The sequence below is a fragment of the Rousettus aegyptiacus genome, unplaced genomic scaffold, assembly GCF_014176215.1.
Source record: "Rousettus aegyptiacus isolate mRouAeg1 unplaced genomic scaffold, mRouAeg1.p scaffold_m13_p_5, whole genome shotgun sequence".
In the NCBI taxonomy this organism is placed as follows: domain Eukaryota; kingdom Metazoa; phylum Chordata; class Mammalia; order Chiroptera; family Pteropodidae; genus Rousettus; species Rousettus aegyptiacus.
Genome location: NW_023416308.1, coordinates 40,338,273 through 40,464,343, shown reverse-complemented (window position 1 = coordinate 40,464,343; position 126,071 = coordinate 40,338,273). Strand labels below are relative to the sequence as shown.

Below are 126,071 nucleotides of genomic sequence, written 5' to 3'. Positions count from 1 at the left end.
TTATGATAAGTTTGGCCAGATTAATGAAGGCTCTACTATTTCATGATCCAGAAGCTCCAATTTTTCTTCTGACTAATTAGTTTCCATAGAAATGACTTCATGAAATGGGTTAAGTTCAATTTCCCAGGACATTGGATTTTCAATATCAATATTATCATGGGTTTCATTAACCTCAGGCAAAGTTATTTAGCCCATAATTTCAGTATTACACTATACTCCCATAGCACTTAATATGAACATGATGTCATTACAATAGAAATCACTTAGTATAACAGAAGAATTTTCTAACCCTTCCCAACAAAAATGTCTCTTTCCCATATACCATATATTGTTATTTGTTGGAGTGGATATGTCAGGGATAGATGAATTCAGAATTCCATATAGATTAGGATATAACCATTCACCTGTCCAATTTTTACAATCAGATAATGAGATGAGTTCTCATTTTTTATTATTTTTTAAATATGGCCCATCTACTTGGACGTATTCTAGTGTTATTAAGAATGGTCCCTATACCAACTAGTTGAACTAGTAAAAATCTTAGCTTAGGATTTAACCAAGACACCTGGATTTTTAATATACAACATCATAGATCATGTTTTTCATCTAAAATTTCCCAATATTTAGAGGGACCACTGGAGTCCCATAAGTGTCTGGCCTGAGCTTCTGTACCCATTATAGTTGGCCATTGTATCATAGCTACTTCAAATTTCATTTTCATCAGCATAGATGATGGGCCCTGTTGAAATAGGATACAGGCACCTTCCCATTGTTGGTTTTGTACATAAGTTTTTATAATCTGTTGAACTTGTGCTATCCATTGAGCTAAGGCCTCGTTGTCTTCCCAAGTTGTTTCCCATCTTTTTCCTTCTTCTTGGAATAACATCTATGACCTATTTTAGATAAGAGTTTTTCTAACTAACAATGTTCTTAATTACCTGAAAAGTCAGCTTATCTGAGAATACAGAGGCCAGCCCCTAATCTTCCAAGTATTTCTTTTTTATTTCTTATAGAAAGCTAATATTGTTGGATCTACCAGGAATTGCTGTTGCCATTGGGTGGCTATGGCCTGGGAGCAATTGCGGTGTACTGAATGAACCTCAAAATATTGTTTCTCATACCATAGTTAAATGAATAGAGGTAACTCCAAAATGAGCTAGAGTTTAAGTATTTCACAGAGCTTCCCACGAGCATCCAGGATGCAAGGAGAGTGAAGTAATTACAGACATATCTACCCACCAAGTAATTTCAATAATTTCTGAAATGGGGACTCATTGATTTTTTTTCCTGTTTTATGGGCATCCAGCCACAAGAGCATGGCCGATGAGTCTGTGGAGAACATATACTATGAAAGAGCAGGCTGCTGCAAGCCGTTTTCCATTATACCTAGGTATTTTTCTTGATTTTTTTTTATCACCCATTCCTATAGCTATACAATGCTCATATAAATTAGATCCATATATATTTCTACCAGAGGAATTCTCAGAGAGGTATTCTTGAAGGTATTTGCCTAAGATAGGTCCTTTATAATAGATATATCCAGGGGAAAAAAAAATGTACCAAAGTTTATATTAACAGTAGGAGAGAACTGATGTGTAACTAATTAGCTTCATTATCATAACCAATAATCAGAATATCATTGTCTAGTAAATGGGTAAGATTAGCAGGTACCCAAGTCAAATTTTTCATATCTAATAAGGAAGGGAGTCTGGGGAAACAGATATTGTTTCCTTTAGGAAATCATAAGAAGGAAAATAACAATATAAGAATCATTTTATATATCTTCAGCAATTACAAATAGGTAGATGATATAAATAAGGCTTGAGAGAAGTTCACAGAAAATTTAACTCATTATTAGCAGGCAAAAAGGTGTGGCGGGGGCGGGGGGAGTGATGATTAAACAAGTGTTCCTGAGTTCAGTATCATTATGTGGACATAAAGGCCTCATTGATGTCTTGGGATAGCTGTCTACCTTTAATGTCGTCAGCTTCTAGTCCTTGAAGAGAGTATTTGATGTCCGCTGTAAGTGGAGGCAAATGCCAGAAACAGGAGTAGATGTGCATTCACTGTTAGGTGACTTTTTAAAATGAGAAATGTGGATCCATGAGTTAACTTCTTTAAGTTTGGCTGCACATGGATGAGTTAGTAATACCTGATAAGGTCCCTTCCAACAAGGTTGGAGAGAACCTTTTATTTGATGTCTTTTTCAGTAAACCAGATCTTCTGGTTGCAAGCCATGGTCTTTGAAATCTTTCTCTCCCAGGAGTGCACTGCAAAATGAATCAGTTACTAATTCATCAGTCCCTTTTAGCTAGTTAATAAGTCCTCCACAATAACAAAGAAAGTCTCCTTTTAGAAAGGTTGATTCATATGCCTTTTCATCCAGATGCATAGGGTAACTGGTGACTATTTTATAAAAAGACTATGTTACCAAAAGAATATTTCATGTCGAGGAGCACTATGGGAAGAGCTTTGGACCAGGGGAGATTAAAAGCTTCTGAAATTCTAGCTAGTTGAGTTTTGATTGTACCATTGGTACATTCAACCAATCCAGAGGACTGGGGGTGATAAGCACAATAAAAAATCTGTAGAATAGGTCAAATGCTACAAATGGATTGCATTTTTTGCCCAGTAAAATGAGTCCCTTGGTCACTATGTAACTCAGAGGGAATTCCTTGATTGGGAATTATTTTTTCTAATAACAATTTACCTACCATTAAGTCTGTTGCTTTCCTGCAAGGTGATGCTTTAACCCAGTAAGAAAACACAAACTATAACTAATATACATTTGTATCCCTGAGATGATGGAATTTGGATAAAATCCAATTGCCATACCTCAAATGGACTTAAAGGAAGTGGGAAATGTTCTTGGGACCCATGGAGTGGTTTTCCAGGGTTATATTTTGGACAGATAAAATATTTGCTATACACTTTATGGGCTACTATAGGAAGTTTCCAAAAATATTGCTTACTCCAAAAAATCACCTTTTTAGGACTCCAATGTGTTAGATCATGTACATGTTAAAGTATAGGCAATTGAGTCCCCATAGGTAAGATTGGTTTCTGATTGGATCCAAGCCAAATCTGTTTGCCTGGGTTGAACGTTTCCCCTTTTTATTGCCATATCTTCTTTTTTCTCCTATAGCTGTCCATTGGAACTGTAAAAGAGAGTCTTTTGTTGATTTAATAGGAAGCAAGGAACATTCTCAGGTCTGGATAATTTGGCTGTTTAATGCTGCCTGTCGAGTTACAGCATCAACTAAATGATTTCCTTTTGTTTCCACAGTAGCAGCTTTAGAATGGCCTGGAATTTTGATAATTGCCGATTTTTTTGGCTGCTATATGGCATCTAATAATTCTGCAACCTGTTTTCCATTCTTTATGGGCTGCCTTGAGGAAGTTAAAAAGCCTCACTGCTTCCATAACATTCCAAAGTTGTGAGATACACCAAAGGCATAGCAAATAGTAGTGTAAATATTGGCTACTTGATCTTAGAAGTACTTTATTAATATCCCCATTTTACAAGTGAGGAAAATGAGGCTGGGAGACTTAGTAACTTGCTCAAGTTCACATAAGTAAGAAATGGTATAGTTGAGCCTTAATTCCAAACTCTATGGTCCTTCCTCTACAAAACAAGCTTAGGATGTAAGAGGTAGAACAGCAGGAAAGAAGCTACTAAAGATAAGATTCTTTTGTATTCATTGTATTACAAGGGTTTTCAGTTATATTCTAATTAGGGAAATTCTAATAAATAATAGAAGTTTTAAATGAGAGTAAAAGAGAAAAGCAATAGAGGTATGTCAGCAATACTAAGGAGGCTTTACTTTTTTCTAAAGGTAATAGATTTTATTAATGGGTTTAACACATACCGAAGGGTTTGAGCATAAATAATCAAAAGTGGTAACATCAAGTACTCACTGAATTATAACAGCAAGAGGGATGGAGGATAATCTGTTGGTTCATTAAAAGATGGATTCTTCACATGAGCTACACTGTGCCAGGCAGAGTGGGGAAAAAAGCTTCACTTTTCCAACACCTTCAAATATTTTGCTCCATAAACATCACTGAGACAGTGCACTTACCTTTGAAAATAGACTAAACTTCTTGGAGGAAAGCTGAACTTGCAAAAGCTTGCTTACAGAATGACAGCAAGTAGAAGCTTACTAAAAAATCTTGTGGCAAGACCTGACTTGAAATTTAAATCAGCAATTCTATTCTCCTCTGCCCTTAGTCTCAGCAGTTTTCTGTCCAGAGTCCTCGATATATTGTAACTTCACCTCTCATTCTTTGTTTTGCATCAAACCTCTTAGGGAGAAAAAGGGGTTGCAGACACATTGAGTTTGGAATGACAGCACAAGTGGAAGAAGTATGGAATCTATAACTCAGGAGAAAGGAGCTATCTGTTCCCAGAGATAAAGGTAGACAGGAAGAGAGCACGGGATCAATAGTCAAACTCTTAGAACTACAAAAATTCTTGAAGACATGTTACCCTAACATGACCTAAATAGCATTTAGACAAACACCACTTCTCAAGGTGTTAGTAGCTGTTGATTGAAAAGATTCTGTACTTAAGGGGAAATGCAGCCTTTTGAGCCACACTTCTCTTGCTGAGGCCCGCTTCCATGTCTGGAAGTATACTTTCTCTTCTAATAAAACTTTTCTTTTCTACTGAAAAAAAAAAAAAAGGAGAAATGCTAGGTTAAACAAAATTAAACAGATATTTGTTTTGTTTTGTTTAGCTACAGTATTTCTCAGGGCTTTCAATATGTTAACATGGAATGATTTTTTTGTTTCGTTTTTGTTTTTTGTTTATACATCACCTATTGATCTTTCTAGAACTTTCTGTTCACTAAAAAAATGGAGATAGTGCTTCTCAAAGTATGCTCTACAGACCACCTAGAAATTGTCACTAATCTTCAAGGAGATAAATACAAAACCTGAGACTAAGTGTTTAAAGCTATTATAAGTAGTTTGACATTGCCACAACATCCAAGGCCATGATCAGAAAACTCATTGTGTAGGGTATAGAGCACTATGGACATTGCAAATTGCATGGCAAGAGGCACATGGTATGAGCCTTGTGTTAGTCACATGCACTAGAATCACATATTAGTAATACACTAGAATTTGCTTAGCACTGGTTTAATAAACACCGACAGGCCCAATCTATATTGTACACATGGGCATGTTGATACCCAGAAAGATAAAGGGACTTCTTCGAGGTCAGGAAGGTCAGTAGCAAAAGGTGGACCCTATGGGTTGCCAATTGTGGAGGGTAGGGGAAGATGGAGGAAGAGCCACTTAAGGAACTAGAAAAATAAAAAATAAGGGAAGAATGTCACTGAAAATGGTTACGTGATGGTAATTCTGTTTTTAAATGGCATCCAGCTAGCAGATCCCCATGCAGCCCTTCCTTACAAAAATATAAAATGAAAAATAAGTCAAATAGAACAAAGTTAATGCCAAACTCTGGTAAGAATCTCCATGACCCACTGGATTAAGGAAATTTAATCTTGATATAGTAAATACCTGAAAAAAATGGGAAAACACTTTGTAGCTCTTCTCTCAGGCTAGCATTGATGCAGACCCAGAAGTAGACAGGGCAACAAATGAGTGATGTTGGCCAAATGTGAGGCAATAAGAAGTGAATGGGGACCATGGCAAACAAGAGAGAACATGTCCTCATCCACAGACTCATCTGCTCCCCAGTTCCGGCCAATTTTCTACAAGAGAAAGGCAGGCCTAGTATTGTCATATCTTTTTAAAAAATTCTTAATATATTATTTTTTATTTTTAATTAAACTTTTTATTTTGAAATACTTGTAGATTACATGCAGCTGAAGAAATAATACAGAGAGATCCCCTGTACCTTCACTCGGTTTTCCGCAAGGGTAACATCTTACAAAGCTCTAGTGCAATATTATAACCAGAATACTGTTATTGATTCAGTCAAAGTACTGGACATTTTCATCACCATTAGGGTCCTGTCACATCTTTAAAAAAAAAAAGCAGAAAATCTGGATTTGGGGTGAAATAATCTACTCTGTAAATGTTGACAATGAATTTACATGTTTTTAAAAACCTATTATGAACACACGGTCTAACTATATATATGCCTTATTGTTACAGTGTACAGCTGAAGCTTATTGGATTTTGTTAACCAATGCAACCATGGAAAATTAATTAATTTCTTTAAAAAAAATGAACAAATCATAAAACCCTATGAATATTTACTATATAATTTCATTTATATTGAGCTCAACAACTGGCAAAATTAATCTATAGCAGTAAAAGGTAGGATAGGTTGTTATCCTTGGGGTGAGGGCAGTGACTGGAAAGGGGAATGCGATTGGTTTCTGGGGTCTTGAACCTCTGTTTCTCAATCTCGGTGCTTGTTATGTGGGCATGTTCACTTTGTGAAAATTCACCAAGCAGCACGCTATTGATTTGTTCACATTTCTATAGGTATGTAAATAAAAGACCTTTCATTTTAATGAAGGTCCACTTGAACAAAATGAATTCTAAACCACAAGGGAGATGTGACATTCTTATATAATAGTTGTAATAGTTCATTGAAGCAGATATGGTCATTAAAAAATTATTATCTTTTTGAAAAGAGTGCCCTATCTCATTAATCAAACATAGTACTTAACACAATAGGTATTTCAGTAAACATTGGTGAGTGAGTAACTGATCTTGGGTTAGCAGAAGTGAGTACTTTTAGGATAATGGTAGAAGTCTAAGTTTTGACTAAAACTTCTTTCTTCTTGACAAAACTAAAGTCAGATTGTTTTTCAACAAAAAGCCTGCCACAGGCCTCAGGACCACTTTTCTTCATGGATTTGTTGGATGCTGAGAAGAAGCAAAGGTTATGAATAACTAAGGCATTTCAACCTCTCTACCCTCCCCTACATTTCCCAATGAGGCCCGATGTCTTCAAGGGAACAAGCAGGTTGGACTTGTCAGCTCAGAAGCATTTCTGGGTGGAAAGGACAGCCAGCTGCTTGTCCAGGCAAACAGGATCTCAGTCTTGTCAGGTGAGTCAGAGCAAGAAAGAGAAAGCACTCCTAATCCACTCATTGAGGGGTCCACCCCCAGCTTCAAAAAGGGGAAAAAAGAGCAAAGTCTCAGCATCATCACTGTTTTCTTCCAGTCTAGTCCAATATTATATGGCCCCTGAGTGTCAATGTCTGCTGAGCTACATGAGCAAGAATCAGAGAAAATATCTTATTTTAAAGAAAGACAGCAAAAATTATCATTTAAAGCTGTCAACTTAAGTGCAAGCTTTTATTCTAATGATGTTGACACTATTCCAAACATTTCTAGAATGACTCCTTTAAATTACCTTAGAAGTTTGAACCACAGTTTTTCTTGAGATCCTTTATGATGGCAAATCTTCATGCTTTTGAGAGTGTTTGATTTTTTTTTTGACACATTTTAAAGCCATACAAATCAAATCCAAAGAAAGTGAGAAAGTGAGTGACCAAGCTAGGCAATGATTATAAAATCACAAGAATGATATTTATGCAAAGTGTGTAAATGGTCCCTGAGGATCCTTTAAAAAAAAAACTGAAAAATTATTTTGTGCATAACTATGGCAAGGATTTTACTTTAAAACTTCTCATACAGTTATTGAGTTGGATGTACATATAAAATGGCTCCTCTCTTCATAGATTAGGGTCTTTCTTGATCTGACGCCTGCTAACTATTTAGCCCCTCTTCTCCATTTTTCAGGCTCCTTGAACCTTATTCTTAGCTATGCAAAATTAATCAATGCTTGTTCTTACCTCCACATATGTGTCTGGATATATTAGTCTGTCTCCTTAGTCCACTTTGAATTCTTATTTGTCTTTCACAATTAAACTCACATTCTGCGAGATCTTCCCCTACCCCTGGAGCCAGAGTTACTAGTCCCCTTATACCTGTAACACCTTTATTATAGCCCCTGCTGCACTATGCCATCATTACTTCTCTATATGTCTATCTCTGCTCTAGACTGAGCCCCTTGAGAGCAGGGTCCATTTCTTATTCACCTCTGTATTCTCAGAACTTAAAACTGCTAGGCACATTGTAGTCACCCAAAACACATTTGCTAAATGAGTGAATGCACACCTACTGAAGCTGAGCAGTATGGAGCTCTCTCCAGTGGAACCCATGAAAGAGCCAAGGGTGAAGGCCTAAAACAGTCCCAACTTTAACTTCACTTTATTTTTGTATCTAAATAAAGATCATCTCCATGATTAAAAAATCTACATTGAACAGAGCTTCCCACCTTTTATGAAAGGAGGAGAGGAAATATATAGCACATATACTAGATTCTATTTGAATAGTTATAATGTAGCATATTAAATAATAATGTATCTCCTACTTTCATTCACTCATGATAAGTCTTAATTATTGAATGAATGATCAAAACCCCTGAAATCTAGGGGTCTGAAACCTAGAATTTTAAATGTACCCATTCATTTAATAAATAATGATTATTTGAATAAGAAAACTGAGGCTAAACAATTAAGGATCACCAGAGATAGGCCCAACACTGTGCTGAAAAATAGTACATATTATATCTGGCTTCAAGGAGCTCATAGTGGATGCTGGAAACTTTCATATGCAAAGCTCTTCACAAAACATTTGAATACGTTGTATTCATTTAATTCTCACTACTATATTGTACAGATGAAGAAACTAAAGATGACAGATATGAAATCATTTACCCAGCTACCCAGCTTACTCCCACTACAAAATAAATAGTAAGACCAGAGCTTATTCTAGGGATCCTGTATCTTAATCTAAAGTTCTTTCCATGGGTTCAAAGGAATTTTTTAACTTTTACCATGGAAAATTTCAAACATATGAAAAATAGACAAAATAGTGTAACGAACCCTAGGTACCTATCACCCAGCCCAATTATCATCAACTATAGTCAACTTTTTCCATTTTACCTTCAACTACCTATTCAATATTATTTAGAACAACTTCAAGGCATCATATTATTTCATCCATAAATATAGCTTCAATGCCATCATCACACCTAAAACGAATTAACATTTCCTACATATTTAATATCCATTGTCAAAATTTTCAATTATTTCATAAATGTTATAAAATGTTTTTACAGTTTATTTATTTGAATAAGGGTTCAAATAAGGTCCAAAATTTGCAACTGGTCCATAAATTTCCTAAACCTCTTTTATTTGTTTATTTTTTAAATTAATTTTTTTATTTTGTATGGTGACATTGGTTAAATGTCAAAATCCAATCGATTTCATCTCTACATTTTAACAGTAAGGCATATATATATTTACACTGTGTGTTCACTTCTCATAGTTATATTTCCTTCTGTCACCACATATTTGACCCCCTTTACCCCACCTACCTCCCCTCTCCCCCCATCCTCTACCCTTTGGTAACCACTCGTCTATAGTCCATGTTCATGAGTCTCTCTAAGTAAGTCTCTTTTAATCTATATGTTCTCCTGTTTCTTTTTTATTTCCTTACAATTTACACTTAGAGAACTTGGGTTACTTGACAGTTTTCCACAGTCTGAATCACCGTGATATTGTTAATATTTTCCTCTGTATTTCCTATAAATTGGTATTGGATTTAGAGCAGTGGTGTTCAGTTCATAGTGGGCATCAGAATCATCTGAATGACTTGTTAAAACAGATTGCTGGGACTCATCTTCAGAGTTTCTGACTCTGGTCTGAGGTGCGTTCTGAAAATTTGCAATTTGTAAAATAAAAAATTTTTTCAATAGATGACATACAATATTATATTAACTTCAGGTGTACATTTATATAACTTATGAAGCAATGACACTGATAAATCTAGTACCCATCTGACACTATATATAGTTATTACAATATTATTGACTATATTCCTTATGCTATATTTTATATCCCCCATGATTATTTTTTAACTACCAATTTGTACTCCTTAAATCCTTCCCCTTTTTCACTTACCTCCTCAACCTCCCTCCCATCTGGAAATCATCAGATTGTTCCCTATATCTATGGGTTTGTTTCTGTTTTGTTTATTTTGTTTTTTAAAATCCACATATAAATGAAATCATATGGTATTTGTCTTTCTCTGATTTATTTCACTTAGAATAATACCTTCTAGGTCCATCCATGTTGTTGCAGATGGCAAGATTTCATTCTTTGTATGGCTGAATAATATTCCATTGTATATATGTACCACTTCTTTATCATTCATTTATTGATGGACATTTAGGTTGCTTCCGTATCTTGGTTATTGTAAATAATGCTGCAAGGAACATATGGATGCATATGTCTTTTCAAATTAGTGTTTTTGTTTCTTTGGATAAATACCTAGAAGTAGAATTGCTGGATCCTTCATTGTTTCTTATTTTAGCCCTTGTTTTAAAGTTTATTTTGTCTGATATAAGTGATGCTACACTAGCTTTTTTTTAATTTCCATTTTCATGAAATATCTTTATCTATTCCTCAATTCTAAATGATAGTTTTTCTGGATAAAATAATCTTGGTTGTAGGTCCTTGCTTTTCATCATTTGAATATTTTGTGCCAAGCTCTTCTGGCCTGCAAAGTTTCTGTTATGAAATTGGCTATCAGTCTTATGGGAGCTCCCTTGTAACTAACTAGCTGTTTTTCTCTTGCTGCTTTTAAGATTTTCTCTTTGTATTTAACCTTTGGCATTTTAAGTATGATGTGTCTTGATGTGGGCCTCTTGGGGTTAATCTCTTTTGGGACTCTGTGCTTCCTGGGCTTGTATGTCTATTTCCTCACCAAGTTAGGGAAGTTTTCCATCATTATTTATTCAAATAGGTTTTTGATTCCTTGCTCTCTCTCTTCCTCTTCTGGTACCCCTATAATGTAAATGTTGGTACACTTGATATTGTCCAAGAAGCCCCTTAAACTATCCTCATTCCTGATTGGATGTTTTCTGCTACCTTATTTCCAAATCACTGATTCGATCCTCTGGTTCATCTAATGTACTGTTGATTCCCTCTAATGTATTCTTCATTTCAGTTATTGCATTCTTCATGTCTGACTGGTTCTTTTTTATGTTTTTTATCTCCATTTTTGTGTTTTTATCTCTTTGTTGAAGTTCTCACTGAGATCATTGAGCATCCTTATAACTAGTGTTTTGAAATCTGCATCCAATAGATTATCTCCATTTTGTTTAGTTCTTTTTCTGGAGTTTCGTTATGGGCTTTTATTTGGGACATGTTTCTTTTTCTCTTCATTTTGGCTGCCTCCCTATGTTTGTTCTGTATATTAGGTAAAGCTGCTCTGTCTCCTGGTCTTGGTAGATTAGCTTTATGTAGTAGGTGTTCTATGGGGCCCAATGTGCACAATCTTCCTGGTCACCTGAGCCAGGTGTTGCAGGTGTTCCCTTGAGTGGGTTGTGTGAGCCCTTCAGTTATAGCTAAGCCTTGATTTCTGTTGGCACATCAGTGGAAGGGATTGACCCTTAGGCTGATTGGTTGTGAGGACTGTGGAGGAGCTGCTGTGCAGGGGCTGCCCCTATGGAGCATGACTCACTTCAGCAGGGCTCTGGTGCCTGCTGAGTCTGCCCTTTGGGTGTATTGTTTGTGAAGGTTTTGGGGTAGTGCTCTGGTGTGGTCTGAAGCTGGTCACCAGGTGTGATGTTTCTGGGGTCTCAAGGTCAGCCACTGCCTATACCCTGCCCAGGGCTACTTGCTATGAGCTACAAAGTGATCTGCAGATGTTTGCCTTTTGTGCTGGGCTTGGAGGTGCCTGGGAAAGGCTAACCTGTGACCTATGGCTAGCTGGCACTAGTGCTGGGCTTGGGGCTGCTTAGCAAGTGGTGTGGGGCATGTTAAAAACAGATGCTGCTTTTTTGGGATTTGTGACCCTTTGAGAAATTTTAGGAAAGTCCACAGCATGAGCCAAGACAGGTTGTTTATATGGGAAAGCCACTGGAAGTGGTTTTGGTGAGCCCACAAGTTGGATGGGCAGGGCCTCAGGGAATCACCAGAATGGGGCAAATGGTGTTATTTAGATTTATGGCACCCAAAGTCTATACACGAGGAGGGGGGAGGCTCAACAAAGAAACAATGGTTTCTGCCAGCACTTCCCTCAGAGAAAGCTGCCCCTCCAGCCCTCACCCTGAAGCCAGACAATTCAGTTTCTCACCACATGTCCCTAGTGACTTTTGAGCCACTGCAGCAGTGCTGGAGCTCAGAGCAAGTGAGTGTGTCAGTGAGTAACTCCAGTTGTGGACCCTTTAAGAGGAACACCTGGGACTCCAGCAGCCCTCCATCTCAGTCAACCACAATCTCCACTGATTTTCACAGCTGGAAGTTGTGAGTGTTGTGGTGCAATCAGATCCAAGACCCACGGAGCCAATTGAGATGAATTGTGAGCCTTAATTAGCCTTAATTAGCCGGCCTGCGACTGCCTCTCTACCACGCAGGGTTAGGAGAGATCAGCCCCAAGCTCCCAGAAGAGGCAGTTTATATAGCCACCAGCACATCCCTAAGCAGATCACCACACCCTGGTTAACAGTCGGCCGTTAGCATATCCTTGATCAGATTACCCTGGTTAACAGCATCTCCTTGATCAGATTACCGCACCCTGGTTAACAGAATCAGAAGTAAATATTTAATACTGGCTTACTGGAAAATTGTCCACCCATAACAGTGAGGACTTCTCTTCCTGGAACTGGAACCCTGGGCTGGGGAGCCTGATGTGGGGTTAGGATGTCCCACTCTTAAGCGGGGACCTTCACAATCGAGATAGCCCTCTCAATTTGCACACATGAGTGTGGAATCAGCCTATTCTATGTCCTTCTTACCAGTCTCAACATGGCTCTTTTGTCTGTCCTTAGTTATAAGACTTCCATTCAGCCAGACGTCAAACCAAAACTTAATAACTAATCTAATTTTAGTCTCAACTACTACAGAAGTCAAATTTTAAGCCAATCAGTCTGAATTTTTCTATCAACACTAGCGAGACTATCTGCCTGATAAGATCCTCTCCCTGCCTTCTCCTAAGGGAAGGTGTCCTTTCCTGAAATAATCTACTCTTAATTTCTTAATCCTACCCTCATTCTGTGTAAAAGACCCTTCCATTTTGTATAATTCGTTGGAATGCCCTTCTAGTTGCTAAATGGGATGCTGCTCAATTCATGATTTGTTTAATAAAGCCAATTAGATCTTCAATTTTACTTGGTGAATTTTGTTTTTTAACACCTGCTTCATTTACTAGCTAGACTATTTCTAGGAAGAGGAACTCTCTCATCAACTAAATGGTTACTAAATAGTAGATATAGGAAAGACCAGTTTTAAGCACTACCATCATCCAATGGTTACCAATTAGAGATATTTTTGTTGTGTTTGTGTTTGTGTTTGTGTCATTTCAAACTCATAGTATTACACACATTTGATGCATTTCGGATATTACAGATATTATCTTTATTGATTCTCAAGAGTATACCATCTTTGGCCAGTGAGAACCTCTTCAAGTTGGCTCCTGAATTCTTGTAAGATGTATTTGCAGTTTTTATTTAAGAATATTCTAGTTTGTTATAGAAAATAAGAGAAGGAAATAATCAAGGAAGATAGATAGAGGAAACTAAGTATCAAAGCTAGTAGTGTGTGAGACATGTTAGACTTTGAGTAAAGCAGATGTCAGCTGACATAGAAATGGATGGACAAACTAAGTAGGCAGTAAATATTCACAAGGCACATCAAACACCAAATATTTATGAGGCTGTCAAAAGAAACACCCAAACCTGTAGAGAATTTTTAGAAGAGCCTGTTTGAGCTAAACTGGCAACATATGCCAGAGAGCAAGATCTTAAATATTCTAGAGAATAACAGTTTTGCAGCTCCTTTTATGCATTTGAAACTAAGGAGGAAATGTAAAGAATGTTGGAGGTGGGAGAAAGCAAGGCAGAGATTAGATTACAAGGTAATTAATAAGATTACATGCTATCTTGAGGGTTAATACCCTTTCAAAGAGTATTACTTCTGGTATTTCAAAGGTGTGTTAACCTAGAAGCCTAAGAACAATGGAAAGAAAGAGCTTATTTAAGGCAAAGATAAACCTTTTACTAAAGAATTTATATACCTAGGGTGTGATCACCAACACCCTAAATAGTTGTGACCTGCCCAGTTAAGAATTTATGAGCAGATCACCCTGTGAGGTTACTGTCCATAGAATTCTTTTTTTCATTCACAAGGCACTAGATATTAATAAAGTCTTAAATTAGCCACCCCCTTTATAATGCCTATTCTAGCACTCTTTGTCCTCTGCCTGAGATATGCAGATAAAACCCATAGCTGCCCATCACGGTAGTTGGCAAGCTGTACCTTGGATTTCTTGCCTTTGCTTCTTACAACAGAGTGTAGAAGAGAAAAAAGTTTTCTCCAACCCATTCGGTGCCCCTGGTTGGGTCTGAAAATTAAACTGATAAAGACAAATTAACTCCTACAAAATTATTTAAGTCTAAAAATTTATTTGTAACCTAAAGCCTGTACATTTATTTAATATATGTTCATGTAACACAGGAGCCTTCATAAGGAAATGAAGATTCCATGAAACAGTTAACTCTGAGTATTTTACGCTATGTTTGATGAAAAGTAGACAATTGTAGAAGAATAATAAGTCAAGGAGCATGAGGTAACTATAGTAAACTAGAGAAACTTAGCAAGTACTATTTGTTCAGATTCTTCTGTAGTACCTTTGTCCTGAGATAATGATGCTTCTTTTCTCCATAGGGAGGGTTCCTCTCACATGAGGATTTTATTATCTGTTTGATAGGAGAAATGTGGAGGAAGATCAGAGTAACCTTCTTGCTTTTGTTTTGTTTTGTTTCGTTTTCAAATTCTTTCAGTTTAAAATATTCAGTATATCAAGGTGCCATAGTTGGGGTAGTGTTGTAGCCGCCAGCCCCCGATAGACACACGGACCACCAGAAATCAGTGAGTTATTCAACCAGCTGGGTCTGCCAGGGGTACACAGACCCCAAATTAAGCAGCCCCAAAATGTAAGGTACAGGGTTTTTAAGCCCTAAACCCCTATTTGTCATCCTTTGTGAACACACCAGTTTATTTTTCTTCTTTTTACTAACTGTCAACCCACAGGTTGGTTGTGCAAGCAGTGGGTACAGAAGCAGAAAGCTTATTGTTAGAGCATTATGCTCCCATGGGCAATAGCCAAACAGTAATTTTCCAGCCAGCACATTCCCCACTGGCCTTAGCGGAAAATCAAATCCTTAATTCTTCATGTGGAATTTGCTCATAGCCTCTATTTTGTATTACTAAAAGTTTAATAGAATTAATTCTCTTCCTTATATATGCAAGCAAGAAATTGAGGAAACATGAGCTAAATGTTAACAAAAGGAGGAAGAGGATCTCTGGCAAGCTGGCACAAGTCTACTCAGATCTCTGGAGTACCATGGCTAGTGATGTTCTGAGCAATGATTTCACCGGTCTCAGTTACTATAAGCTCCTATACTCTAGGCTGGTGTATGTTTCTGTATGCCTGGGCTAAAGAGGGAAAAGGAAGAAACAGAGGGTTAGACTAATGTACACTTGAGTCTTAGTCTTAAGGGCCCGTCTTCCTGTGCTGCCTTCACGTGAAAGTGATGAATCCATGATGGGATGCCATCCAATTTAACTGCAGTTCACGTCGTCAGGTAGACAGTGAAAGGTCCTTTCTATGTGGGTTCTAGTCCTTTGGAAGTGAACTTCTGGATCCACACAGAGTCCCCAGGCTGAAACTGATGGGGAAGTCCGTACCCTGGAGTTGAGTGGGCAGCACAAACCTGGGACCAAATCTCCTTCTGCACACTTTGAAGGGCCTATAAAGACTTAAGACAGGGTTTCGTAGTTCTGCCTTTTTCTCATCTTCTATTCTAGGTACTAAAGGTGGTGGTTTTCCAAAGAAAATTTCAAAAGGGGTGAATCCATTAATATACAGAGTACACCTGGCTCGGAGAAGAGCGAAGGGGAGTTCTACCCAGGTCCCACCAGTTTCTAATCCTAACTTGACTAATGTCTCTTTTAGGGTTCGATTCATTCACTCTACATGGTCCGAACTTTGGGGCCGGTAGGCGCAGTGGAGTTTCCATTGCAAATTTAGGTAGCTAGCCAATTGTCGTGATACCCTTGCTACGAAGGCTGGCTCGTTATCCGACTCTAAAGTTCCAGAGAGACCAAATCAAGGGAGGATTTCTTGTAGTAGTTTCTTAGTAACTACTAAGGCAGTCTCTTTCCTGGTGGGGAAGGCCTCCACCCATCCTGAAAAGGTGTCTATAAAAACAAGTGAATATTTGTAGCCCCCCACAGTCAGGGTTACCTCAGTGAAATCTATTTCCCAGTGGTCCCACGGACAAGTTCCTCTTTCCCTATGCCTAGGTTCTTGGGTATAAGCCAGGCACCATGAGGCAATCTCCTCTGCAGTTCTTCTCCCTTCTAACAAGTGAAAGTAGAGGTCTAAAGCTTGGAGCATCTTAGCTCGCTCTAGGTCTGTGGGCTGGTGTAGTTTGTGGAGGGGAGTCCTTCCAAGAGCCCGTGAGAGCCCGATTTTTCTATCTGGGGTCGTCCACTACCCCTGTTGGTTCCTAGTGGCTCCCTTATCTTGAAAATATATGTTCTCTTCTGCCGTATAGGTCAGAGAAGGAGGCAGTTCTGTGTAAGGGGCAACAGTCAGTAGATGTGGTGGGGGACCCACTGACCTTGTGGCCACTGTTCTTGCCTCTCTATTGGCTCATCGGTTTCCTTCAGCCTTGGGACTATTACCTTGTTGATGCCCTTTACAATAAACAATAGCAAAAGCCTTAGGCATCTATATGGCTTCAAGTAAGGCTAAGATCTTCTCCTTGTTCTTGATGTCCTTCCCAGCTGAAGACAGAAGCTCTCTTTCCTTGTAGATGGCTCCACATGCATGCGCAGTGGCAAAGGCGTATCAGTTGTCAGTGTATATTGTACTGCCTTATCCCTTCCCCATCTTAGTGCCTCAGTGAGGGCAATGACTTTGGCCTTTTAAGCAGACGTCCCATGGGGAAGAGCTTGTGACCAGATGGTACCAGTTAGAGTTACGACCGCTGCCCCAGTGTACCTTCTTCCTTCCTGTATGAAGCTGCTCCCATTCATGAACAGAACTTCATCAGCCTCAGGCAGAGGGGAGTTTGAGGTCTAGCCACGAGGAACACACAGCATCAGTGAAATCTGTGCAGTCATGAATGGGGGTTTCAGGGTCTGGGTCGGGCAACAGATTGGCTAGGTTGATGACAGTAGCTTTGGATTTTAGCCATACGTTCGGGGTCATCCAGGGCCTCCCTGTTGTTGAACACTTTCTGGGCTATCTCAACAAGTTGAGACCGGTTCATCCCTGCAAAACCTTCTAATTTTTGTAATTTACACCAGATATCAGGGGCTGCCTGAGTAGCAAAGGCTACATTAATTGCCCACTGGTTCTCGGAGGCCTCAGGATCAATGGGGCTGTATACCTGGTACGCCTCCTGTAGCCATTCAAGAAACACCCCGGGGGATTCCTGAGGTCCCTGTATAATTGCAGTTACCTTAGAAAGGTTAGTTGGCTGACAAGCAGCCATCCTAATTCTCCCAATTAGAATCTGGTGGTACCGATCTAATGCTGTTCTCCCTGGCAGAGACTTGTGTCCCCAGTCTGGGTGGGTGGAGGGAAATTCCTCCTCAGTCTGTTCCTGTGCTTCCTCAGCAGTCCTCCCTCCCACAGCTGTCTTTTGTGCTTCAGCCCGAAAGCGTCCGCGTTCTTCCGCGGTGAAGAGGGAAATTAAAAGCTATCAGCAATTGTCCCCGGTAGGGCAGCGAGTCTGAAAGACACTTTCTAAGAGTCCCATTAATGCCTGGGGTTTCTCAGAGAAAGATGGATTCTATGCCTTCTAATTGTACAAGTCACTAGTTGAGAAAGGCACATAAACCATAAAGGGCCTGTCTGTGTGATGTCCCTGGGGTGATGCTTCTCGCAAGGGGAGGATAGCGGGGGTGGTGATATCGGCTGGTGCCCCACCTGGAGCAGGAGCATAAGTCCCATATGGGTTACCTGCCCGCGTTGGAGGAGGTAAGATGATGCTATTTGGCCTCTGTTGTCCTGGATTATAGGGTGGGGGAAGGTCACTGTCCTCTAGTGGAGATTGGAGGACTGAGGGACTGGGCCGTCTTGGAGATTCAGTTGCCTTATGTTTCTGGTGCCCACAACTAAGACTCATGCCCATAGAGAAAGGGTATACTGGCAGAGCCAAGGAGAGGGTTTCTGAACAAGGTTTAACTATTGGTTAATGTAGAGAAACTAATTGGGATGTCCTGGGTCTCCCATGACAATCTTCCAAACATTCCTCACTAAACCCCTGTCCAAAGAACCCTCCAGAGGCCAGTTTACACCAAAAGATGGCCACTCAACATCACACAATTCTTAGTCTGCCTGGAGAAAACTCTATGCCATAGTTAGCTCCCTCTACAAACCCTTCTTTGAAATGTCTCAGGAGACACCCCAAGGGTGTATTCTGTGAACTCAGGCCTCCCGCCATTGCTTACACAGAAAACACAAGACAGACACTCAGATGAGAACAATTACTGGCGTGCAGGTGGACCTGGAGAGATCCACCACCTACAACCCAGACAATACCAAAGACAATAGACATAACTTGATGACAGGGTACAGGAGGCAGCATCTCATGGCCTGGCCACGGTCCAGGAGATATGACTGTGTCCAGTCGCTCCACGGAACCCCAACGACCAGTCAACAGAAACAGAAAGGTACCTTTTAATCCAGATGTCGAGGTCTCAGAGCTTCCTGGCGGGATCAGGAACAAAGAGTGCATCCTAAAGATTGCATCCTTGATGATTGCGTTGACCCTGTCATGGCATTCAAGGGCTTTGGAACGTCTCAGGGTGGTCACCTCTTTGAGTCCATAATAGGGACAGCAACCGCTTCGGAGGCCGGTCTGGTCTTAGATCTCAGGGCCACTCCCTGAGATCATGCTGAGGACTCCAAATGTTGTAGCGCCAGCCCCTGATAGACACACGGACCACCAGAAATCAGTGAGATATAGCAAACACACTCTGTATTCAACCAACTGGGTCTGCCGGGGGTACGCAGACCCCAAATTAAGCAGCCCCAAAATGTAGAGGTGCAGGGTTTTTAAGCCCTAAACCCCTATTTGTCATCCTTTGTGAACACACAAGTTTATTTTTCTTCTTTTTACTGTCAACCCACAGGTTGGTTGTGCAAGTGGGGGGTACAGAAACAGAAAGCTTATTGTTAGAGTGTTATGTTTCCATGGGCGATAGCCAAATAGCAGTTTTCCAGGCAGCACAGTAGCAAGTCCCAAACCCCATCAAAAGCAAGAGGATTTGGGGTCCAGCCACCATCAATCTGCTGAGGCCCCTTGCCCAAGCTCTAGTGCTTATAGCAGGCTGAAGCAGCAGACAGAAAGATAGGAGTTAAGAATATTACATAACAGAGGATTCACATTGAGTGGATCTTAACACCAGTTTGCACCCTCTCCTAAGTGGATTCACCTTCCCTATCTGTTTTCCATTACTCCCCACTAAACATTTTTAGTTGCTTTAATAAACCAAATGATCCAAGGGCCTTAATTTTGTTCGTCAGCCATTCCATTCTGTGATCTCTGGGATTGCTTGTTGTATAGTATATTTAGTATACAACAAAGGTTATTTTTCACATGACAGTCCTTTTGACACATATGACAAGATGTCCCAGGCTCATCGTGTACACTTCTTACCCTAGATCTGAAATCATTCACAATTCTTCAAGGATCCCTGATTACTTTTAGTGAAAAATAGTATTTGAAGCTACAATCTGGGCATTGGGGTGCTCATTGCTACTGGGATGGTAAATGATTTTTTTGAAAATGTATCATTTTTTGTTATATAAGTTTTTTAGTTCTTCCATAAAAATAAATAATTTAAAGTTAAATATTCAGGCTCAGACCAGAATCTACTCTTTATATAATCAACTCTCCATTAATCAATCTTTACAAATAGATGAACAAGTAAGAAAGGAAAAAGAGATACCAGATTTTGGGTTAAACATAACAAACTGAACAAACACATGTATATCTCCTTTAGCTCCTGAAACTCCATTAAAATGGCAAATACATATAAAAGACAAGAAAAATATGAAGATAACAGTAGATAAGAAATGAGACAAAAGTTTAGAAGCTGAAAAATAGTGAATGGTTAGTAAATAAAATAATATACCAGAAAAAGTAAATTATTCTAAAATAGTAAAGAAATAAAATACTACTCAACTCATTCATTGAGGCTAGCATAACCCTGATACAAAAATTGGATAAAGACACTATAACACAGAAATTTTGAGCCTAATTAACTAATGAAAATAGAGGCAAAAAATCCTAAACAAAATATTAGCAAACTGAATCCAACCATGAAAAGAGAGGGGTGGGGTGGGGGAGGGGAGGAATGGAGGAAGGAAGGGAAAAAAGAACAGAAGGAAAAAAAGAGAAAGGGAGGAAACTGGGAAGGAAAGAAGGAAGGAAGGAAGGAAGGAAGGAAGGAAGGAAGGAAGGAAGGAAGGAAGGGAGGGAGGAATCAGGATGAATCACCACTACCAAATAGGATTTATCCAGTTACATAACAATGATTTAATATAAAAAAATCTATAAATGGAATTCAACACATAGACAGATTAAGAGAAGAAACAGGCTGGGTGGAGAAACATGGCAGAGTAAAGAGACGTCCCCAGATCTTTCATCTTGAAACAACAATAAACTGAACATCTAAAATTCGACAACAACAAAAAACACCTAAACTGCACACCAGCACATCAGAGCATGAGCTCTGCACATAAGAGCTACCACAGGTCAGAACCCGGGGTGTCCAGCGGTGGACTGGAAGAAATAAAGAAGCTGCCTATCCCAGCCCTGAAGATCCCTATAGGAGTAGTGGGAGGGGAGGAGGTGCAAGTGAGTTCCCTGAACAGCCCTGCGTGGAAGTGCTGTGAGTTCCACGCAGCCAGTGGCATGGAATCCAAGCAAACACTGCTGAGACTGTTGCTGACATTGACAAGGACTGAAACTGAGGGTAGCGAGTGTGATTAAATATCTACAAGAAAACAAAAAAGGCATCTATATTAAGGCTTTATATAAAGCAGCGATCCAAGAGACTTAGACGCCACCTACTGGAAAACAAAAGAAAAGCACTTTCTTTGCAGCGGCTAAAGGGAGATCTTTATATAATAAATCTTCTTTCTGGGAAAATAGCAGAATACACTTCCATTAATGCTCAAGCAGAGAAATAGTCCATTAAACACTATGAACAACTAAGGTGACAATGCAACTCAGAAAGAAAGAGAAAAATCTCCAGAAAACAAGCTTACAGACACAAAAATATGCAACTTAAATGACAGAGAATTCAGGATGATACTTCTGAAAAAACTCAGTGACTACCGAAACAAGTCATATCAACAATTTCAGGAATTGAAAATACAACTAGATGATCAGAGCAAGGAGATTGAATCCTTCAAAAAGAACTGAATAAATCTTCTGGACATAAAACACACACACACACACACACACACACACACACACACACACTGCAACAGATGAAAAATGAAATAGCAAACTTGGGAAATAGAGTTGAAGTTGACCAAATGGAGGAAAAGATCGGTGACATTGAAGACAGAAAACTAGAAATAAATTAGAAGGAAAAGGAGAGAAACTGAAGAATGAAAAATAATGAAAGAGAAATTCAAGAACTAGCTAATACTATTAGGAGATGAAACATGAGAATAATGGGTATTATCAAAGGTAAGGAAAAGGAGCAGGGACTGAAAAGCTTTTTCAGAGAAGTAGTTGATGAGAATTCCACAAATGTGACGAATGAGCTGGAGCTTGAAATTCAAGAAGTCAACAGGACGCTAATTATATCAACCCAAAAAGGCCATCGCCAAGACACATTGTATTAAAGTTAACAAAAATCAACAACAAAGACAATTCTCAGGGCAGCCAGGGAAAGAAAACAGTACCTTATAAAAGAAAAACCATTAGATTATCATCGGACTTCTCAGTGCAAACCTTACAAGCCAGAAAGGAATGGAATCAAATATTTAAACTATTAAGTGAAAGGAATTACCAGCCTAGAATAATGTATCCAGCTAAGCTCTCCTTTAAATATGAAGGAGAAATTAAGACCTTTCCAGACATACAAAAATTGAGGGAATTCTCCACTACGACACCTGCACTACAAGAAATACTGAAAGGGGTGAGCTGGCCCCTTTCAGTATTATAAGCTTAAACAATAGGAAGAGAATTGCTATAGCAAGATAGCAATGAATGTTCAGCATTCAAAGGGACAAATTGAGGCAACAATGACTGAAAAGGGAAGGATTCGAAGATCCAAATTTACAAAGGGGAATGGAGACAAGGCACAAGCAGAAGAAAATAAACAACTCTGTGTGTGTGTGTGTGTGTGTGTGTGTGTGTGTGTTGTATAGCTATCCTTTACATATTCATAATGGTAAACACACAGAAGATTCAGAACTGAAGTATATAACATAAAACAAGAAGAACTAGAGGCAAAACCCACAAAAGCCAACCAAAATAAAGAACCACAAGGACAAGGAATTGATGGCAACACTGAGCTACCAGAAAGGAAAAATAAAATGGCTATAAAAGATGTCGTATTTCAATAACCACCCTTAATGTAAATGGACTGAACTCACCAATAAAAAGGCACAGAGTTGCAGAATGGATCAAAAAACAAAACCCAACCATATGCTGCCTCCAGGAGACACATCTCAGCTCCGAAGACAAATATAGACTCAACATGAAAGGGTAGAAAATGATATTCCAAGCAAATGGCATTTAGAGAAAAGCACGAGTAGAGGTACTAATATCAGACGAAATAGAATTCAAAATAAAAAAGGTAAAGAAAAATAATGAGGAACACTTCATAATGTTAAAGGGAATAATGCACCAAGAAGACATAACACTTATGAATATCTATGCTCCCAATCAGGGAGCCCCGAAATATGTAAAGTAATTACTAACAGAACTAAAGGGAGAAACAGACCAAAATACTAGCATAGTAGGGGGCGGGGCCTAAATATTCCGCTGTTGAATATAGATAGATCATCCAAACTGAAAATCAATAAGGAAATAACATCCTTAAATGACACATTAGACCAATTGGACATAATTGACATTTACAGAGCCTTCCATCCCAAAACATCTGTTTATATATTCTGCTCTAGTGTACATGGAACATTCTCAAGAATCGACCACATACTGGGACACAGAGATAGCTTCAACAAATATAAGAGGGTTGAAATCATACTAATGTAATTCTCTGATCATAATGCTTTGAAACTAGAGATCAACTGCACAAAGAAATCAGGAAGAACCACAAATACATGGAGATTAAACAACCTGCCACTGAAAAATAACTGGATCAGAGAAGAAATAAAAAGAGAGATCAAGAGGTACGTAAAAACAAATGATAATGATAGTACAACATATCAAAATTTTGGGGACATGGCAAAAGTGGTCATAAGAGGAAAGTTCATATCATTACAGGCCTATCTCCAAAAACAAGAATGAGCCCAAATAGTCTATGGCCATGCTACCTTGAAGAAGCCCGATCTCATCTGATCTTGGAAGCTAAGCAGGGTCGGGCCTGGTTAGTACTTGAATGGGAGACCACATAGGAAGACCAGGTGCTGTAGGCATAGAAAATAAAAAAATAAGGGATTGTAAGCTCACAAGGTCCTTGCAATCTGTGAGGTCAACCAAGGCTTGCCTCATCTAAAAAACTGAAAAGAAAACGAGCCCAAATAAACAACCTAACATTTCATCTTAAAAAACTAGAAAAGGAAGAACAAACGAAGCCTAAAATCAGCAGAAGAAAAGAAATAATAAAAATTACAGCAGAAATAAGTGAAATTAAAAACAAAAAAAAGGAAAAAAATGCAACAAAGAGCTGGTTGTTTGAGAAGGTTAATAAAATTGACAAACCCCTGGATAGACTCACTAAAGAAAAGAGAGATTTAGGGATGAAAGAGGGTAAATTATGACTTACATCGCAGAAATACAAAGGTCATACAAGAATACTATGGAAAAGTACATAACACCAAATTTAATAACCTAGAAGAAAGGGGCTACTACTTAGAAAAATAAAACCTTCCTAAACTGAATCAAGAAAAACTGGAAAATCTAAATAGACTGATCAGCAATATGGAAATTTAAATAATCATCAAAAACCTACCAAAAAGTAAAAGTCTGAGACCAGATGATATCATCAATGAATTCTACCAAACATTCAAACTCTTCCAAAAAATCGAAGAGAAAGCAATACTTCCCAACTCATTTTGAGGCCAACATTACCCTGATGCCAAAACCTTGTAAAGTAACACAAAGAAAGAAAACTACAGACTAATATCTCTCATGAACACATGTGCAAAAATCCTAAATAAGATACTAGCGAACTGAATACAGCAACATGTTAAAAAGATTATACACCACAATCAAATGGGCTTCATTCCGGGGACACAGGGGTGGTTCAACATACACGAATTAATTAATGTGATATACCACATAAACAAATTAAAAAATAAGAATCATATGATGTCAGGAGCCATTTTGAGGCACTGAAGAAATCACGTAGCTGATAGCCATGGAGCAGCTGCTGAGACTGCTTAAAGAATGGTTCTAGGAAGCAGGGTGTGGAGTTAAACATTACTGACCCTGGAGGGGAAGTTTGCCTCCTAAAGAAATCTTCTTAAGATAGTGGAATGTTTTACAGCCCAGGAAAGAATAGGAACTTATGTAAGTGTCAGCATTCCTACGGTAATGTACATTGTGCTTTGCCATTATACTCTGTACCTTACTATTTTTCCCTGTGCTTTACTATATTGTACCCTGTGCTTTGCTATTGTATCCAAAAACTTACATAAAGGCTGTGATAAATAAACTCGGGGCTGCAGCAGTGACTGTATGCCCTCCTGAAGCACTTTCCTATCTTCTTCTTTTTTCTTAGGCTTCACCCCCCTCTTTCAGGTACTGATTTACTTTAGCCGGCTGGCTCCAGCATTATGATTATATCAACAAATGCAGAATAAGCCTTTGACAAGATACAGCATCTATTTATGATTAAAACACTTAACAAAATCGGTATAGAAGAAAAGTCCCTTAATATAATAAAGGCTATCTATGACAAACCTTCAGCCAACATTAAATTTAATGTGAAAAACTAAAAACCTTCCCTCTAAGATCAGGAACAAGGCGAGGCTGTCCACTATCACCACTGTTATTTAATATAACATTGGAAGTCCTAGCGAGTGAAATCAGACAAGAGAAAGTTATAAAAGGCATCCAAATAGGAAACGAGGAAGTCAAATTGTCACTCTTTGTGGATGACATGATTCTCTATATAGAAAACCCTAAAGACACCACAAGGACACTACTAGAAACAATAAGCAAATACAGTAAAGTTTCTGGATACAAAATTAACGTTCAAAAATCCATAGAATTCCTATATTTCAATAACGATGTGTCAGAAGAAGTAGAAAAAAGAATTCTTTTTGCAATTGCAACAAAAAGAATAAATTACCTAGAAATAAATTTAATGAAACAAGTGAAGGACCTATATAATTAAAACTACAAGACTCTATTAAAAGAAATCAAAGAAGATACAAAGAAATGGAAAGATATTCCATGTTCTTGGATTGAAAGAATTAACATAGTTAAAGCGACCATATTACCTAAAGCATTATACAGATTTAATGCAATCTCCATCAAAATCCCATCAGAATTTTTTTAAAGAACTAAAACAAAAAGTCATCAGATTTGTATGGAAGCACAAAAGACCCCAAATTGCCAAAGCCATCCTGAGAAAAAAGAATGAGGCTGGAGGCATCACTCTGCCTGACTTCAAATTATACTACAAAGCAATGGTAAATGAAACAGCATGGGATTAGCAGAAAAACAGACACATGGACTAGTAGAACAGAATCGAGAGTCCAGAAGTAAACCCATTTTTATATGGGCAAATAATTTTTGACGAAAACGGCAAAAACGTACAGTGGAGAAAGGAAATCCTCTTCAATAAATGGCGCTAGGAATACTGGAAGACCACCTGCAAAGGAATGAGACCAGACTACTGTTTATCACCACACACCAAAATTAACTCAAAATGGATTAAGGATCTGAATATAAGACCTGAAACAATAAAATGCATCGAAGAAAACATATACACTAAACTCAAGGACCTTGGACTTAAAGAGGACTTTATGAATTTGACCTTAAAGGCAAGGGAAGTAAAAGCTGAAATAAATGAATAGGACTACATCAAACTAAAAAGCTTCTGCTCAGCAAAAGAAATCATCAACGAGGTAAAGAGACAACCACCGAAATAGAAAATATGTTTGCAAACAACACCTCCAATAAGGACCTAATTCCAAAATATACAAAGAACTCATATGACTCAATAATAATAAAAAAACAAACAAACAATCCAATCAAAAAATGGGCAGAGGACCTGAACAGACACTTCTCCCTAGAGGATATACAAATAGCTAACAAATATTTGAAAAGATGCTCAACATTGCCAGATATTAGGGAAATGCAAATCAAAACCACAATAAGATACCATCTCACATCTGTTAGAATAGCTATAATCAACAGGACAAGTAATAACAAATGTTGGCAAGGTGTGGAGAAAAAGGAACCCTCATACTGGTGGGGACTGCAAATTGGTGCAGCCACTACGGAAAACAGTATGGAGGTTCCTGAAAACAATAAGAATTAATCTACCATATGATCCAGGAATCCCTCTACTGGGTTTTTACCCCAAAGATTTGAAAACTTATATCTGAAAAGATATTTGCACATTGATATTCATAGCAGCATTATTCACTGTGGCCAGGACATGGAAGCAACCGAAGTGGCCTATGATTGATGACTGGCTAAAGAAGCTGTGGTACATATATACGATGGAATATTACTCAGCCATAAGAAGAGATGAAATACTGCCATTTGCAACAACATGAATGGACCTTGCAGTAATCATGCTAAGTGAAAGAAGCCAGACAGAAAAAGTTGAAAATCACATATCATTTATATGTGGGATATAAACCTAAAAACAACAAATGAACAGGACACACAAACATAGATTCATGGACATGGACAATGGACTAGTGGTTACCAGATGTTAGGCAGTAGGGGAAGTGGGGGGAGTTAAGGTAAAGGGGGTCAAATATAAGGCAGTAGGGGGAGGGTGAAGTGGGTAAAGGAGATCAAATATATGGTAGCTGAAGGAAACTGACCTTTGGGTAGTAAACACACAATAGAATATACAGATGTCAAATTATAATGTACATCTGAAAATTATACAATTGTATTAACCAATGTTACTGCAATAAACTTAAAAAATAATAAAAAATAAATTTAAAAATAGGGCAACTGCTTGGGTGCTGCAAGTTTATTAGAATCTGAGAGGAGATGGGAACCATTTGGCAAGCCAGAGCAGAGAACATGCATAGACTCCCAGGAGACAGGATTAGCTTCCAGACTGGTCTAGTGGCTGGTGGTACAGATTGAGTGAGGGCAAAGTTCAGAGTAGTCAACTCATGGCAAGCATTTATGTGTCCATAATGCTGATTTCCTAGTCAATTGCTGCCTCCTTCTGTTCATTTTGGGAAGAAACTAGAGACTAGGTTCTGTGAACCCAGGATGGAGAAGGCTCTAGAATAGTGATTCTCAACTGAGATGGTACTATTCCCCAGATGGTATTTTGGAAGTGTTTGTGTGAGATGCTAGAGGCATACACTCAACTCAATACTACCACAGGTCAGGTCATAGAACAGGTCAAGAAAACAAAGAATTGTTCTACATCCCACATGACTTTCAAATGGCCCAAGGGATGTTTATGGACACAGCAGTTGGCAGAAACCTCACCTCAATTCCTTGACCTGTTAGTAAGAGCTATTATATTATGAAAAGCCAGTGGAAGTCCTTGAAACTTTCTATGACTCCCAGCCAAGATTGTAAATAAAAAACAATATTGCATCCTAAAGGGAATGGTAGAGATTAGTGTCACTTCGAAAGGCTTAAAAGATACAGGGATGGAGGGTCTATCATAGTTCATTTAATTCATTAATCTAATCTTTGCAAAAAGGAGGTATCATTGTGCATGAGTGGACTATTACAAACTTAACAAAGTAGTAGCCCCATTGCAGCAGCTAAGCCAAATATAATAGCTTAATTAAAGCATTCACACACAAGTGATAACATACTTTCCTGATCTTGCCTAAGGCTATATTAACTAATCCACTCTCTGACATAACATACTCTGAAGAGACCTGAATCCTTCAGAACATTACATTGGTTTACTATATCAATGACATCATGCTCATGAAATAATCCAGAAATGGCAAGTTCTCAGAGGCCTTGAGGAATGGGAGATAAATTCTATGAAGATTCAGGGGCCCGCCACTTAAGTGACCTTTTTAAGAGGACAGGGCCTTGGACCAGCCATGTCTTCCAAAGTGGAGGATATGTTATTAGAACTTGCACTGCCCTCACCATTAAGAAATAAACAAAATACCTTATATGTTTCTTATATTTTGGAAGAGCATATTCCACACTTGGTTTATTTACCATGTAACATGGAACCATTTCAGCTTTGAGTGAAGCCCAGAGCAGTAAACATCTCTGTAACAAGTCCAGGTTGCAGTACAAGGACCTCTGCACTTAGGGCCATATTTTGACATATATGATGGTAATTAGTAGTATCTGTGGTGGGAAAAGATGCTTTTTGGAGTTTATGGCAAGTTCCAGTAGGAGAATCATATTGTTGGCACCCAGGATTCTGGAGCAAGGCCATTCAATCTGCAGCAGAGATTGTTATACCATTCAAAAATCAGCACCTGGCATGCTGCTAGAGTAGATATACTGGTAGAATTGAGTGACTATCTGTGGAACAGCAATTGACCTTAAACCCAAACTGCATGTTATAAGGTAGTCACTGTGCGGTCCAACAAGTCAGAAAGGGAACAAAAACAATCTATCATAAGATGGAAGGAATACAATCTGGAGTAAGCACAAGCAGCACCAAAAGATACAAACTGCAGGAGAACTTGGCTCATACTCCCACATCATCCACCACTGTTGCATGAACATTTAATCCTCAGCTCAACCTATGGCTCCATGGTGGGCTATCCCCACAGACTAGCTGACAATGGAGAATAAAACATGAGCTTTGTTGACAGATGTCAGCTCAGTATGTGGATGCAAGCCAAAATGGATTGCTGCAGACTTGCAGACACATGCAGAAGTAGCCTCGAAAGACAGTAGTTAGGGGAAATCCTCCCAAAGGCAGAGTTGCAGGCATTGTACCTGGTCGTCCACTTTATGTGCAAAGAGAAGTGGCCTGATGTTAGAATATAGAAAGATTCATGGGCAGTGGTGAATGGCTTAATTTATTGGTCAGGGGCCTAAAATGAGTAATATTAGAAGAGTGGGAGCAAGGAAGTATGGAAAAGAGGCATGTGTTTGGACCTATAGGAGTCATTGTAAAGTATGAAAATCTTTATGTCACATGTTAACATCTACCAGAGAACATCCATCATGGAAAAGTCACTACAACACAACATAGAAGAAAATGACTTGGCTAGCTAACGTGAATTAACCCGTGTCCTCGGTCATACCAAAACGGGAACAATGGAGTTATGAACATAATAGCTATGGTGGCATTAGTGGGGGCTACATCTATGTACAATAGAATGGGCTCTCACTCAGCCAAATCTGATCTAGCTCTTGCTGCTGTCAAAACAGAGTGTAGTGCTGAGCCTCTGTTTTGGTACCATCCCTGGAGGAAACCAACTAGCCACTTCTTGGTCATATAATTACAATGGACCCCTTCCAAAACAAATTTGAAAAGAACCCAATTCATTTAATAGGAATTGATATGGGTTTGGATTTGACTTTCTTGCCTACAATGCCTCGGTTAGCTCTACTATCCAAGAGTTCACATACTGTCTTATCCATTAGCATTGGATCTTGCATAGCATCACAACGGACCATGGGACTCACTTCATAACAAAGATATTTAGACATATAACCACGGGATCCACTAGTCCTATCATATACCACTCCATCCTGAAACTGTACACTCTGATCAATCACTAGATTGAAGACACAGCTAAGGTATCAACTTGAGATGACACCCTGCAATCTAGAGCACTATCCTTTAGGATGTGGCAATAATCTTAAATCAAAGACAGTAATATGGTACTGTGCCCCCAAAAGGTAGAATACATGCATCCAGGAACTAAGGGTTGGAAGTAAAAATATCCACGCTGATCATTACTCTCAGTAAACCATTTAGGAAATCAGTGCTTCCTGTCCCATTAACTCTAGTCTTTGAGTTTCCGGAGGCCATGGTTTCCAGAAGTAGAATACTTCCACCATGGTACACAGCAAGAGTCCTATTAAACTAAGCTACCTGCTACCTACCACTGCCAAGAGACCAATAGACAAAAAAAAAAAAAAAGTTACCCTCCCAACAGAATGAATCTCTCCTTATTATAAGAAGGAGTCAGGAAGCAGGGAGAATACGTATAGAATGCTAGAATGCAAGGATGCACAGTCTGAAAAGGCCATGCTAACCAGGGGCCCAGCCTCCTCAAGCTATGTCTTCTCTTAGGTCAGCAGCAGAAGTGCTAGCTGAAGCTGGAGCTATCTAAATGGATAACAAAGGAAGGAGATGATGACTATCAGATGGGGCCCCCAGAACAGCTGCTATGATTTGTCCCACTAACTTTCCTTTTCTAAACTTCTCCAGGACGAGGGATCAAACAGAGTCCTAAAAATGCTGTTTAAGAATAGGGTGAAATTATCAGATAGCAAGGGGATCTGAGCAATGCAAGGGGTGAACTGCATGTGCTGTGTGGTGCTGCCCAGTCCCCCCTTGAGGGATCCTGGGACTGTGTCTTTAAGGGTCACAGCTGAGCCTTTTCACAGGCATTGTCCTCAGCAAAGCAGCTGCCTCCCCCAAGTTCACACTTCCTCTCTGGGAACAGCTCACATCCAAGACTGGATGATGTGTCTCAATTCAAGACCATTCCGAAGGGTCATCCCATCCTGATGATTCTCCATGGGATTGGCTGAGGTCTCTGTTGCTATCTCATTCTTGTTCACCTTCTCCCTCTGCCCAGTCCTGCTTTCTTTCCTTACAAGTGCTATTCCTGCACTCCCTCAGTGAGCCACCTGCATGCAAATCTTCATCTCAGAGTTTGTTTCCCAGAGAACCCAAGTGATGATAATGCACATTTTGAGATAAGAAAGTAACCACCAGAAAGAAACAGTTCACAAAGTTAAGAGTGGTTTTCTCTAGGGAGAGGAATAGGGCTGAGGTGAGGTGGGGCAGGGGACTGTTGTTCCACACCCTTCTGTGTTCTTTGTTGCTTTTAAGATGTGCATGTATTACTTCCATGATTAATTTTTTTCATTTAAAAAATTTTAAACAATTCGATACTGTCACTCTCCTGTTTTAAACCCTTCAATTGTTTCCCATTGCCCTTGATTAATCCTTAAGAATCTTTAACAAGGCTTGTAAATTTCATCTGATACGGCTCCTGATGACTTTCCAGTCCCATTTCTTGCCATTCCTTCTCACTCTTCAGTTACCTGGCGTTCTGGATTTTTGCTTTCTTGAATGAATCTTTTTCTCATCTCTGGGCTTCAAACATGTTGCTCCCTCTGTCTGGAATATTTTACTTGTCCTCCTCTCTACCTGGTTCACTCCTATTCATCTACCTCATTTCAAAATTTAGATATCACCTTCTCAGGGAGACCTTCTCTAACCCTTGGACTGTATTTAGGCCCCCTTTTATCACTCCAATAGCACCTGTACTTCCTCTTTCTCAGCATTAATCTCCTGAAATAATCTCTTTTTTTTTCTTTTCATCCTCCACATGGACTATTGTTTTAATGCGGTATTACTAGCACCCAGCATATACTACCATGGTAGACATTAAATATTTACTAAATAAAGGAATTTTCCCAAAATGCTTTCTAGGATTCCAGCTCTGCGACAAGTTAGATAACTTGTCTTAGGCTCAGTTTTTTCAAGAATAAAATAGGGATAAAAAGAATACTTACCTTAGAAGGCTATTTTGAGGATTAAATGAGATATGTTGGTAAAGCCCTTAGCACAGTGCCTGGCATAGAGTAAGCATTTGATTAACATGCTTAAAAATAAAGAAAACTTGTATCGGTTTACACTTACCTCAGTGTTTTGAGACTATAACTCATTATTTCCCTTTCCAACATTAAATATTGTATTTTAAAATATTTTTATAAATGTTAGAAGCAAAAAAACGGTATCTCATGGTTTTAAGTCAACATGTATTTTCAAGCCAACGGCTTTTTAAAAAATAGCTGCACCGCGTTGCTCCATGCCTGGTATGCCATAAAGAAAAGAGCTATTCAGTGCTTCTCTCTCTTCCTGTCACATCTTCTTTAGGTGGGGAGGGGTATCTGAGGAAGGAATCCCCAATGTGGGGATTGTGCAAGGCCTAGGCAGTTAAATTGCAGGTATTTTCCACCACACCTTGAGGTTCTGCCAGTCTTCTTGCTTATCCTATGGGAAGATATGGGGTCTAAGTCTCCCCAGCCAATCTAGGTGGCTGCCTCTGCCTCAAATGTTTTTAAGTGACACAGAACCCTGTAGGCCCAGAGGCCCCACCACCACCACACTTCCTGTGTGGGATTCAGAAACCCGCCTCCCCTCCCAGTCTTAGTTGCTTGCTTCAGAGAATGGTGAGTCTCTCTCTTACAAAGCCCCTTTTTCATCCCAGCATCGGGAGCAATGGCCCCCGGGTACTCATCTTCAGCAGGGGTTTTGAAAAAGTCCTTTTTTTTTTTTTTCCAGAAGTAATAAGCCAGCTGGCCTCTGCCATCTTAGGTAGAGTAAGTATCCAGTGAGAGAAGGATGTATTCGGGAAATCTCTGGAGAGTTCTGGGACTCTGCCTCTTATCAGGTGAGTAGGATGGAATGAAAGGGTGATATTTCTCCAGACTGTGGGAAGGCTCAAAGACTAACCTGGTGATGTCCAGTGATACCAAGGGGCCTCATGTACTGAAAGATGTAAGAAACTGTGCAATGTTAGCATTAGGAACTAGGGCCGCAGACTTACAGTGAGCATGCCCCAGGCATTTGGGAGAATTTTCAGGGAACAACCAAAAAAAGCAGTAAGGATGATCATATCTACTGAAGACAAAGTGGTCTCTATGCCTTCAAGGACCAGCTTGTTCTGTCAGTGAACTCAGCCCGTAAGAATTAACACAAAAGAGATTAGAAGGCTTAACCATCATTCCTTGTTCTGAGGAAACTAAATAGTTGAACCCAAATTCTGCACAGGATATAGTAAGCTTTGTGTCTGAGACAATGAAACACTTCATAATTTTCAGTTCTTTTCAGTTAATCAAGAGCTTTTAATGAGTTTAGTCCTTTGTGAAGCAAGGTAGGCTATAAATTGATAAATAACCAAGAGCATTTCCATATCTCATATAAGATAAATAAGATTTTTTTTGAAAGGTTGCCATTTATTGAGTTCTAGATACTATGTAAACAAATTTTTTATATGTGTTAATTAATTTAATCCTTACCTCCATCTGGAGGGTAAACATTACATTCCCTATTTTGTAGATGAAGAAGCTAATACTCAAAGAAGTTAAATAACTTATTTAAAACCGTACAGTAAGTGCCAAAGCTAATCTAAGAAATCAAGGCTGTCTGTCTACAAGGCCTATGCTCTCAATGACTGCACTATAGGAGGCAAAATGGCTCACTATGGCTTTATTTCAGAGACCTACAAAATAATATCACAGCTGGGGCTCCTACCTCGGAGCCACAGCCATGATGTCTCCACTTCCTGCTTCATCTTGGGTTTCTAGAGCTTATATGTACACGCAAATCACCTGGGGATCTTGTTAAGCTTCTGCTAGAGTAGTTCTGGATTCGGGATTGAGATTCTGCATTTCTAGTAAGCTCTCAGGTTTATTAGGTTGCTACTGGTCCAAGGGATACATTATGAGTGTCAAGGAGCAGGATGTGACTCCTGCAGGATGTAGTCAGGCATGTTCTTAGAGGCCTATAGCATAAACTATGCTTTTCAGAGAGAAAGAATATGACTAACAAAGACCCAAGCTCCCCTAGAGGTTTAGCATCATGAGAATGTGTCTAGTCTGCTCTGGCTATAGGAGTGGGGAAAAGGGAAAGTGGTGTTTCACTCATTGTAGAGACTATTGGTAAAAGAGAGGTCCAGGTATACAGAAAACTTTCAGGCAAATCCAGGGAAACTGGTCATTGTAAGGAATTCCAGTTATTTCTGAGTGAGAGGATATGAAGGGCCCAGTGAAAATGTGATCAGGCTCTCTAGAGCACAGGATGTAGTTAATGAGCAACTAAAGTTTCGAGTATTTTCATCTATCTCAAGCACAAAACAAATGGAAAAACTGAACCATCAGACAAGAACCAGAGATGGAAGAAGAATCTCAGAGTTTTTACCTAACCAAGAGTTTGTTTTTCTTCCACAGTCAGAGACCAATTTTCAAAATGGAGGTTTGGCTGCAAAATATTTTTACTATTTCTTCAGTCACCCAAAAAGCAGCTCAACTTTTTCTAACTTCTGTTTGTTAAATATCGTGTGTTCATATTTAATGCTAGATGCTTTCTTGCTCTATTTCATCCCAAACTGACCAGGAACCCCTGGTCAGTACTCAGCAGTATGTGTAACTTGTCCAGGAAACAGGAATGACCGTGATCCAGTAACATTTGGGAAGGACTTTAGATGTTTAGAAATGCTCAGACAAGACCATGGTATGTTTTCTGCTTGAAATTTCAGCACTCACAACATTTACTAACTCTTTTTTTCTTATTATTTATCTTCTAGTTGGTGCTTGGGGACAAGAAGGTGAGATATACTTTATTTCCTTGTCATAAAATCAGCCAAGCATTCTTTGTATTTATGAGGAGAATTTTCTCTAGACCTCCCACAGAGATCAATAAAAGGGGTTTCTTACAATCTTCTCCTTTGCCTTTTCTTCATAAGTCTAGATATATTTCCGGCTCTAGCAAAGAAGAAGGAAACAACAGAGATCACAGGAAATAATGAGTCTTAACTATTCAAAAGAAAAAAAATCAAGACTATTAAATGAAGTTAAAAGTGCCAACAGTTTTAATTTGCTTGCATTTCATATTCAATGAGAGATTTTGTAGAGGATATGTGGCTTGAATGCATGCACGGGTATGCAGCAAATGAGCCTCTGGAGCAGCATTTGAATGTGCATTCAGAACTGCATGCCAAATACTCTGAATATGTGTATATATGTGTGATTATTTGTGCACATATATATGAGTGTGCCTTGCCTGGAATTACTTTCTCAGTCATAGCAGTAAAGAATGTTCCAATATTAGAAGTCTTTCTATTCAATCAGCTTCTCCAGACTGAGTGAACCAATTTTGTTTAAAGGCAATCACTGCCCCAGTCTACGTTCCATTGCACTGCCTAATTTGTAGAGTCCTTGAGATCCTTTTTTTTTTTAACCATGTTACATTATTGACGAATGGGATATATCAAAAGCACTACTATGCCTCAGGATAACTCATCTTTTCTGCATGCTATTGCCATTTGATTTTTTGTTTATCATTTGATTAATGCTCAATATAGACTGTTTTTTTCCAGCTTTACTGAGTTATAGTTAACATATAACATGGTGTAGTTTAATGTATACAATGTAATAATTTGGTATATATAGTGAAATGATTACTTAAAATCCATTTTTTTAAATAGCCTTCAATTGTTTAATGTAGGACATAGGGCCTACATGAAGTTCCATTGTTTTTTAAAATTTGAAGAAAGAATCCTAACACATGAAAGCAGGAACTAATCTTAACAGCTGATAAAAGTATTTCTAGTGATTTTTTTTTATCATTTCCTTTTCAAAGAATGAAGATATCGGTAAGAGGATTTTCACTCTATATAACTTCTTTTCAAAAGTGGGACAAAATGGTCATAGAGGACAATCACCATAGTAAACATTAAGAACAAGAACTTTTTGAGAAAAAATACAACTATCTCTCAATATCATGTGCATGAGAAGTGCTTGCTTGTTTGTTGCTAACTGTCATATCTGATCATTGCTAAATGTGATATGTATCCCTATGCATACATTCAGGAAAGAAGATACATGTGGGTGAGGATTGGAGTCACCACAAGTTTTTATGTAAATCATTGAATGCAGAGATGTTGTCTTATTTACCTGGCCCACTGCCTGGCATAGAATAGGTGCTCGATGTATATTTTTTTAATAAATAAATGATTCCCTCCCGTTAAGAAGCTGGCCTCTTGTGAGAGATAAATAATTGATGATATAGTGTGTTGCATGCTATGATATAGTTAGGTATGAAATAAAATAAAATATAAAGAGAAGAGTGGTCAACTCCACAGAATAGAGTAGTTGGGGAAGGTTCCCCAGAGGAGGTGATTCTTCAGCTAAATTCTAAAGGATGAGCTTTATTCTAGGGAAGAAGAGTATTTTAGGCAGAGGAGATATAGGCTGTGTAGATGAGGTTAAGAGTCTAACTCTGAAGCTAGACAGCCATATTTGAATCTGGCTGGACTTGCTGAGTTTCTTTGAATAATTTATTTAACTTTTCTGTACCATAGCATCATCATGTGTAAAACAAATAATAATGATATGTAGCCTGTAAGATTGTTATGAAGATTGAATGAATGATTCACTTAGAACATTATCTTACACACAGAAGGCAGTAGGTGAATTTTAGGTATTATTATAAGGGAATCATGCAGACTAGATAATAAGCATTACAGTTTATTGAGCATGTATGTTCTAGGTATTGCCCTAAATATTTACCTGAATTTCCTCATCTAATTTTAACATCCATATTCTACAAGTAAGAAAACCAAGGCTAGAAAAATAAATAAGTAATCCAATCACAGAGATAAATATAAATGCAGATGTAGTTGATACTGAAACTCATTTCCTTAACCATTATGAAATGCTGTCTCTGGATGTGCATAAAATCTTTGTGAGCATACACTCTATTTCTAAGCATAAACATCTAGGCCTTTGTATGAGCATGTGTAAGTCTGAACTGTGCTACTAAATTTGTGCCAGTAAAAGTTGTGTACAATTTTCTTTACATTTCTTCTTCAAACAAACACACCAAGCAGAGTAAAATATCTACTTACTTTTAAATTATTTTATTTGTGATTTCCAGTTTATTTAACATCTCTTAAAAAATCAGTACTGAAAAATTATTTCTAAGTCGAAATACTATCAGCTACCTATCGTAATTATACTTAACTCTTAATTATTAGCAGATAGATAAACCTGAAGAATGACTTGTTTACTTACATTCTGTATGATCTCAGCCAGAGAGCTACCTGAGTAATTGAGTTAGAACTCAGTTCTGTTCTCCATTGTAACAGGACCCTAAGAAGAAAAGGAAAAAAGTAACTAACATTTTTCTTGAGCATCTGCTATGCTCTATCCATATTCACTTTCATAATCCATTTAATTTTCACAAATGCCCTATGAGATAAATGTTTTATCCATTCTCCAGGTGAACACCTCAGAGAGAAGACTGTCTCTGAGCACCACCACCTCTCCTCTCTCCCAGCTGTCATATCCAGGCTCAAGCATAGCCTACTGCTGCCCAGTATCCCAGACACAAGTCTTCCAGGAAATGAGGATACACCCCAGCCCCATATTCCCAGGACAAAATTGCCTGCTGTGGGAAACGCGGCTGGGTCCCCAAATTCTGTTAATGAATTTCAATTGTCCACATCAATAGTTCCTCCCTCTAACAAAAATAATTGAGAGCTGATTATACTCAAGGATATTTAAAATAGAGCCACTTTTTATTGAAATACTGTTCCCTTAAAATGTGTATAGTGTATTACATAATTTAAGGGCAATAACAGCAAAATGGTATAGAATAAAAAGAAAGATGTTTAGAGCATTTTAGATCTTTCTTCCTAGCAATTGCCATCAGTTTGGGCTCAAATAAACTCTTATAGAAATTCGAATAAAGAAGAAGAAGAAAGATGTTTGATCTCTATTATGAGGGATCCTGTTAGTTATGAGAACTTCTGAATAATGAAAAATAGGCAAGCCCAAATATCAACAATTCAAAAATATCAAGGTTTTTATCTCTGAGAAGATCTTTTAATATCTATATGGAATGTGATTTTTGCTAATGTAAGAGGATAAGCTTAAAGACTTCTTTAATTGTTCAGCTTTAGTATTTGAAGACCTTCGGAGCTTCAGTGCATGTAGACCAAGAAGCACATGTTGATATATTATTAATTTGATATTTCTGAGTTACATTCATAAGCTTACCTCATGGGCTAACTACATGTCACACCTTTAAGGCTGGGGACTTCCTAAAGGATGGGCCCTCTTTGGGAATTCTTGGAGGATTGTGTACAGTTCCCTTGAAAATTTTTACCTACAATTTAACCTTTAACCTACATTATTTTATTACCAGTCTTTGCTTTTTTCATTTTCAGATGAATCTTTCCTTATAATTAAAAGTAAGTTTATCAGTCTTCTATGAATGCCCTATTTGAAGATGCAGGTCAGTGTGGACAGAAGAGAAGGAATTGACTGAGAGAGATTAATCCCAAGAACTGAGGTCCCCCCAACATTATGTTTTCACACCCATTTTAGAAACATTACAAATAGGGACTTTCATGGGTTTTTGATTACTTCTATCCTCCCTTTCCCAAGTCCCTATGTCCATGCCTATACTCTGAAGTCACCCTCAAAAGGTTCTCTAGTCCCCCTTTTCCTACATAGCTCCTTTTTCATACCCTATAGCCAGTAGTGGTCCCTTTTGACAAGAAAACCTAAGACCTGGATGACACATGACTTTTTGCATTTGGTTGGTTCTTTTGTTACTAATTTGTCTTTTCTGAAATCTTATCGGCTTCTTCTTCCAATTCTCCAGCATATGAAGTCTCCATCTCCGGAACAAAGGTAACGCTGACATGCCCTGAGGAAGCTGGATCTGAAATAATAGAGTGGGAAAAAGATAACACAAAGCTAAATCGTGATGATGAAAAGCTATACTTTGAAGGCAACACCCTAGTACTGGAGAATTTTTCAGAAATGGACAATAGTGGTTTCTATTCCTGCTACACAAGCACCTCAAAGAACGATCGTAATTTTCTCTACCTGAAAGCAAGAGGTAATATAAGTTTCCAGCGTAAGCCTTACTAGATTCTTTAGGGAAGACCATTTCAAAAGGGTACCCTCAATTACCTCCTATAACGCAACTCACAGTCCCCTGACACCTTTGTGTTTCTCCTATAGCCAATACTGCGACTCTCTGGGGCCACATAGCATCAGTTTTTTTCTGAAATACAGATTAAAAAACAATATGGGGCTATCTGGATAAGCTCAGTCAGCACTTGATCTAAAACAACAAATTCTCAAGGGACAGAATTAGTTCATTTGCATTATAGCACATCCAGAATTATGACAAACTGATATGTGTCCATCTGATGCTTTATCCAGAGATAAATTCTTCAGGCGGATTTGCAAAGGAGACTCAAAGCTACCATAATAAAATTCCATAAGCTAAAGCATCATAATAAATAATAATGATAGTAATATTTATTGAGTGCTTATTAAGTTTTAAGCAGCACCACCAAACACTTGCCAGGGATTTTTTTTTTTTTTCATATAATCCTCTTAACAACCATATGAGTTAAGTACTACTTTATTCCCATTTTATAGATGAGAGGACAGAATCTTTGTGAATTGAAAACACATTTCACAATTCTCACGGCTAGTGAGTAATGGAGCTGGGACTTGAACCCAGACTGACACCAGAGCTTCTACCCATAACAGCCACATTTTGTTCATCATTATAAATATATTACAACAAAGGGCTCTGGTGTGGCCAGCATGTGGGTCTTGAAGAGAGAATCCCCTTCATTTGTTCCTTCCTCACACCTAGTGTCCTTGTGCCTTCCTTTTTTTTTTTTTTTTTTTTGTTGATTTTTCCTCTTCTCCCCACACCCCTGTCCCCTGCAGTATGTGAGAATTGCATGGAGGTGGATCTGATGGCAGTGGCCACAATCATTATTGTTGACATCTGCATCACTTTTGGCTTGCTGTTGCTGGTGTATTACTGGAGCAAGAATAGAAAGGCCAAGGCCAAACCTGTGACCAGAGGAGTGGGTACTGGTGGCAAGCCCAGGGGTAAGACCATTGAGTTGGGTTAGAGGAGATTCCCACCTAGGGGGATATCCAGCATGGGCTAGGATAGGCAGAAAGTCCATGGCTAGGCAAGATAGCTTCTCCAGAACATTTACTATACTGCTAAGACCTCAACAGAAGTTTTCACATCTCAGATCACTCCTCTCCTCCCCATTCTAGAAAAGTGCCAAAAAAGTTTATTAACAGAATGGGCTTCCTCAAATTCCCGTCAGTGTTCTGCAATAATCAGATTTCTCCCCTAATCTGTAGGAACAGAGACTTTTAGACATTAGTTCTGCCATTTCCTTTCCCTTCTTCCATAAGTAAGGAAACAGTGGAAGGATCATAAGCTGAAGAAAGTCACAAAAAGATAAGAACAGTGTATGTTTGGGGTAGGGGAGCATTAGCAATGGGATGAAAGAAAGAGAAGAGAAAGGGAGGCTGAAATGGAAAAAGGAAAAAGTGGAAGAGAGAATTAAAGGGGTTTTTGATCTTTGATCTGAGTCTCATTGTACTCCTGCGTGGAAACAAATCCTTCTCCCATCTCTCCTCCGCAGGACAAAACAAGGAGAGGCCACCACCTGTTCCCAATCCAGACTATGAGGTAACAAGGGATAGAATGGGGAGAAGGGGTCTTTCTACAGGAGAAGGGGACAGGTGGGACTGTTCATCTGGCCCACCAGATTCTTCAAAGGCCCCCACACGTTGGACTGCTTCTTGATTAAACAACTAAAGACTTAATGTCTGGCATAGCAGAGAACCATCAGGATTGTTCTGATTGGTTGCTGTGTGTATAATAACAATTGTTAAATATTTTGAACATCGCACTTGGACAATTTCAACAAATATTTATTTAGCACCAGCCAAGCATGTGGTATTCATTTCATTCTGACAAAAGCCCTAAGAAGTGGGTCTTTAGATTCCCATTTTTGAGATTGGAAAGCTGAGACTTATGAAAGGGGGTGACTCAATCAAGTCTTTTACCAGTCGATGCTGTTAAAGTTCGAGCCTGCCTCCTGACTCCTAGTCCAAGGTTCTTTCCATTACACTAAAGCTAGGTCTTCAGAGGCCTGTCTTTTTGAGGAACCACCTCCTCCTATCCTGCTGACCATCTCTCTCTACTCCACCCCCAGCCTATCCGGAAAGGCCAGAGGGACCTGTATTCTGGCCTGAATCAGAGAGGCATCTGACAGCTCCCGAGGACACTGCCTCCCATTGGCCCAGACCTGGCTCCTCTCCAGGCACCTGTTCCCTGGGCAAGTCTTGGACTCCACAGAATTGTTACTCTGCTTCTTGTGGAACTCACACCTGCAGCCTTGTCCCCAGCTCCCTCTTTCCTGCTTTCTCTGCTGGTGCACAGTCCTGGGATATTGCTGCCTTATTGTCCTTTGAAATATCATTGCTATTCACCCCTTCACACCTGGCCTGTACCTTTGTCAGAATATTTATTTCTGCTGTTCACCACCACCCCCAATTCCTTTCTTCCCTGGTGAGTGTTATTTCTCCCTTCTGTTCCCTCCTTTTCCTGTGTATAAGATGCCCCCATCCCTAATTATTCCATCTACCTTCCTATTTTTTCAGCTCTCTCTTTGGCAACCCTCTGTGGGAATGGACTGGATAAATATCGGCAGAGGTCTTGGCCTTGAGCCAGGCCTTTGTTTCCTCTCTCCTAGCTCCAGTGTAGGCCCCTGGGCAGTCATCTCCATGTCCGTGAATGTTAGGTCCCTTGTCAGCTGAGAGAGAAAAGAAATAAAGTGTGTTTGGCTGAAAGAATTGTTGTTCCTCTTTTCTGAAAGGCCCTCAGAGGCTGCCTCATTTCCTGAAACAACTCAGGTCCTCTCTACCTTTGACTAAATTCCCCAGCCATGATCCCAAAGGCAAGTACTACATGTTTTCACAGTGGGTGGAGCATTATTTGAAGGTCTCTTTGGAGAAGGCATCAGGAAATAGTTGAGAGAGAGAGAGACAGAGAGAGAGAGAGAGAGAGAGAGAGAGAGAGAGAGAGAGAGAGAGAGAGAGAGACTGCAAGCTTGAGTGAGATAAAGAGCAAACAATTAGTCATTTGACTAACTTCTCTTGGAGAAAAACATCAAGGGTGGCAGAGAGTGATGAGTCCCTGACAGAGTGGCAGTTCAAAAACATAGGTGAGACAGAAACGAAGGCTTAAAAAGGCAGATTAAGGCAACAGTGAGAAGAGGGGAAATGTAAAAATGTTGAGAGATGGAAAAGATTTCCACAAGCTGCCTCTAAAAGGAGGAGCCCCAGAGTCAGGGCGAGGGAAGTAGAGCAAGGAGGTGCTGTCACGCAGGTACCACTCCCTCCACTCTGAGAGACAGCAGCAGCTGTGGTTTAGCAGCCAGGATGTGGGGTGTATGCAGAGTGAGGGTGAGAGAGATGCAGCAGCAGCCAGAGGCAGGTGTGGGAGGGCTTCTTTCTCAGTCTCCCAGGATACATGCGCAACTTGCAGCGAGAGGAAACCAGAGCACTGAAGATCTGCTTTAGTCCAGCTCAAGGCAGTGGGTTCTCTTCTCTCCCTCTCTGAACTCAGAAACCTCCCTGCTCACCATAGGGCTATGTATGTATGCGACCAGGACTGAAAAAGCCATTCGTGGTTACCAGCCCCCCATATGCTATTCACACTCAGCCTTGGGTTTATGGCTACAGTTTCTATTTGATAGTCCCTGTTGAAACATGGCTTCTTTCCCTCTAAACACTCAATACTTATGCTCACAAGGAGTCTCCACGATGTTGACCTTCACTAGCTAGAATAGCAGGCTGGCCTAGGGGTGGAGTGAAAGTTTTGTCCCTGGCATATTTGATGGTGCCCAGTCAAGGGAAAGTGAGGCCCAGCATGAGTATTTACTGTGTTCTAGAAGTTGTGCTTAGAACTTTAGGTGCATTATCTCATTTAATTCTTATGACAACTTGACAAGGTAGATGTTGTCCTTGTATGACCATGAAACTATGGGGGCTTATTTGCCCAAGGTGTATAGTTAGTGAGGAACAGAGCTGGAATTAGCAGCCAGAAATGTTCAACTCCAATGCCAACTGTGATCATAAAGAATGCTCTCCACTTTCCTGACTTAAGAGGTCTGTATGTGATTGTTTAGGTATTCTTTTAATGAGTGTTCTTCTGATCACTCATGTGGCAGGCAAGTACTATGTTAAATGCTGAGGAGACACAAATAAACAGTTCCAGTCTTCAAGGAGCTTGCAGTCATATAACAGTGCCCAGGCATGCAAAAAAGGTAAACAAAGCAGAAGAACAAATGTGACTAAGCACTTGTTAGTGCTACAATGTCGCTGGTGTTCTGAGGAGGAACTGAGAAATGAGACAGTCTGGAAAGCTCCACGGATGAAGAGAGACTTGATCTGGGCCTTGAAGGGAAGGCTGGATAAAATTTGAAGACAAGGCTCTCCACTCACTGAAGATGAAATAGATAACCTGAATAGGAAGAAATAATACCAATTCTGTACAAACTCTTTCAGAAAATGGAAGAGGGAATATTTCCAACTCATCTAAACTTATCTTCTGTAATGGTTAATTTTATGTGTCAATTTGGCTGAGCCACGGTATCCAGATATTTAGTTGGACACATCTAGATGCTCTGGATGTTGTTGTGAAGGTATTTTTGAGTTGAGATTAACATTTAAATCAGTAAACTTTGAGTAAAGCAGGATACTTTCCATACCGTGGGTAAGCCTCGTCCAATCAGTTGAAGGCCTTATGAAAAAACAGACTAAGGTCCTCTGAGGAAAAGAAAACTTTCTTTGTTTCTAAACGGTCTTTAGATTCAAGATGCAATATCAACTCTTTCCTGCATCTCCAGCGTGCTAATCTATTTTGCAGATTTTGTGGCAAACCCTAAGTAATATACTTTGATATCAAAACCAAAGACATTACAAGAAAACTGCCGACAAGATCCCTTATGAATAGATGCAAAAATTCTTCATAGAATTGAAGCAAATCTAATTTGATAATATATAAAAAGAAAAATATATAATGATGAAGGAATGCAGGATTGGTTTAATAGATCATGCCACCAAAGTAATTTATCATATTAACAGACTGAAAAAGTAAAACTATGTAAACATATTAATCAATGCAGAAGAAGCACTTGACAATACTCAACTATTTTTGCTAAAAATTCTCAACAAACTAGAAAGAGAATAGAATGTCCTCAACTTGTGAAAGAGTATCTGAGAAAAACCTACAGCCAACATCATCCTTAATGCTGAAAGACAACGCTTTACCTCTAAGATCACAAACGAGGTAAGAATGTCCTCTCTGCACTCCTGTAAACATTATACGGGAGATTCTAACCAGTGCAATAAGCCAAGAAACTGAAGTAAAACACATCTGGATTGGAAACAAAGAAGTTAAACTGTCTTTATTCACAAACTACATGATTATCTATGTAGACTATCTAATGGGATCTATAAAACAAAAACTACTAGAATTAATAATTGAGATTAGGAAGTTTTCAGGGTAAAAATTGATTTACAAAAAGCAATTATATTTCTATATACTATCAATCAACAATTGGAAATTAAAATTTTTTAAGCACCATATATGATAACATAAAAAATTATAACATACTTAGGGATAAATCTGACAAAAGACATGTTCATAGATTGGAAGACTCATCATTAAGACATCAGTTCTCCCCAAATTGATCTATAATATCAGTACAATCTTAGTCAAAATGCCAATAGGTATTTTGTAGTAAGCATTTGAGGAGCCAATTTATATTGGAGTGCCAAGGAACTAGAATAACAAAACTACTTTTTTTAAAAGTTGTATCCCAGCCATTCCACCTCTGAGTATTTATCCAATAGAAATAAAAGCATATGTCCACACGATGACATATATTAAGTTCATAGCGGCTTTATTTGTAATAGCCAAAACCAGGAAGCAACCCAAAAGACTATCAACAGATGAATGGATAAACAACTGTGGCATATCCATACAATGGAGCACTACTGAACAACAAAAAAGGAATGAACTATTGAAAGATGCAACAAGATGGATGAATATCAAAATAATTATGCTGAATGTAAGAAGGCAGATAAGAAAAGGGTACCTAATATATCATTTCATTTATATTAACTATAGAAAAATGAAAACTAATCTGTAATGACAGAAAATGAATGACTAGTTGCCTGGATGGTGTGGAGATAAGGAGAGGAAGGAGGGAGGGATTGCGCACAAAGGGGCATGAGGAAACTGTTCGAGGTGTTGGATATGTTCATTATCTTGATCGTGTTTCACAAGTGGGTAGATATGGCAAAATTTGCCAAATTTTACACTAAAAATATGCTGTTTATTAGTGTCAGTTTGCCTCAGTAAATCTGTTTTTTAAAAACACACACAAAAAATAGAGCCAAAAGGGACACAAGATTTTAGAAGGGCTCAGATGGAGGGAGGGCAGTGTTTCTCAACCTTGGCTTCCCATTAAAATTGACTTAAGTCTTGATGCTCAAGACCAATAAAATTAGAATTTCTGGGGGTGGATTCACCCAGAAACCAGAGATTCCAACATACGGCCAATGTTGAGAACGAGTTAAAGGTATGGTGGGGTATAAAGGCATATGAGGAATCAGATGAAAGGAAGTGTGCAGTGTGTGAAAAGGATACAAGCACTGATGCAATGCATGCATGAAGTGTTGCTCAGTGGAGGTATTCAATGTGAAAGCAGGGTCTAGGGTTAGAAGGACTATGGTAGTAGAGATATGAAGGGTAGAAATAAATCATAACCATGAATGCAGCATGTGTCGTAAATTGGAAGTTCATTCCGTCTCTACCAAAATTAGGATCTGTATATATCTTGAAGAAATAGTGGTCAGAATCATCCAGATCTCTGACTATATAGTTTTTAATTCTTTTTTCTTTTGGGAACTCTGGTCTAGAAAATGCTTACTCTCATTTAAGTGTCCTGAAGTTCACTAAATTATTCTTACTCAAAGAACAAAAGGAGAGGTTCCCACCTATGGTAGACAGAAACAGGCATGAAGGACACAAAGTAAGGAACCTCAGTTCTCCATTTAAACTGGAGATTCTCTGAATTAGGGCTGTTTCAGAATTACTCGGGGACCACATGCCTAGAGTGGGGCCCACGTGTCTATATTCTTAACAATTCCCTCAGGCTCTCAAAGATTTAGAACCACCACTAACCCACTAAGCAAAGATGACATCTGTTCAAAATATCCTAAGTCCCCACTCAGTCTCAAACTTCAGCTTTCCAAGTGAGTGGAGAGAAATGTGTTTTAATTGATGAAGAGTTTCTGTTGCCAGTTTATCCTGCAGGAGAAAGGGTCAGGGCAGGCTCTGGGGAAAGGAAGATAAATGGTACTAAAGGGGTCTAGGCTAAAACCTCTCAATGGGGGTTAAAAAGCCAAGGCCAGCTCCTTAGCAGAAGTAAGACTTTCTCATACACATTCTCTGCATCTTAATAAGAAGTGAGTCCCAAGGCCCTTGATGTCTCTACCACCTCCGCTTGTGATGTCATGGAAACTTCTATGTGGCTCAGTTCCTGAACACAGCAGTCACCCTCAGCTGCGGTGAAGAAGCCAAAACTCAGGAAGGGTTACAATAGGGGGCTAACCAGAGACAAAAAACAGCGAGGGAGTATGCAGGGGCAGGTCCTGAACCCAGAGTGTGTACCACCATGCCTTGCTCAGGAGCCTTGAAAAGTCCAGGCGCCTGCTAAGTGAAAGAAGACATATTTATTGACTGAACAAAGAGAGAAGGTGCAGTTGATAACTGATGCTCCTATAAGCCACCAATCTCAGGTTCACTTGTTCCGAGGCCAGTTTTCACCAAGACGGCTGTACTGAGCATCATTCCGATCACGAAGGGGCTGAGAGATGAGAAGGGGAAACAATGCGGCAGAGTCAGAACTCTCCTGGGGAGGACCCCAGTGGGTCCCAGAGATGAGAGTTTATACATGACCTTTCCAGACCCTCCCCCAGAGAATTCCCCACTAGGACCCCTCATTCATGCACATGACACCTAGTGTCAGTTTCTCCATCCTCACTCATTCCTCCTCCCATTCTCATCTTTCTCCTCTGGACTTACCTGATAGAGCTGGTCATTCCTCAATAGAGCTTGAGTCTCAGCAGCTAGAAGAACCAGGAAAAGAGAGTTATAAAGGGCATAGGAGGATGAGACAATGAGACCCCACAAACACTGCAGGGGGCCTGAAGCTGGTCACGCCCTCAGAAGTCTGCATGAGTAATATGGGCACACAAGTTCTTTCAATAACCAGTTTTAAAAACACTTATGAGGACTGCAAGAATGCTTCCCAAATGAGACACAACCCACTTGCCAGCCCCATTCCTTAGCAGGTACACAATCACCCATACCTACATCCACAACACACATGCACGCACGTACACACACACACACACACACACACACACACACACGCTCTGTCCTTCCACTTACCCCTAGAGAGCCTTCCAGTCTCATGTCCAGCAAAGCAGTAGACTCCCAAAGCAAGGAGGAGAGTGGCAATGATGTCAGTGACAACAATGCCAGCCAGGGTAGCTGAGTCCAGCTCCACACAGTTCTGGCACACTATGGGGGAATGGAGGCAAGAAGAGAGGTAGAAGCCATCCTCACCTCCTAAGGTAACATCAGGATCTCTCATGCCAAGACCCAACTTAAGATCCTTGGAGAGAGGCCTGCTCCTGGCCTTGCTATAGCCACCTCTTCCTTTCATCCCAAGGAATCCCTGAGGAGAGCCAAGAAGTAGTCTCAGCTTTATAGGAATTTAAATAAGGCAGGAGACCAAATCACTCTCCCAACCTAACCCCTACTGCTTAGATCACAAGGCTTGGGTCACTTCTCTTTCTCCATTAGTTAAGTTCTCTCAAACTCCCAAACTCTGGCTTGTACTATTATAAGAGTAACCTTAGTCTGTTTAGAGAACAGATTGGTTCACCATAGCCCCCTCCAGCTAGAAAGTTCTCATATACAGAGGCCCTATCCATTCCAACCCAAAGTGTTCAGGCAGCACATACTTCTAAAATATACTTGTAAAGTAGATAATTTGGTGCCTTTGTAAGATGTCTCCTTGCACTGATACACTCCTCGTGGGTCCAGGATGCGTTTTCCCAGGTCCAGACTTTTATTGTTTGAGAAAAGGTTCCCCATCATTCCCTCTAGCCATATGATGCTTCCATTGCAATTCAAAAGCACTTTGTCCTCAACTTCATCCACGAGATCCTGGGAGAGACTCACTAAGGAAAAAAAAATACCGTGACTGGAGTCAGCACTTTGGTCTAAACTAGACTCCTAGTTCTACTGAGGCTCATGCTTAAGAAGGACCCCTTTCCAAGTCTAGGACGGTTTAAGGTTTACAGCAAAAGAGAGAGAAGTCACAAGAGAAAGGCTTCGGGATACTCCCCATGAACAGCAGGGGCCAGGAAAGGCACAAGGACGCAGTTCAAGCAGAGGGCAGGCCCTGATGGACACAGAGCAAAAGAGAAAAAAATTGGATTGATCTAAGAACCATCCTGGAAGTGTGTTCAGACCACTGATTAGAAATAAGAGGGGAGCATAGACTGCTGAAGCATCCAAGAGAGGTGGAAAGGCAAAATGTTCCACACTTGGAGGTGTCCATACTTTTTTCTCCAGGAAAACTAATTCTACTTCCCAGCCACCTGTGACACTTTCACTTCAACTTCTCTCCCTCTCCTTTCCTCCCCCTTTACCTTACTCCAACAACTACCAAGAGAATGGATCTCTCACTGACTAAAGCCTTTCCCAGGGCCAATAACTATTGGGGGTAGGAGAAAAGCTAACATGTCTTACCAGCCCACTGGTCCAGAAGAAGACCCAGGGAAAATTCCATGTAAAGATTTTTAGTTGTGCTACACTTGCTTAAGGGGAGGGGGACAGATTTTTTTTTTAATCAAATCCATTCTTGGAGATCCACACAAGTCAAGTCTTGTGGAGAGTTTAAGGGCTGGAAGTATGCACAGCACCTTTCTAAATCTACTGAATTGCTTTGACTGAGAACATCACCAGAACCCAGAGGAAAAGTGGAATCTACGTTCTCCCTGAGCTTTATACTCTGTTACCAATTTGGATATAAGAACATCCTCTAGAAAATCCCAATGCCTCTGAAGCAGGTCAGGAATATATGCATGTATGCTCTGGGAGAAACACGTACATCAGATACGTCACATCCTACACTCTTGTCTCATGTGGAATCTGTTTCCAGTGAAAATGCTGGATGTCCCAAAACAGCTGATTCCTAGGACAACCATTCATCTCAGTTTGCCTGAGATCAAGGGAGTTCCTGGGACATGGGCTATCAGTTTTAAAACCGGGCAAACAGGAATGAGTTGGTCATTCTCTTACCCCAAATCTGCCTTTCCTCATGCTCAACCTAAAGTTAGCTCTTCTCTTAAAGCACTGAGACACCCAAGGCCAAGATGCACTCCTAACTAGAGTTGGTCAAGCCAAGAGCCTGTTTCTCAGACCCTGCCCTACATTCCAACCCTGCCCTCCTTGACAACCCTACCTAGTGAATTAAAGCTAGCACTGAGAAGAACTTTCAAGTGGTCCTCGCTGCAGGTGGTATTATCCCTCTCAGGTCCCTTCTCCTAGATGCTCCCACCCACCTGGGGAAGCCTTACCTTGGAAGAGAAGGGCAGCCAGTATCAGGCCAGCCAGAAACCTGGTGTGTTTCATTTTCCAACAGAATTCATTCAGTAGATAGACCCAGGTCACAGATCTATCAGCTACGATGAGAGCTGCCCTCCACCAGCAGACTCACTGGTACCGGAAAAAGTAGAGGGTAGGGGAGGAACTAGAATAAGCCTATTTGTCTGTTCTCTGCTATTGATGATAGGAGACTGTCAGAGTAAGGGTTAGCTGGGGGTGGGGTAGGAAGGAAGCAGATGTAAATTTCTCTCTCCAAGCCAAGAGGGTAAGGGTGGAGTGAAAGGGAAAGCAGAGACCATAGAAAAGATTGCCGGGACTCCTAAGAAGTACAAGGAGATTTAGGATGTCCTTTCCTGAGTCACTGATGAAAAATATGAACTTCAGAGTTCATATGAACAACATAAGTACATTTACTTGCCACCTAAAAACTGCCACCTGTCAAAACTTAAGAGAAACTGTGAGCCTCATCTCATACCAGCTAAGTTCCTCCCACTCCTGATCTTTCTTGGGATCCTGGCCAAGGTCTTCTTTGGGAAACCTGGGACAACAAACTAAGGAGCTTCTTACCAGTAGGAGGTTGTGCTTTGGAACACCCCCTTACCCACCCAACACCGCCAGAGATTTGAATTCTGGCACCAATACTGCTCCTCTGGGCCTGTACCACTCATGTAATTTTTCAGAGCCTTATTTCCTCAGTATCATGATAAGATTTTTTTTTTAATTTTTCCATTACTTTTGACATTTAATATTATTTTGGTTTCAAGTGTACAAAGTAGTGGTTAGACAGTCACATAACTTACAAAGTTATCCCTCTGATAAGTCTTGTACCCACCTGACACCATATATAGCTATTATAATATTGTTGACTATATTCCCTATGCTGTACTTTGCACCCCCATGACTATTTTGTAACTATCAATTTGTAACTACCTTTCACCTCTTTCAACCATTCCCTCAACTCTCCTCCCATCTGACAACTATCAAAATGTTCTCTATATCTATGAGTTTGTTTCTGTTTTGTTTTGCTCATTTATTCTACTTTTTAGACTCCATATAAAAGTGAAATCATGTAGCACTTGTCCTTTTCTGTCTGACTCATTTTACCCAGCACAATACCCTCTAGGCTCGTCCATGTTGTAAATTTTAAGATTTTATTATTCTTTATAGTATGTAGTTAATGCCATTTTATTTAGTCTTTTCTGAATGTTTTTCTTCTGTTCCTTTCTTATTCTCTTGCTCTCTTCTCTTGTATATTTATGACTTTCTGTAGTGTTGTATTTAGATTTCTCTCTCTTTATTTCTAGCATATCTTTTGTAGATTGTTTATTTATGGTTTTCATGTGCTTCATATATACCAAACTATGTTTATAGCAGTCTATTTTCAGTTGATGGTTAAGTTTGAACACATTCTATAATCACTACTGTTTTTACTTACCCCTCCACATTTATGTTTTCATCATCTTTTCCTTCAGTTGTGTGTTTGTGTGTATCTCTTAATTTATTGTTGTGATCACACATGATCTTACTAATTTTGCCTTTTAACCTTCGTACTAGTTTTAAAATAGGTTGATCCACTATGTGTTTGTCTTTGTCAGTGAGATTTTTTTTCTCTTGAAATATTTTTTATTCATATTTTTAATATATTTTTTCTTCTTCTTAAAGAAGTCCCTCTAACATTTCTTGTAATACTGGTTTGGTGGTGATGAACTCCTTCAGCTTTTTCTTATCTGGAAGGCTCTCTATCCCTCCTTCGATTCTATGTGATAGCCTGCTAGGGAGAGTAATCCTTATTGTAGATCCTTGCTTTTCATCACTTTGAGTATTTGATGCCAGTCCCTTTGGCCTGAGAAGTTTCTGTTGAGAAATCAGCTGACAGTCTTATGGTAGCTCTCTCGTAGGTAACTAACTGATTTTCTCTTCCTGCTTTTAAGATTCTCTCTTTGTCTTTAACTTTTGGCATTTTAATTATGATGTGTCTTGGTGTGGGCCTCTTTGGATTCCTCTTGTTTGGGACGCTCTGTGCTTCCTGGATTTGAATGTCTATTTCCTTCATCAAGTTAGAGAAATTTTCCACTATTATCTCTTCAAACAGGCTTTCGATCCTTCACTCTTTCTCTCTGCTCTCTCTCTTCTTCTGGTACCCCTATGATGTGAATGTTGTTACATTTTATGTTGTCTCAGAGGACCATTCAACTACTCTCATTTTTTAAAATTCTTTTTTCTTTTTGCTGTTCTACTTGGGCATTTTTTATTACCTTTTCTTTAGAGTTGCTGATTCTATCCTCTGCTTCATCTAATTTACTGTTGATTCCATATATTCTTCATTCATGATAAGGATATGAACAAAATGTTTACATGGTGCCTAAGATATTATATATGCTCAATAAGAAATAGTTATTAATAACAATATGATTGACTAGCAGGCAGAATTGAGCCTTTCAAGAGACAAATGGATTTTTTCCTCTGTAGCTTGTGGGGGTTGAAACTCTTGATACTGCCATAGTTGAGCTGTAATTTACCTGAGGGCAGAGATCATATATGTCACTTCGGTATCTCCAATACCTAGATTGTGTCTGGCACATAACAACAGCTCTGTGCATGTTTGTTAACTCACTGACTGAAGGAGACAGGATACCAAGATCCTGGAAACTCAGGTCAGGCCCTGGGCCTTGGAAATGTATGCCCTGTCTTGTTGGAATTGTCCTACCTATCCTCTTAGACAGACACTCCTTTGATTATCTCGTCTCAAAAGGACGATGAAAAATTCCAAAGTGAGGACCTGGATTGAGATGGCTTTCTTGTCAGAGCTCCACCCTGAGAACCTCAGAGTTGCTGCCTGAATTCATTAGTTCTAGTGACAACTAGCAACAAGCAATAACTGGCTAAAATAACAGCAGCAAGTGGTGGCAAAAATGTTTACCCCCCTCACTAAGAAAGCGGCCCAGGCTCTCTCCTCCTACTCAGCACCCAAGGCAGTTCTCTGTGCAAGCCAGAGTCTTTCAGATGCAAATTGAATACTCTTTTCCTCTCCTTCCCCACCACCTTCTACCCTTCACTTTCTAACGGAAAAGCAAGAGACATCTGCACCTGCAGCCCTGCTGAGACCCCAGCTGCCAACACTGAAGCCAAAGGGGAGGCCTGGGTTCTTGTCTTCTCACAGGGTCCCCAGCCTGAATAATGGTAGGCGGAGCCACGCTAGCTGCTACTGCTGGGACTACTCAGTGCTTTTGCAAGGAAAGGACAGAGACTGACTGACATGGAGCAGGGGAAGTATCTGGCTAGCCTCATCCTGGCTATCTCTCTTCTTCAAGGTAAGAGCCCACTGAGGGGTCTGGCAGTCTGAAGAAATACTCAAGGGAAGAGGCCATCACCAGGGGTACAAAAATATTAGAATCTCTAACCTTAGCCTACTTCAGCTGTTACGTTACAGTTCAGAGAAGGAAGAGCAAAAATGAAGCCTCTTACTGTTTTCTGCTAGAGAGAAGTAGTTTCCCATGACAGAATTAGGGTCATTGCCTCTTGAGGAATCAAAACAGAGAAATTAACTGCCTAGAGAGGGGACCCGGATATCTCCATCTTAGGTTCGAATGTAGCCCAAAATGGCGTAGGCCAGGAACATGAAAAGAAAAAGTATGTGATTTTTAAACTCAGAGCTGGGGATAGGTGTAGACCTGTGACGCATTCACTCACTCAGTTGGTTAGTTGATGAACTGCTCAACAAGTATAAGTGAGATCCTATTATGTGGTAGGCTAGGAATATATAACGATAAATAAAAAACCTTCTGTCTTAAAGGACTTATAAACTAATTGAAGAGATAAGTTTCAGTGCTTCCAGTTTGAATGTAAGGTACAATATAAGATGCCTGTATGAATATTCAATTGTAAATATCCAACAGGAAGTGGATGAACTTGGCCAGTGCCTACAGTCTGGACTAGAGATGGTTCTCTACAGAATGGGGGACGCTAACACCATGAAAATTATTTGAAATCACAATAAGTACCACGTGAGATATGAGGAAGAGAGAGCTGAGGATGAAACCATGAGGATACCAACTTTTAAGGGGCAATTAGAGAAAAACGATTTTAAGAAAGAGATAAAGGAATGATTAGAAAGCTGGAATAATCAGATAAGTCCAATACCAAGGAAATCAAGGAAGTAGAGAGCTTCCAGAAAGAGAAATTCACTGAGAGTATGAGATATTAAAGAGCAATCCACTAATGTAAGAATATATTTAAAAGTTTAAGTTTGTGGGATTTGGTAAAATAAAGGTCACGGGTCATTTATAACAACTTCATTGGGGGTGTGTGAGTAGAAGCAAAATGGAAAAGAGTGGAAGTAAAGGCAGACAATAAAGAGATGCAAGTGTAGGCTATTCTCTAAAAAAGTTTGGATGAGAAAGGAAGAGAGTTTGAGTGGTAAGTAGAGGGGGAAATAGAGTCTAAAAAGAAATTGTTTTGAGTGTGAGAGGAAGTTGAGCATATTTCTAGGCTAAAGGAGAAGATGGTGAGTAAATTGAGGTCCCAGAGTTGATGCTGAAAGGATTGCTTCAAGAGTGGTGTCAACGGCACAGAGAGGAAGGCAGCCTTACCCTCTGAGACTAGAAAAAAGAATGTGCAGACGACTTCAGCCATAGATAAGCTTGTAGATAGAAAGCAAGACAAAGGAGAAAGGATCATTATAGTATCTATATTCTCAATGAACTAAGAGGGAGGCGATGCCACCTGCTGAAACTGAGCTGGGTAATGGTTGAGTGGGGACTTGAACAGGACAGTGAAAGCTCAAAATTATTTCTGAGAGGACTGGAGGAAGACAACACAGGTTAAGAGGCAGCGCTAAAAGCCTGTGTGGGGCAGAGAGCACAGAACTGAGCAATGGAAACTTGAGCTCAGCCACCAATGAGCTGTGTAAACTTAGGCAACGCCTGTTTCCTCTGAGCTCAGTTCTCTTAGCAGTCAGCCTAGGAAATTTGGCTACATGATCTCTCAAGTCCTAAAACAAAATAAGACTCGGATAAACAAAATTAATTAAAAGATGTCAGCAATCAGTTGGATCCTCTTTCCCATGGAATCTGAGTTAGAATGAGGGTCTTCTTTGTCCTTCTCATGGCAACCGGATAGTCAAGAGAAGAGCTAGTTTGAAATCTGCTTAACTGCTTTTCTTGCTTTTTGTATTCATTTATTGATTTGTTCATGCATTTATTCAACAAATATAAAACTCCTATCATGTTCCAGGCACTGTGCTAGGCACTATTCATAAATAGTTCAGCCCTGTGTGAAGTTCTAAGACAGTTGATTCCTTCCAACGATTTCCATTATACTTTGATTTGGATCCATTTTTTTCCCTCTAGCCACACTATCTACCTCTCTTGTCTTTTTCCAAGTCTATATCTTCACTCAGCTATTCTTTCTCCATCTGGTGAATTCCTACTCATTCTTCAAAGCCCAGACAATAGTCACCTTATCTGGTAAAGCTTTCCCTGTCACTCACTCTTGGGCAAAATCAATATTTTCTATTCCTCTTTCAGATGTATTCATATAAGTACTAAATAATTATTTATGTTTTATTATGTTAATTACATTATTTTTCCACTTCAATGTAAACTCTTTGGAAACAACAACTAGTTCTTCATATCACCACCCTTTTCTTTCACACTGCATAATCATATCAAGAACATAATAGTTCTTAGTAAATGTCTGAATTAAATTTAATCAAATTGAATTCCAGTGCTAGTTCTCTATCGTACATCTACCATGCAATTCTACTACTCTGAGTTTTGAGACAGATTTGAGGTCAATTGAATAGCCGCTTCCTATAAAACATCCAGGGTTTCTATAAGAAAAGGATCACCTAGGCTGAAGATTTTAAAAGTAACTCAGCTCTAAAAGTCTTTAGCTAGTACACACGCTCTCATTGCCAGGCCTTTAGCTGTTAAAGGAACAGAACATTCCAGACTGTCCAGGCAATACCCATATATGTACTGCAATATAATTCTGATGTTAACTCTAGTAGCATCAGACCTCAGAGGTTAAGGGCACAGTCACCAACAAAACTGCCCTCACTTAAATGCCAGGCCCAACTCCAGGGTCTCCAGAACATCCACACTTTTGACAAACTGGCTACCAATCTGGAGGGTTCTCAAAACTCCCTCAGGGTCTGATAATTTGCTAGAACAACTCACAGAAGTCAAGAAAGTGCTATCTTACAATTATAGTTTTGTTATAAAAATAAAATCAGGTCTAGCCAATGAAGAGACAGATGGGGTGGAGTCTGGGAGATTCCTGAACACAGAACTTCTGTGCTTTTCCCTGTAGAATCAGAATACATCATCTTCCTGGCACGTCGATGTGTTCACCAAGCAGGAAGCTTCACTGAGTTTGGATTGGAGTTTCATTATATGAGCATGATTGATTGAATTAATGGTCATGTGACTGAACTTGATTTCCAGTGCTCATCCTCTCCCAGAGCTTTAAGTCTCAATTTGCTGATCACATAGTTGATCTTAACCAGTGCTGTCCTGAGTCAGGTCATTAGCATAAACTCACATTTGGTCTAAAGGCCCTCAAGAATAACAAAGGTAATTCTAGTGCTTGTGAAATTCCAAAGGTTTAGAAACTTCCTCCCAGGAACCCAGGACAAAGACTAGACAAATTATTTATCATACAACACACTGAATTCACTTTGGTGATTTAGGCTACAATCCAGAAACATAGGTATAGATACTGCTACTCCTGTGGATTAGGATCTCTCTCCATCTTGGACTCAAATGACCATATAAATGATATCTCTAGGTATCTGAATGATTCCATGCCCAGCTGATCCCCTCTCTCTTTTGTCTCTACAGGTATTATTGCCCAATCAGAACAAGGTAGGGAAATGGCTTCTTCCTATGCTCAAACTCTGAGGAAGTTGATGAAAATATGGCTTCCTACAACAGTATTTCTGGAATAATGAGTGATAAATAGTGAATGTCTCTATTTTCAACCAAATCAGTAGCCAGTAATGACCAGCAATTAATTGTCTGGTTCTTGGAGAAGAAACAGGACCCTAGCAGCTAGGCACTACTCAAAATGTTATCCATGAACCACCAGCATTGATATCACCTGGAAGCATGTTAGAAATGCAGAATCTTAGCCCCTCCCCAGATCTACCAAATAGAACCTGATATTCTAACTAAATTCCCATGCAATTCATGTGCATATTAAAGTTTGAGAACTACTATTGTAATCGTCTTCTTCTGGTACCCAGGGGTAAAGAGAATTTCAGAGGAAAGATCCTTAACAGACCATAGATTTTCCTTTTTCAGGAAAACCTTCAATAGACGTGGATGACAATCAAGAAGATGGTTCAGTACTTCTGATTTGTAAATTGAAAGGCGAAAATATCAAATGGTATAAAGATGGAAAGGAAATAACTTCACTATCTAAAAAAATAAATACATATAATCTGGGAAGTCATTTGAAGAACCCTCGAGGGAAATATTGGTGTTCAACATCAAACAATTCAACATCACTCCAAGTGTATTACAGAAGTATGTAAGCCCCTTGGATTTGCTCGTTGTGAAAATTAAGCAGCACTTGGTGCTAGGGATTTCCTGTCCAGAGTGAGTGTGAAAATAGAGGCTAAACAGCAATTTAAGAGCTAGTTATCTTAATCTCAGCTTGCTTCATTTTGACTATAACAAGACAGTTCCCCTAACTTCTTGGAAAAGTATAGCCAGTCCTGAAAGCCCACTTTTGGGTGGGCCCTATGGTTTGGAGCAGTCAGCAATTTATATAAACTGAGTTAGGGTGGGTAGGGGATACAGGAGAGCTTACAAGGTGAGCAGCTGTGAGATGTAGAAGGTAACTGAGCATGGAGAAAGGGATCTGATCTTGCTTCTCATTCACATAGTTCCTGGTAATAAGACCACATGGACTTCCCCATGATTCCTTGGGGACAGAGAAACATCAAGAAGTATTGCATTCTTAGTCCAATCCCTGGCAATTCCCTTGCCGTACAACCTGCAGAAGGACAGCCTGCTGCCCTAGCTAGACAAGGGTATTACTGCTGGTAGGAAGGAGAAAAAGATCCAGAAGAATAACTTTCACACCCTGAAGAATACTTGTTCCTTCCTTTCCCCACAGTGTGTCAGAGCTGCATTGAGCTGAGTGCTGCCACTGTGTCTGGCTATGTCTTCGTTGAAATCATCAGCATTTTTCTTCTTGGTGTTGGGGTCTACCTCATTGCTAAACAAGATGGAGTTCACCAATCAAGAGGTAAAAGAATGTTCCTAGATGAGATATGAGAACACCTGAAACCCTCAGCTTTCTTCCTGCCAAAATAGACCCAAGAGAAGAGACTAAGTTGGCATGTGTTGCTAATGTGCACAGCTGAGTGAAGCTCTCTCTGTAGTCAGGAAAAAAGGATATTCTGTTTTCACATAATATTTACCTGTCTCAAGATCCAAGTTCCTCTGATTTGTCTTCTGTGTTTTTTAAAAACTCTATTGAAGTAAAACCTACATACAGAAAAGTACACGAATCACAAGCACACGGCTTAAAAAAAAAAAAACTAACAAAGCAAACACACCTGTAAATCCAGCACCCAGTTTAAGAAAGAGGATATTACCGACGACCTAGAAATTCCCTTTGTGGTCACTTCCAGACTCTATCTATCCCAAAAGTGAGCACTAGCCTGACTTCTAACAACATTGATTAATTATACCTGTTTTTGTTCCTTATGTAAATGGACTCATACAGTAAGTACTCTTGTGTGTGGCTTCTTTATTCAACAATATGCTTGTAAGATCCATCCATGTTGTTATATGCAGGTGTATTTCACTAATTCTTATTGCTATTTAGTACTCTATTGTGTGATTATAACTCAATTTATTGTCCCTTCTACCTTATGTATGTTATGTATGTGTGTTTTATTTTTTGTGCAGCTTCAGACAAGCAGACTCTGTTGTCCAATGACCAGCTCTATCAGGTATGAGGAATAAAAGAGACACTGCTACAATTAGTAGTGATTTAAAATTTTGAAATTGAGGGTGGAGCAAGTTATTTGGAAGATACTACATGGATAAGGAGCTGCTTAGGACATACCAGATGATGGCATAGTTATCCCTTTGGGCAGAATGAATGAAATAAAGAGGAGGGTTGAGAGAGAAGAGGTCAGGATCTAGTGAGAAAAACTGAAGAACACACCAAGAGAGACCCACAAACTATCCACAAAGCCTCCATCTTTTTGTCCTCTTTCTGTCCCCAGGAGCACAAAACACCCACTCCAAAGCCTTGCACATAAAAAGCAATCAGTAAATATGCATCAAATTAATTCATTAAGGATGGGAGAAAATGAGTTTATGACTGTGCTCTCTTTTTTAGCCCCTCAAGGATCGGGAAGATGACCAATACAGCCACCTTCAAGGAAACAAACTGAGGAAGAACTGAGCTCAGGACTCAGAATAGGTGTGTCCTTCCACATCATATCTAAGACAGAGCTTTTGCATTACCTGCTCTACTAACTGCTGCCAAGTCTATCTCTTTTCTCCAGCTATAAAGATCATGTGGGGGCAGAGTAGGGGTTGACTGTGGAGACCCATTTCAAAAACACAGCCAGTGATAATTTTCTTGGCCTAAGAAGATATGAAATCTGTGCGTATCTTTAAATCCTCTCAGAACAGTTACTCAGTATTAATCTTAATTCTATATAAGGGCTTCTCATTATACACAGTATTAATATTTTGGACTAGATAATTCTTTGTGGTGAGGGGACTGTCCTGTGCGTTGCAAGGTTTTTAGCAGCCTTCCTGGCCTCTAGCCACCAGATCCCAGCAGTACCCCTGTTTTGACAACCAAAAATATCTCCAAATATTGTGTCCCCTCAGGGGTAAAAATCTCCCCTAGTTAAGAACCACTGACGTATATTAACCTTTCAATCAATCAATCAATCAATCAATCAGAAGTTCTGATTCAATTAACCTGAAGTTTCAGTCAGGCAAACAGGGCCCAAGCCTTATTTGGTTTTCTGAAACAATTGTAATTTTTCTTTTTTTAATGCAGGTGTTCTTTCTACTTAGTTTTCAGAAACAAAGTGATACATTTTGGAGCACTCCTAGCAGAGGAACTTTCAGGCCTAAACCTAGACTCAAAGTCCCAGAGGTGACAAATGGAGAAGAAAGTCCAACAGAGCGAACTTGGGGTTTTCTCAAAATAAAATATAAGTAAAGTAAAAAACATGTATGGTATTTCAGGAGTGCCACCTATTGGGAGGTAATATTTCTGTAAAAGAAAAATGAAAAGATCAATAACCCCATTTGAATATATTTTTTTTACATTTTACTTTTTATTTACTTTTTGCATGTCATAATTCACATGGGTCAAATATGCACTGAAAGGTCTCCCTCCACCTACATTCCCAGTTGCCCTTTCCAGAGGCAAACAATATGCTGTTTTTTATATATCCTCATAAGACATATAATGTATTATATATCAGATATATTCTAGGCATATATAAGCAAATTCTTAAGTATACATTTTTCTTCCCCTTTCTCACAAAAGTGGTATCATACTATACATCTTGTACTTTTCACCTAATGAAACCTAGAGATTATTTTATACTAGCATATAAATTGTTTCCAATCTGTTGTTCTTAACAATGCTGCAATGACTAACATTGTATAAATGTCATTTTTAAAAATAATTGTACTGCTATAAAATGCTATAAAATGCATTCATTTTAAGTGATTTCACCTGTTCTTGGTAATTTTTAGCAAATTTACCCATTTTACAACCATTACCATAACTCACTTTTAGAACATTCCCATAACTCTCTTAAGATCTCTAATGCCGTCAGCTCCCTGTTCTCACCCTCAGCCCCAGACAACCACTAATCTCTTCTGCCTCTTCAGATTTGCCTTTTCTGGACAGTCATGTAAATGGAATCATATAGTATGCTGTTCTAGACATTATCATGCAAGTAAGTCTTCCTGTGTACACATTTTGTCATTTCTCTAGGGTCGCTATCTAGGAGTGCAGTATTGCTGAGTTATGTGGTAAATTTATAATTAACTTTTAAAGAAACTGACTGTTTTTCAAAACATCTGTACCATTTTATATTCCTATCAGCAATGGGTGACACGTCCTGTTTCTCTACATTCTCACTGATATTTGTTACTATTGTTATTTTATTTTTAGTATAGCCATTCCAGTAGGTATAAAATGATATCTTATTATGACTTTCGTTTGCATTTCCCTACTGACTAATGATGTTGAACATCTTTTCACATGCTTGTTAGACATTTTCATATCTTTAGTGAAATGTCTATTCAAATCTTTTTTTAATTGGGTTGTCTTATTACTTTTTGTTGTTTGTTGAATTGTAGAAGTTCTTCCATATTTCGCATACAAGTCCTCTAGCAAATATATGATTTACAAATATATCTACCAATCTGTGGCTTGTCTTTTCATTTTTTTAGTGGTAGCTTTTGAAGTGTAAAAGGTTTTTATTTTGATGAAGTTCATTTTATCCATTTTTTCTTTCATGGATTGTGCTATTGGTGTCATATCTAAAATATCTATGCCAAACTCAGTCACAAAGATTTTGCCTGTGCCTTCTTTTTATACTTTTTAAAGTTTTATAGTTTTAGTTCTAACAATAAATGGGATTGTGAATATGCTTAAGACTATTTGTAACAAATACAAATAAATGGAATTACTGGGCCATAATGTATTTTTAAATTAATTTTTAAATTTTATTTATTTAAATGTTTCAAGTATACAGTACATTGGTTAAATATTTATATAGTTTATAAAATCATTCCCCTAATTGCTCTTTCTCTCCTCTGGCTCTCCATCTAGCCATCATATTAATAATGCTAACTGCATTCCCTCTGCCATGCTCCCCATCCCCATGAACAGCTACCAATTACTAATTTTTACTTCTTTAACCTTTCCCCCACCCATTCTACCAGCCCCCCTCCCCTCTGTCCATCACCAAATTGTCCACTATATTTGTGAGTCTGTTTTTAATTAGTTTGTTCTTTTTGTTTCTTAGATTCCACATATAAGAAAAATCATATGGTATTTATCTTCATCTGACTTATTTCACTTAGCATCATAACTTCGAGGTCCATCCATGTCATTGCAAATGGTAGAATTTCATTTTTTAATGGCTGAGTAATATTCCATTGTATATGTGAACCATAATTTCTTTATCCAATCGTCTGCTGATGGGCATTTAGGTTACTTCCTCATTTTGGTTATTGTAAATTGTGCTGCCATGAATATTGGAGTGCATAGATCTTTACAAATTATTGTTTTGGTTTTCTTTGGATAAATACGAGGAAGTACAATTGCTGGGTCAAAAGGTATATCCATTTTTAATTTCCACAGCGGCTGTACCAATTTGCAATCCCACCAACAACGTATGAGGGTTCCCTTTACTTTGCATCCTCACCAACACTTGTTGTTTTTCGATTTATTGATGATAGCTATTCTGACAGGTGTGAGGCAATGTATCATTGTGGCTTTAATGTGCATTTTTCTGATGGTCAGCAACTTTGAGCATCTTTTCATATATTTGTTAGCCATCTGTAGAAGTATCTGTTCAGGTCTTCTGCCCATTTTTTAATTGGATTGTTTGTTTTTTTTGTTGTTGAATTGTATAAGTTCTTTATATTTTTTAGATATTAACCCCTTATCAGATGTATCATTAGCGAATATCTCCTCCCAAATAGTCGGTCGTTTTTTTGTTTTGTTGATGGTTTCCTTTGATGAACGAACACTTTTTAGTTTGATGTAGTCCTATTTCTTCATTTTTTCTTCTGTTTCCCTTGCCCGAAGAGATATATCTGAAAAGAGATTCCTGTTAGTAATATCAGAGAGTTTACTGCCTATGTTTTCTTCTGAAGCGTTTTATGGTTTCAGGTCTTACATTTAAGTCTTTAATCCATTTTGAGTCTATTATTGTATATGGTATAAGAAGGTGGTCCAGCTTCTTCTTCTTCTTTTTTTTTTTTTTTGCATGTATCTGTCCAATTTTCCCAACACTATTGAAGAGACTGTCTTTACCCCATTGTATATGCTTACCTCCTTTGTCATATATGAAAAGTGTATAGGCATGGATTTATTTCTGGCCTCTCTATTCTGTTCCACTGATCGATGTAACTGTTTTTATGCAAGTACCATGTTGTTTTGATTACTATAGGCTTGTAGTATAGTTTGATATCAGGTATTGTGATACCTCCAACTTTGTTCTTTCTCAAGATTGCCATGGCCGTTCGGGGATTTTTATGGCTCCATATAAATTTTAAGATTATTTGTTCTAGATCTCTGAAAAATGCCATTGGTATTTTGATAGGGATTATATTGAATCTATAGATTGCTTTGAGTAGTAGGTCATAATGTATTTGTACTTTATAAAGGTAAAACCAATATATATTCCCCAAGCAAAAAATAAAAGTGCCCAATACTCCATACATATTTCAACAATATGTTATTAAACTTTTTGAACTTTGTCAATCTGTAAAAAATGGCAACTTAGCATGGTTTTAATTTGCATTTTCTTATTAAAAATGGGATTGAATCATTTGTTTTTCTTTCTCATGAAATATAGGATCATATCCTTTGATCTTTTTCTTACTGACTTGCAAAACCCTTTATATATTTTGGAAACTGGATTTTTTGCGATACTAGTCACAAACATTTTTCCTTTTTTTTTTTTTTTACTTATGGTTGGTTTATCTATGCATATTTTATGAACATTTGCATATAGTAGAATTCACTGGTCTTTTATGGCTTCTAGGTTATTTCATATTTAGAAAAGTCTTCTTCTATTTTAAGATTATTCTTTTTAAAACATTCTCCCATGAATCCCTCTACTATTTTTATAATTTTGTATTACACATTTAAATCTTTGATCCATCTTGAATTAATTTTAGTGTAAAGGCCTAACACATTTACTAACTTTTAAACTCCAGAGCTACCCAGTTATTCCAGAACTATCTTTTGAATGATCCATATTGTGCTCATTGACTTTAAATAATATGTTACCACTCAACTCTCACCAGATTATAAACTCCAGGAAGGAAAAGACTTGTGATTTTTTATTACTGTATTTCCAAGAACTAGAATAATGCTTGAACAAGATAGGCACTCAAAGATTGCAAAGCACTGTGTGTGCGTTTTAAAATATAGATAACAGGTGAAGACAAGATGACGTAGAAGGTAGAGACTGTGCATGCATCCTATAGCAACTACACCAAAATTATAACTACAGAGCAACTGGCATACAGAGTCACCTGAGGTCTGGCTGAACAGAAACCCTACAACTAGGAACATAAAATTGTTAACAGGTCATCTCAAAATGGTAGAAGGTGCAGAGATGCGAAATGTCCTGGTCCCAAAACTGTGTGAGGCTCGAGAATTAAGAGGGTTATCTTGGCTACAGAGCCACCTCCCTCACCTGAGGAGCTGCACACTGGGCACCCCAGCCCAGGCTTCCCATGCTGGGAAGAGAAGTCCTCACAACCTCTGGCTGTGAATTAGCCAATGGCTGTTACTGAGTGAGATGAAGGGCTGCAATAGTTGGAGACCACATTCCTCTTAAAGGGCTCATGCCTGGCCTTACTCACTGATGGACTTGCTCACTCCGAGCTCCAGCGCTGGGGCAGCTGCTCGAGGGGCACCAGGACATACAGGAAGGTGAGGAGGTGTTGAGTTCTCAGGCTTCAGGGTGAGGGCTGGAGGGGGTGGCTTTCTCCTGGATAAAGGTACAGGCAGAAGCCATTGTTCCTTTGTTGAGTCCTCCCCTATCCCAGCCTGTAAACGCAGATACCACTGTATCAGAGTGACCTTCCAATGGGATAACACAGTTCAGTCTGCCCAGGGGATTCCCTTAGACTACAACTCTCCCAACTTGTGGGCCCACCAATGTTGCTTCCAGTGATTTATTCCATATAAATGGGCTGTCTTGGCTCTTGCCATGAACTTTCATAAAATCTCTGAAGGTTCATAAAACCCAAAGAAGCAGTTTCTGGCCTCAGTGTGCCTTGTACCTCTTGATGAGCAGCCCCAAACTCTGTATCAGTGGCAGCCAGCCTTGGTTTCAGACTTGGCCCCTCAAGGCACCTATAAGTCTAGCATGGGTGGCAGCCATATGTGGATTGCTTGGTGACTTTTACCAGGAGGTTCAGGAGGTGTACAAACTGTGGCTGGACTTGACCTGCAGCTGAACCTCTCCCAGGACTTTGCCACTGGGCCCCACAACAAACCTATTATATAAAGCCACTCTATTAAGACTGGGAAACTTAGGACCCCTACCTAATACATAGAAACAGATACAGGGAGGCAGGAAAATTGGGGATACAAAGAAGCATACCCCCACATGAAAGAGCAGAACAAAGCTTCAGAAAAAAAAATTACTAAAATGGAGGCAAGCAATATACCAGATCCATAGTCCAAAACATTGGTTGTAAGGATGTTCAAGAAATGTAGGAGAAAAACAGCTGAACTCAGTGAGAACTTTAACAAAAAGATAAAACATTAAAAATGGAAATAGAAAACATAATAGGAAGCCAGGCAGAAATGAAGGATGCAATATCTGAGATGAAAAGTACATTAGAAAGAATCAACAGAGTGGATAAGCTGAGGATCGAATCAGCAATCTAGATAATGGGGTAGCAGAAGACACCCAATCAGAACAGCAAGAACAACAACAAAAAATCCAAAATAATGACAGTAGTTTAAGAAGCCTCTGGGACAACATCAAGAGTAACAATATTCACATCATAGGGGGTACTAGAAGGAGAAGACAGAGAGCAAGGAATTGAAAACCTATTTGAAGAAATAATGATGGAAAACTTCCCTAACCTGATAAAGGAAATAAATAGACATACAACCCCAGAAAGTTCAGAGAGTCCCAACCAGTTGAATCCAAAGAGGCCCACACCAAGACACATCATAATTTACGTGCCAAAGATTAAATTCAAAGAGAGAATCTTAAGAGCAGCAAGAGAAAAGCAATTAGTTACCTACAAGGGAGCTCCCATTAGACTGGCACAGATTTCTCAGAAGAAACTTTACAGGCCAGTAGGACTTGGCACAAAAATATTCAAAGTGTTGAAAACCCAGGGCCTACAAACAAGATTACTTTACCAGCAAAGCTATCATTTAGAATCTAAGGACAGATAGATCTTCCCAGACAAGAAAAAGCTAAAGGTGTTTATCACCACCAAGCCAGTATTACAGGAAATGTTGGAGGGACTTCTTTAAGAAGAAAAAATATGTACCAAAAATCTAAAGAATGGTAATAACTATATATCTATCAATAAGTACTCTGAATGAAAAAGAATTAAATGTTCCAATCAAAAGATAGGGTGGCTGAATGGATAAGAAAACAAGACTCCTGTATGTGCTAACTATAAGAGACTCACTTCAGATTAAAAAAGATACAAAGTCTCAAAGTAATGAGATGAAAAAAGGTATTTCATGGTAGACCTACAGGATATTGTGCTGAGTGGAGTTAGTCATATAGAGGAAGACAAATGCCATATGATTGCATAAAAAAACAAATACAGAAACAAACTCATATATACAGAGAACATTTTGAGGGTTACCAGATGGGAGGGAGTTGGGAGTTGGTGAACAAGGGTTAAGGGGGAAGTGATTAAGAAGTACAAATGGGTAGTTACAAAATAGTCATGGAGATAGAAGGTATAATACAAGGAATATAGCCAATAATATTGTAATAACACGTTATGGTGTCAGGGGGCACTAGATTTATTGGGGTTATCACTTTGTGAGTTACACAGATGTCTGATTACTATGTTGTACACCTGAAACTAATGTATTATATGCCAACTATAATTGAAAAATAAAAAATATTTAAAAATATATAGATAACATGGAATTTACCATTTTGGCCATTTTTAAGTGTACTCTTCAGTGGCATTAAGTACATTCACAATGTGGTATAACCATCACCACTACCCATTTCCACAACTTTTTCATCATCCTAAACAATAACTCCCCATTTCTCCCTTCTTCCAGGCCCTGTTAACCTCTATTCTACTTTTCTGTCACTATGATTTGCTTATATGTGCTAGGTGCCACATATAAGTGGAATAATACAATATTTGTTCTTTTTGTCTTGGCATCTTTTACTTAGCATCTTTTACTTAGCATCCATGTTGTAGTATGTATTAGAATTTCAGCACTTTTATTGCTGAATAATAGTCAATTGTATGTCTATACCACATGTTACTTACCCACTTATCTGTCGGCGGACATTTTGGGTTGTTTCCACCTTTCGGCTATTATGAATAATGTTACTATGACCATTGGTGTACAAATATCTGTTTGAGTCCCTGCTTTAAATTCTTTTGGGTATATATCCAGAAGTAGAATTACTGCATGATGTGTTAATTCTATGTTTGACTTTTTGTGGAACCAGCAAAGTTTTTCCAAAGTTCTACACTATTTTACATAACCATCATCCATGCACAAGGATTCCTATTTCTCCAAATCCTTACAAACACTTATGTTCCAGTTTTCATAATGTTTGGCTTTTTGTTGTTGAGTTGTAGGATTTCTTCGTATAGTCTGGATATTAATCCTTTATCAGATACAGTAGTTCCCCTTCTCTGTGGTTTTTCTTTCTGTAGTTTCAGTTAACTGCGGTCAACCACGGTTCAAAAATATTAAATGGAAACTTCAAGAAATCAACAATTCATAAGTTTTAAATTGTAACCTGTTCTGAATACTTTATAAAATCTCACACCATCCTTCTGCACCTCGTGCCTCTTGATCCATCTGCCCAGGTGTGAATCATCCCCTTTCCCAGTGAATACATGCTATAGAAACACCCCACCCATTAGTCACTTAGTAGATATCTGTTATCAAATCAACTGTTGGTATCACCATGCTTATGTTCAAGTAAGCTTTATTTTACTTAATTATGTCCTCAAAGCATAAGAGTAGTGATGCTGGCAATTTGAATATGCCAAAGAGAAGCCATAAAGTACTTCCTTTAGTGAAAAGGTGAGTACAGTACAAGACATTTTGGGAGAGAAAAGACACATTCACATAACTTTAATTACAGTTTATTATAATTATTCTATTTCATTATTAGTTATTATTGTGAATCTCTTACTGTGCCTAATTTATAAATTAAATATTACCACAGGTATGTATTAAATAAAAAATGGTATACACAGGGTTTGGTACTAATCACTAGGAGTCTTGGCATGTATCTTCTGCAGAGATACTGTATATCAGGAGTTCCGAACCTCATGGCCAAGGATTAGTACCAGTCCATGGCCTGTTAGGAGACAGGACACACAGCAGGAGGTAAGCAGTGGGCAAGCGAGCAAAGCTTCCTTTGTATTTGCAGCCACTCCCTAGCACTAGCATCACCTCCTCAGCTCCACCTCAGCTCATAAGAACACCAGTCCCTGGTACCAAAAAGGTAGGGGACCACTGCTGTATATGATTTACAAATATTTTCTCTCATTCTTAGACTTATCTTTTCATTTGCATAATACTTTTAACTCTTGAAAAAGTATGCGACTACCGATCCCTTTGTGTACCTCTATGTAACCTTGTAGGATGTATATTGTCTCCACTTTACAGGTAAGAAAACTAAAATCTAATCAAACATAGCATATTTTATAAATGATCAAACAAAACAGAAGCAAATTCAGATACACAGAGCAAATTGAAGGTTGCTAAATGGGAGGGGATTTGGGGGATGAGTAAGAAAGGTGAAGGGATTAAGAACTACAAATTGGTGATTATAAATACAACCATTGAGTTGTAAAGTACAACACAAGGAATATAGTCAATAATATTGTAATAACTATGCATGATGTCCTAGAGGTACTAGACCTATCAAGGTGATCACTTCATAAGATAAATGTCAACACTGTGTTGTATACCTAAAATTAATGTAGCATTATATGTCACCTATAATTGAAAAATTTGTAAATCATTTTTTAAATTTTTAAATAGCATATTTTAGCGCACTGTCTAGCAACTACTAAGAACTCAAATTTTTCAATTATTGCTGTTAATGCTATTGCTGTTCTTTCATGGCTAATATCTATGAAATCGCTTCAAAAGGACTTAAGACCAGTAGGAAAAATAGAAAGACTCCCACAGAAGTTGTGGCAGTGCCAGGGACCACCAAGTCATATTCGCCCGCCATACACCGTTTCCAAGACATGCTCACTTTTTACTAAGTCCCAAATGGCCCCTTCCCGCCTCCCCCGTTCTGCCCCGCCCCGCCCCTCCTCGCCCTCCCAACTCATCCCAAGGCCACTTCCGCCTCCCACCAGCCAGGTAGCGCCTGCGCCCTGGGCGTGTTTGCGCGCCAGTTTTCCGCGACGGGGGACACACCCTATTTCCGGCGCGCAGATGAGCTTCCACAAGGTTTGGCGCATAATCATGATGTAAGCTCCGGTTGCCCGGCTGAGTCGGAAGTGGGAGCCCTTCGGCCACTGAGACTGTCTTGTGTCGTCGCTGCTAGCCCTTCAGGCTCCGGTAAGAGAGGAAATAGCCCCGGAGTAAGGGAGGAGGGCGATCATTAAGTCTGCAGTGTTTTTTTTTTTTTTTTCCCTCCTGGTCGAATGCGAGTCCAGGCGTCTATACTCTAATCTCCTCCAAATTCCTTGTCCTGTGCTTTCCTGACTGCTCACTTTCTCCTTCGTGAATTTCAGCCCTGTCAGATTTGGGAACACTTTACGTGCCGCATCTTTCCTCTCCGTGCCATTCCCCTCCGGGAAAAAGCGTAAATACTGGCCTTGCATTAGCTCTGACTGCCTTGCTGTGGAACTTACGCCGAGAGGGTGTGTCTCTTTCCTTGCCCGGATGCCCTTATGGGAACCTAGAGAGAGAAAATATAAAGCGTAGACAATAGATAGCCAGATGCCAGAGGAGATTAAGCACGTGGGCGTGTTTAAACATATGGCAAAGCGTTGACATTTCTTAAGGAAAGTGATCAGTTCGCCCCTGAAAACTCTTCTGGCTTTCAGCTTCATGGTCCCTCAGCAATTAGTTATGGAAGACTTCTAAAATTGGGTGATCACAGCGCAGGAGCTTATATTTGATTGGTATTTTCAGTTGTTCACTTCCAGAGCAAGAATGTGTTTAGTCTCGCTGCCATGAACTGTTTTGGCTTCACATGGGAGCCCTCCTGAGATAAATGAGACCCAGGAAGAAATGCCATCTGCTTTTTGACTTAATATCTCTGTAGCTTGCTGTTGTGTTGGAAGAATCTGTTGCCACATTAGAGGGGCTTGAGAGGATCGTTAGGTGGAGCATACAACAATGAAAACATTTTTTAAATGTTTTGTTTGTTTGTTTGATGTATGTATTACCAGGACAGACTTTATGGAGTATGGTTTAATAGAGCCTGATTTTGACGATCTCAGTTTTACAAATTACACCATATATTTCTGTGTAAAACCAATGACAAGTCTGAAGTTAAGCATTTGTGTGCTCACTTCTTTAAGAACTGTCAGTGACCCTTAAGGGTTAATGGATTGGCAGTACAGTTTATAAACAAGATTGAATCAGGGGAGGGTGAGAGGAATTTGTAGGACTGGAAGTAGACAGCTATCACAGATGTAGAGTCTTGCAGCAAGTATATCAGAGTGAAACTTATTTTTAAGGAAGACTTTAGAAAATAATCCAATTCAGAGCTTGAAGGATTGGTAGTCATACTGTCCCAAAGGCTAACAACTGCATAGTGCCGTATCTCCCTATGGCAGTTGAAAATAGCAGACTATAAATTCCCAGTGACAAAATATCAAGGTTCCATTTTATAAGACCTTTCTTTTGGAGTGGGTGTTATCTGGATAATCTTTTTACATTTGTGAGACCATTGAACAAATCTAAACTGACATCTCCATAGAGGTTCTCATCAAATGATATATATACTCCCTTTTCCTGTAAAACTTTTCTGTAAGCAGTTACATGGTATTAGCCCTTTTTCTATGAAACACAGATTTGAAGTACAGATGAAAAAGATGGGGTTAGTGAGGTATGCAAAAACCGTATTTGTTTTTCAAAAAGACAGAAAGCAGAGATGACAGCAGATTTATGTCCACTCTCTATTGTACACATGCTGAAATACCATCAAGCCACGCGTCTGATACAGCTTGACCTTCCACCTCAATCCAAGACACATAGTAAAGCCCTTATATTAAAGTAGCATCATGGTGCTGCTATTGATTACAATGTCAGGAGTAATTATATGTAAGATTGAATCATTCAATAAATATTTATTTGGGATTTTGTGATTGTGATATGTAATGCTAGACACAGAAGAAAAAAATAATCAGATATGAACCTGTACTCCAATTGCTTACAGTCTAGAAAGGGAGAAAATCTGCATTAGGAATACAATGCAGAAAGTTACAAATCTTATTTAAAACATAGATAAAGTGTAGTGGGAAGTCAGCTTCTTTATATAATGTGACAGTGAAAAAGGAAATAATGCCATTTATGATGATAAATCCTCTTTATCTCTCTTGATAGTCATAAGAGCCTATTATATGTTCTATATTCCTTTCAATTTACAGTTAACCCTTGAACAACATGGGTTTGAATTGTGCCAGCCCACTTACACATGGAATTCTTCCCAATAAATATGTACAGTCTACTGTAAATGTATTTTCTCTTTCTTATGACTTTCTTAACATTTTGTTTTCTCTAGTTTATTTTATTGTGGGAATTCAGTATATAATATAACATAAAAATATATATTAATTGGCTGTTTATGTTATTGATAAGAGGCAGTCAACATTAGGCTACTGTTAAGTTTTTGGGGAGTCAAAAGTTATAAGTGGTTTTTCTCCTGCATGGGGTGTTGGCTCCCTAACTCCCGTGTTCTTCAGAGGTCTACTGTACTTCCTTTCTGCATAGATGGTGCAAGTGATGCATCTCCTTTGTTCTAACCTGAACTCTTTTCAGTTGTGTTTTTTTAAACCCATTTAAATTTGCTACACAATATAGGGAAATCTGTTGGCTTTTATAACTGAAAATACTCGTTCCAGTCTTTGTTTCTGTTTTCCTGTATGTTGACTTAGGCTGGGCCTTTTTTAGATGGTGGAAAGGTGGCAACGCCACATTTATATCTTAACCAGCCCAGCAACTTAAGCAGGAAAAAAAAAAATCCCTTTTCTGTAGACTCAGCAAAAGGCCTTGAAGCTGGCGTTTACTAAATCTGATATGCCTTGCGAGGGTCTTTTACCCACTCCTGAGTCAGTCAATTAGGCTGTAGAATGCTGTATTTTTTTAGGCAAGGCCAATTCATATGCCCTTTCCTGGAGCTTGTAGGTGAGGTCATCTCTTTCTAAACATATGGACTGGGAATAAGATGGATCCTCAAGGAAAAAATGTGGGTGCCATGTTGAAAAAAAAGGGTGATATTTTGATAGCAGTGGCAATATAACAAAAGTTACTACACATTTTTGCATTCCTCTGGACTTCGGAGTACTTTAAGATAGAGGTAGGGTGGCGATCAGGTAACAATGAGGTAATTCTTGGGACCTCTACATGAATTAGGGACAATAATTAAGTTTTATGCTGTGGTTAAATGGGGAGAAAGTCTTCTCCAGGATTGATGTTAATTTCAACACTAAATATGCTATCTTTTTTGCATTATTAAGCTCAACTAAATTATACGTAGCAAAAAATAAAATACGTAGAGCCACATCTAACAAACAGTTCAGTTCCTTGAAGCAGTAAAGCCCAGTACCATGCTGAGAGATTACATTGTCTGCCTAAGTCATAACAGCTAATTAGCCGTTAGCTCTTAAGCAGAAAACACAACAGAGGAACCTGAAGCAAACTGGTGGGGGGGATGCCTGAGAATTGTCAAGAAGTGTTACAGTATCTCTTCCTCCAAAAAAATAAGGGTAACTTTTATGACTTGCATTAGCTTTTGTTAATATGATTCAGTAAGGAGTCTTACCTCAGTAGATTAAAAGCTGACTGAATGTTCTTTTGTCTTCTTCCCTTATATCCCTTCTAAGGCCTCTATTCTTAGAGCAGTTCAACATCCTTGTTAGCAGAATATTCATACCCTTTGTCTCTTTACATGCTTTTCAGGGTTGTGTTTCTATACTGTGGCCTTAAAATTTCAGATGAGAGAAAGCCTTTCAGAGAGCTCTGCTCATCTTCTTGTGCCACTGAGTCCCCTTGGCTCTTGAATGAGGAAATATAACCAGAAGAGTGCAAATGCAGGCTCAGTTAGCTCCACTAATACCTTTGAGATATATATCTGTTTCATATTACACATTAGTAATTTGTGTAAAAAATCAGATAAACAGTGAAAGTTAAATACAGAATTATGCAAAGATCATTTTGTTTTTAGTGGAGGAAATATCAGTAATTGTAACAGCCTAGGAGTAGAGATAGATTGCTTAATATCTATATATAAAACTCACAACATACTGCTAATCTGGTTCCAGAGTGTCTTGAATCTTAGAACAGGAATTATGAATCTTACCCAAAGCCTTTTAAAATGTGTTATATTTGAGAAATGTGAAAAGAAACAACTCTGGGTATGTTACAATTATGTTGTTATCTGACCTTCTGTGTCTAATACCTGTCCTTTCTATAGCCCCTCCCCTCCAGGTCTGGATGGAGGACACTTTGAAGTGAAATGACAGACCAGGAGAATAACAACAACATCTCAAGTAACCCCTTTGCTGCTCTTTTTGGTTCCCTGGCTGATGCCAAGCAGTTTGCCGCAATCCAAAAAGAGCAGCTGAAGCAGCAATCTGGTAAGTGAAGAAGCCAGTAGCGGCAGATGAGATGACCTAGAATGGTGTCTTCCCAAATTAGGTATTCTTTGAGTCCTGAATTGCGATTGGAATTTAAGTTTGGGGCAGAAGTTATTTTTTGTTTGTTTAGGTCATAAGTCAGGAGAAGGGCTTTTGTTCATTTTTGTTTGTTTTGTTTTGGGGTCCTCTCCTCCCTGTCCTCCCTCTTGCATAAAAAGAGACCAGATAACAGGTGGTTCCTTAATAACAGATGTCATTCGTGATCCCAGACTGTCAAGCTGTTTTGATTTAAAAATCACCCAATAAAAGATATTTAAATGAATCTTTTTAACATAGAAAACTGAGGTTGTAGGCAGAGGTATGGAAAACAAGTCACATGCAGCTGTAGAAAGCATATGTGTGAAAGGAAGAATTATAAAAGCTTTTTGGCCTGTAGACAAATGAGACTTGTTCTTAAGCCAAGTGCTTCCATCTATCTCAAGTGAAATGCTTCTCCCACCCCATGGAGTGGTCACTATTGTAGTGTACTGCTATTAGAAAAGACTTCTAAGAAAATCTGATCCTTAGTATTAATGTGAAAAAAATCCAAATCATATCTCACTGATCAAAAAAATAGTTTTCCTCATCTGGGACCAAAATTGAGATCAAGCTTAGCTTCTGCCTATAAGGTGACACATAGACTAGAATAATTAGGATGATGTTTCTCAAACTTGTTAGTCTTCTGAGGGTTTTCAGAATCTTTCAAGCCAGAAATTGCTCCCCTTCTCCTACTTCCAAAAAGAATAATAGTGTTTTTTTTCTTTTTAGGAAAGAAGAAATGTTTATATTTTCCCTTTATTTTGTTTGTTTTAAAAGTATTCAGATGTATAGCTGAGCTGTGGTCTTGCTCTCTGATTAGGATTGAATAAAAAGGAGGTAAGGGCAAGACAGATGAGTAGTAGACAGAGCAATGGATGAAGCAAGGGAGTAATAGATATTATGCTGACTTTTTTTATTTTTTTATTTTTTTGGTATTTATAATCACTCAACAGAGAGACTGGGAGAGAAACTGGCGGTGTATCTTAATGCTAACTTTTTAACATGATAAAGGAGTCATGTCTGGATCTCAGTCTCTGAAATCTCCCCCAGATTTCTAAGATAGAGGCACAGAATGAGAAACCTTGGATTAGGCGATTGTAGGAGACAAAGGAGAGTGAGGAATAGCAAAAATAGGAAATGGGAAAATAAAATTTATGAGTATGCAGTTGAGGGAAATTTTACTAAATAGGTTCTTAGCTCCCATCACTCGTAGAGTTCAGAGGAGAACTTAATAGTATATGAGTGACAAAATGCTTGTCCGTCTGGCTGCAAACAGACATAAGGCTGGCTAGAATTGGAAGCATTGTAGGCACCAGGCTGTGGGGACAAATCAGCTACATGCCCTTCTGTTGCTATTTTGGCACCTTACCATCTTAGTTTGTTTACACTGAGTTTATTGTGCCACCAGGTCTAACCTGTTTTCCACTAGCAGTTAATACTCTGCCAAAACCTTTGGCCTCTTATACTGAACTTCACTTTTACTAAATTCACCACACTGAAGCAACTCTTCCAAGATTTTTGCCTGGACTTTCAGAATAACCATTTTGTCTGTAGCAAAAAACCAATACAAACTCATATGAGGCTTTTAGTGAACAGAACTACTTTTATACTCATAAAAGTGTGAATGCCATTCTGAGAGGCAGTCTTTCAGGTTGCTTTATAAAAAAGTAAAGGGATTTGACCAATAGGAAAAGAGTAACAAAAGATGTGAACAAACAATTGGTATATGATAATTAAATGATTAAAGAATCCAGTCTCACTAGTAAGAAAAATGCCCGTTAAAACAATTAGATAGTTTTTTACCTATGAAATTTGTGAAGATTTAAACAGGCACTTTCTCATACAATTGGCGGTCATATAAATTAGTGCAGTATGTCTGAGATAATTTGCTAGTATATGTTAACTTTTAAATATTCAAGCTCCTTAACCTAGTAGTTCGACTTCTGTGAATTTAGCCTACAGAAATACTCATGTAAGTGTACAAAAAGAGTAGGTTACTTTCAGTGCATTATTGTTTGAAATCATGAAAAATTGTTAATCCAAATGTTAGTAGTTGAGAAGTAGCTATGTATATCACAGTGTGTGCATATAATGCAATACAATAGAGCTATTGAAAAGAATGAGGTGGCCTATAAATGACCTAACAGAAAGGTGTTGGTGCTGATTTCATTTGAAAAGCAAGCTGAAAAGAAGTAGATACAGAATGATCCTATTTTTTAAAAAAACTAAAAATCATGGTAATAAACATTAGCACCAGGATAGGAAAAAAATCTGAAACACTTTGCTAAGTTAAGGGGTTGTCCATAGGGAACTGATTCAGAGGAGACTTTTTACATTAAATTTTCCTGTACAGTTTGGAATTATTAAAATAATTGTATTCTCTTAAAATCAAGAAAAAGACATTTAAAATAATTGAAGTCATATTGATTTATTTGGTAATTCTCTGTTATTACAATTCTATAGGGGATATGATGTTGCTTATTTTTGCAATGTGGAGTATAATTAATTATGAGTAGAAAGAATAAAACTCTTGATTTGTGAAATGTGGTAGGATAGTTAGCCAGAGATTTTAGAATCCTGTACTTAAGATGTTGCCTGATACAGCTCAATATCAATAATAATAATCCACTTAAAAAGTGGGCAGAAGATCTGAATAGACAGTTTTCCAGAAAAGACACACAGATGGCCAACAGGTGTATGAAAAGGCAGTCAGTTATCATTAATCATCAGAGAACTGCGAATTAAAACCATGGTGAAATAGCATCTCACACCTGCTAGAATGGCTATTATCAAAAAAGTAAGACATAACAAGCATTGGCAAGGATGTAGGGAAAAGGGAAACCTTGTGCACTATTGGTGGGAATGTAAATTGGTGCAGCCACTATGGAAAATAGTATATTCTTCAAAAAATTAAAAATAGAACTACCATTTGACCCAGTAATTTCACTTCTGGGTATTCATCCAAAGAAAACAAAAACACTAACTCAGAAAGATACATGCACCCTGCCATGTTCATTGCAGTGTTATTTTCAAATGCAAAGATATGGAAACAACCTAAATGTGCATGAGCAGATGCATGGATAAAGAAAATGTGATATATACATACACTGGAATATTATTCAGTCATAGAAGGAAAATCTTGCCATTTGTGACAACATAGATGGATCTAGAGGGAATTATGCTAGATAAAATAAGTCAGAGGAAAATAAATACCATATTATTTCACTTTATATGTGAAATTAAAAAATGTTCATAGATAGGGTGAGTAAAATGGATGAAAGGGAATTAAAAGGTACAAATTTTCAGTTATAAGGATGTAATGTGTAGCATGGTGACTACATAGTTAATACTGTAATGCATGTTTTAAAGTTGATAAGAGTAGATCTTAAAAGTTCTCATCACAAGAAAAAAAAGTGTAACTATGTATGATGACAGATGTTAACTAGGCATTTTGGTGATTACTGCATAATATATACAAATATCAAATCTTACATTGTACACCTGAAACTAAGTAATGTTATATACCTCAGTTAAAAAAAATGTTACCTGACTTGAGATGTTCACTAATCAGTTGATTAACTGGTTTCACATGCAAAATTATCCTCCTTTTGGTTATATTTATCATTGCTTGGTTCTCTCTTAGAGGAGTGTTAACTGTTAATTACTTACCTTTTTTGTCAGATGAACTCCCAGCTAGCCTGGATGACTCGGATAATAGTGTGTCAGAGAGTCTGGATGAATTTGATTACTCGGTGGCTGAGATTAGCCGCTCATTCCGTTCGCAGCAGGAATTATGTGAGCAACTCAACATCAATCACATGATCCAAAGGATCTTTCTTATTACTCTGGACAACAGTGAGTTACAGACTTGCAGCCAGTCTATTCATTACTCTGCCCTTTCTGCTTGGGCTAGGGACTTGCTCTTAGAAACCTGTTGTATCTAATGGTTAAACAAACCCACTGTACTCCCTGGAACACAGCTTATATTTCAGTGAAGCTTTTTTTTATATAATTTTAAAAATTATTGGGGGTAACATTGATTAATAAAATCAAATAGGCTTCAAGTGTACAATTCAATGGTATGTCGTATATAGATTGCATTGTGTGTTCACCCAAAGTTAGATTTCATTCAGTAATCAAATATTTGACCCCTTTTAACCCTATTTGCCTTTCCTCTCAGTGAAGCTTTTGATGTGATCTAAAATTAGTATTTATACACAGATAAAACTATCATTCCCATTTTGATACTGGCTGGACCATATAGCTACTTGCCTTTACTACCTTACAGGGAAAATAGGAGTGGTAGCCAAATCCATTCTCTTCTCAAGAGGTGACCTAAACATTTAAGTGAAAGCCTCAAGTGATATCAGTGTTTTCCCTCTGTGCCTTATCTGTAGTTAAACCCAAAGTTATTGCTGATGTCTGGGAATTACTCTTTAAATGTCATGATGGTAAGTTTATATAATAAGCCCATGCTCTTTAAGATATAATTCTTTACGTACTGCTTTGAATGTCGAGATCATTCTTATATCACTTGAGTCTAACTTGGAGTTCAAGAGAAGTGCTGTCAGGATCATTTGTCTGTTACAAAATAGAAGTGTTATCCTTAACCTACCAGATTAAAACTATTTCCCAGGTGACCCAAGCTTGAAGAGTGGGAATGGCATCCCCAGCCGCTGTGTGTATTTGGAAGAAATGGCAGTAGACCTAGAAGATCAAGACTGGCTTGATATGAACAACGTTGAGCAGGTACCATTCCTTATGTATGCCTTCAGCAAAATTTAGCCATGCAGCTGAACTCTGCTCACCTTTCTCCAACTGTGACTTTGCTTACCTCCATCTCATATTGTTCATGGTGTTCCTCTTTTGGAATTTTCCTATCTACAATGGCCACATGTCCAAATCTACTCATCCTTTAAGACCCAGTTAAAATGCCATCTCATTTACAAAGCTTTCTCAAGTAAGAGTTATTATCTGTCCTCTGCATTCCTAGAATAATCTGTCTGTGCATCTCTTACGGGAATTGTCACTTTCTGTCTCATGTAGTGGCTTTTTAATGTACGTATTAGACTTTGAAGTTCTCAAGATCAAGGCCTGTCCCTTTCTTCTTTATATCTTTTCCAAAATTAAAACAGGCATTTTACCTTATAAGTGCCTAATTAACATTAAAGGAGTAAGTTTGTTAAGGAAGACACGACAACTTGTAGTTTAACTTTGTATGTTTAATTTATCTTTATATAAATCTGAATGAGCTCAGCAATCAAATAGTAGTAAATTTCACATACAAATTTACTTGCTGATTTTCCACACCAGCAACAAATATTCTTTTAATGCTCACTTTGTGGAAGGGGCTATACTAAACACTTGAGCTTCATAAGATACTGGGTCATATTTTCCCCTTCATTCTATATTCTGTGATTCTCAGTAACCTGAGTCAGAATTACCTTTCACATCTTAATGTTCTAAGGTTAACTTAGCAATGGTTTAGCACTTTTTAAAATTTGTTTTTAATAGGCCGTCTTCGCTCGCTTATTACTTCAAGATCCAGGCAACCACTTGATTAACATGACTTCTTCTACAACGTTGAATCTCTCTGCTGATCGAGATGCAGGGGAGAGTCACATTTTTTGTTACCTTTATTCCTGCTTCCAAAGAGCCAAGGAAGAGGTAATAATAATAATTCCCATTGAGTACTATATTGTTCTCTTGGTGATGATGTTAGCATGTAAGCCAGAGAGTTGGATCAGTGTCTTTTATGTCAATTTATATACATTATAGTATATCTGGAACCAGATATCAGAGGCACTATTAGTTTGTCTTCTAAAATGTTAATCTCCTTTCTGTGGCTTAGGGACCACCCCTTCTCTAATGAACCAGTACTTCTTATTCTTTCCACAAACCTCTTTAAAAATTACAACCTTAATAAAAGGTCTGATAGTAACAAAAAGAACAAACTAATTAAAATAAATTCACAAATATAGAGGACAATCTGGTGATGGCCAGGGCAGAGGTACAGGGGGCTAGGAGAAAGTGGCAAAGGGTTAAAGAAGTACAAATTAGTAGTTGAGCTAATTAGTAGAGCAAGGGCTCTGTGTAGAGCTGGAGGAAAGATAGAGTAATCAGGGGGATCATTTCATAAAACTATATAAATGTCTAACCAATGTACTGTATACTTGAAACTAATAATACAATTAAAAAAAATACAAGGTCTGATGAATTCATTTCCAGCGATATGTAAATAATAGCTTGTAAATATGTAAATAACTTAGCTTGGTCACTTCCAAGATTGTAATTCTAACAGGGAGGTGATTATTTAAATGAAAGAATGAACTCTCATGAATTTTTAAGCATCCACAGGAGAGCAGTATTGTTTTGGGACACAAAGTCTGTTCCATTCTTTTTGCTATTGCCTACCCTCGTTCCAGGTCATAGAACTAGACTCTTTCCTCTTTTCTTTATGCTGTTTCTAGATTACCAAAGTTCCAGAGAACCTGCTACCTTTTGCGGTGCAATGCAGGAACCTCACGGTGTCCAATACACGAACGGTTCTCCTCACTCCAGAAATCTATGTTGACCAAAACATCCATGAGCAACTGGTAGATTTGATGTTGGAAGCTATTCAAGGAGCCCGTGAGTGTATAAGCAAGATCTGTGGGCTTCTGTATTTTGATTTCCAAATTTAAAATTCCTGTAATTGCATTGGAAAGCCTCAGAGCCACTGTGGTTCTGGTATAAATTAGAGAAGACCTTTGGGTTGAATATCAGTGGAATTATCAAAAGTATCAGAAGAGTAAAGATCCAGGGTGTAAAGGCATATAAAAATTCCTGTGGCCTTTTCTCTCTCTCTCATTTGCCTTTTGTTAGATTTCGAAGATGTAACTGAGTTTCTGGAAGAGGTCATTGAAGCCTTGATATTGGACGAAGAAGTGCGAACATTTCCAGAAGTCATGATTCCAGTGTTTGATATTTTATTGGGCCGAATAAAAGATCTAGAACTCTGTCAGATCCTGTTGTATGTATATCTGGATATTCTTCTCTATTTCACTAGGCAAAAGGATATGGCAAAGGTAGGTCTGAAAGGTGGTATATAAACGGTTGAGCTGGATATTTAATACTTTATGCTTTCCTATCCTGAGGGCACTATAATATTACTTAATGAATAAGAGGAAAATGAATTGGTTATTGCATAAACTGAACTCTTTGAGGCCCTCTCATCCCATCATACTTACCTCATCCTACAGATGAATAAGTAGAACTTGTCTTCTACAGGTTTTTGTAGAATACATTCAGCCCAAGGACCCTAACAATGGGCAGATGTACCAGAAGACCTTGCTGGGAATAATCCTGAATATCTCCTGCTTATTAAAGACTCCGGGCATAGTAGAAAATCATGGCTACTTCTTGAATCCATCTCGTTCCAGTCCCCAGGAGATCAAAGTACAAGAGGCCAATATCCATCAGGTGGAACTGTTTACTGTGTTTCCCAGCCCCCTGATCTTAGATTAAGTAGAGTTGTCTCAGGATCCAGATGCAAATAAGGCTACGTGAGCCTCTTTTGGAAAGCACATTGATCTCGTTGGCTTTCTACCATAATTATTAAAGAAATTACCCTCTTCTTAGCATGCGCTAAGAGCCAAGGGTAAACTTTAGTGTAGTTTAAGAATAAGCTGCTGCCATTCTTTGTCCTATCTGTAGCACAGCCTCTTGCTCTTAACTCTTATTTTTCTTACCAAACTATTTTCTATAACTTTAGCTCCTAAAATCTGACTGAATTTCAATCTGTAAGCCAAAACTTTTTTTTCCTATCCCCACTTCCACCTATGTCCTCTTATTTGGGCTTCTTAGTATAAATTATAGAAGTCTGGCCAATATAAAGCAGTAAATTGTTGAATTGGGGGTAGTTTAAATCTCTCATCAAAATCTAAAGCTGAGGTTTGCAAATTACAGCAGTGGTTAAATCCTGCCTGCCACCTGTTTTTGTAAATAGTTTTATTGAACACAGGTATGTCCTTTCATATATATGTTGTTTATGACTTGATTTCATGCCACAAAGGTAGAGTTGAATAGTAGGACCAGAAACCACCCATATGGCCTGCAAAGCCAAAAATATTCATCATCTGGTTCTTTGTAGAAAAAGTTTACCAATCCCTACTCTAAAGCTATGTAAATGCTATCTGCAGTTTGGCAGCTCATCAGGAAATCATAAGTGCCAAGAATTTTTTTTTTTAATTCAAAACTGGGGGGATAAGGTAAAGGAGAGTGAGGGAAAAGATTAAGATTAGCATATTTTTGGAAATTGCCAGTGGCTGTGGTTTGGGAGTAACAAATGTTAGGATTGTGAAACTGGAATGTTCTGTGGTTATGTTTTCTGGTTAAACAGTTCATGGCTCAGTTCCATGAAAAGATCTACCAGATGCTGAAGAACTTACTCCAGCTTTCTCCAGAAACCAAACACTGTATCTTGTCCTGGCTTGGAAACTGTTTGCATGCAAATGCAGGCCGCACCAAGATTTGGGCCAATCAGATGCCAGAAATCTTCTTCCAAATGTATGCCTCGGATGCCTTCTTTCTGAATCTGGGTGCTGCTCTCCTGAAGCTATGCCAGCCATTTTGCAAACCCAGATCCTCTCGGCTCCTCACGTTTAATCCCACTTATTGTGCTCTGAAGGAGTTGAATGATGAAGAACGAAAAATAAAAAATGTACACATGAGAGGTAGGGGAGTACTGGGCTTCCCAGAATTGTGTGTGTGTGTGTGTGTATGTGTGTGTGTGTGTGTGAGTGTGTTTGTGAGTGTGACATCTAAGGCATTCATTTCCTCAATCCTTTCTCACAAAGGTTCCTCTTTCTCAAAGAAGATGAGGCAGAAAGAAGAGCTATTATAAATTTTTAAAGGACAGACTTTTAAAAATAAAACTGGTAGCTTTTAGATGTTGTGCTTTAGTGAGACCTCTCCAAATTTGCCAGCCTTGGGTATCATTCATTCTTTGAAAAATGAATAAAGTACAGTCCGTTTTTTTTTTCATTCAAAGACTCTGGAAGAAGGCAGATATATTAACGGATAATCATAATGTGGTGTAGGGCTAAAGTATGGGAGCACGGAGGAAGGAGTGAGTAATAAATTCTACAGAAGTTGGAGGTTTTCATAGATGAGTCTTGAAAGATGGGTTTATCAGGCAGAAAAGCAAAATAATCCCCACTTTATACGGAGGGAATAACAATTATAAAGGTACAAAGCTACAGAAAGGCTTGACTCAGGAACAGTGAGAAGCTCAGTGTGGCTAAAGCAAGGGGTAGGTGTGGGGAGGAGTAGAGGAATGAATGACAGAAAATGAGTCTGGGGAGGAAGAAGATTTGGGACCAGATTAGAGAAAACTTGAACAATACAGAGAAGCGAAAAGAAAATCATTCATAATTCTACTAAGAATGAATTATGCTTAATTTTGGTGTACATATTTCCTCCCAGTTTTATAACTCTTATAAAAATAATACATGTTCAAAAGCAAATCTTAAATATAGAAGCACAAAATAGATACAAATGATCCATTGTAACCTACAGTGTTATCTATCATTCCTTTTAATTTTTGGTGATTTCGTGATCTTGCTAAAGAAATTGAACTGTATTTCTATAGACAGTGAGAAGCCAAAATATATATTTTAGACAAGGGAATAGTAATGTGCTAAGATTTGTTTTTAAGATGTTACTTTAAAAATATCTATATCACTGATGGCAGTATGGAAGTTGAACTACATAACGGGACACTGGTAACCTAGATAGATGTCTGTAGCAAATCACTTATTGTTCCTTTCAATTTCTTTGAGGTTTGGACAAAGAAACCTGTTTGATCCCAGCTGTGCAGGAGCCAAAGTTTCCCCAGAACTACAACCTTGTAACAGAGAACCTTGTTTTGACAGAGTATACCTTGTACTTGGGATTTCACAGGTAACTCTTGATGTCTCTAGGAAAGAACTGTTTAGTTGGGTCGATAACTAGGAAGTTCAAAGTGAGTCTATATATATTCTCTCTTTCTGCTGAAGGCTCACATTAGGATATAACAGGAAAAGGGCATTATATACATTTCTGTTTACATGAATTGGCTTTGTCCAAATAACTTGAATTTATTTTTAATTTTTGACCTGTTAAACTTTTTAAAATTAAAGACACACTAGTACTTTTCTCTACACTTGCAAATTTTTAAATCACTGTCTCTTGTCATCTGTCATCTTGTCATCTGCCTAGATTCAAACACAAGAATAAATGTGATCTAGTTTATCAATATAGGCTGGTTAACCCCAGACATTATCTACAGGGCCAAAGAAGATGATTTTGGACTGCATACATAGAGATAACATTGAATTACGGGTCTTCTTTTCATTAGAGAACATTTGGCTGACCCTTTGTGAAAAGTAATGTAATATTAAACAACAGAGCTGGAAGCTGCTGCTCATTTACATGTGGTCATTAGTAAACTAGAGTCCTTTTTCACCAGCTTAGTTTTAGATCTTTTCTAACCAGATTGTCCATATAACCACATCTAAGTGCAGTCATTGCACTTGTGTATTGTCAAACTGTACTATTGGGCATCTTGTACTTTACCTACTAGTTACTTATTTGACATAATAATAGCCCATTCGACACCCTGCTCAACCAAGTTACTGTTCTTCGGATGGTATATTTTAGCCAAAAGCTGTTATCTGTTTGTAATCAGCTTCGATTATGTTGAATATTTGGTAACATTTTCCCAGTGCTAGGCCCCCTACCTCTGTCTTGTCAGTAACTTTCGTGAGTGCCTTCTATGTCATCACAATTGCAGCTTCCTACAGCCTAGAATATTAGAATGAAGATAGATGAAGATAGATGAAGATTTGTATTTCTGGAATGGTCTATACTCGACTGCCCCTATATAAGCCTCCTGACCCAGTCTCTTCTGCTTTGTTGGGGGCAGGTTGCATGATCAGATGGTAAAAATCAACCAAAATCTGCATCGGCTGCAGGTTGCCTGGCGGGATGCTCAGCAGAGTTCTAGTCCTGCTGCTGACAACCTCCGTGAGCAGTTTGAACGACTGATGACCATCTATCTTTCTACCAAGACTGCCATGACTGAGCCACAGATGCTACAAAACTGCCTAAATTTGCAAGTGTCCATGGCCGTTCTACTAGTTCAACTGGCCATAGGCAATGAGGGCTCACAGCCGATAGAGCTAACTTTCCCTCTGCCAGATGGCTACAGTTCTTTGGCTTATGTACCAGGTAAGGAGGCTCTCCCTTGGGAACTTCCTATTTATAGCCATTTAATCCTCAAAATACCCTTCTTTACTTATCATTCAACTATTTTTAAAGAAGCTACTCAAACTTGTAGATATCTACTGGTGAAAATATTGGGGAACTGACAGCTTTTTCCTCAGCCTCATGTCCTCAGTGCATGCATATCAAAAAATAGTCTTCAAAGGACTAAGGGAAGTCAGGCTTTTAAATGGCATTAAGGTAACTTTTTAACTGGCAAATTAACTATGGTAACTTTTTTTTAACAGACATTAGTTTCTGTCATTAATATTGTTTGTTGTTCAAGTTAGAAATGTATCTAAATCTTCCTGTGCTATTTATTCTTAATCATCTCCTGTTAACCCAGAAGAGAGATTGTATGGGTATATATGTTGGTGAGAGGTTGGCAGATATTGTCCATCAAAATCAGATTATATGTTCTTGATCACTGTATTGGTCATCTATTGCAGAGCAATAAATTAATCCAAAACACAGCAACTTTAAAATAACCAACATTCTCTCACAGTTTTTGTAGCGTCAGGAATCCAGAAGTGGCTTAGCTGCATGGTTCTGACTTTGGATCTCTCATGAATTTTCAGCCAAGCTATCAACCAAGGCCATAGGAATCCGAAGACCTGAGAAGGGCTGGAGGATCTGCTTACAAGTGTAGTCATATGGTTATTGCCAGACCTCAGTTGCTTGCCAGCCTCTTTTCCAGGCTACATGATCTCTCCTTAGTACTACTCAGTATGGCAGCTGGCTTCTCCCAGATCAAGTGACCAAAATGGAGGCTGCTGGCTTTTATAACCTACCTAAGTGATGGAAATAACATACCATCACTTCTGTATGCCTCAGGGTGTATCTTCTATCCTGGAAGAGGACTTGAGTATTAGGAGGCGAGGACCATCCTGGAGACTAAATACAGTGTAGAATTCGTACATACAGAGAATCAGATGTTTGGCTAATTCCAATGAATATTTTCTTTTTCAGAATTTTTTGCAGATAATCTAGGCGATTTCCTCATCTTTCTCCGCCGCTTTGCCGATGACATCTTGGAGACATCAGCAGATTCCCTGGAAAATGTCCTTTACTTTATCACCATTTTCACTGGAAGCATAGAAAGGTGAAGTGCTAAAAGTTTGACCCTGTCACAGTTTAGAGCTTCAAAACATTTAGAAGACTTCTAAACCAAGAAATAAACAAATCTGAATCATAGGGGGTTGCCTTCATCAGTCGTGTTAACATTAATGAATCACCTGACTACCCTATTAGGTAGCCAGAACTCCTACTCTTGAGAAACATGATAAATAAAGGACTTTGCCCACATAGAATTTGAACTTGCATATAAGGTACCTGGTGGGAAGCCCACTGCTAGTCCCTGGTTAAAATAATTACCTTGATGCCAGAAACCTTACCAGTGGTAGCCAGGTGCTAATGATCTTCTAATAATTGCATGATAAAGTTTGCTCTTGAAATTCTGAGTTGGATGAGCAAGCAGTAAACTTATGTAAATGGTTTCTGATCTCAAGTCTTCTCATTCATAATTTCTACTCCACTTTCCCAAAGGAAGATACTCACTGACCTGTAGAGTCGCTTCTCTTGATTTTTTTGGTGCATAGGCCAAAGGAAACAAACTGCATACATAAGTAAAGATTTGCTACACAAGGGAAAAATCCATCATCTCTGGAACCATGTCAGTGAGAAGTAGGTAGAAGCCAGTCCTTCACTGAGCTGAGCAGATCTAAGGAGAATCATAAGTCAGCAAATACTTATTAGGCACACACAGTATGCATTGTAAGAAATGTAGAATAATTATATTCTGGCCTTTGCCTTCAGAAAGCTTGAAAAGGCACATTTATGCCAGATGAAAGAGAATAGTAAGCAGTAAATAATGTATTATCCTAGAGCAGTAGGCAGAATGGCTAAACACTAAATAGAAACCTCAGCATTCACTGTAATGCTTGGTAAGCTATGATTTCAAAAGTTGAATGGTATCCCCTGCATTATCCCCCAGAAATCGAAAGACTTAAAACTGCAGAATCTTGTTCTTTTCTGCAATAGTGGTATAGGATGTTTGGCTCCTCCTGTGGAGAGAATAGCTATACACATTTGGTAGTTACATTTCTGCCTGCTCAGCTTGTTTTCTGCACTATTTGCAGGATGAAGAATCCCCACCTCAGAGCCAAACTGGCTGAGGTGTTGGAAGCAGTGATGCCCCACCTGGATCAGACCCCAAATCCTTTGGTATCCAGTGTGTTCCATCGGAAACGTGTGTTCTGCAACTTTCCCTATGCACCCCATCTTGCAGAAGCACTAATCAAGGTCTTTGTGGACATTGAATTTACAGGTAAAGCAATGTAGAACTGAGAAGCTGATACTTGTGGAGTTTCATAGCTTGATCAGTATTGGAATATCAGAAAAATGTTATCAGTCATCATTTATTGAATTCCTATCGAATGCCAGCCTTGATGCTAAGTGTTTTTTTTTTTTTTACATTGTCTCATTTGTCACGATCCAGAAATTTTTACCATACTATCTTTATTTTATATATGAGAACATGGATCCTCAAAAAGATTAAATTATTTGTCTGTTTTATAACAAAGTAGTAGAATCAGGTCTGCATCACCTTTAAAAAAAATTCCATGTACTCTCAACTTTATTATATTGCTTGATTAAATTGTACTAAACAAATCAGGCTGTCCAATTAAAACCCGGGTCTTTATTTTTCTCTGCCTCAAAATTGCAAAATAGTGGATAATGGGACAGGGTGGTAATTGAGATAGTCTTTTATCCAGACTATCTAACTCTCTTAACAATCTAATTGTTAGATTAAGAATAAAGCAGGCAATATTCCCTCTCTCTCTTGGCCTTTTGAGATCTAACCTTGAGATGCTTTGTTTGAGTAAACAGTACCCCATCTCAACCAATAAACAGAATATATTAAGCAGTTACTTATGACCCCTTTTAAAGGCTGTGTCCTACTATCCAGTGATAAATACTAACATTTAAAGAGACATTTAACATTTTATTGCCTGCCTTTCCATATTTGGATTTTGGCTTTGTCAGTTGCTTACCTCTGCGTCTTAGTTTCCTTTTTTGTAAAATGGGTTGAAGTGATGTGTAAGTGAGATAGTACATGCAAATCTTCATAATGTATAAGAAGTTGCACAATAAAATGCTGCAGTTATCTCATTTATGTGACTATTAAGTCAACCAAAGGGTTGTAATAGTAGAGGATGTATTGTAATTCCTGTCTTATTTCTAAGGAAGTGGAAATTTCAAAAAGTTAAGAGACTTGCATTATGTGGAGCCCGAAGGAAAACCTGGGTCTTCTGACAACATATCCCATGCTCTTCCTATAGTGCTCTAATGGTACCTTTGATATGTCAAAAGTAGTATAAGCCTCAGAGGTTTAGCTTATGACCTGATTTTTCAGAGTAATCAAGAACCAGTTGGCGACCCAGTGGCATATTATCTATGAAGAACGTGGGGATTACTTAGTATCCCATTCTGCATATGGCTGTCAGTGCCATAAGGGCTAGCTCAGAGGCTTCATTGAGGGTCTGACAAGCACTCTACATTTGATGTGAAAGCATGTGTTTCCCTTGGCTTTTATTGTACAGCTTGGTCCTTGTCTTTTTCTGTGTAAGGTATTCTTTACATCTATCTCCCTCATGTTCTGTCAGTAAAGAAATAAGCAAACACTTGGCTACAACTCTAGGCCTTTATAAATGCCCAAGGCAGATTTTGTCAATAGCCTTGACACATTCAGAATAAAGTAAAATGGCTGCACATAGACGTAAGCTCTTACTCTTTCTTTAATAGTATCACCTTTGCCTGTTTTTTGCTTGTACCTTACTCCAGGAGACCCCCATCAATTTGAACAGAAGTTTAATTATCGCCGTCCCATGTATCCCATCCTAAGGTATATGTGGGGAACAGATACCTATCGAGAAAGCATTAAGGTAAGAGAGTTTTTGTAAAACTAAAACTGAGTTGTCTGAATTTTGCTTCAGATAAGCCCGAGTAAGTTGTGGTTCAGTACTAAAATGGTTTTCTCTTGGGCTGGGACTTAACAGGATTTGGCTGACTATGCCTCTAAGAATTTAGAAGCCATGAATCCCCCACTTTTTCTCCGCTTTCTTAACCTGCTAATGAATGATGCCATATTCCTTTTGGATGAAGCCATACAGGTAAAAACAAAACAAACAAACAAAAGATTTAACTGCTCCTATACCATCAAATCATGATCAATGCATACTTTTTACCTCTTAATCATAATAGAGCAATTCTTTTGCTTCTGGTACCATTCTTAAACACCAAAAATTTTCTAGTAGTGTATTGTCAACCTTGCCATTACAGAGCTTGATAGTTATTGTTCTATTAGAGACCAAGATCAAGGTCCATTGAAGACTCAAGGGCTAGGACGATACTTTGGCAGAGAATGGAAAAGAAAGTGTGATAAGCGCAAACCAAGGTACACTGGCAGAACTCATTAGGCCAGCACTGCAGAAGAAATCAGGATCTGTTTTTGGTCGGTGACTTTTTCCATCCCAACATATCAGTAACAGTGGCCCACTAAGACAATAATTTCTTATTCTTCTCTCCTAAGAGATTCTGATTTTTATAAAAAATCTCTGATTTGGATTATTTTTTCATATAAAGACCAAGTTGTCAATACTCTTCATCTATCCAGTGACTCCCAAATCTCTGGCTATATTTGAAACATGAGTATCACAAAATATACAATTAGGTACCTCTTAGATCCTTTAATATATCAGATCCTTAACCATCCCTATGGAGCTGCCTGTTACTCCTATAAAAAATTCCCTTATCTATGAAAGATATAAAATAGGGCAGTAATCCAAAGGGAGATGAAGCAGGTAGATCATGAGGGTGGCCTTTTGGACAGCCATTAGCTCCTCATATTGATAAACAATCTCCCAGCAACTTATATTTAATTCGTGAGATAAGTTTCCTGTTTTTCATAATCCTGTACTTTAAGATTTTAGATAAATTTTCCTAGAAAACAAGAACAAGTCCTTAATAAATAGACCCTTTGAAGCAAGAGCTGTGTAACACAAAGAATGACCGAGATTGCATTTTCAGGGGCCTGTAAGTTTAACACATTTGCTACAACAGCAAGGGAGAGGGTTTTAAATAAGGTTCTTCCAGATATCCTGCATATTTGATGAAGCTTTGTTTTGGGGGTGGTTTTGTTTCCAAACTTCAGGAAAGATTCAAATTTATTGTCACTGTAGACTTTTTGTTTTTGCCTGGATTTCTTTTCTATTTCATAGACTTCAATATTTTTAGGGGAATTACCAATAAATCTACCCAGACTGAAACAAATCTATACAGAGCCACATTTTTTTTCTTTTCTTTTTTTTCCCACAATTTTTTTTTAAAGCTTCAGCCCTGCGCTGAGAAATAAAAGCTCATGTCTCTTTTATAGTCCCTTATTTTCCCAGCTTAGCGGACTAGATTTTAAATAGGACTTCTTAAATATCATCTTCTCTTCAACCACACTTTCTTCTTTGATACATTCCACTTCTGGTTTCTGTAGTATTTGAGCAAGATAAAGATTCAACAGATTGAGAAGGACCGAGGTGAATGGGATAATCTGACTCCAGAAGCCCGCCGAGAGAAGGAAGCAGGCCTACAGATGTTTGGACAGCTAGCACGTTTCCATAACATCATGTCCAATGAAACAATTGGTACCCTTGCCTTTTTGACATCAGGTAAGGACACAAAGCAGTGCTTTCCCAAAACATGTAGTGGTCAAGTTCTGCATCATTTGAGGTATCAGCCCAGCTGAATCTAATACTTCAGACTCTGGTGACAGTATCCTTCACATTCTGAGAGGGAAATGAATCATTAGAGAAGCTTCAAGAAGAGTGATGATGCTCATTGTTGGCATGGAAATGAGGAAATGGCCACCTTACACAGCTACCAGAAAGTATAAGTTGGTATAATTTTTCTTAAGGACAAGTTAGCAATATAAATATTTCTGGGGAGATTGGGAGAATTCTTAAGCAGAAAAATATTTTTAACTCTGGTTAAATGCAGTAGATCAAACAAAGATACTTATTTCCATTCCCTTAGGGCAGCACTGTTCAATTAGTAGTCACTTGCTACATGTGCCTATCAAGCATTTAAAATGTAGCTAGTCTGAATTAAAGTGTGTTATAAGTAAGTACACACTGCAGGACTAGTTTTTTAAAAAGAAATATTTCTCATTAATAATTTTTATGTTGATTACACATGAAATAACAAAGGATCACCACACATTTGAGAAATCCTCTACTGTGAAACAAAGATAATAAATGAAAACTTAATTAAAGCTTTATAATCTCAAAGTGATAAGAAGATACAGCATGTCAGTAGAAGTGTCAGAAGATAAATTCAAGGAACCCTTCAATGAAAGTAGAACAGAAAGAGAGAAATTAGAAGAGAAAAGACAAGAAAATAAGATCAATTTGGAAGTCTCAAAAGAGAAAATTGGAAGGGAGGAAATTATCAAGGAAATAATACTAAAAAATCACCAAAGATTAAAACCCTCTAAATTGGAAAGAGCCACCAAGTGTCCAGCGCAGGGAATTTTTTAAACCCCACATTAAGGTATATCATTGTGACATTTCAGAAAATCAGAGTAAAGAGATGATCATAAAAGGTCCCAGAGAAAAATCAGGTCATGTACAGTGATTTAAGTATCAGAATATCTTTGAATTTTACAATGACATTTGAAGTTGGAATACATTCCTGATGGGAAATATTTTTTTTTTTGCATAGAATACTATAGCCAGCCAAACTATCAATTCTGATAAAGGGTAGAATATAAGAACATTTTCAGACATGAAGGTATCAAATTTATTTTCAGTTTAATCTCTCTTGAGCAGCTACAAAGAAATACACTCCATCAAAATGAGGGAATAAACCCAAAAGAAGAAGGTGGAACCCCATGAGAGAGATACAAAGGAAGTTCCCAGAATTCTGGTAGAAGGAGCTTGTGTGTGACCACCATACAACAGGCCTATAGAACAAGGAGTCCAGATTAGAGTGATAGATGGAAGCTTCCAGAAAGAACATTTCCAAAAATGCAGAACTGCTAGAAATGATCTTATTGAGAATTTTACATTTCTGGTGGAGAGTTTAGAAAGATTTAGTGATAGGTTCTCTGAAAATAAACAAACAAACTCACAAAGTTATGTTAAAATATATACAGTTGACTCTTGAACAACATGGGGGTTAGGGGTACCCTCCCTTGCAGTCAGAAACCCACATATAACTTTGACTCCCCAAAACTTAACTACTAAATGGCCCACTGTTGACTATAAACCTTACTGATGATGTAAACAGTTAACACATATTTTGTATGTAATATATGTTATATACTGTATCCTTATAATAAAGTAAGCTAGAGAAAAGAAAATGTTATTAAGTAAATTTTAAGGAAGAGAACATTTACAGTATTTATTGAAAAAAAATCTGCATATAAGTGGATCCACACAGTTCAAACCTGTGTTCAAGGGTCAAGTGTATTAGCAAAATGTTACCAGTGTTTATTTCTTGGTGGTAGTTTTTGTATTTTATTTTGTTTGCTTTTGTTAGTCTATATTTTCTAATATTATGGCAATGAAAATTTATTGCTTATATCAGTTTTTAAAAAAGTAGCCCTAAGAGGTCTCCAAGTAAAATTTTACGACACAAGTAAATGATTGCTTATAAATTGAGTTTTCATTGATTTTGGCTTTTTTTCCAGAGATCAAATCACTCTTCGTGCATCCTTTTCTGGCTGAGCGCATCATTTCAATGCTGAACTACTTCCTGCAGCACCTAGTTGGCCCCAAGATGGGGGCCTTAAAAGTCAAGGACTTCAGTGAATTTGACTTCAAACCCCAACAGCTCGTATCAGATATATGCACAATCTACTTAAATCTTGGGTATCTGAGATTTAAATTGGGCAAGCCAGAGGGGATGTTAATGTTTTAATTTGGGGTTTTGATAATGGAATGACTGGTTGGTAATTATGTGGAAATAGAAAAGAAATCGTTCATTTCTAGTTGGTTAATGAAAGAATCCTCTGTAGTTTTAAGTAATGAGATTTCGTATGACCTGTTGGGCATTGTTTAGAATTTCCAACATTCTGCCTTGATCTGTGCAAAGGTATTCTGTTGGTTGTTTGGAAAATCAATATTCTTTTAAGGCCACAAAACTTGATAGATTTCCTTCCTAAAAGTTAGAAGAAATCTTTCTATATCAGGAGAATATTCACGGCATATAAGTGATGGGGAACCTTGTTTCTCAGTCGGCTTGTTATCTCCCTCATTGACCTACCCTCTGATACTCTGTTTATTTCTGATGCTGATTCTTCCAGGGATGAGGAGAATTTCTGTGCCACGGTGCCCAAGGATGGGCGTTCCTATTCCCCAACTCTCTTTGCACAGACAGTCAGAGTCCTGAAGAAAATAAATAAGCCTGGGAATATGATTGTGGCTTTCAGCAACTTAGCAGAGAGAATCAAGGTGAGAAGGAGGATAATTTGTTCATTAACATGTTCAATAAAAATCACATTGCCTATTCAGCTATTCTTTTTTACCCTATTTCACGGGTTGTGGGGAAAGCATTGCCTTGAGAAAATATAAACATAATTCTTTCTGGTCAGTCAATAACTAGAACTACCATATTCATAATACTACTGTTTTCAGCATGAGGGTAGGAACAGAAAATTGATTTAAGAAGCTTCTACTAAGAAGAGAAGAATGTACAGAAATTTTGTTGTCTGTTTTTATGAAAACTTTTCTGCAGTGTTACCATTGGATTTTAAAATCTATGATGTTAATATGCAAGAACTTTTTAGAATAAAATTCAAGATGAGTGGTTTTTAAGTCATTGTTTTTTATTGGTTTTCTCTGTTCTCTGTAGTTAGTAGTTGGTTTATATGGGAATAGCCATATATTTTAAAGATTAGGACGTGGTTCCATAGGGTAGCAGTTAGTACATCTGCTTTTCACACAGAAGGTCCTGGGTTCATGCCCCAGTGGAGGCACGATCCATGGTCTATGGCCATGCCACCCTGAACAAGCCCAATGTCTGATCTCAGAAGCTAAGCAAGGTCGGACCCGGTTAGTACTTGGATGGGAGACCACCTAGGAAGACCAGATGCCATAGGCATAAATAATAATAAAATAAAGATTAAAATATTCTATTTTTAGCTAATTCCTTTGCCTGGAGTGTGACAGAGCTCCATTAGTTATGAAGAAGGGAAAATCATGGTTCAGAGTCTAATGGAAAACCTTCCTTATTAATATCAGTCTTCCCTTCATTGAGTTATTTATTGGGCTTTATCTTTGCCTAGAGCTTAGCCAGATGGGGCCCTGAGGAACTAGAGTCATGAAGGAATCAAACGTTAAAGCCACTTTTAAATTTCTATACTTGTTTGTACCTAAAACCAGAAACTGCTTTTCATACACAGACTGCATGAGTGACTCTGTAATTATTTAAATAAGAACCGTTTTTTATTCCCTTCCCTTTTGAATTATGACATTTATAACAGGATTGTTGCCAGAAAGATGTATACGATGTGTTTCTTTTGTTAACACTTGAACCCATTTTTAGTCATGACTGTTAGCCACTGAGCCAAATTGAAGTTTCAGAGTTGGAGGTTGAATGCTAAATTTGCTCCTGTAATATCCATCTTGTTTTGTTTAGAAAATAAAGCTGAGAATTGTCACCATCACTATAAAGAGTTACTACTGACCCTTAAAGGCAGGGGACCCCAGCTCCTGGGCCTCAGACCAGTATCGGTCCTTGGCCTGTTAGGAACAGGGCCACAAAGCAGGAGTAAGCAGCAGGTGAGTGAGCAAAGCTTCATCTGTGTTTGCAGCTGCTCCCCAGCGCTGGCTTCACCACCTCAGCTCCACCTCAGATCATCAGGCATTAGATTCTCATGGCACACCAGTCCTTGGTGCCAAAAGGGTTGGGGACTGCTGCTTTAAGATGCAGTCGTTGAGCAGTTTGAATTCAGCTGCTCTCTGAATTTACCTCAACTACCAAGTGTTTGTGCTCAGTCTCTAGCAGACCTCCAACAACAGGAAGAGGAGACCTATGCAGATGCCTGTGATGAGTTTCTGGATCCCATCATGAGCACACTGATGTCTGATCCTGTGGTGCTGCCATCTTCCAGAGTCACTGTGGATAGATCCACCATTGCCAGACATTTGCTTAGGTATGCCAAACCAAAAAAGTAGCCTGAAGAGTACAGCTGTATGATCATTTGCTATCATTTTTTTCTCCCAGATTTCTAATACAGTAGAGTACACAGTAGGTGCCCCATATTGTTGATTTATTAATGTGTTGGGGTGGCATTGATAGAGTTGGATCACTTGTTTGTTAAGAATTGAAAACATCCAAAACAAGACACGCTGTTGTGAAACGCTGATTCTAACTTTATCTCCTCCTTTAAGGAAATAATTTCTGTCAACATATGTTATAAAATATGTCAACCTGAAGTATCAGTTGACTTGAAAATTGTCTTTATTTTAGTTATAAAAATATAAAAGGCAGGTTTTTTTAAATTCAGGTTTCACACTATATTCATCTTATGGGTTAATCCACATTCTACTGCTGCTGTTGTACTCAGCCATAGTGTCCAGGAATTTTCCCCAGCATGCCTCCTCTAAGTGCAGCATTATGTAGAAATAGGTACAGAGAGTCTCTGCCCATTTAAAATTAAGTTATGTAAGTTGACCCAAATTTAAAGAAATACTGTTTAAACATTCACTATATGCATGATGCTATGCTAGGTGGTATGGTTTTTTCAAAGTGTCAGTGAAAATTTATATTTTATTGTGGCATCAGAATTTAAAAAAAGGAGATATATCAGCCCTTAAAGTATGTTATAAACCTTAGCTGTCAGGAAACCATAATCTTCATTTACTTGTATAGTAATCAGCATACCAAATTATGTCAATTTATAAGACTTTATCCTTTAACAGTTAATTTATTTCTGTTTTGAGAGTTTGTCACTGAAACTACAGGCAGCTCTTTTTTTTTTTCTTTTTTCTTTTTTTTTTTTAATACAGACAGCTCTTCATGCTGACATGAATGTACAGGGTCTCTGCCTGAGGAAAATCGAATCACTTATCATCTGAACAACAATGTTGATATAAAGTTTGTTAAGAAGCAAAAAGACAAAGTAGCTAAATAATATGCAAAAAAAAAAAATCTGAATCATTCTCTCTCATCTCATTCTCTCTAACCTCAAGTCAGCACTTGATTCAAAGTTATAATGCACTCTAGCTTCACTCTCAAAGAGAGATTCCCCAGGTGTTCTGTTTTTGCTTAAGATGTTAGAACTTAGGGAAATAACCCATTTTTCTTTCTCTCTTTGTCCTAGTGACCAAACAGATCCCTTTAACCGTAGTCCCCTCACCATGGACCAGATCCGGCCAAACACAGAACTAAAAGAAAAAATCCAACGGTGGCTTGCAGAGAGGAAACAACAAAAGGAGCAACTTGAATAAATACTGTGACCTAAGCAAACCAAAAACTAACCCCAGAGTATAGATAAACAATTGTTTGTGATTTCTCTCTGGTTCTGTTCCTTTTTTTTTCTTTCTTTACTAAAGTAGAAAACTGCTCTTGCTCAAATTATGATAATTAAGTTTCCTAAGAACTGTACAATTATAGTTATAGCATCACCAAGTTTAGAAATCACTAATTTTTATCCTTTGCTCTTTTTCCTATTTTTTTCCTTTTCCTACCTTAAATTATATTAACTTCAAATACAAAAACTTCCTGCCACCTTACTATTTCTCTTCAGTAACTACTCAGACATCTTTGCTGAGCACTGCTTGTAAGTATATGATGTCACCTATTTCAGTGACAGCTGATATCATAAAGTCATGTGTTATCAAGGTATTTATCAGTCTGCATGACCCGGACTTCAGCTCTTTTCCTTGTTACAGTTCTGCAGTGTTACAGAACAACCTTATACATAAAAGCAGATACCTTGATGTTTGAGTAGACTTTGAATATGATGATAGTTGAAATGAAAAAAAAGGAATCTTACACAATTGTGTTGATAGCTCTTAATTTTGTATTATCTCATAACTCAAAGATTCCATGGAGGACACTCCCATGGGGTTGTCATTACTGCAGAAAACTTAGTTCTGCAAAATTTTTAGGGGGATTGACAAGACAAACTTGCATTTTGACACTTTATTCAAAAAAATTCTGAAGCGAAAGAATAAAGGTGGTGGTTGGACCCTTTTTAGCTTATGGAAATCTGTTGCTTGGGTTGAAAAATTGGGCAACAAATATTGTGAGCAGGAAAAAAATGTTATTTTAAAACATTACTATCAACAATATATATGTGTGTATGTATACACATACACACCATGTGCTTTTTTCATATCGGTCTAGTGTAAACTGCCACTTTATCTCTTTCATGGTAAGATGTATACAGTGTGTGACCACTAACACACTTATTCTAGACAAAATTCTGAGACTATAAAATATATATAGTTAATGTTTGGGCTTTTAACCTTAATTCTAAGAGCTGCTTCTAACTCAGCCTTACGTCATCAATTAACAAAGTAGGAATTTGAGCACAACCTTGTCCACAAACCATTTTAAATACCCACTTAGCCCTATGTAGTTAGTAGGTGGCTAGACCCCACTTTTACAAGTTGAGCTTGGGTTCCTACTCATTTGTTCAGCTTAACATGCTGTTCCACTAAGCCCAAAGATATGTGACAAGAAAAGTGGTATGATCTAGAAACAGGAGTCATTGCTTCGTTAAGAGGACATTATTGTTAACCATGACATCTTTTAAATAAGATGGTAATTTTGTGATACTCCAAGGTTCTATAAACATTCCTTGATGTGTTTTTGATGGTATCAGCTGGAAAGTCGCAAATTAGAGGGCATCCCACACTAGATATAAAGTAGATGTTGCCTATTGCTGTGCATGTAAATGAAAAAGGAAGTCTGTGAATCTTACAGATGCCAGAGTATAAGATATTAATTCAGTGTGCTCCCTGAGACTTTAAGGCCTAGGTTGGGAGGATTTTTTTATTTTCTTAAAATGAGCTTCATGTCATATTTTTTATTCTCCTTTACTCCTTTGAGAATGAACTATTTATAAAATAAGCTTCTACCTTTTTGGATTTATCTTCCAAACCCAATCTAATAGGATGTTTTCATTTTTAAAAGAAGTGAGGAAAAGACCAGAGTTTTATAGGAGAAAATTGGAGGAGAAATGGCCATAAAACCTCAGAAGGCAAGCTGTTCCCAGCAGCTTTCTAGTTAACAACCTCTATGCTGCCTCTTGTATCTGTGTCTGTATTCTACTTCTGTATTTAGTCTTCAGAGTGTAAGCCTTTTCTGCTAAGCTTTTTTTCTTTTAAACCCTTTTCCTGGAACTTTTTATGAATGACTATGGTACCATTATTGCTGCTGAATATATCTTTAAACTCATCACGAAGGCAAGTGTATGGCTTAAGGCCACTATTGGTAGGAAACCAAGTGTCCTCTGTGCCTTTTTTTTTTATTTTTCTTTGAAGTAATTTAAGAACATCCAAAAAATGAGACTAAAAATTTGTCATCTTCATAAAACACATATGCACTTGGAAACTTATAAAGAGGTATTTTGTTATCTTGAACTCAGAAGCAGCCCTAAATCTATTAGGGCAGACTTTCTGACATTTAGTTTTCATGTGTTGGCTTTGCTGGAATATGATAGGAAAATGAAGACTCTAATCAGCTCTAATATTGCTAAGAGGGTAATACTAAACTTGGAAATTTAGGTTTTATCAAGCAATCTGGGTTTGTTTTTTTAATATGGTTTTTTAATGGATATGTAAAAACTGAAAGAAATTTTAAAGGTTTTTTAATAGTGCAAGTGCAGGTGCCAGTTGCTATTTGGTATCACACTATACAAAAGCTTCATTACTTTATGTGATGCTGGTTGCTAAGCAGCCATTGCACAGAGCAGAAGTCTACTGGGTACCTTTACCAGCTAGAGGTTGATGCTGCCCTGTTGATGGAAATAATGCACATGCTCTAACTGCTAAACAGGAAAACACCCTAGAAACAAAGAAAATAAAGAACAAAACAAAAAGTTTGAATGAAATAAAACTTGATCAACATAACTGTATTTTGAAGCATTCCAGGAAAGTAATTTCTTGTCAAACTTGCCTGGGGGTATTTGTTCAAAGCCTGTATTTAATAAATGAACACCTGACTTACCTTTGTTATCACTTTATTACAATATTAAAGGCTACTAGCAATTTTCAGAAATCCCTCTGGAAACTTAGACTCCGACCTTCACTTTTGTTAAAGGTAGTTTCAAATTGTGACGTGGCTGACCTAACCTGCCTTACCGCATCAGATAACTTCTGGGCCCTGGAGTTATCTTCAGAAGATGAGTCTTGGGGCATGTTTTATCAGTTAACTTTTGGCTTCACTTTCATCTGGCCTAAACCCCAGGTCTTTCATTTTAATCACTTACTATCACATTCCCTTTCTTGCCCCTTGTTTCCGTACCACTGCCACGTAAGACCTCAGCCTAAATTAACCGAACCATCCCCTCTGCTTTAATATTCAAGCTACAGACCACTATTGGAGAAAAATGACACAATCTTTAGAGTGATGTGACCACAAACTTGTGGTTTCCTAACATTGCCCAATAACCCTTCTGTGTGACCCTAACAGCTAATCCAGCTATTTGAGGAAATTCCAATTCTTTCCCACTCTCCCACTTATCCTTTACACTCAGATGACCTTGTCTTCTTCACTGGAAAGGTAACAGACTTAGAATTTCCACTTTCAAAATTCTCTCTTCTTCATCCCATCTGTGGGAGAGGCTCCACAATTCCGGGGCTGCTCCAATTCCTCCAGCCCTCTCCCGCCCCATCAGGGATTTTGTCAATCCTGTCCTCTATCTTCAATCTCCCTGGAGTTCCACATTCTTATTTGGTTTTCTGACTTGTTTTCCTTTATAGCCATATTCATTCATTCGCTCGGGCTTCTATTTTTTGAAACTAGTCTAGCTAATGGTTCCATAGTTCCAAATTGACTTTCTCATCCTTAATTTGACTTCTCTTGAGAAAAATGCTGCTCTTGGCTACTAGTTTTTCTTTCCACCTCTAACCATGACATCAGTCAGTTTTACTTCTGCTCAGGCTTCCCCAGGGCACATTAACTATTCTGTTTTTCTCATCAAATGCCACTTTCCTAACATCTTTTCTTTAGTCATGCTAAATTATAAAGTTTCAACTCTGAGGTATATAGCTGTTGTTTTACATCAACTCGGGGATCTCCTTCTCTAGGAAATCTTCCCAGATCAGCACCATGTCTAATTTGAGAATGATGTCCCTTCTGTTTACATTGCAACCTCTTCAGATCCCCCAACTCTGCCGCTAGCTCTGTGGCCATTTGTCAAAACCCTTGTTAAATGGGGACACTAACACAGGTTTTCTTTAAATTCCAAAACGTCTGGCATACTGGAAGCCCTCAGTAAATGTGATTATGTTCTTCATGTCTGCATAGTTCCTTGTGGCTGGTTAGAGAATTAAGGGAATTGGATTCCAAGCCTGATACAGGATGCTGGGAAAACCGGGACTACAAAATATCAGCCAAAGAAAGGCTGAGTCGGGTACCCCAACCTTCACATGTTTGGCCTAGGACCCTCTCTGTCTTTGTAAAATGATAGTGTTGGTTCAGTAAAAGCTCAGCGGTGCATTCCAGCCCTAACTCCCCACGTTCTCAGAAAGCCAAAGCATCTTAAGCGGGAAAAAAAAAAAAAAAAAAAAAAAAGAAAGAAAGAAAGGTCGCGTCACCGAAAGCTAGGTAGGCTCAGGGCGCATGCGCCTTTCCTCCATTCGCCGTCCTCGGAGGCCTCCATTCGCGACTGCCCCCAAGAAATGCCTGTTTCTCTGTGCAATCCTAAGGTTATCCACATGTATTCTGCTCCATCTTTTCGTATCCATTTTTTCCTCTGTGACTAAAGAAGCAAAATTAACTAGCTAAATTCCGGAAGAGACAGTAGGAAGCCTAAATATCTTGGACCGGCACGGAAAGAGGAGGCCTGACCTTGGAAGTGGAACGAGGTCCTTCGATGGGTCCTTTCGGGAGGTGACATTCAATCGGCCGTTGGAGGCCACGGACTTCCCATCGTAGAACTATGGCCCAGTTTGTCCGTAACCTCGCGGAGAAGGCCCCGGCGCTGGTAAACGGTGAGCTCGCGGCATCAGACTGCTGAACAGGGTAGAGGGTAGGACGGGATACCTGCGAGAGCCTGTAAGGAAGACGCGGGCCGTAGGAACCCGTGGTGTCTGCGGGAGCCGGGGCAGGAACGACCTGAAGGTGGGGGGAGCAGGAGGCAGGTTTTCGGCTCTTCTAGCTTTCTGCTTCCCTGGTCTGCAGTTATAGTTCTCTATAGACCCTAGAAGTTCTGAATTCTAACCACCACAGTGAAGGAAGGTAGTATGCGGGAAGCCCAGCGGCTGACGCCATTACACTCCCCCTTAGATCTCTAGGAACAGGAACGTGGAGCACAAGGCTCTGCTAGAAGAGCCAGGGAAGCGGGTGGGGGGGGGGGGTTCAGTTATTTGTGAAAGGACATAAATTAGGACTCATCGGGTTGTCTGGTTCTCAATAGAGTATTTGGAAGTTTACAGAAAATTTTAAGGTAGGATGAGTTTTTGAATATTGAGTTTGCTGTCTTGGCCAGATTCTAAGGGAATTTTTAGATAAGTTGGGCTTCAGGGAAGAGTATCCCTCCCTGTTCCAGGGAACACAGAAAGGGACGTGTGTAAACAGCAATCTGTTATTGCGGCTTAGTATTAATGAGATTTTTCCGTTTGAAAAAGCTGAAGCTTGACTGGTAGACCGCTGTATTTCAGGAACAACCCTGACTAGTAGTCTGCTCTGTGAGTAAATATTTCAGTTGTCTGCTGGGTAGCAAGTTATTCATTTTATTCCAGAGGTAAGATAAGTTAAATTGATGAAAGCTTATTCACTAGATGTACGATATTCTAGTAAGTGATTGTAGTGCAAAATTCCTAAGTAGCTTTCGCTCAAATTTGATTATGAAATGCAAATGAAAAGAACTTTTTTAAATACTTGTAATATTTTTGAAACTTTTGCAGTACTGGTATTTTTTAATTTATTTTCTCCAGCTACAGTCAATGAGTTATCGAAGGCCTTACAGTGCTAGATCCTATAAATACTTTATTTTCTCCTCCTGCAGAACCCCACAGTCTACTAGTGTAGACATTTTACCAAAGAACTTAGGTTGCAACTTTACTAAGATCATAAGTTGCTGTATCTGTTACAACAAAGATTTATAATTTTTCATAAATAAAAAGAGAAGAAATAGTGGCTTCATTCTAAGTTTCATGTAGGTTTTTTTTCTTACCACGGCTTTCACATATTTTAGGTGGCATGTGTTGGGGAATTGTAAACTAATTTTAATAATGAAATCCAAAAATAGAAGTAATACAAAAGTAACTTTATTATGAAGTAGACAAATTTTTCCCTCTATTAGTAAGACTAATTGAAAGATAGTGGTTTTGTTACTCTTCCAGAAGTACTCAGAAAGGAGAACTCAACTGGGGCCAGAATATTAAAGTGGAATTATATTTTGCATGATAGCATAACTCACTGTATTAAATGTGAATGTTAAATATCTAACAAAATTTACTATCTATTAATTCCCCTGGTGGACAAAGAATCTTATAAATAAGGGTTTTATCATCAAACTTCTCCAGAAAGTTAATAGAGTATGATTTTTTTTTTTCTATTTACTAAACTCGAGACTTTATTTGGATTTCACCAGTTTTTCTACTTTTTGTTCCAGGAATCAAATTAGGGTGCCACATTGCATTGAGTTGTCAATCTCCTTAGTCTCTGTAACAGTTTCCCAGTCTCACCTTATCTTTCATGACCTCGACAGTCTTAAGGTATCTATATAGGTCCCTTAGTGTCCTATAAAGATGTTTTCCAATCTAGCTTTGTGTGATGTTTTTCTCATGATTAGTCTGGCACTATGGGTTTTGAGAAAGAATACCACAAAGTAAAGTGCTCCAATCACACACATATCAGGTCGTACATGATATCCAGATAATGTCGCTGGTGAAATTAGTTTTTATCACTTGGTTAAGATAATGTTTGCTAGGTTTCTCCACTGTAGAGTCACTCACTGTTTTTCCCTTTCCTAACTCTTCTTTAGAAGCAAATAACTAAGTCTAACCCACAGTGTATGGAGTAGGGGGTGAGGGGAGGAAGGGTAGCTGCAGCCAGCAGCAGAGATTCCATCTCCTGTAGGAAGGTGTATCTACATACATTTAAAAGATTTACCTCTTCCCCATTTATTTATTCAGTCATTTATAGTATGGACTCATGTTCATTTATTTCATGCTCCATACCTCCAATGGTATGTTATTTATTTTGTTGCTCAATTTGTTGCAGTCTTGGTGAGAAGTCTCTTTAAGTTTTACACCTGTGTCCCTCTGACATACCCCCTTACTTCCTGGCACTACAAGACTCTTATTTTCCCTGCCCCAGCCTTAGAATCAGCCATTTCTCCAAGGAGCCCTAGTTCCTTTTATTAGACTAGGGTATTTTAAAATTAAGATCTAAGCACTGAATAGTTTCTTGCCACTGAACTACTATAATATCATTGTTTCTTGGCCGCCTTAGTGGACAAGAGTGTATGTGTATTCACTAACCCATGTGTATAAATGCACATATATATATATATGTATGTATGTGCACATCTGTGTGTACATATGTGTGGATATTTATATATATATGTAAAAGACTATACATGAGTTTATAAGAATGTCCCCCAACTCTAATCCAGTACTGTAGGATTTATTCTTTTTTTTCCTCCTATCTGTAACTTCTCTCTTATAGTGAGAAACTGGCTTCATTCATTTACTTATATTTTGTTCATCCCTTGTGTACATACATGTAAAGCAGTTTAAAACATTTTAACCAATATTCCCTAAAAACGGATTTACCAACTAAAGTACAGCTGATTTCTTTTTAAGGATGAGATACCTGTGTGTTGAAGATAATTTTAAAGAGAGTTACTCAGACTTTACTTTTTTAAAAAACCAATTAATTTATTATTGTAACATTTGATTTAAAAAATTTTTTCCCTCTCTTCCCTCTGGTAACCACTAGTCCATGTCCCTGAGTCTCTGTTCGTTTGTCTTGTTCATTTGTTGCTTTTAGGTTTATATCCCACATATAAGTGATATGTGATTTTCAACCTTTTCTGTCTGGCTTATTTCACTTAGCATGATTATCTCAAGGTCCATCCATGTTGTTGAAAATGGCAATATTTCATCTCTTCTTGTGGCTGAGTAAGATTCCATTAATGTACCATAGCTTCTTTAGCCAGTCATCTATCGTAGGACATTTTGGTTGTCTCCATGTCCTGGCCACTGTGAATAATGCTGCTATGAACATTGGAGTGCAAATATCTTTTTGGATATGAGTTTTCAAGTCTTTGGGGTAAATACCCAGTACAAGGATTGCTGGATCATATGGTAGAGCAATTCTTAGTTTTTCAAGGAACCTCCATACTGTTTTCCATAGTGGCTGCACCAGTGTGCAGTCCTACCAGCAGTGTATGAGGGTTCCTATTTCTCCACATCCTCTCCAGCATTTGTTATTACTTGCCCTGTTGATTATAGCTATTCTAACAGGTGTGAGATGATGATATCTCATTGTGGTTTTGATTTGCATTTCCCTAATAGCTAGTGATGTTGAGCATCTTGTCATATATTTGTTAGCCATTTGTATGTCCTACGGAGATACTTTTGATAGCCCCGTCTTCAGGCATTCGCAGTTCGATTTAGCACTATTTCTTAGAGCTCTATGCCTGCTTTAAGATTGGACCATGGCCTTAAGCACAGAGGATAATGGAGATCATAATTCTAAGAGTAGTGAAATACCCAAATACAGACAACTAATAATAGGAAAAGTACCAAGAGCCTTGGATCCACCTTTGAACAGTGGACACTGTATGAATGTTCATGCATTTGTGTTTTTATTACTTTTGTCTTATAATTTTTTTATATAAAATGCCTTTCTCTTGTTGAAATCACTACCATAGTCTCACATCTACAGTAGTTGTTAAAAATCTTCCTCCCCCCTCCCCCAAATGGTAAATACTTTGAGGAATTTCAGTTTAGTAATAGATTCAAATTTTGACTACCCTTAACAATACGTGTAGGTTTTATTTTTATTATTTGAGGTGTTTTGAAGAATGATCAACTGTGCTTTTGTTAAAGAAATATTGAATCTAGTACATATTGATGAGGACACTAGAAGTGGATACTTAGCTGATATAATTCCATCTGGATTTGTGGCCAATATTGTGACAAAATTTAATCTTATTCTTAAGTATACCATTCTACATAGCTCCTTCCCTCCCTTTCTGTACTTCTTCCAAATTTTCTGGTCTCTCTACCAAGAAAACATAGGTACATTGCTACTGTTTTCTTGGTTTTGAATCCCAACTTAAAGTAACTTTACAGTTAACTAGATTTACCAGTCATAAATGAAGTAACAGTGCTAGCTGCTCACTGGTGACGTTCTGGCATAATTTAATGTGCTTATAGCTTCCTGGGTGATAGAACTGCCCTGTGACACAGGTGTTCTTCATCTTTAAAAGCCTCTTGTTACCAGGGAGCAGCTTTGACTTTTCACACCGGGTGCACATTTGGTACAAGTGGTGAATGAATGTGATGCATGAATAAATATTTGTGTCCAGCCCACACATCTGCTTCTTTCGGTCTCTAGTGAGTTCATCCTCGTTTTTTGTTTTGTTTTGTTTTCCAGCTGCTGTGACCTACTCAAAGCCACGATTGGCCACATTTTGGCACTATGCCAAGGTTGAACTGGTTCCTCCAACCCCTGCTGAGATCCCTACAGCTATTCAGAGCTTGAGAAAAATAGTCAGTAGCGCTCAAACTGGTAGCTTCAAACAGCTCACAGTTAAGGTAACTATGGGCTAAATGAAATTGTATGTACATAACAGAAAATGTCTTCCCTTGGGATTTTTCTGATCATTTTGATTAATGTATGTGTTTTCCAGTGAGGCTGAAACCAACATAATAAAATAATCTCTTTCTTGACTGCCAAGAAAGATATTTACCTCACTAATTTTGTTATCTGGGTTGTAATGATTGGGCTATTATATATCCTAGTTTCCTATTAGTCTTAGAACAAAGATGTGAGCCTTTTTACTGAGCAACTTTTTTCCTTTCCTATTTTGGTTAGTATATTAAAATAGTATATTAAAATAGGATGGCTTACTTGCTGATTCTGTACTTTTTTTTTTCGTCTGTAGTCCTGTAACTAGTCCCAATTTGGTCCAAAGATCTCTTAGAATATATCACAATCAGGCAGCTAATGCTCATATGAAAGATAAAAATACCAAAATCTAGCAAGCATGTAATATTGAATTGTGTGAAGATAAATTTTATAAAACGTAAATGTATTTTATGTTTGCTTTGTGGTCCAAGCATAGAATAAAAAAAAACCCTAAATAACTGAATTATTGTTTAGTTAGTTAGTGCCTGTATCTTGGACAGGATGGTTATTTTTCAGGAAACTTCCAATATTTTTGGTCTAATTTGAAGGGGAAAATTCACTTCCAGGTACTAAAAGGAAAAGACTCAATTTTGTTGTGGAAAGGTATAATTTTTTACCAGAGTTTTAAGATCTATGTTTGTGCTTTCGTGTAACTTTTCTGGAACCACATATGTACTTTTCTCTTCAGGGCAATGAAACATTGATCTGTGAAACTGAGTAATTACTGAATACTTGGAAAGAGTTAATTAAGCCAGATAATAAATTAATAAAAATGATGTCTAAAGGAGAAGCCAGAGCCTTTGTCTTTTGATTATTTTGGCCAGACAGAAATATCTATCAGAGACTTGTCTTCCCATAGCATAGCCGTCTGTTCATATGAATGCCTGTCTAAATGTGTTAGCTGTTTCCAGGATGTGGGTTGTTGTTAGGGCTCATAAAATGTCTCATAAACTAATAATGAAAGTGTTAAGTCAGTTCAGATCTTTAAAGAATCCTTTGAAAGAATTTATAAGCTCTGGATTACTTACCTTACATAATTGAAAGTTCAAGGGTTCTCAGCAGTTGAACAAAGTTAACATCAGTATTCTTGACTTTGACTAAAACTGCCCTCTAATTTGAATAGCATCCTCATATTCTGTCACTTAACCCTGAAAAAGAACAGTTTTAAATATGTAAGGAAAAAATGTACATTAAAGTTTATGCTTTTTTTCAGGAAGCTCTGCTGAATGGTTTGGTGGCCACTGAAGTGTGGATGTGGTTTTATGTTGGCGAGATCATAGGGAAGCGTGGCATCATTGGCTATAATGTTTGAAGACCAATCTTTAACATCTGTTTCTTTTTGGTTTATTATTTGCATGTTCTTGGACCATGTATGAGCAGACTAGTATTTGAATAAAATGAGAAATGTCAAAATCAATGTTTTCTATATAAAACACTGCATGGAATGTCACAGTTTCTCTTGATATTAAGTTAGATTGTCTTTTGTTTTAATGTTAATATAGCTCTAAGTGCATGTCTTTGCTTAGCCGGATATTGGAAAGAATACATGTGAATATTCCAACCTGGTACATATATTTATGAAGATAACATTTTAATTTGAAGGTTGAAAATATATTTTATTTCTGGAAAAGGCCTTAAGAAAACTAGAACTTGCTAGGAGAAATAGTAATACCATGTACCAAAGTCAAATCATGTCAGTAGTATAAAAAATAAAATCTGGATGGTTTCTCTTTGCTAATATTAGAGAAACACCTTTTTGATGATAACACCTATGTCTAAATATTGAGATATTTGTTGGTGTTCTAAATATGTATCTTTATAACATCTTTAATTTCAAGACAGAGTGAATGAAAGCTGTGACCTACATTTTTAATCTAATTTTTAGATTTGTATTATTAGTCTATCTGATTTTATGATTTTTATAACCTATCTTTGCAAAAATAAAATACCCTGTGACTATTTAAACAGGGTTATAACTCAGTATCATCCAGGGGTCTAAAAAGTATATTATGTCCTGAAATAAATATAAGTGATTGGTTATCAGTATGTTTTCTTGAGCCATTTTATTGAGGAATAGGAGAGACTTAATTATTCATTGGCTTTTCTGGGCATCTTACCATCTTTGAATGGCTCATTGGTACTTGTTGAATCCATTGTAACTCTCTTGTAGCCATTGCAAAACATGCAGTACCAGCTGATGATAACCAGAAGATGATTGCATATTAGAAAAGCATCATGGCTCACAATATAGTATTAATAATATTAATCCTTTAATCGTATTGAACATATATACAATCAATCCCAGATTTACTCACTGCATTTAGAACACTGCTGCTTTAGCTTTAAAAAGGGCACAGCTTTTCTAAGTGAGAGACAAGAAAGTCTCTCTAGAGACTGCTACTCCTCTAAAATATGAAGTAATTCCTAATACTGCCTCTGCATAAATACAGGTGGTCAAAACTAAAACTATCTCCTTTCAAAAAGCATTCAGTAACTTAAAAAATGCATAGCTGAAGACTAAAAAGATATTACTACAGTAATAGTGATTCTATGAGTTTTTCTATTTTATGCAGTATTAAAATTAACCAAAAAATTTTTATGATCTGTAATGTGATTTCTTTTTTACCACATGGTCACCCCAAAAAGTTTTCGAAATAAACTTTACTACTCACTTCACTCCCACCTCCTCCTCTGCCATACAGTACATCTCTGATATATGTATGGTGGCTAATAGTGCATGTCCAGAATATTTGTAGGTTAAAATAGCAATGGGCTCCTTGAAGTGACCACTTCACCAGGCCTGTTACTCTTCGCCCTCCTAAACCCCAATGTCTTTACTAATAGAGAACTGTTTAGGCTATCTTTCACTGAATTTGTGTGTGCCAAGTGTTTGCCATTAACAATTTCATTTACCTCAGATATTTATTGTGTGCCTTATAAATCCGGCCCTGTGCTAAATGGTAGAAACATTCATGAACAAGACTGTATACTTGTTTCACAAGAGTTTGGTCAGCTGAGAGGTAATTAAGGATGCAGTTACCAAAATGTGGGCAGTACGATAATGAGGGAAGTGGAAGGTAATGCTTGAAAGAGTCTAACCCAGACTTGAGAAGAGAGTTCAAGGGAGGCTGTCAGAAGAATTAATATCTAAAGTAAACCAGAACAAAGCTAAGAATTAGCCAAGAAGAATGGAACAAGGCACATTAGGCAGGTGGAACAGCCTGTGCAAAAGCTATTAAGTCAGCAAAAGTCTGGCACGTTGGAGGTTCTGAAAGAATTTAGGTATGACTGAATCACCAGGTAAAACCAAAAATAAAGGGGACCAGATCATGAAGTACATTTTATGGCATATTAAGGATGAGACTATCTTAAGGACTGTGAATGTAAAACCAAAAGATTTTGACAAGGCACCATCCCTGCCCTCAGTTTGTAGTCTATCATCAGCCAGCAATATCAATTCCAGGTAACAAAAGCTAGGATAGAAACATGCACCAGGTACATGTGAGAGTGCATGTGGTCCAAAGGCATGCTTCCTAAGGAAACTACTATATGAAAATAAGCTTCGACATAGATGTCAAAAAGCAAAGCCTCTATGAGGCTTTAAGACCATGTTGAATGTGAAACTCCACATTACATATTTGATCCTTTGTTCTATATACCTCAGCATTGTTTTTGGGTAAGTTTCTTCTCCACTTATCTCTCATATACCTAAGTATCTCTCAAATTTCTAAGGATAGCACGACACTTTTTAAATACCTCATATTTGTGTTGCACTGTACCTTTTCAAAGCACTTGCACTGACTACCTCATTTAGCCCTCAAATTTCCTTTGAGGCACATGGCATAAACGATAGACCCATTTAACAAGTCAGGAACTAAGCAGAAATGTTGCATGATTTGGCTGGGATCCCATGAGTTATAGGCAATGGAACCACTAATTGAGCCCAGGTGATGATCCCATGTCCTCACTTTACTCCTGACCACCTTTAAGACTTTGCTACTTTATATTGTCACAGTTTCATTCTGTATTTCTGTATATTCTCAGGACTTTCAGGCTTGTTCAGCTTTATTATCTCATCAGATGTCAGCCCACCTAATCTTATGCAGCGACAATCCAGCTTTGTAGGACTTAATATTTCCTGATTAGTGTGGTTTTATTTCTACCAGAACATCAATTGGTAGATTGTGATCACGTAAGGTGAATACAGTAGTGATTCTACCAGAGATTCCTTTAGCAAGGAATTTACACTAGATCTGCTTACCAAATAAAAGACCCTGATACTAATAATAAAATACTGACCTGCAAGGCCCTTAACAATCTGTCTTTAATGTTGCCTTAATCTCATTTTGCTACCAATCATTGTCTCAGCTGCACAGTTTCTAACCAGTCCCCATAAAAACTCTGAATTAAATCTCATGATCAGGTTATATACCCACTGCCTCCGATTGTTTTCTACCAATTGCCAGGCTACTCTTCTTGAAAAGTTTTTTTTCCTCTGGGCTAAGTGTCACTCTACAAAACTACTTAATTCTTGGCAATTTCAACATACACGGATCAGTAGTTTTCAATGTATGCAGTCCTTGGACTGCAGCAGCAGCAGCAGCAGCACTAGGAAACTTAGAAATATTACCATCTCCCTCACCACCTTGATCTATTTTCCTTCCTTACTCAACTTATTTATTATCAATCATGTTCAGTCTCTTTGAATATACCCTCAACTTGCCTCTCACTCCATCGTACTCATTTGCCAAAACCACATCCCTGCTCTGCACTTGCACTCAGCTGAATATAGCTGGAGGAAACAAGGTGGCTAATCTCACTATATTGATGATCAGAACCTTAAGAACACAATACTACCTGACACACTGTATTTCTTTGAACCATGATTATTATCTAGCCCATCTTTTGCAAAATCAGCTTTTGCAGCACAACACCTCTAAAGTTATTGATACTCACTGCTTCCAATTCCTGCTCTTGTAAATCCACTCCCATAAGGTGTTCATTCCTACCACTCCTCTGAAACTGCCTTTTTACACATTGTCAAGTCACTTCTCAGTCCTCATTTTATTTTCCCTTTCAGCAATATTTGACTCGGCTGCGTATTTCCTCCTGCTTGATGTACTTTCCGATATATTTAATTTCCACAGCTTTCTTTAGCCTTTCTTCTTCCTTACTTTTTGTTCACATCTCAGTTTTCTTTTTTGGTTCCTCCTTTCCCTAGACTTCTGTCTTTGGAAAATCCCAAAGATAAGACTCAGTCTATTCATTTCATTGGTGATCTCATCCAGTCGCATGGTTTTAATTAACATCTATACACTGATGACACTTAATTTTATCTCTAGTCCATACCTCTACTCTGAACTCTGGAAATATATGCCACTTTCTATTTGATACCTCCACTTGGGTTTTTAACAGACATTTCAAAATTAACACACCCCAAATTAAACTGATTTTCTTCCCCATTCCCACCTTAAACTTGTTTCACAATTTTCTCCCTCTCAGCTGACATCAACTCCATCCTTCAGTTGCTCAGGCTAAAACCTTTGGAGTCATCCTGACCTCTCTCTCTCTCTCTCATATTCCATATCAATGCATGAAGAAGTCTTTGGTTCTACTTTCAAAATATATCCAGAATCTGACCATTTCTTACCACCTCAGCTAACACCAAAGCACTATCATCTCTTACTAGGATTGCTGAAATGGCCTCTTAAACAGCCTCTGCTTTCACACATGCCTGTCCACAGATTATTTTTCACATCGATCTGCTCAAAGCCCTTCAATGGCTCCCACCTCACTGACTCAAAGCTAAAATTCTCACAGTGGACTACAAGACCCAATGAGATCTGGCTTTCTATTACATCTTTGAACTCATCTCCTGCCACTGTTCCCCTTTCTCAGGTTTCTTCACTGGCCCTCTTGCTCTTCCTCAAAACACCAGACAACTCCTGGTTCCTCAACTTCAAATGCTCTTCTCCAAGGTTTTCCCAGGACTGGCTCCTTCACCTCATTCAATGTTTTCAGTGTGGGCTTTTCCAATCACCTGAATTACAATGGCAAGAAAACTCTTGCCACATATTCTTTTTCCTTACCTTACTTCATTTTCCCCAAATGTCAACTAACATTCTATATTATTTATTGGCTTATTATGTTTATTATTTGTTTTACCTTGCTAAAATAAATGCAAGCCCCCACAAAGGCAGACATTTTTTAAAATCTGTTTTGTTCAATGATAAATCCCAAGCTCCAAGCACATAGAGGTTACTCAGTACAGATGTGATGAATAAATTAATTTATCCATTAATGAATCCATACCTTTGTAAATACTGTTCCCTCTGCCTTCATCCAAGCCCCTTCTACCTGGCACATCTCTGTTCCTCTTTCAAAACCTATTAATGATATCTTTTGAAAAGTCTTTTCTAATTTTCCCAAACTGCTTCCTTTTGCCCTCCTGTTGGGCTTGTTTCAGCACACGTAATTGCACTCTAATGATATATTTACATTTATTTATTTCCCTTACTAAACCATAAGCTTTTTAAGGAAGGTACAGTATCTAAATCACCTTTGTAATTCTAGCCTATCACATTATCTGGCTTGTATATAGTATATTTTCAAACAATAAAATAACAAACTCTTCTTACTGTGCTTGGTACTGTGTCGATAAACAGCAGAGTGTAGAAGGCCCACAGGCTTCAACTGCTTACGAAGCTGATGCCCGTTGAGTCACTCCTGCATCTCAACCTCTAACTCTGAAACAGATTTGGATCCCTGATTAGCAGCCCTTCCCTACCTAGCAAGGCTTGTACAGGGCTGCCTTTACATAAGGCCTGAAGAGGGAAAAACAAGAGGGTTGGCAACAGAAGATCTTTCATAGAAGACCTAGCCTGAAATCTGAAAATCCTAGAAATTCCTTAGGAACTGATCATTTTAACTCCTTTCTTTGCCAAGCCCAGACTTCAAGATTTATATTCTTAATAGAGCCAAAATAAGCACGTCATATATAGGTTTATAGTACCATACTTTTCTTCATAGGATTTACCCCCATGCAATCTTTGGATAGGTTTTTATAAGAATTACATGTTGGACTTCTTGCACAAAGTAAGAAAGGTTGTCTTTAGAGACTCTATGTTTTTAAATACATTCCAGCATTGTCAAATCCAAAAACAGTTAAAACACTGTTGTGTATTTTTGAGTTATAGTCTGCTTGTTAAAATAGCTATTGTTTCCCCTAAGGAGAGCCTACATTTTTACCTTGATGTCATCTCACTCTGGGTCTCAAGAAGGTAGGGAACTTGACAGAAGAAGTGAATAACTATAATTTTGCAATAACAGTGAATTCAAAGGTAATAGTAGAAAAATGGTTACTGATTTTAATGACCTTCAGAGGGAGTATTGGAAAAAGAGCCATTTATGCTCGGGATAGGTTTAAAATTTAAAAAGTATTGCTCATCAAATTAATACAAAGTCAGGAATGATATTTTGAACATCACTGCTTTACTCCGAACTCTGTTATGGTTTTATCTGCCTTGAATATGCTAATAAAGTATGCTTTATTATATGATACCCACATTACTACTACATTAGGGAAACTAATTTCCACTTCAACCGAGGCTCCAAATTTTATCTCCACTGCTCTGACACCAAATAGCCCTTCGTTTGGGACCCCAGAGTTTGTTTGCTCTGCTATCACCATCTGACCCCCATCCACCCATCCCAGAAGAGAGCTGCTTATAAAGACTGAGTAGTAAAAACCTTTCAAAGTTATCAGCAGAAAAGCCTCAAGAACACAGATCAACAACAAAACCCATTATTTTTCTCTCTTAAAATGATATCTATAACTTTATGTTTTTCTTATTTGTCCATCTCAACTACAGGTTAGCAGAAGCCATTCATCTTAGAAAATATGAAACAAAATGTTACTCTCCTCACTTCCTAGTACAATATGAAATGAAGTGTAATTATTTGCCTGAGGTGAGTGAGTCAGGGGTAAAGGATTGGCATGCAGGACTTGATTCCTGGTTTCCTAACTCTAAACACATCTTCTCTACTCTAAGCTATTTAAGTCGGTATTGCATTGTGAAGGATAGGAGGAAGGGAGATGGTTTGCTTTATGTGTTTTAATTTGGAAACTTACACTTGAATTCTAACCCACACATAAGACACTCCATTTCAACTTCAGCAGGACCAAGTGACACCATTATATTTCCTGGGTCTTAAGCAATGGGATTGGTTAGGTGTTAATAGAAAGGCTCGGAAAAGAGAATAAGGCTAAAGAGGAGAGACTAAAACCTATCCTAAACATCTTAAAAGTTAAATTAATCAGTGATCATTTAACTATCCAGTCTCTACATATAATGTTTCAAAATAAGACCTCAGTTTTTTAAATTAAATTTACTGAGTTATCATTGATTAATAACTATATAAATTTCATGTATTCAACTTTATAATACAACATCTGTGTGCTCACCATTCAAAGTCTCCTTCCATCACTGTATGTTTGACCTTTTTTATCCTCTTAGTCCACTCCCACTCCTCAAGTTCTCAGTTTTAAAAATTGATATCACAAATTCATATAACTTCACGTGTGAGAGACATTAATAAATGTAGCTTTTAATTTAGGTTTACATTTTTGTATCAGAGATTATGAGATCTTTGCCTTATGCAATGATACCCATGTTCTCATGTTTTTATTTTTTTAAATTTAGTTTTCTACCAAAAGATATACAGTGAATTTTTTTTAAGTCTAAGAATTAATAACACAATGCGGGCATTGTAATATAGATTCAAAAACACGTCGAAACAGCCTTACCCAACTAGCCTTGAGAAAGGTAACCTTTGGGAAATCTTCCAGGCTAGTCATGATTGCTGGAGAGAAAATAACCAAATGCTTATTACTCAGAGGGCTTCTTCAAATGACAAGACATTCTAGTCTTTCAATACTTAACACCTTCATCTGTAGAAATTTATCTCAGAATTCCTGAATTGGTAGCCGCTAGCTCCTCTGAGACTATTCCTCAATCAACAAGTTGTCCAAGTCGCCCATCTAGCTAAGGGACAGCTTTCTGGAATTAAGACTGCAAAACCTCAGTTATAATTAACTCAGATTTCCTCCTCCTTTTGTACCTTGGCTATGATCTTAATCCTCATCTAGATTTTTCATTCTATCTATGGATAGATAGTTCTAAATTAGATCAACTGAACTCTAGTCCTATTAGTGTAAGGTAAGTTGGCATCAGTGGCTAAAAGGAATCCTAAACCAATTTTAGACCACTTAGACTTTAAGCATAACTAAAAAAAAAAAAAAAAAAAGCTAGACATCTCAGTAGGAGGATAATATTGCTCAGTTTTACCCTTTTTCTCCCTGTAATAATAATTTAAAAAAAAAATTGCTCGCTAATGTTAGATCTAGTGAAGTTTTTTCAAAGTAATTTGGAGGCAAAAAAAAAAAAGTTTCCAATTCTAAGAACTGCAGCATTGATAATACATGAAAAGAATTAAAAGGAGTGATAAAATAAAAGAGGCTCTGGAATTTAGCAGCTTTCAACTGATAGGATTTAAAGTCATATTTAAGTAACTATCAGTAGGTCTATTGCTACTTATCCTAGGAGCTCAAAACCCTATCCCATAAGATCTCCTTGGTTCTTAGAACTTTGCAAGAGATAAGGTTTATGGGACAGAGAATGGAATCAAGTGTTTTGCAAGTTAAAAAGCTGAGATTTAAAGAAAGTGTTATGCATCTTCACTCCCATGCAAATCTTACAGAAAAGAGGAATGCCTTACTTACTATATCAAAGAGAAAATAGAAACTGTCCAGCATGGACTCCTTCAATTTCATTTCCTTTGCCTGAAACTGATCTCTGTCTGATTATACTCTTCCCTCCTTTCTTCTATCCTACAGGAAAACATTTAGGACATTCTTCCTAAGATGACCCTTCTCATTTGGCCTCGATCTCTTTCTATTCTTCAGTGATCTCTCCCTCTCTATTCCCTCATTGTCATTTGTTCATTTATTTATTTGTTCAACAAACATTTATTACACTCTTAAAATAGGTCATATTAAGTGCTTGGGATACCGAAATAAAAGACACATTTATTACAGTCTAGTGAAAGAAGTAGCAAAATAAACAATTACAAATCACATAATTACAAAACAGTATATAAAGATCAACAATAGTCTGCCCCTTATGCTATGGTTGTACACACAGGAGAGGTTGAAGAAGGCTGGGGTGAGGGAATGACACCCTGATCTGGGTCTTGAAGTTAGCCAAGAGGACAAGAAGGGCAAGAAAGGCATTTTAGACAGAGGTAAACATGCACCAAAGCATGACCATACAAGAGAATTCAAGTTCCATATGGCAAGAACTCAAGGAATAGATATGTGTTGGAGGCAAGGAGTAAAGCAGAGTTTGACAAAATAATAAAGGATCTTGAAGATGATAAGGAATTATTAGTGTTTTAAGAATGAAAGTAATATGGTTGGATTCACATTTTAGGACGTTCAATCTTATATGAAAGTATGATTAGCCTGGGACCAATTACAGTAATCTTGAAAAGAAACAGACAGTTGGGAGTGCTTGGTGACATAATTAGTAGAGGGGATACAGAAAGAGGCAAACTTCAGTGTATACAGAGTATTGATTATGTGTGTTTGAAATAAAAAATAGTGCTAGAGATGTAAATTTGGAAGTCACAAACACATAGAGGATGACCTTGGCCTTGAGTATGAATTGAGATTGCTTAGAAAGAGTGAGTAAGCTCCATGAAGGGAAGGCAGGCATCTTTGTAGGTTTTGTTCATTGCAATATCCCCAGCACCTAGAACTATGCCTGGCATATAGTGAGCATTCAGAAAGTACTTAAATAAATGAATGAAGTAATGAAAAGAAAAAAGAGCTAAGAACATAACTCTGAAAAATATCAACATTAAGGGATGGACACAGGGAAAAAAAAGCCAATGAAGGAGTTTAAAATAGAAAGTTACAGTGATAGGAGGAAAAGCAGAAAGCAAAGAGTTGAGGTCACAGATATCAAAAAAGGAGAGCCTCCAGAAGTTCAACAGTGCTGCGGAAAGGCTAAATACAACAAGAACTAAAGAGTCTCCATTACTTTTAGCAACTAGAAAGTCATTAGTGTTTTTTAAACAGCAGTTTCAATAGGAGTGGCAGGCAGATGGCAATGGTTTGAAGTGCATATGGAAGATAGTAAGGGAGTGAAGACTGTGATGTATTTCTTTTCACTTGGCTACATCTTCACTAAGCAATTTTTTCTTTCCCTTTTTATTTTACTTACCCTCTAGTTATAGATAAGCTCAAATATCTCTATCTTTAAATAAAAAAAACAACAACACACTTTACTTCATTCTCAAGCTACTGACCTATCTTTCATTACTCTTCTTCTTTATAACTGAATGGAATTGTATGAGTGTATTTTGAATCTTCTTTCTTTTGCTGGTTGTCCTACAGTTTCCCATTTATTTATTTTCTGACCTAGGGAGGCCTTGTAATGTATCATTCTATGACATATATGAATAAGTAAATAAGTGAACTTTTTTTACTTACCCATTCATCCTTGCCTCTGTTTCTTTCTCGCACACCTTATATTTAATACATCAGCAAATCATTACTCTATCTTTAAAATAAGTCCTGAGTTGACCATTTCTCATCACCTCCACACTACCACCCAGAGACCATCATTTCTCACCTCGACCACTGCAATAACCTTTCAACAGACTTCCCCTGCTTTTTACCTTTGCCTTTCTATTAGCTTTTCTTATACCAGCAGCCAGAGGGATCCTCTCAAATATTAAGTCGTATTTTGTCAGTCTTCTATTTAGACCACTAATGACTTGTCATCTCATTTTAAGTCCTGGTATGTTTTGATATGCCCCCAACCACTATTACTTCACTCACCTCATTTCCTGCCACTATTCCTGTCAGTCACTTTACTCTAGCCACAGTGGCCTCTTTGTTGTCCCCTAAACACACTCCACCTCAGGCCTTCTCTATTTGCAAGTTATGCTCCTTCCTTAATTTGCTTTAAACTCTCACTTCCTTCAGTGCTCTGTTTAAATGTCCCCTTAAACCAAGGTTTTCCCTGGCAGTCCTGCACCTCAGCCTTTCCCAACTCTCTTTATCCTACTGACATAGCACTTGTCATCAACTGACTTATTATAGTAATCTATTATCCATTTCCCTTCACTATATTTTGAGTACCTACAAAGTGTACCTACCAAGAACACCACCCCTAGAGCACTACCCCTGAAAGAAACAGAGATAAAGATAACCAAGAAAGTATTCTTGCCCTTGAGGAACCCACACTTCAGTGAGTCATATAACCTAACAAGTAATTAGTATGGAAATGCTCAAAGCAGTTGGATGCAAGAGTCTGAGGCCCAGTGGATGGGGCTGTCTGGGGCAGGGGTTATGGCACTCTTCAGGCTGGGTAGCAGTGAGAACCATGAGTTTACTCTAAGAGAATGTGAGAAATGATAAGCACTCAGGAGACACCAGTGTTTAAGGGGTGAAGGTCAGAGAAAGGAAGCTGAGAAGACATGATCAAAGAAGTGAAGAAGAGCTGAAAGAATAAAGTCACGAATGTTAGAGCTACTACAGTGCCTTACAGAATACTACTAATATAGCAATGAACATTCGTTACAATTTACTATGTGTCAGTTACTGTTTTAAGCATGTTCTGTATGTTCACACATTAAACCTCACAATGACCCGGGGAGTTAGGCATTAGTGTAACCCTGTTTTACAGAGAGGACACCCAAGTACACACACCTACAAAGAAATAAAGATTAGACTCCAACAGTTTAAGTTTGCATTCTTAATCACTATGTTGTTATCCATAATACCATACTAACTATGCTAGCTATATATTCCTTTTCCCATTTTACTGAGTACCTGTTAAGGGTCAGGTACTGTTCTAGGCTCTGGATGTGGAGTAGTGAAACAGAAAAAGTCCCTTCTTTCACGGAACTCATATCTTGTGGGAGAGACTGACGCTGTTCAAGTCAGCAGATGGATGATAGTAAGTGCTGTGAAGAATAATAAAGTAGGGTAAGATATCATGAGTGATAGGTGGTAGCCTTTCTGAGGAGGTGGTATTTAAGTAGAAATCTGAAGGAAGTGAGAGAGGAGCCAAGAGGATATCTAGGGGAAGAAAATTCCAGGCAGAGGGAACAGCAAGTGCAAAAGCATTAAGGTGTGAGTGTGCCTGGTGTGTTCCAGGAACTGAAAGGAGGTCAGAGCAGTAAAAGCACAATGAACTAGGGAGAAAGGGGCAAGAGATAAAGTCAGAAAGATATGAAAATGTTTCCAGAACATATTATTAAGTGAAAAAGATTAAGGGGTCAGGTATAGTAGTTTGTATGGTATAATCACTTGAGTAAAGAAATAGGTGTGTGTGTATGTGTATGCATCTGTATATATAGATATGTAACATATATCTATATATTTATAGATATATACAACATATATCTATATATTTATAGATATATACAACATATATCTATATATTTATAGATATATACAACATATATCTATGAAATGTATCTACATAAAATATACATCTATCTATCTATCTATCTATCTATCTATCTATCTATCTATCTATCTGTATGTGCTTACCTTCTGAAATATTAAATAACAAACTTTCCAGGGATTACCTTTTAAGGAAGAGATATTTAGACTTATTATTTTATATTCTTTTATATTTATATTTTTTATCTTGCATATATTACTTTTATAATAACCAAAATGTAGCTTAAAAATAAATAAGCTCTTAACCATTTTTCAGGTGCTCCAGCTAAAATCCTTCTTTTTCCCTTTACAGCTGAGCCTCCCCAAAGAGTTGCTTCCACTATCTTACCCCTGCCCTCTCCATTTCCCCCTCAACCAAGTACGATCTGACTTAAGACTTCACCTTTTGCCCTGCAACTGCTCTTACTGAGGGCACCTGTGACTTCCTAGAAGCATGAGGAACACTCTTCAATCCTTTTGCTTCTTGATGTCTCAGCTACATTTGATATTATTAACAGCTCCTTTGTCTGAAACTCATTCTCCTTTGGCTTCCTTCTTCCCTGTTTTACATTACTGAACATTCTTTCTCAGTTTCCTTTCATTGGCTTTTCTGTTAGCTCACCTGATAGTCCTGCATTTCTTCTGGTTCTATTCTTGACCCCTTTTGACTCTGTGTGCTACACACACTTTTTCTTTGTGGCCTCGTGTATGCTTATGTTTTCAACTACCATCTCTAAGCTTCAAAGTTCCAGATCTATATTTTTAGCTTTTTCTCCTGAGCTCCTGTCCAATATATCCAATTGTCTATTAGACAGTTCCACCTGCAGATCTCAGAGGCCTCTCAAGCTCAACTGTTTCAAAACCAAACCCATCATCTCCAAGCAAAAAAATGTTCTTCTTCCTGTTGTCCTTATATTATGTTCTTCCTGCTGTTATGACTCCAGCCAACAACCTGAGAAAAGCCCCTCCTCTTTATTTGTCATATCTAAACGGACACCAAAAGTCATGCTATCTGCTAAATATCTCTGGAAGCTGTCCTCATTCCTACATCTTCACTGACACTGCATGCATCATCTGGACTACTGCATATGGATATATGAGTCTGAAGCCCTGGGAAGAGGTCAGAAATATCCTAAATGCATTTTCTGCCTCTAATCTCACCATCAGCCTACTTATGCTCAGTTGCCACAATGATGTGACACAAATTCCATTGTCTGTCCCTGCTTGACATCTTTCAATTTTTTCCTAGCTTTTAGGATAAAATCCAAATTCCTAAATGCGATCTGTCCAGTCATCTTTTGACACCTTCCAACATGTACCTTATGTGCAAGCAATACCGAATTGCTCTTTGTTTCTCAAATCCTCCCCCCCCCCTTTTATGTTTCTGTGAAAGTTTTGTGATATAGCGTCTTTGTATCTCCAGATCTAACGTAATGACTGGTATGAAGCAGATATTGAATAAATGCTTGTTGAAAAAGGACAGGAAATCAGAAAGCACAGAGGTTGAAGGTAGGGACACCAATCAGAAGACTACTGTAAGAGTATGATTTAGAGGTAACTAGAAATAGAGGGAAGAGAAATGCCCTAGTGCAACATCTCTATCAAGCTTCTACAAGGTGAAACAGTAATAATCAAATAGTAAATATTCCCACTATTTTTCTTTCTTCGAGAGATAGGAACTTTGCTCATCTGTACAATTTTAGTTGGAGACAATTTAACTGATTTTAAATAAAATGTTAAACAAACAAACGAACAAATAAACCAGGCCAGCACATTTTGTCAAATCCTCTGACAAAACAAGACTCCTTAGGTATGTCCAAGGGTACAGCTGGGGAGGATCATTTATTATGCAAACATTAATGGGCTGCTACAGACACTACTTGGCACAAGGGGTAAAAAGATAAGTAATACACAGTTCTTGTTCTAAAGGAGCTCATGACCCCCAAATCATCGAATCTTTGCCTTTGGTCAGGACTGTACACAATCCTTTACAGAAAGCCAGCTGTCCATGCTGGGGTCAGTATTTACAGTTCTTTTAGACATAGGTATAGCTAGCTATACTTAATTCTTTTTGAGTTCAGAAATGGAAACTCATGGATTCAAGGCAGTAGCAAATTGCAACCATTGCTTTCTTAGTGGAAGGTTGCCTTTGTAGGAAAGTAATGGACTTGGCCTTTCCTTCCCTAGAAGAAAGCAGCATCTAAGGATTTGGAACAGTCTTCTGTTCAGTGATGGGCAAGCCTTCCTATGGGCAAATTTAAATGACTCGGCCACCCTTCTTTTCTTAGCCTGAGGACTTTTGGGACTACTAATGCAATATTTTTCATTGGAAGCCAGTTTGAAGAATGAAAATTGCTGATTTGAGAGGGGGCGTCTTCACCAATGACTAAGAAAATCCCTGGGGGGGGGGGTAAACATTTCTGTCTGAGAGAGAAGATACTTTACTTAGATTATGTTATTCAAACATCATAATAATCCTATGAAGTTGCTATTAATATCTTTATTTTTGAAAATTAGGAAATTGAGGCAAAATGAACCCAGGTGCCTGGTTCAAGATTACATAACTACAATTATTGGACCTGCAATTCAAGTCCAGGTTTGTGACTCTGAGCCCAAGTTAGTTCCTCCACAATACTGGTTTGCAATGAGAAGTCTTTCCAGGGCATGGAAAAAGGAATGAACATCTAGAGGTCCCTTCAAACCAGAAGTAATTTATGAGTTTCCAGAGAGGAGCAAAATTTGGGGTTCCTTTCTTAAGTTTCCTTTTTTTATTTGGAAAAAATTTAAAATATGTGCATTTCTTCTAGGTTGGCAAAAATCAAGAAATTAAATCCTTTTTTTTTTTTTTTGGAAAGGTGTGGAAAAAGAAGTACTCAAACATTGCTGGTGGGAGTATGAATTAGTACAATCTTTATGAGGGACTATTTGGCAACGTTTATCAACATTACAAATGTATATACTTTTTGACTCAGCAATTAAACTTGTAAAAATTTATACTATAGATATATTTGCACATTGGCTAAATTAAATATGTTCAAGGTTATGCACTGCAGCATTGTCTGAAATAGCCAAAGTTTGGAAACAGCTTAAGTACCCACCAATAGAGAACTGTTTAAATAAATTATATGACATTTATTGCATGCAGCCCCAAGAAATGCTGGCTACTGATAAGAATGATTTCTAAGATATAGATTTCCAAGCAAGACCCAGGAAATAGGTTTGACAGCCTTTCATTTAGGGGAAAACTTCTATATGTATTTGCTTGTGTAGGCACAGACTATCTCTAGAAGAATGTACGAGAGACTGATAACATTAGTTGTCTTTAAGAACCGTAAGATATGATTTGGGGAGAGGAGAATAGTTCAGAACAAGAGTGGAATGAAGACTTTAAGTCTTTTAAATTTTTAACGTATGATTATATTAAATATTCCAGAAAAATAAATTGAATTAAAATTTAAAAAATTAGGCACATAGTTTGTTACCTTATGAATAAGGCACAAAATGTCTTTGTAAAAAATATATTCATATTATTGTGTAGCTCTCACCACCACATAACTCTTAATTTTGTAAAACTAAAACTCAATACCCATTAAACAATAACTCTCCATTCTTCCCTCACTCTAGGCCCTGACAACTACCATTATACAATTTGTCTTTATAATTTTGACTACTGTAAGTACCTAATGTAAGTGGAATCACAAAGTATTTGTCTTTTTGTGACTGGCTTATTTCACTCAGCATAATGTCCTCAAGGTTCATCCATGTGGTAGTATATTGCAGAATTTCCTCCTTTTTAGGGCCGAATAATATTCCATTGTATGAATATACCACATTTTGCTTATCCATTCATTGGTTGATGGACATTTGATTTGCTACTGTGTTTTAGCTATTGTGAATAATGCTGCCATAAACATAAGTGTACAAGTATCTCTTTGAGACCCTGTTTCAATTCTATTGGGTATATACTCAGAAGTAGAATTGCTAGATCACATGGTAATTTATTTTAAAATTTTGAGGAACTGCTATGCTATTTTCCACAGCAGCTGTACCACTAATAGTGCATAAGCATTCCAATTTCTCCACCACATCCTCATCAACACTTGTGTTATTTATCTATTTGTTTGTTTGTTTTTGATAATAGCCATCCTAATCAGTGTGAGGTGGAATAATACATCTTTTTGGGATCATCAGTATGGTTAATGGATAGTAGTGTCAGATGCCAATGAGTTTTGGTGCTGCTACTTGTGTGACTTTGAACTTTACTCTAACCCTCATTTTCCCCATTCATAAAACCAGAATTATCTCAGAGGCGTAGTGAGAATTGAATGCAGGTAAAGCACTTAGGTTCACAGAAAGTACTCAACAAATACGTTATTATTTCTGTGTTAAAAGTGCCGACAATAGTCCAAATTCTGATTTGCTCTCACTCCTTTTGGACTAGTCTGGAGGCAAAGAGACAAATTAGATGATTTCTCAAGTTTTTCTACCTAGAGGATTTAGTCTGGAGATTTCACACAATCTTAGACATTCTTCCTGCTACCTCTACCACCCTGCAGACCTCCCACCGGTGCCAAATGAGGTGTGCTTGAAGTGAGGAGGTTACTCACAACTAGCTAGTTTATATTTTCTCAGAGTTGGAGGTCGGGAAGAAATCCTGTTGACAACATTTATATAAAGCCTGCCATTCAGTCCCCCTGCCTATTACCTCTGCAGACCGTTATTCATATTAAAGGTGGCGGGGGGCGGGGGGCAAACACAAAAGAAAAATAAGCGAGAGTGGGAGAGGGAGCAAATCAGGATGCTTGAGGAATCCACGTGGTCGCCAATCTGTAACTGATCAGAGCAGCTACTCTGAAGCAACCCCCCCCCTCCCCCAGCACCTAACGTTAAATATATAGCAATGGAGAAACCGTCCACAATGGGGTGTCTACATCCTTAGCAGAGTCCTGGGGCTGCTGTTTAAGATACTCTTTCGCTACTCCCACCCTTTCTGCACCTAGTAAACCACGCGATGCAACAACGGAATCTGGTTTTGTGTGTGCGCTTGAATGTGCGCTTTGCAAACCATCTGGGCTCCATCCTGCGCAGTTGGAACGACGATCGATCCTGGACGAGTTAGGGGAGTTGGATCCTGCCTGTGTCTCTTCCTTTTCCCTGCTTCCCTCCAGCCCCCACCTCATCGTTCGCTTTGCACAAACATTTCGCCCGTGATGGGACGTAGGTTTTCAGCACCAGGAGGCTGTGGACCTTCTCTGGAGGCGTGCGGTGCACCCTCCAGAGGACTAGAGCTGATTGCAACCTGCTCACCACGACCCTCCCTCCCCCTTTCCCCACCCAAATCGCCGCCCCAGGCTGTAATATTACATGCAGTGCGCTGTACCGGTGCGCAGCCCAGGAAGGCTGCGTGACCTTCCAGCGAACTCCACCTCGGCTGGGGGGATGGAGGTTGCCCTGGGGCCTGCAGGCTGTGTATCGATCCCTCAGCCTCAGCCAACTCAAGTTGTCCCGGTACAAACCTTTCCCTCCCTTCTCTGCTTTCCCAGCCTTGCAGGCTTCTAATGCTTAGCTTGAGGTGCCCTCCCCTCTTTCCCGCAATAAAGTAAACCGGTGGATATTCATCCCCAGCCCTAACCCTCCTCCTTCCTCCCGCCTCCCCTCTCAGCCTACGAACCCCGCGCACAGAGCTCGCAGACCGCGGGCCCCTTCCACCCACTGTATCATAATGCCCAGCGTTCTTCTCCTCCCCCTCTCTTAATCAGAAACGTGTTCGCGAGCCCCCCTCCCTCTGCATGCATATGTTAGGGTCTGCTTTGCATGCAGCGGCAGGCAGAGAACTGAGGAAGAAGGGGCGGAGGCGCTTTTGCCCGCCTCTTCCCTCCAGGCCCCGTTAGCCACCTAGCTTCAGCTACGTTATAACACCGCCTCGTTAGCAGAGCACGCTGTGGCCCCCATGCCCGGGCTGGAGAAACAACCCCTCTCTGCAGAGGGGCTCGAAAGCCAGGGGCTCCTTCAGCCTCAAGTGCTTAGCAGGGCGAGTAAGTGGCGGGAGACCTGCCACTTGCTGTGTGCATTTTGGAGAGAGCTCCAGCAGGAAAATGGGAGGGGCTCTTTATTTTTTAAAGCGCGTTCATTGAGGGCCTTTCTATTTTGCATATAGTAAACTGGGCAACGCTTCCGTTTCGCAAGTAGTACAATAAGGGCTTTTTTTTTTTTTTTAATTCTAAAGGCGTTAAATTATCCATCTTGGATCCGTGCCCCGAGGCTAAGAAGGCTCACTTGTCCCCGACCCGGCAGCCGCGTTATCTTGGAAGCTGCTCTCCCGGGCGGTTCGATTCCCAGCGCATCCCGGGAACGTGTGTAATCGGCCTCTGGACTCTC

At 38.4% G+C, this 126,071-nt stretch overlaps 5 protein-coding genes and 1 pseudogene across 9 annotated transcripts; 5 read left to right on the top strand and 1 right to left on the bottom strand.

Moving 5' to 3' along the window:
* The first annotated feature begins 23,587 nt into the window (after positions 1-23,587).
* On the top strand, positions 23,588-23,706 carry LOC118603188 (annotated as a pseudogene).
* A 9,009-nt stretch (positions 23,707-32,715) lies between these two features.
* Positions 32,716-42,048, top strand: CD3E (CD3e molecule). 2 transcript variants are annotated; one of them, XM_016155448.2, is made up of 7 exons: positions 32,716-32,797; positions 32,910-33,018; positions 34,933-34,953; positions 39,018-39,257; positions 40,109-40,276; positions 40,831-40,877; positions 41,407-42,048. In XM_016155448.2, exons 2-7 carry the CDS (start codon positions 32,970-32,972, stop codon positions 41,461-41,463), a joined length of 582 nt encoding a protein of 193 aa, XP_016010934.1. In that variant the 5' UTR covers positions 32,716-32,797; positions 32,910-32,969; the 3' UTR covers positions 41,464-42,048. The 2 variants fall into 2 exon arrangements, with proteins under 2 accessions (XP_016010934.1, XP_016010940.1); XM_016155454.2 differs by lacking the exon at positions 32,716-32,797 and having other exon boundaries at positions 32,814-33,018.
* A 181-nt stretch (positions 42,049-42,229) lies between these two features.
* On the bottom strand, positions 42,230-50,117 carry CD3D (CD3d molecule). The gene is made up of 5 exons (XM_016155465.2): positions 49,922-50,117; positions 48,299-48,517; positions 47,721-47,852; positions 47,352-47,395; positions 42,230-47,133 (listed from the first exon to the last, which is right to left on the bottom strand). Exons 1-5 carry the CDS (start codon positions 49,974-49,976, stop codon positions 47,068-47,070), a joined length of 516 nt encoding a protein of 171 aa, XP_016010951.2. The 5' UTR covers positions 49,977-50,117; the 3' UTR covers positions 42,230-47,067.
* A 2,860-nt stretch (positions 50,118-52,977) lies between these two features.
* CD3G (CD3g molecule) lies at positions 52,978-61,369 on the top strand. 2 transcript variants are annotated; one of them, XM_016155429.2, is made up of 7 exons: positions 52,978-53,260; positions 56,792-56,815; positions 57,254-57,478; positions 58,074-58,205; positions 58,874-58,917; positions 59,313-59,396; positions 60,008-61,369. In XM_016155429.2, the coding sequence occupies exons 1-6, from the start codon at positions 53,206-53,208 to the stop codon at positions 59,376-59,378; spliced, it is 546 nt and encodes a 181-aa protein (XP_016010915.2). In that variant the 5' UTR covers positions 52,978-53,205; the 3' UTR covers positions 59,379-59,396; positions 60,008-61,369. The 2 variants fall into 2 exon arrangements, with proteins under 2 accessions (XP_016010915.2, XP_016010907.2); XM_016155421.2 differs by having other exon boundaries at positions 52,980-53,260; positions 59,991-61,369.
* A 7,975-nt stretch (positions 61,370-69,344) lies between these two features.
* Positions 69,345-99,310, top strand: UBE4A (ubiquitination factor E4A). Of its 3 annotated transcripts, none has more exons than XM_016129320.2 (20): positions 69,345-69,467; positions 73,555-73,717; positions 77,477-77,650; positions 78,432-78,544; positions 79,310-79,462; positions 80,266-80,425; positions 80,660-80,862; positions 81,065-81,256; positions 82,176-82,509; positions 83,617-83,737; positions 84,741-85,045; positions 86,048-86,180; positions 87,217-87,404; positions 88,922-89,022; positions 89,137-89,250; positions 90,624-90,798; positions 92,820-93,000; positions 93,435-93,582; positions 95,128-95,285; positions 96,456-99,310. In XM_016129320.2, the coding sequence occupies exons 2-20, from the start codon at positions 73,597-73,599 to the stop codon at positions 96,580-96,582; spliced, it is 3,201 nt and encodes a 1,066-aa protein (XP_015984806.2). In that variant the 5' UTR covers positions 69,345-69,467; positions 73,555-73,596; the 3' UTR covers positions 96,583-99,310. The 3 variants fall into 3 exon arrangements, with proteins under 3 accessions (XP_015984806.2, XP_015984807.2, XP_036076381.1); XM_016129321.2 differs by lacking the exon at positions 96,456-99,310 and adding an exon at positions 96,142-96,283; XM_036220488.1 differs by lacking the exons at positions 95,128-95,285; positions 96,456-99,310 and adding an exon at positions 94,769-94,908.
* Positions 99,311-101,142: 1,832 nt separating this feature from the next.
* ATP5MG (ATP synthase membrane subunit g) lies at positions 101,143-108,771 on the top strand. The gene is made up of 3 exons (XM_016129322.2): positions 101,143-101,298; positions 105,920-106,080; positions 107,388-108,771. Exons 1-3 carry the CDS (start codon positions 101,247-101,249, stop codon positions 107,484-107,486), a joined length of 312 nt encoding a protein of 103 aa, XP_015984808.1. The 5' UTR covers positions 101,143-101,246; the 3' UTR covers positions 107,487-108,771.
* The last annotated feature ends 17,300 nt before the right edge of the window (positions 108,772-126,071 follow it).

Bases quoted from the DNA above. Each gene is read 5' to 3' on its own strand.
- CD3E (XM_016155448.2), top strand. From the start codon at position 32,970: ATGTATTCGGGAAATCTCTGGAGAGTTCTGGGACTCTGCCTCTTATCA. The intron at 33,019-34,932 runs GTGAGTAGGATG...TTTATCTTCTAG, and splicing joins GGGACTCTGCCTCTTATCAG to TTGGTGCTTGGGGACAAGAA. The intron at 34,954-39,017 runs GTGAGATATACT...CCAATTCTCCAG, and splicing joins TGGTGCTTGGGGACAAGAAG to CATATGAAGTCTCCATCTCC.
- CD3D (XM_016155465.2), bottom strand. From the start codon at position 49,976: ATGAAACACACCAGGTTTCTGGCTGGCCTGATACTGGCTGCCCTTCTC. The intron at 48,518-49,921 runs GTAAGGCTTCCC...TTTTTTCCTTAG, and splicing joins GGCTGCCCTTCTCTTCCAAG to TGAGTCTCTCCCAGGATCTC. The intron at 47,396-47,720 runs GTAAGTGGAAGG...TGGTTCTTCTAG, and splicing joins GACTGGAAGGCTCTCTAGGG to CTGCTGAGACTCAAGCTCTA.
- CD3G (XM_016155429.2), top strand. From the start codon at position 53,206: ATGGAGCAGGGGAAGTATCTGGCTAGCCTCATCCTGGCTATCTCTCTT. The intron at 53,261-56,791 runs GTAAGAGCCCAC...TTGTCTCTACAG, and splicing joins GGCTATCTCTCTTCTTCAAG to GTATTATTGCCCAATCAGAA. The intron at 58,206-58,873 runs GTAAAAGAATGT...TTTTTTGTGCAG, and splicing joins TGGAGTTCACCAATCAAGAG to CTTCAGACAAGCAGACTCTG.
- UBE4A (XM_016129320.2), top strand. From the start codon at position 73,597: ATGACAGACCAGGAGAATAACAACAACATCTCAAGTAACCCCTTTGCT. The intron at 80,863-81,064 runs GTAGGTCTGAAA...TGTCTTCTACAG, and splicing joins GGCAAAAGGATATGGCAAAG to GTTTTTGTAGAATACATTCA. The intron at 93,583-95,127 runs GTGAGAAGGAGG...GTTTGTGCTCAG, and splicing joins ACTTAGCAGAGAGAATCAAG to TCTCTAGCAGACCTCCAACA.
- ATP5MG (XM_016129322.2), top strand. From the start codon at position 101,247: ATGGCCCAGTTTGTCCGTAACCTCGCGGAGAAGGCCCCGGCGCTGGTA. The intron at 101,299-105,919 runs GTGAGCTCGCGG...TTTGTTTTCCAG, and splicing joins GGCCCCGGCGCTGGTAAACG to CTGCTGTGACCTACTCAAAG. The intron at 106,081-107,387 runs GTAACTATGGGC...GCTTTTTTTCAG, and splicing joins TCAAACAGCTCACAGTTAAG to GAAGCTCTGCTGAATGGTTT.